We start from the raw sequence: 107,865 nt of genomic DNA, 5'->3' as shown, positions 1-107,865 counted from the left end.
TCCCCTATTGCCAGGGCCAAAAAAAAAAAAAAAAAACTGCGAGTGAACACACCGAGAGAACTACAGCCGACTGTCAGCAAATAACCGTCTGAATGCTTGTAAGGAGACCGCTGTCTATTTTTGTCATATGTATTTGTCTATATTCGTAATTCAGAAAGCGAGACCGGCGCTGCAGATACACAAACCATAAACAAAGCAGCGCGTGCTTACGGTTTTGAATATCATTCATGCTGATCACTTTCTATATTCCACTCAGCTCACGATATTATTAACCCTCATGTGGTGTTCAAAACCCAATAACACTCGTGGTGTTCCCGGTCAAAAATGACCGGCCCATAAAAAAAAGCTTATAAATCACTCATTATACCATATTTTCACCCAATCTTGGATTCAATCTTTTTGTCAACATGTTCTCTTTCAATTAGGACTGGTTTTATATTTTGATTTGCATCTGAATAATCATAGGCCTCATTTATTTGAGAGTAGGCATCTCATTTTTTGAGTATTTTTTTTTTAAATTTTTGAATAATTTTGGAAATATTAAATAAAATCTGAAGAAAATTGGTCTTGTTGATCACACTAGTCTACTCTAATGTTTCACCAGGAATTTTGTTTTGAAACTTTTGTTTTGTAAAAAATATGGCACATAGTCACACTTGTGGTGTTCCCGGTCAAAAATGACCGGCCTATAAAAAAATAGCTTATAAATCACTCATTATAACATATTTTCACCCAATCTTGGATTCAATCTTTTTGTCAACTTGTTCTCTTTCAATTAGGACTGGTTTTATATTTCTGTTTGCATCTGATTAATCGTGGGCCTCATTTATCTGAGAGTAGGCATGGTCAAAAATGGTCACAATGGCCGACCATTGAAAGTGAATGGGAGAGACTGAAAATAACAGAACAATTTCGTTTTTAGGAGCATGTTCATTATTTTCATGTACACATATGAGCATATGTGCTTGCAAATATCGAGCCCTTGGACCTGTGCATGTATCGATACATTTATACACACGCTACCCAGACACACACACGTTAAAACACACAAACTTTTTTGAGTATTACACACGTTCTTTTCCACAGAGAGAAATTTGATCCTACCCTAACCTGCATCTAATATACATTTATCCATCTAACATTACCACACACACACACACCTTCAAATTGAAGGACTTTCTAGGTCCAATACCTTCAAATTCAAGGACTCAATGTAGGGACACATTTCAAGTGAGAGCAAGGTTACATCGTGTTACCTTGTAAGATACATTGTTAGAGTTTTCATGTGTCAAACACAACTATGCAAAAAAGCATAGACCTGATTCTGTTTGTCGTATTTCTGTTTTGCATAAAACTGAAGAATATTTGGTACATCCTATACTGTATTCCAAAATGATCTGTTATTAACTTTTACATGGATTGAGCTTAGGCTCATGTAATCAGAAGTTTTAAGATATATGAATATGCTTTTAAGTTTTTCTTGCCTCATGGATTATCTGTAAAACATACCATTATTGTAGTTTTGTGCACGCGGGAATGTCATGGCAATGTACAACACAAAGTACCTCACGCGGGAGACACTTAACGTAACATGTTAATGCACGTAAATCAAGAAAGCTAGTATGCATAGGTCAAAAATAACATTAGTGGACTGGAGGAGAAATGTTTTTTAAGTAATAAATGACAGAATTTTCATTTTTGGGTGAACTAACCCTTTAAGGGTACATTTACTTTACACAACAACAGTGTACCAAAAACAGAAGTTTGTGTTTCGCGTTTTTTTTTTTGCGTACAGACGACAACGTTGTCTAAACGACCCCTGTTTACATGGATGCGTGACAAAAACGACTAAAAACACTGCATTACGCTGTCAGGCCAGTAGTTGATGCCAGTTTGTAAGAATTGCTACACGCCTATAGACTCAACACATAATATGTATGCGTATGACGTCACCGTTTTCACAAATACACGTTTTTGTAGCTTACAGACACGATAACAGATATTGATTTCAAAGTTTGCCCAAATGCCGGTGTCATGTGACAGCCAAAATGCATAAAAAGTTTTACATTTTTAGTTGAAAATGGTGTGTAAATGCCCCCTTACTGACACAGAATATTCATTTATTAGTGAACTATCCCTTTAAGTGAAAGTTTGTCATCGTTTACTAACCTTTCTAGTTGTTCCAAACCTGTATGAATTTCTTTCTTCTGCTGACACAAAGAATATGGGTAACCAAACAGCTGATGGGGCCCAATGACTTCCATAGTATCGAGAAAAAAGAGAGCAAAAAGAACTAAGAAAGTCAATGGGGCCCATCAACTGTTTGGTTACTGACTGTCTTCAAAATATCTTCTTTTGTGTTCAGCAGAAGAAAGAAATTCATTCAGGTTTGGAACAACTTGAGGGTGAGTAAATGAATGACTTCCCAGAAGCACTGCTTCTAAGAGTCACTATACATTTGGCTTTAAGATTAACGTATGAATAACCATAATGCATGGCTTAAGCCTTCTTATTTTACAAGGTTTATAAATAAAGCTCCTGAAGCAGTGTGATGGGTAATGTTCTAGGTTTATAAAAGCATGATATATATATAAAAAAAAAAAGGTGATTCAGTGCACAGCTGGCAAGACCATGAGGTCAGCCCGTCATGTGCGACTGAACGGTTGCCGCATTTTATAGACACAACACCAATGTTTAAATAACATCAGCCTCTGCCCAGGAGCTGTGCGCATTACAAACACGCCATCTGCGCTGCATGGGAAATTTCTTCACACAATCTGATAATGTAAGGTAGAAAGGAGACCGGTTTAACACACAGGTTTAGACTAGCATTTTGGTAAAAAAAAAAAAAAGCTAGACATAGTTGCTATAAAAAGGTATTTCAAGGAAATATGAAAATATAAAAAATGGTAGAGAAAACAATTTATAATATATCTTGAGATATTTTCAGTCAGACATTCGCAGTTGATAAAATAATCTTAAACTGCATGAATCATACAGAGCATTTACATTTTTAAAATGATTACAGAATGAAATACAGAAAAAAAGCACAAAAAAAGACGATGCAAACAAGCTCATGATATTACATTTAAAGTACCACAAAATGCCAAAAGTTTCCCAGCCCAAGATGATGTATGTACAGAATATACACAATTTACACCCCTTATTCTGTAGTAGGATTATGTTTCACTTGAATAGTATTTGAACAAATAAAACAGTGGGGTGTACATGCTAACATAGTTGCAGTGTGATGATGTTCAAATGCATATTTGAAAGAGAAAATCTTGCAAAAAAAAAAAAAAAAAACTACACAATGAATGTAATAAAAGTATAGTTTTAAAAAACAAAAAGGTATTATGTAAACTTAAATTGTATTATCCTCGCTCTACAGTCACACAGAGATGGAATTTACCAAAATGTACTGTTTAGCTAAAAATGGGCCTCGTTTATGAAACAAGCAGAAAAAAAAAAAAAAAGTGTAAATTGTTCATGCATTTACTTAAGAATTATTCGGCATGTTTCACAAGTGAGATCCTATGGCTCAAACACATATTACATTACTCTTTTTCATCTGAGAATCTATATAGATATATTTATAGAGCCAAACCATGAATTAAAAACTATATGAAAGAGTTTTATCTACATTTACAATAAAAAGACAAAAACGCAATATAATATGTCACTCAAATGATTATGTGGGCAACAATATTATAAAAAAAATAGTCAATTAAGAAAGGGGGGGTCCCATAAAAAAAAAAAGAGTAAGTTTTGCTCAGGCCTTTTGCTCAGTAGCGGTTGAGTTTGTCTGGGTCATTTGATGCCATCTGGGTGAAGTCTTGGAAAATGTCCTGGTACGTTTCATCTCCTGTAAAAAGAAAACAGCTTGATTATGTGGGGGAAGTATAGAACTATTTACCTGCATCACGCATGCTAAACACACGAGCACATGCTGCAATCAAAACTCAAGAACACAGACAAAGAGAGATGAGCTCCATACCTGCGCTACTTCAGAGCAGAAACTCAGAACAGCAGGAGAATGCAAGATAAAAGAGGAAACGCAGATGTTTGCAGTTGAAAAGCACATGACAGCAAATGATGGTATATGAAGTATATTTATTGACTTTTACATCTGATTCTTCTTGATATCTCTCCTATAGTAGCACATAAAATACATTTTTATGAAATACTGTCAAGTGTTTGGCAATGTGTGGAGATTTCCATTTAAAGAAACGTTCTGGGTTCAAAACAAATTACATGAGCTATAGATGGCCACATAAAATGTTTCTCAGTGTTATGAAAACGATAAAGTACATGAACAGCGCTGCTCAGAAATATACACGTTTTTCATGCTTTGCCGAATTATATATAATAATTCACTTATGGCCTTCTGAACACCTTCATGTTGCATATTAATAAACCTGAGACACTAATTTTAGGCTGTGCTCTGTTAAGAGGTCGCAATAATGATATGCCGCATACAATTTAGATGATTTGTTTAAAAGAGATCATGTCAAGTCAGCGAAAATCTAAGATGTAAACGTCTGTGGCCAAATGAAGCAGAGGAAGAAAATGAAACACTCGTGAACAGCATTGTGCGGCGTAAAGTCCAGCTCTATTGCGCCGCTCTGTGACTGATGCCAGTACTGCAACTCTACATAATAATTAACCCAACTCCTTTGGCACATTAGTTTAGACTAAATTAAATGAACAAAATATAATATTCATAACAACATTCAGACTGTCAAAATTCACTTGAAATATACCTGAATAATCTAGAAAATACATAATTTAATCTATTCCACAAAAAATTATATATAAAAAAAATAAATCAGCTAAATATAGATTAGATAGATAGATAGATAGATAGATAGATAGATAGATAGATAGATAGATAGATAGATAGATAAAAGTGATACTTTGTGCTAAAATAGATGTTACGTATTGGTCTGTTTTGTTAACTCTGATGTTGTTAACAAAACACACATTCATAATTATTTATAATTTTATCTATTGTCAAAAGCAGTGGTCTTTGATCCAGAACTAACACTGAATTGTACAGACCTACTATGTCTTCATGGATGTAATATTTATAAACACACTGATTTGATTTAGACAGATTCACTTCCCAAGTACATCAAATGATGTGATAAATACCAGGAATGTGCCAGAATGATCATAAATATACTGAGCTTTCATTGCAGCACTCTTTTAGACAGTTTTAAGACTAATATACACATAAATACACATGTAAATAAGGTGCATATACTGTATATAAAGTACAGTTACGTCACTCTTTCACAAGACTTGTTATTGCACGTGTTCCAGCAGTAACATCCTATATTATTGTTCACTTGGGCTAGATGAACCCATCCTGGGGCCAAATGAAGCTCAGCTTCAAATACTGGGTACATTCACAGCTGTTGTGCATTTGCTACAGGTTGTGGCGATTTGGGAGTAATTGATGCATGTTAGGAGTCTCTGAGCTGTAAACTAATGAACTCTTCCATACACTTCCGGTACTGCATTTCAGTAGGGCTGTTCGAGTTATATTGACCTGATTGACTGTACATACCCTCCGATTCACGCATCTCCTCATTCATCTTGGCCAGCCGAAGCCTGTCAGGCAGACACAGAAACAAAGACCACATTAAACATTTTATGATCAACACAAATTTCTCAATAAGCATCAAACGTGTGGAAATGCTAAGCTAGGGGAACTTACAACGTGACAATATCAGCGTTTGCTGCCTTGACTGCGATTGAAAGTGGCGTTTGATTCTCTACGTCTGCTGCGTTCTGATTGGCTCCCCGTTTTAGAAATAAACATGCTTGCCTGCAGTAGCGAAAAACATTAAACCAGGAGTCACAACTAAGAAAAACAAAAACTGCATCATTGTCATGCGTGTAGAGCAAAACTAACCCAGTATGGCCCAGTATAGTGGCATGATGTAAAGGTCCTCTGCCGAGTTTGTCCTGCTGATTGACACTGGCTGAATTTTGGAGGAGGAATTCACAGGTGACGAGAGAACCCTTATACAGACACAAAAGGTGATAAACGCATAAGACACTTTCAAAAGCTCAGCCTTTGCTGTAAATATAAGTCGAAATAAAACGGCATTCATAATTATTTCTGTAATGTGGTGCATTACGATTTCAAATTTTTGCCAGAAATTATTTTTGGATTAACATGCATTGAATAAGATGCACTCATGATGAATCATACAATTAGACCAAGAACATTTATTATTTGAAAGTAAAAGCAATTATAACAAAATTAAAAATGTATTGAGCATGATTAATTGCGGTATGTCGACAAAAAACAATAGCTAAAAAACAAAATAATATAAGCAATAAATTTAAAATAAATCATGAAACAAAATGTACAAAAAAACCCAAAACAAAAACCCCAAAACAAAAGCAATATGAAAAAAAAAAAAATCCCCACAAAAAGCAAGAATTAGTATATGTTGCATTCATTTGTTTTTTTTGTTTTTTTTTGTTTTTTTTAAATATGGTAAGTAGAAAAAAAAAAAAAAATAGATGAATGGTCCATTTATTTGTTTTTAGCTTTAAAAAAAATAAAAATAAAATATTTATTTATATATTAATTATATTATATTATATTATATTATATTATATTATATTATATTATATTATATTATATTATATTATATTATATTATATTATATTATATTATATTATATTATATTATATACTACCGCTCAAAAGTTTGGGATCGGTAAGATTTTTAAGGTTTTTAAAAGAAGTTTCGTCTGCTCACCAAGGCTACATTTATTTAATTACAGTAAAATACAGTAAAAACAGTAATATTGTGAAATATTATTACAATTTAAATTAACTGTTTTCTATTTGAATATATTTTACAAAGTATTTTATTCTCGTGTTGACAAAGCTGAATTTTCAGCATCGTTACTCCAGTCTTCAGTGTCACATGATCCTACAGAAATCATTCTAATATGAGGATTAGTTCCTCAAGAAACATTTATGATTATTTTCAATGTTGAAAACAGTTGTGTACTTTTTTTCCTTGATGAATAGAAAGTTCAAAAGAACAGCATTTATCTGAAATACAAAGCTTCTGTAGCATTATACACTACCGTTCAAAAGTTTGGGGTCAGTAAGAATTTTTATTTTTTTGAAAAGAAATGAAAGAAATTAATACGTTTTTTCAGCAAGGATGCATTAAATCAATCAAAAGTGGCAGTAAAGACATTTATAATGTTACAAAAGATTAGATTTCAGATAAACACTGTTCTTTTGAACTTTCTATTCATCAAATAATCCTGAAAACAAATATTGTACACAAATATTTTGTACAATTGTAAACAATAAATGTTTCTTGAGCAGCAAATTGACATATTATAATGATTTCTGAAGGATCATGTGACACTGAAGACTGGATTAATGATGCTGAAAATTCAGCTTTCCATCACAGGAATAAATTACATTTTAAAATATTTTCAAATAGAAAACAGTCATTTTAAATTGTAATAATATTTCACAATATTACTGTTTTTACTGTATTTTTAATTAAGTAAATGCACCCTTGGTGAGCAGACGAAAAACATTAAAACATTCTTTTAAAAACATTACAAATCTTACTGATTCCAAACTTTTTTGAGTGGTAGTGTACATATACAGAAGAAATCCCTTTCTATGCCCAGCCCAGTGCAGTTGTGTCAAAACATTCCTTAGCTGGTTGTTTGATGACTGTTTATTTGTAATAAACGCTTTGAGAAACAGTCCAACTATGGCAGCGGAGGACTATTATTCTGTTGTACAGAACTGTGGAAAAACTGAAACGGTTGACCAATTAGCGGAAAGAGGCATTTCGTGTACACCCGTGTGAAAATCGAATATTTAAGACAAAAAACCCACACACCCACCAGAAGACTGTCCAAGGTGGTATGTGAACAGCAGCAATGTGTATGAAGCACAGAAAGGCTTTTCTATAACTAGATCTCTTGAAAAGGTTAATTTTGCAATTTTACACCAATTTATCAGATTTCATGTGTGAAAGTGGCTTTGGCCTTGAGCATATTCTCCTCACCCCATGAACAGCCATTATTAGTGGTGTCCTGTTCTCATCGTCTGTGTTGGTCCAGTTAACTTCGCCTCCATGCGCGAGAGCTTCAGCCATGTCGGGCAAACTGCGAGAGAAAGAGGCCCAGTACAGCTGCAGGCCGGGGGTGAACTGCTTCGGCTCACAGAAAACCATCAGATCTTTACCAGAACATTCTTCTGGAGGCTCGGAGATATGCGTCTCTGTTGTTTCTGAATGAAAGGTGAAGTCAGAGCTTGATCAATATCACATGAGAACAAACACAAAATTTGTATAAAGAACTTTCAATCGAGCTGAATAATGACACCGTTGTTGTTTTTTTAAAACCTGCTTTACAGCTGGAAATGTATTCTTTTCATAACTGACGAATTGTGCAATGTTATTTTCTTGTTTATTACTGTTAAGATGTTTTGTATAAAGTGCCATATACATAAATGTGACATGACTTGTCTTGACTTGAATATGGGCCATGAGTATTGTATGTAGCATGGAAGTGAGGCTGTAAAGTATAAAGTTTCTTCAAACTCAATGGTTAAGCTCTTCTTTCCTTTTATGGAAAAGAAAATGCCTTGACATTCTGCTAAATAACTTATTTTACAAGAGAATGTTGAAGTGACATGAAAGTGACATGAAAGACAATTTTCATTTCTAAATTTTGAGCAATTCCTTTGGTTTGATTAATTAAATTACTTACTTAACGAATCGCGTTAGTAAGTGTGATCATTTTCGGAAGCTTGTTTCCACCACGATTTTTTTTTTTTTTTTAAGGTAATTGAAAATTCTGACTTTTCCCACAAAATTCTGAGCTATAAACGTGGAATTAGGGGGAAAAGTCAGAATTGCAAGTTATAAACTTGGAATTGCAAGAAAAAAAGTAAAAAAAAAAAAATACAAGCTTATATCTGAATTGCGAGAAAACATCAGAATGGCAAGTTCTAAACTTGGAATTGGAAAAAAAATAAAAAATAAATAAAAAATAAAAATTGCACGTTATAAACTTGGAATTGCAAGAAAATTGCGAGTTTATATTTTGAAGTTGCAAGAAAAAGTCAGAATTGCAAGTTTATATCTCATAATTGCAAGAAAAAAGTCAGAATTGCATGTGATTTTCTCAGAGAAGTCAGAATTCTGAGTTATAACAAAGACTATAGAACAGCACAAGGCGTGTCACTTGTATTGTTTTGAATGGGAGAAAGTGTAATGCGCAATATGGCGGAATAAAATAAGAGCCAATCGCTGACTGGTAAAGTCATTGCGTCACTGCAGCGGCCGTTAGAAGCACTGGTTTCTATAGAAACAGTCAGACGCGCGCCTCTGAAATGAGACAAAAGAGATGCGTATTTAGGACTGCGCATGCGCATTAGCTTGATCCAGCCTAAAAAATATTTTTTGGTCATGATTCGAGTGTTTGGGAAAAAAATTAGACTGTTGTTGTCAGAATTCACTGGTGATTTCAAATATGTAATTTAATCGAAAGCTTGGCAAACAGCTTTGGAGAATTTGATGTTTCCCCATTCAAAGAGATAGGAGTTGCATGGATGCCCAGGATGCCTGAGAGGCGTTTCAAAGATGGCCGCCAAGTGAAATGACTTGTCTTAAAGGGACTTTGGTTTATAGTCATACTGATATATAACCACAAATGTTAGGCCACATTTTACAGCACTACAAACAAGCACAGCAAACCTGGAGTTTCTTTTTTAAGCTACATTTTAAAATCTAAATTATCATCAGCAAATTTTTTTTTTCCCTAAATTGTGCAGGCTTCTTTCCCTGAAGCTCATGTGTTGGTCAGTGGCGATCAGACTGACCTGTGTCGTCGAGCGTGTTGGAGGAAGCACTTGTACTCAACATCTCTCTGCTTCCATCTGATTGGTTCTGCGTTTCACCGTCTGTACTTTTCACTGTCAAACAGAGATCAACTTACAGACTGACTCTTCTGCAATACAGTATGCAAACCAGCAACATCACAAAACAAAGCGTGAAACAAAACATGAAAACGAATGGAAACATCCACAGGAGAAAAGAAATATGTATAAGCAATGTTAAAGTTCCTTACAAGAAATGTATGATGGGATGTTGAGCGATGGAGAGATTCTGCAATGTTTTCTTCACAGAAAAGCCAGCAGGGTGTTGATTGAGCAAATTTCAGTTAAAGAAATGTATCTATATATTACACAATAAACAGGCATAATTAGTCAATTAAATATATTATTTATATTATAATTATGTGTAATATAATTACTGATTATTAATGAAAATTATTTGTTTAGTTGCATGACTGTTGAATTTCACTGAATTCCAATTCAGTAAATTTCTCTTCCTGTCATTCAATTCAAAATCCTGTAGAATCTGTGACCAGTTCAAATCAAATTTGCACTCATGAAATGAAAGTGTGACATTCTGAATTTTGCTCAACCGTGACACTGAAATAAGACAGCGGGAGGGACACAGACAGCTGTACTTACAATGACGTGGCTTGGCGGAGGAGTTAAAGTAGGAGAAGAGAGAATCAAGCTCATCTACACAGAAGAGAGACTCGAGGTGCGCTTCAGCAACACAAAAGCCGGGAGCAGGGTTAGGATCGTACAAACAGAGAGGAGCAGAAACACAGAGTAAAAGCATTTGGTTGAGCCTCAGGCCCCGTTCACATCATCAACTAGAGGTCTTCTCAGGTCCTAAGATCTGTATCCGACATGAATCATTTCTTACCTGAACGCGACGTGCATAAATTAACTTTTAAAAATTAAAAACCAAATTCGAGACAGACCCAATCAAATTAGACCAGAGTCTGACCCAATGGCAATTTTTTTAAAAACCTGACTAGACCTTAATGTAAAAGAGGCATCGACGTTAAACTGTAGATTTCAAAGTATTCCCATCTTCCTACCAAATTCATTCTCCGGTCCTTCTTTGTAACCTTTACGTTAGATGTGTTGTTAAGCCATGTTGCCAGATAGCCAATAGCTACTCTGTGTGTGTCAAAAATGTGGGAGAATATGCTTTCCGTGGATTTTCACAAATTGTTTTGTTTGAAAAATATGAAAATATCAGTTATTGTTTAAAATGTACAGTTACAGTTTAATTTTTGTTCATTTGATTTAGTTGATTATTTCGGCATCAACTGCATTTAGATTTTTTAATTTGTTTTGTAATCAATATCACAAATCTTTATTTCTTAGCTGGGAAGAGCAATTCCAAGAATATAAACAGTTCACAAGCTTAATGTTGAACTTCAGACGACAAGGAAAATTACATTAACATTAATATTAACAAGCAAATGCCTATTGAAGGGGATAATAACGTTGTCATTAGGGGTGTATTGAGACACTTAGCTCATGAGATGTGATGAGACAAGTGATTGGGTTAAGGAGACGAGACACAGTACTAAGAAATCCTCAATGACAAAATTAGACAAAAAAAAATCATGGCACGAGATCTCGTCAAACCCCTAGTTGTCATTTGCTTTAAATAAAATATTTTGTACAACCGAAACAAATAATGGAAAGTTGGCATATTTTAAAAGAATTCGGGTCTTCTTGGGTCCAATCAGTAAAAAGCACATTTATTTATAAGACCCAAGGCGGCTAATATCAGACTCAAGGCACTTGTCAAAGTTTTGGACCCAGTCGAGTCTCTGGTGTGGTTGGAAATCAAAAACCAATTCCAATTGTATACTTAAGGTCAGAAATTGAATATTTGTTATAAAATTCTCAATTTGTGCTCTTGCGCTTGAACAAAACAGTCTCCTTGTAAAAACAGTCTTAAAGGTGCCCTAGAACGTTCTTTTACAAGATGTAATATAAGTCTAAGGTGTCCCCTGAATGTGTCTGTGTAGTTTCAGCTCAAAATACCCCATAGATTTTTTTTTTTATTAATTTTTTTGACTGCCTATTTTGAGGCATCATTAACTGTGCACCGATTCAGGCTGTGGCCCCTTTAAATCTCGCGCTCCCTGCCCCCCATGAATTATACAGACTGCAAGTGTTTAAAAATGAAAACAGCGACGGCTCTGGTCTCCATGAATACAGTAAAAACCATGGTAACTTTAACCACATTTATCAGTACATTAGCAACATGCTAACGAAACATTTAGAAAGACAATTCACAAATATCACTAAAAATATCATGTTATTATGGATCATGTCAGTTATTATCGCTCCATCTGCCATTTTTCGCTATTGTTCTTGCTTGCTTACCTAGTCTGATGATTCAGCTGTGCACATCCAGACGTTAATACTGGCTGCCCTTGTCTAATGCCTTGAACATGAGCTGGCATATGCAAATATTGGGGGGGGGGGGGGGGTGTACATATTAATGATCTGTTATGTAACAGTGTTATTTTGAGATTCACCTGTTCTTCGTAGGTCTTTTAAACAAATGAGATTTACATAAGGAGGAAGCAATGGAGTTTGAAACTCACTGTATGTCTTTTCCATGTACTGAACTCTTGTTATTCAACTATGCCAAGGTAAATTCAATTTTTGATTCTAGGGCACCTTTAAAGTGCCCCTATTATGCTATTTTAAAAGTTCCTAATTTTGTTTTGAAGGGCTCCTACAATATATTTACATGTATACGTATTAAAAAAAAAAAAACGAACACTTGAATTATCTCATAATATACACTCTAAAAAGTAATTCGGGGGACCAGTCACCACAACTTAAATAAATGCATGGTTGCAAGTTAAAAATTCTAATTCATTATGTTAATTAAACCTTTTAAGTTGCAAACATTATTTTGTTGAGTTCTGTTGACATAATAATATTGATCATTACATCAACTTAATATTGTTTGTAATTTAAACAAATTGCTGCATTAATTGGCTTTTCTTTAAAAAAAGAAAGAAATTAAGTTGTAGTAACAAAGAAATTGCCTTGATAACTTCATAAATTAGGCAGTGGATTTCTAGTTCCCAGCATGCTTTGCATAGGACTGGATAAGGAGAATAAACGTTGAAACTAAATGTTAATTTATTTGTTTTTAGTGAAGGGATAGACCTATTAGTCTTTAATGCTGTTATGTCTGACATTTAAAAGAGTTTCTGTTGAAGTTTTTGTGGTTACCATTGTGCTGAAGAGTAGATGAAGGTAAACACTACATTGACTCTAAGCAACGGCTGTGCTAATGCCAGTGACAATAGACCTATTTTGTCTTTGCAAACAGCGATGACATCGTGGAAGCCAAAGAACAAAAGAATAAAAAAAAAAAAAAAGTTTATTTTGAGTTTATATCTCACAATTCAGACTTTTTTTCTTGCAAATCAGAGTTTATATCTCACAATTTTCTCACAAAATTGTGAGATACAGTATTCTTTTCCTCAGAATTGCGAGTTTATATCCCACAATTCTGACTTTTTTACCCTCAGAATTGTGATATTGTTATATAAACACAATTTTAAGTTATAAAATCTGAACTGGGAGATAAAAACATGTAAATGCAAAAATATTATAGGCTATGTTTAAAAGTTATCTATGTAAAATGTTATAGGTTTTAATAATATTTCATACTGTAACTGCTATGTATGTATGTCCTCTATAAACTGCATATGTGAATATTACATTGACTTACTGTTTACATCAAATTCATGCATCGATCAGCAGAATTGGAATCGCTAAAATTCAAACAATACCCAACCCTAGTCTCAGGTCGGGCCTTGGGTTTTCGTATTGAAGTGGACCCGTGAAGACCTCTACCATGAACATCCGTCTATGGTGATTACACCACTTGGATGATGATAGATGATAATACCAGCTAAACGGGGTCATGGCAAGACAAAGCAAAGGTTAAATCGAATCAGCAGAGGGTCCAAGTTGCAGGATCGAGAAGACGGATCACACTGGGATTGATCAGACCTGATGATCTACTCACCAGAGGAACCAGAGGCTGGACGGGGTTTTGATGTTGACGGTCCACTTGTAGGTTGGGCATCCGAGCAGCCGCTGAGACGTTTATCTTGCTTACTGAGTGATAAAACCTTCTGCCTGATCTCATCTTCTGACCGTCTCTGTATAAACCTTCGCTCCACATACTTGGCTTTAATGTAGGCCTCCACCTCATGCCTGTGGGTCACAAGACACAAACAGTGAACTTTTACACTTGAAAATTATTTTTTGTTTTCCATCATTTCCATACATTTTTTATAAAGTAATCTTGGTTTATATTGTTCCATGTTTAATACTGTTCATACTTCACTAAATATCTTTGGCACCACAGCTACACAGCTAAAAATTAAAAAAAACAAAACAAAGGGTTGTCATTACGAATTACAATTATTTTGTTATGCTTTTGAAATATTTTTATTTATTTTTATTTTTATTTTTTATGTTGTTCTGCTCACCAAGGCTGCATTTATTTGATCAAAAATACAATACAAACAGCAATATTGTAAAATATTATTACCACTTAAAATAGCTGTTTTCTATGTGAATATATGTTAAAATGTAATTTCTATCTTTTTTTTTTTTTTTTTTTTTTTTTTTACCTGGGATCTCCTGGTTGTGGTTTTCTGGCTCCTAGTTCTTCTCGTCGAGCCTCGTATATCTGATTTAAGGCACCATTTCCCAGCTCACACATCAACTTAATAAAAAAAAGGAACTGTATTATTCAATCATATACAAGAACTGTTTCCCCAAAAAGCTGGACCATTTTAGAATGAGGAAAAAATACTCTTGAAAAATCTTGACAAACGAAAATGTGTCTTTTTCCTATTTTAACTGACAGACAAACTCTGCAAAGCTTAAACCTGGTGCAATGAATGTCTAAAAATGATCAATGAATTCACGTGTACGAGGTAATGAGATGTTTATAAGATGAAAGAGATGGACAGATGTTCATATGCTCTAACAAACATCTGTCGATCCACATCCATATGTTCATTACAGGATTGAAGCCTCGTGTCTCACCTTGAGCAGTTCAGGCTCCCATGTGTCCAACGTCAGAGATCTGACCTTAGAAAAATGAACTCCAAGACTCCTGACAAACAAAAAACATATATATATTATAATATATAATTACAATAAGTTGCAAACATTTTATATATATATATATATTATATACATACACACACACACGCACAATATATATGCTGACAATTGTCTTTTTTTAATTATTGTCGTTGTGTGAAACATTTTTCTGTTTGGCCAATGTGTCAGCTCTGTGCTGTGCTATGATGTGCTAGATCCAGTTGCCCACTGACATATTCATGTCATATTTACTGTGTGCTGTATGTAAAATTTGAACTTCCTTGTCTTTATTTGAAAAAAAAAAAAAAAAAAAAAAAAAAAAAAATGCTGACTTCACCTGTTATCTGATTTATTGTAAATTGGACATGAATACCCTCTCAAGTCGTATTTACCACTGGGAAGCTCAGGAATAATTTTGATACCCAAGTTCCCAAGTTGGGCAGGCCACAAACTTCATTGTATTGTATATTTTACAGACAGCGAAAATAGCCTGTATTTGACCGAAATCTTGTGTGCAGCACTCGCAAGAGGGAACCATTTAAGCTATGAATTATCAAGATGAGCACTACCCCCAGAGTCTCCTGAGAGGGGGGAGGATGGAGACCCAGTGGGACAGTTACACCGGTAATGGCTAGGAACGAAAATAAGACTATAAGAAAGCTGAAGCAAACAACATTGACTGGAGAGGATGTCACAGCAAGATGCCAATGCAGCAAAATTTTTAAAAACATCAGAGGGCTCAAGATACACCAGAGCAAGTCCACGTGAAGAACAACAGTGGCTCAAGTGAAGCGCATGGATCTAGTGTCCAGAGAGACGAACGACAGCTCCAGCCAGAAAGCACACCACAGAGCTGAAGATCTCTTCGCACTCAAGTCGCCCCAACACCAGCGATCAAGTAAGCCACTCTCCAGTTTTCCCTATCCATTCACTGAGGAAAGAGAGGCTCAAATGGCCAAAAGCCTCGGACAACAACACATGGACGCAGTTAGATGGCATCCTGGGAGCCACTTCAATGGGCCAAGTCCACAGAAAAATCGACTCGCTCACAACCATCACATACAACCTTGCCAAAGAATGATATTATATAGTATATATATATATATTATATATATATATATATTATATATATATTATATATATATATATATATATATATATATATATATATATATATATATATATATATATATATATATATATATATATATATATATATATATATATATATATATATATATATCCACCATGCTCAAATATCAGCCACCATGCTCTCTAAAATATCAGCATCAACCACAAAAAACAAAACAATATCAGTGAACCACTACTCTGAAGAATAACTGCAGTAAAGTGTAGGCAGACACACACCTGTGTATTCCAGAGCACTGTATGCAGAGAGTGATGCCCAGATTGATGCTCGCCCAGCGCGGGTCCGGCTGCCCACAATCACAGCAGCTGTTGTTTCCAGCTATGGCCATGACCCTTTGCAGCGCACTTTCACCCTTAAGAGACTTCTCCTTCGCATCGCCACCAGAGTCCAGACTGCCTGTAGATGTAGACGACTTTCTGTCCATCTTCTGCCAAGCACATTCCACTGTTATCAAAGCGCTGATGGTTTTCATAGCATCTCTAGCTTGGCATAAAGTAGGTGAATGAAATAGTAATTGAGGTACCTCTACGTCCTCTGCTTTGTCCCTGAAGGCTGTAGCGATACTGTTTTGGACGGCTTTGATCCAGGCCTGCCTGAGTTTTTCAGAATCCGCTTGCATCATACAGCTCCTTTAGTAGAAAGAACATCAACTATCTGTACAGTTATGCACAGCAAAATAATCATACAAGAATCAGTATTTTGTCTTTTTTAGTGAAATATGATCTTTTATTAAAAAAAAAAAAAATCTAACCTTTCACTGAAGTAAAAGACTTAAAAGTAGAGGGAAAATTGCATTGTGAATTTTTTTTTTTTTCCTCCAAAACACAGCCACAATTATTGAAATTCTTTTTAGCACACCAGGGTGACTAGGAACATATTATCCAACTATGACTTCCTGTTTCACAGGGCTATAAATATATATTTGAGGAAACACAAAGGCCAAATTAGGCCAAAGGCCTTTATCATCCTTCACAAGGGTTAAAACCTTAACAGACAATTCAGGTGTTCAAAAAGTAAACATGACTTTGTGTTCCTTGCAAAAATAAAACTGATCAGAGTGATCATAATTTTGTTCTTATACTCACTTTGTTGGAGAAACAACTTCAAAACAGAATCTGCGCTCAATGTCCTCGCAGTGTTTGACGGTGCATAACCGCAAGTCTTCCACCACAACTGTAGGGTTATCCTGAAATATAATACCAAAACGACTGCTAAAAACACAGCCGAAGTTTGACAATTTTGTTTGTTCTTTCATATTATCCAAGGATTACCTTAAATTTCTTTTGGTACACTAGCTGATTGTTCTGAATTGAGAACCATCGCCTGCAAATAAAATGCAAATAGCAACAATGGAAATTTTGTTGATGTGTATGTGATTAACTGGAACTACCCACTAACTAGACCATTAGTTACTGCTGTAAGGAGACACAGTATGAATGCATGTCTTGTCACTGACCTGTTCCACGTTTTGAAGGCGTTACTGGCCCTCTTGAACAGATATCCCTCCATGACAATCCCATTTTCTGCATCCACATTGTACTCCAGCTTAGTGTCGTCATTTGAGAAGTCCTGAGCAGAAAAGGCAAAAAAAAAAAAAAAAGGAATTGAATCAGTCAATATCAATAAACATGCTGTATAAACACTCCACACACATTTTGGCTGACAACACGATGCACACTCAATGTTTTGCTAATGGACGATAGATAGATGATAAAAGCACAAGATCACAAGAAGAACATTATACTTGAACTTAGTATCTGTCAAATCATGGAGTAACCTGAGGTTAAGTGGTTTGCTTGTAACAACAGCTAACACTTTAAAAGCCCAGGGGTCCGTTCTTCATACCTCGTTTAATACATATTAAATGATTTAACAGATGGCAGAATGCAAGTTTTGCGACTGAAGTCAAAAGTACATTTTTTTTTCTTCATTTGTTCGTTGCATGCATTACTATTGAAATGACTGTATTTTGTCTGTGAAATTCAGCTGAGCAATTGTAAATGTGACAGCTTTACACTATACACTTGTTCAGAAACCAAAATGGCCAATTACAAATACCAATGATTAGATGTACGAATAGTGAATTTATTTACAGTGCACTAGGCATGACATCACAGCAGTGTACGAAATCGTGATAAGCACTCTGACCACTCAATGTTGTTCACTTTAAGGATAATCTAAGATCCCTGCTTCCTGTAGATGTCATGTGAGCTGGGCTGAGCTCAGACTAGTTAAGTCAAGCCCAGCTGAGTTCAGACTAGCAAAGCCCCAGTAATACTAGAGCGTCACTGGATCCTGTGTTTTTGTCTGGCTGTTTTATCATGGAGTGAAACCTCAAACAACTGAAGACAGATAAGTGTGACATACTAGTAGATGAGGTTAGTTTACAGCCTGATCCGTATGTTGCGTGTATCCAGTTTGATCTGCTCTGGTCCGCACTAGTCTTAGATACTCTTACATAATATCTCCAGTGAACAGGGGAGAACAGAACTCACAAATGGTAAGATACCCAAATCATCATCCATTTAGCAGACCCTTTTTTCAAAGTGACCTACAGACACTTAACCAGCGGAAGTTTTGGTTCATTTCAGGGGTTTGAGAAAATGTCAGTGGTAAGCAAAAAGTTTGTCTGCTCTGAAATAATTCAGCCCCCCTTTTAAGTGTGCTTACAGCATGCATGAGAATGTAACAATTATTGTATTTTAATAATAATAATAATAATAAAAATTTATAATACTTTGCAATTAAGGTTTAATTTGTTAAAAGCATTAGGTACCATTAAATAATTATGAACAATACTTTTACAATATTATAATCTATGTTACATTCTAGGTTGACTTTAAATATATAATCAGTATCATACATTTTCTATACAATCATACAGTTGCTATGCAAGTTCTATACATTAATACATTAAAGTTCTATTAAATGTTTTTTGAACAAATATGAATTAACAAAAGCATATTTATACATTAACATTAATAAATAATGTAAAAATGATGCCGAATGCATTCATTAAAGTTAACAAATGGAACCGCATACTAAAGTGATACCAAAAATGTTATTGCCTTATATCTATGTTGCAGAAATATATGAAAATGGCACCATTTAATTGGACTGAGACCTGAAATGGGCTAAAATGAGATCTGAATTCACTTTCAAGGCCAGTGACAGTGTGAACGATAACAGAACTGGGTTCTCTGTCACTTTTTGATCCACCTACAACAATCTACCTCTACATGAACTACAGACCATGGCATTCAGCATGACCCTTTGCTTGTATGTTTACAGCAGGACAAGCAAAATGAAAACAACAGCACCAACTGTTATTAAAAAGCAGATTTGGTTTCCATTTCTTAGTAACCTGATCAAGCCATAAGCTGATATGTGAGCCTGTCGGCTTAATATATACAGGGTGCCAGGACCAAAGAATAGGGCTACAGCTGTTACCAAAACCACAGAATAGCCTACTGAACCTGGAGCTCTTCCTTTAGCTCAGATATTCCAGATAAATCAATTCAAGTTTTTAGTGATGTGAAAATCGATTTCATATTATACTAATGAATTTATCATACCTTTCCAATTTTTCATACCACTGTATTTTCTTGATGGTTACACAACCTGCCTTTTTGAGCTATTAAAAGTAAATTATTTTTCAAAAAAAATCATCTTTTCATCATGACAGACATCCATATTTGTCACTGACCGACTGATATTCATTCAAACACAGCAGTACCAGCTATATATATATATATATATAAACTGATCACTAGATGCATAAAACAGTCATTTACAAAATAAAATTAGCCATGTAGCTTCAATGCAAACCTGTACTTATGTATATAACATAGTATTCATTATGAAAATCCCATCCTGAAGAACCAATACTACATAAAAGAAAACACATCAGAACAAGAAAACCAAACAACAGATTACATAAGATGATGACCTGACGTCTAAATTAAAAAAATTTCAGAATTTAGGCAAGATGTCACACCAAGCTCCCAAGAGGCAACAGGAGACATTTGCTTTTAGCACATCTCAAAGTCAAAACAATAGTAAGATTAACTCACCAGATACCACACATAGTGGAACCTACTGAAGATCTTCATGCCGAAGACAACAGCGTGCGTGTGTTTCTATGTGTGTGTGTGTTTCAGCAGTGCATCTAACTTCCAAACATTATTGTAACAGTCCAGTCAGTGTTGACTACGATCACCTGAACTGAAATGAGCCTCTACACACTGTACATTAAGCGTGTTTGAGTGTGTACCTACATGTATATGAAGACTGAGACGGGCATAAAGTTTGGTAACCATTGCTAGCTCCTCCCCTTCAGGAAAGCTCTAGTATGTGTGTGCGTGTGTGTGTGTGTGTGGTTGATGAATGAATTAATTAACTGTGGCTCATGGGTTAGAGTCACCAATCCAAGAAGAGCATTAAACATTTACACTGTCGGCAATGCACTTTGGTACAGCTCTGTTTTGAGTATTTTCTTCTAGAGTGCAAGTACAGTAGTATGATTAACTCTTTATTCTATAGTTACAACCACCATAAACAAATTTCAATGTGTTTTTGACAACTCGTCAATCATTTTTTAAATAGGGCTGTCAATGTTAACACATTAACACATGTAATTAATTAAAAATACTTAACGTGTTCAAATAATTGAATGCAAATAACTGGATTTTTTTTTATTTTTTTTATCTAGTTTTTAATGTTGTTTATGTCTACGTGGTGTTTTTAATATGCTTTAAAATGAACACTCCACTTTTTTTTTTTTTGAAAATAGGCTAATTTTCCAACTCCCCTAGAGTTAAACAGTTGAGTTTTATAGTTTTCGAATCCATTCAGCCGATCTCCGGGTCTGGCGGTACCACTTTTAGCATAGCTTAGCATAGTTCATTGAATCTGATTAGAACGTTAGCATCTTGCTCAAAAAAGAGTTTCAATTTTTTTTCCTATTTATTTTTCCTATTTAAAAAAAGTTGCGATTTTCTAGGCCGATATGGCTTGGAACTATACTCTCATTCCGGCGTAATAATCAAGGAACTTTGCTTTGCAGGCGCAATGATATTACGCAGGGGGTCATAGGCGGTGCGTAATATCATTGCAGCCTGCTGCACCCATGGTACATGAGTGGAACATGAGCCTATTATGGTGTGTTACTTTAAGGGAAACCACATGCAAATTCATCAGTCGGTATTTTCTCCGTAAAACTGCAGTTTACCAAAGCCAGTCTCAAAAACACTGTATGTCTGCAATCGATGCAATGATCGCACATTGTATTTATGCACAGACTTCATTTCATTCACACATATTCAGGATAATGTTTTGATTTGTCATGTGTATGTTGCCTTGTTTAGTAATTCTGAATGGATCCGTGTACTGTAGTAGGTTTATGCAGTCAGTTTATTTCTTTCTTTTTCTCTCTCATATCTCCATGTGTTTCTGTAAGGTATTACAACTTGACATGTCTAAAACGTAAACAAGCTCTTTGCTCTTGCACTGTACACTGAATTCTGATTTTTGTGTGTGTGTGCTTTTGTGTGCATAAATTTATGAATTATATGGCTTTCTTATATTGTTTGGTTATTAGGCATTCTTGTGGAGTCTCCAAGTGTCCTTTTTTGGAAAGTCACCTATATTTACCTTTAGCTTGGAGAAAATACAATTTTGTGAGAACCGAGAATCGCCCTTCAATCTGTTGGTTTACTTTGCTGGATAAAGCAAATTATGATAAACAAGATAATATGGAATTACTTTTGATCCAAAAATAATGAACGTAACTTTTCAAAAAAACTAATAAAAATAGAAATTGAAACTGAATAAAATGTCTTTGAAACTTAAAAAAAATAAATCGCAGGCAAAATGTTTGACTTTGTTTTTAATACACTGCATGTTTTGCTAACAGTTTCTTTTCTTTCTTTCACTGATCTTTACTTACAAAAGCATTTCCAGAGTTTTCATTTATGCTTCTGAAGTTTTCGATTACGATCCCAGAGTTTTCGTTCGTCTTTCTGACACAAATCTCTCGCGGGGGCGGGGCCAGCAGTGGTGTGTTCTCATTGGCTTACTGAGTTTTTGATTGACAGCTTCTTCTTGACCTGGAAGTGAAGACGTTAGCGTTGTGTTTACAATTACATGTGTGGAGGTGAGCGTCTGTAAGCGGCTTCTTATTTCATTTTAGTGATGTAAAGATAGGTGTTTTTATTATTTTATCTGTATCTGCTGCTACTATAGTGAGATGATTTCTTAGGCCTAGCACAGACGAATGATATAATCATCAGTCATCGTCGTTATCTGGATACTCGCGGTAAGTTAGTATTTTTTACGTTTACAAAATCAATATAAGTAACATTACTTGCTTTTGCTTTTTCAGATGGAGAGGTATTTTAGAGCTCATTTAGAGCCCACTTTATACAGCAGTGTTGTCTTGATTTAACCCAGTCATTACAGGATCTGGTTATGTACTGTACATACAGCCTTGGATTAGATCATATTTAAAGGGGAAAAGGTAGTATTTAATAATAATTCATATAAAGTACTGTGCAAAAGTCTTAGGACACCATTAGATGTTGTTTTAGCAATGGTATAGTGACCATGTAATTTTTTTTTCAGTCTTCTTATTAGAATATGACCAGGAAATACTTTAAATTTGTAAGCATTATCAAAAAACAGGGAAAAAAAGACTTCTACAGGCTAAAGTGGCAAGTATTTAGTGACCTCTCCTTACACTTGAGTAATAGTGAGAACCTGGCTCTCTCAAACCTAAATGGAATGGAAAATGTCTGGAAGGCCAAGAAAACTTTCAAAATCTGATCACAAGTTTCTCCTTTGAAAAAACTGGAAGTCTATTAGGTCACATTAAATACTGATTTTTGCTTATAGAATCCATTTTGTTCTGATTTTTTTGTGTGCATATTTCCTGTTTTTTATGTTTGCATTGTAATAAAGACCAAAAAAATAAACATGGGTGGTCATTAAAACATTGCTAAAACAACAAAGCTAAGACTTTTGCACAGTAGGCCTACTGTATGGCTAAATGCAAAACCTAATACATGAAAGTAATTATGGCTGAAATTATATATAATTTGTTTGAAATAAATATTTTAAGTCTGCATAATTTGTTATGTGGGAATTCAAAGCAGTTTGTATTGTTAGATTATAATACATCTGATTTCTTATTTTCCAGGGAGTGGAGCAAATTTTCCATTAACAAAATTCTGATGCTGACCCAGAGGAGGGAGTGGTAGCCCCAGAGATCCACTGTCCCCATCAGACAAGAATCTTATTTTGTTCAGACACATCACCTTTGACTGACTGGGATCTTGATCTTCAGACACCTGATATTATGCAAATATTTTAATTTTTTTGGAGCTCTAGATTAAAACAAGACACAGTTCACAAACACACAAGAGGTTGTACTTTATTCTTACTAGTCCATACTGATCTTGGATTAGCATACCAACAACATATGAATGTTAAAGTGATAGTTCACCCCCCAAAAATTCTCATATATTTTACTCACCCTCATGCCGTCCAAGATGCGTATTACTTTCTTTCTACAGATAAACATGAATTAGGATTTTTAGGAAAATAATATATGTCTGAGTCCTAAAGACACATTAATCCATGCGACCCCAGTGGATGAATCAATGTCTTCTGAAGTGAAACAATAGATGAGAAAAATACTAATAATTTAAACTGTTTTAATTATTAACAATCGTTTCCCACCAACCATCATACGTGTATGGGTTACAGTCCACTTATGAGATGGACACAGAGATGGACTATTTTCTTAAAGATATTTGTGCTTATGTGGAGAAAGTCATACAGTCAAACCAAAAATGTATTCAGACAACATGAACATTTCATTCCATTCATTAAGTTTATTCACTATAGTTTAAAGAAATGGTAATAAAATGAATTTTATGAATTTTACACATGTATTCTATAATAGGTGCTTGTGCATTTTTATAGTAATGTACTGTATATCATGAGAATACTGCATTACATGAATATGCAGTTAGTGTTTTGTGGATTCTGGTCGTTCTTTTCACAACATAATTGCATCCAACACTTTCACTTTTATACTTGTGTGTATGCTGTAGTGACAATAAAGAATTTAAATTTATTTGAATTGATTCATATTTTCATTTATTCAACTGTTTATATATATATATATATATTATATATATATAAAGTCACAATTGAAACTGTTGATGATTGTTAAAAAAAATCTACTTTTATATGTTAGATGATAATGTTAACTAAATAAAATTATTATAATGATAAAAAAATGGCAACAAGATCATTCTTTATGTGGAGTACTGAAATGCCCTTTGAGGTCTATACCGTCTTACAGCAAGCCACGACTGTTATTTTCATATTTGAATCCTTCAGAATTAAGTGATCATTAATTGTGATGGTGTATGTGCATATGCTAACAATGGGTATAGTGATGGCCATGGTTGCCAACCTTGATTACCTGGTTGGAGTGAGACTTTCTTGACGGCTGAATATATACATGTATATGATACTAGTACTATTCTCTTTAAACTGTAACAGCACAACCTAATCAGACCCAACAATAGAGAAGAATCATCAGAAATAATCAAATATTCTCCGAAAACATTGGACATTATGCAATATTTTCAGTATTATAACCTTTAATGTACAATTACACCTAAAGACATTCATTTTCTCTCGCGTTTGATCTCTCACGCTCCTAAAAGTTTATGTGACAAAGTAGAAGCCGCAGATAAATACAGATAAAATTAAAAAAAAGCTTTAAATGAAATAAGAAGTCGCTTACAGACGCTCACCTCCACACATGTAATTGTAAACACAATGCTGACGTCTTCACTTCCAGGTCAAGAAGAAGCTGTCAATCAAAAACTCAGTAAGCCAATGAGAACACCCCACTGCTGGCCCCGCCCCCGCGAGAGATTTGTGTCAGAAAGACGAACGAAAACTCTGGGATCGTAAACGAAAACTTCAGAAGCATAAATGAAAACTCTGGAAATGTTTTTGTAAGTAAAGATCAGTGAAAGAAAGAAAAGAAACTGTTAGCAAAACATGCAGTGTATTAAAAACAAAGTCAAACATTTTGCCTGCGATTTATTTTTTTTAAGTTTCAAAGACATTTTATTCAGTTTCAATTTCTATTTTTATTAGTTTTTTTTGAAAAGTTACGTTCATTATTTTTGGAACAAACGTAATTCCATAAGATAAATGGTGTATGCGTATTCGATTAAGCACAATTAAAAAATGTATTATACTGAGCCCTATTATTAAATTATTAAATGCAGTTGCTAGGGTGTTCCTAATAGATTTTGACAAAATGCTATGTGGTTGCTAGAGTGCTCTGAATGGTTCCTTGGGCACTGTAATCGTTTCATGATCGTCTTTTTGCCTTAATAACAGAAATTGTCGAATCACTAATATATTATTATTATAAAAAAAAAAAAAGGATCAAGTAACAATACTTGTCTTTGATAACATATGAGCTACTGAAGTAAAACTATGTCTAATTACCATAATAAATGCAAGTATCTCTAATTTGTATAGTAACGTGATTCATGCAGCATTCAGATGGAAAAGACAGAAGGGACAGACTCACCTGCAGTGCGGCCTCATATGAGCAGTCAGAAAAGAAGAGAGAGCAGGTTAACAACTGCTGATACAGTGAATGAGAGAGAGGAGGAGGAAAAGAAAAATAGAGAGATCGAGTCACACTTGACATGAGAAAGTCAAGCTGGGTTGTGGCACATGCACATGAATCACATTATATGACCAATATGGCTTGAAAGATGAACATACAGCGGTTCATGAAGTGCCCTCAGGTCGAAAATGACGTAGTGTTACAATTTTAAAAAATATATTCTTTTTTTTTTCTAATTCTGATACTACTTTAATTCAGATTAGTGCATCTTAAGGTGGAGTCATGTTGGCAAAATGTTGGCGAAAATTTCACAAGAGGCAAAGTAGGTCCGCTGTCCATGTAGTGAAGCATGAAACTTCAAATCAAGCTGCTTCTATAGTCCGTATGTAGCCCCACCCATTTTCAGTGTTGCGCTCATTGTGTACTACTCTTCCGGTTTGTATTTCCACAGAATGAAGGAAGGTAAGATCTTACGGATTTATGAATGAACCACTCGTTTTTAAATTTTCCCGGTCTACTCACATTCAAACATTACATCTGCTTCAAACATTACAATGCTTATGATAACTTTAGTTAACTCTACAATAAGTAAATCCACTTCACCAGCAAATTACCCTTTGACAGCAATGCCATAAAAAATATACAGCACCACTGCAAAAACAGAAGTTCAAACACAAAATTCTAAAGATGGCTGCGTGATTGTTTTTCTGGTGCATAAGGTCTACAGACCAATGTGGCAAAAACTGAACACAATTCAAAATCCATGTGGCAAGACTTTTTGCGAAATCAAGAATTTTATATGAGGGACTTCCAGTGGCAAAAAGTTTTTAAACTGCTGTGGTAACGAAACTGGTAAAGGAATAATAAAATGTCAGTGGAAATGGTACTGACTACTGATATTTTGATATCCTGATGACCCGACAACTACACAGAACGCACTTGCCCATGCCATGTGCAAGGATTCAGTTCAAATCTCCCATCATGCTCAGAGGTAATACCGAAAGATGAACAGCTCTACTGTAACAACAGCAACTTTATTACTTTGAGTGTTTATTAATAAACCTGAGGACAGGATATCAGGTTTAAACCATTTCTAAAGGTCAAAACCAAACAAGAGAGGAGTAGAGAAAGATGATCTGTTTCAAAAAGCATCAACAACATGATTTTGTTGCTTGGTTTAAGTTTTTACCTCATTGGTCAAATAGTTTCTGATTGGCCCTGTATAGTGCGAGATGGCTGGAGATTTGTGGGTCATTAATGTTCTACTGTTTGAAGAAGCTTGTTTTACCTTCTGTTGAATAGTCGAGTGTTTCATCTCCATATCCTTCCTCTCTTTTGTGGAATCTATCACCAGCTGATCCAGCTGAAATGAAAAATATTTGTATGTGTTAAGACAGGAAGAAAAAAGTAATAAAATAAATGAAAAATAAAAATAAAAAAAATAAAATAATGTTTTCAAGTGTTATAATTGTTTCAAGGCAGCGAGTGGGACACTGCCTTTACCCAACGGTACTGAACTTTATAAAACTGGAATTGTAAAAAGGCCTGGTCGCCAATGAGAAGCCACTTTAAACACAAAGTCATGTGATTTGAAGATGGTCTAGTTTCCTACATCTGCAAGGAAAACCACTCTTGCCTCATTATTTTCTTATATTCCAAGATGATGGAGGAACAATACACTGCTTCACACTGCTTAACAAATTCAAGAATGCCTTTAACTGTAAAACTCAGCCATTCATAACCTTTCCAATCGCTAAATTCAAACTGAATCCAAACTCATTGACTCTTAAGAGAATATTCCACTACACAGTTAAGGAAATAAGCATTCCAACTTCTAAGCTGTGGATTGTTCTACCAAATTTTAGATAATTATATTATTGGATACTACTATTATCCTGTACATGAAACTGATGTGTGTAAAACTGGTGATTTTTTAAAAGTTTATTTCCAAATAAGAAATTCCTATCCTATACAGTAACCATTCACTTCCTATTCTACTGCCTCATCAGATCTGCAGAAGATCAAATAAAAAGATCTGTAAAGACTGCAAAGTTGTACTGAAAATATAAAGAAATATAATAAATGTGAAAACCTGGATATACAGTATGAGGAAGTCTTATTTTCAAAAAGTGTGATTTACCTGAAAAGGTCATGTAAACTCCATATGCATTTTTATAATTAATATACAGTTTTAGTTATGTTAAGCCCTAAAATATTTTATTATAGGTGTTAAAAATCATTATCCAGTAGATCACGCATGACTGGAAAAAACATTCAGTGATTAAAAGAGTGGGAAGCATGAAGACCATTCAGCTCTTAAAACTTAACACATAGGCAGCAATGTCATTGCACCTATCAAGGCCCAGAAAGGTAGCAAAGATATCGATAAAATAGTCCATGTGACTAAAGTCGTTATTTTTGTTTTGTTTTTGAACCACTGTATTCAACAATTTCTTCTCTTCTCTGTCATTCTCCCAAGCTGTTTACATTGTAGATACATTGCAGCCCTTCCGGGTTGCATCATTCCGACTCATCATTGGCCGGCTCCTGCGTCAACATCACACGCATTCGTCGTGCTGCTCACATGTACAGCGTCGGACAATACCGAGCCTGCGTTCTGGTGTAAACACGGAAGCTCTGTACTCTGCCTACAACGTAAACAGTGTAGGAGAATGACAGGGAAGAGAAGAAATTGTTGAATAGTTGTTATTTTTGTTTTGTTTTTGCGCACAAAAAGTATTCTCGCCACTTCATAACCACTGTAGTCACATGGACTATTTTAACAATGTCCTTGCTACCTTTCTGGGCCTTGAAAGGTACAATGGCATTGCTGCCTATGTGTGGTTCAAATACCTCTTGGATTTCATTAAAATTTGTGTTCTAAAGATGAACGAAGATCTTACGGGTCTGGAACAACATGAGGGTGAGTAATTAATGACAGAAATTCATTTTTGGGTGAACTAACCATTTAATCTATATTATATTAAGTATTTTCTTGGTCAAGGTAAAGGGTAAAGGATCTGATGAAGAGGCTCATGGTCATAATCAGGAACTCATTTAAATTACTTGTTTACATACGTAATTTTTTTTTTTAAATTTAGGAACTTGCATAAAGTTTTTTCAAAAGGGTTTGTTCAAATCACTAAACATAAGCATAACCAATAGTACTAGTGAAACTTTCCGTAGAAAACACCACTTAGGCTTCATTTTTATAGGGGAAGCCGAGGAAAGGAAGTGAACTGTAATGGGAACTTAGTGGCCTTTATTTACTAAGATACAGCGATAAAGCGATCATCCATCACCTTGTACCGTGTATGGATCCACGTCACATAAAAGAACACATGCAGTATGTGGGTCGAACGCTTTGTTTTGATTCACCAGGAAAGAGGCGGGCAGATGCACCGCTGATAATATCAGATGGGAAATGTTTTTCTCCGTCACAGTCACAACCTCAAGTTTCCACTCTCAATAGGTGCTTGACAAAGACTGACCACCTGACAAATCCTGTGAGCATGAATCAACTATGCGCTGCATTAACCAATTTGACTAAAAGCTATACCTATAATACTGCTATTATTTCATTAGTAACTTTTATTTTACTATGAAAGTGCATATTGGAAATGTACATAAAGACTCCAGATCCAAGAGAAATGTTCCATCTTCATATTTCAGTACGGGATGCACAAATTATGAAAATATTCTGAAACATTGAGTAAGTAACACTTACGAAGTACTTAAGCTTTACAAAACAATTTATTTATATATATATATTTTTTTTCAACACTTTGGGTCATTGGGTCATTTTCATTTATTTCCCATACATCTATTTGTGATAACTAAAAATGAGTAGATGTGTCCAAACTGAAATGAAAATATAATAACCAGTCCATGATGAACAAAAACACAAACCTGCGAGCAGCTCTTCCAAATCTCTCGACATAAGTGCTCCACTCTCTTGAGCTTCATATTGTCCGACAGACGGCAGAAAACAAATCTTGATAACCTTGTACTTTATAATTCACGTTCACTCTGAACTAAACTGTCTCATACACACTCAATTTAACTCCCAGACAGGGAATACCCTTTAATCACCGACTTCAAGTTCCTGTTTCCAGTTCGAGCCCTGTGTAAGCTCTAGCCAATCACACATCTCAAGAATCCATCACATTCCTGCCCACAGGAAACAAGGATTCATGTGCCCCTCATCTCACAGGGTGAAAATGAAAATGCTGGTTTGGTGCAGAAATAAAGCTTCCTCTTTAATGTAGAGACAGAAATTACGAATGAACAAACAAACAAATGAACAATAGATAGACAGATACAGACAGACGTTGTACTATAGACAAATAAATTGATAGACAGACAGACAGACTTTGTACGCCCGACAGACTTTGTACGCCCGACAGACTTTGTACGACAGACAGACAGACAGATAGACAGATAGACAGATAGACAGATAGATAGATAGATAGATAGATAGATAGATAGATAGATAGATAGATAGATAGATAGATAGATAGATAGATAGATAGATAGATAGATAGATAGATAGATAGAGTACCTGTCCAGTCAAGTGTTTCATGAGGGGTTGTAGTTCACTGAACAGATCATAGCCTTGATGGAAGAACGTCAGGTGGGCGTACATGAAGGACAACATCTGTGCAAAGGACAGCAGTTTTAGGAACACAACTCAAACATGACAGTCTTAATTACAAATCATGAGTGGGAATTTTTTACCGATTTGAGGATTTCTGATCGTCTTTTGGACTGGAGCACATTAATCTGAAATAAAAAAATAATTCCATACTTAAAAGAACAGGTAGTTTTTATTGACATCATTAAGTTCTTAAAACAAAAGTAAAACAATAAAGACATTAGGTCAACAAAAAAAAAAAAAAAAAAATTGGTGATTTCCCCCAGAAGGGAAGTGTTAAAGGATTAGTTCACTGTAAAATGAAAATTACCCCATGATTTACTCACCCTCAAGCCAACCTAGGTGTACAAGACTTTCTTCTTTCAGACGAATACAAATCGGAGTTATGTTAAAGGGTTATTTCACCCAAAAATGAAAATTCTGTCATTAATTACTCACCCTCGTGTCGTTCCACACCCGTAAGACCTTCTTTAATCTTCACGAACACAAATTAAGATATTTTTGATTAACTCCGAGAGTATCTGATCCGCACAAAGGCATCAACGTCATTACACCTTTTGATATCCTGAAAGGTAGTTAAAAACACGGTTAAAATAGTCAACGTGACTACAGTGTGTAATGACGTTGCTGTCTATGTGTGGATCAGATACTCACGGATTTCATCAAAAATATCTTAATTTGCGTTCCGAAGATGAATGAAGGTCTTATGGGTGTGGAACGACATGAGGGTGAGAAATTATTGACAGAAATTTCATTTTTGGGTGAATTAACCCTTTAATAATCACCCTGATGCTCCTAAGCTTTATAATGGCGGTGCATGGAAACCACTTGAGAACCACTTCAGAACACAAATTAAGATATTTTAGTTGAAATCTGATGACTCAGTGAGGCCTCCATAGGAAGCAATGGACACTTTCTCTCTCAAGATCCATAAAGGTACTACAAACATATTTAAATCGGTTTATGTGAGTACAGTGGTTCAATATTAATATTATAAAGCGACGAGAATATTTTTGGAGTGCCAAAAAAAACTAAACGACTTATTTAGTGATGGCCAATTTCAAAACACTGCTTTGGAGCATAAATGAATCAGTGTGTCGAATCATGATTCAGACCGCGTGTCAAACTGCCAACGGCTGAAATCACGTGACTTTGGCGCTGATTCATCTGTTTTCCGATGCTTCCTGAAGCAGTGTTTTGAAATCGGCCATCACTATACAAGTCGTTATTTAGTTTTTCTCGTCGCTTTATAATATTAATATTGAACCACTGTACTCGCATGAACTGATTTAAATATGTTTTTAGTACATTAATGGATCTTGAGCCATCGGATTTCAACTAAAATATCTTAATTTGTGTTCTGAAGATTAACAAAGGTCTTACGGGTGTGGAACGGCATGAGGGTGAGTATTTAATGAATGAATTTTTGGGTGAACTAACCCTTTAATATTGTCAAACAACAATGAAGACATGATTGAAATGTGTGTCAATACATGTTTAGAATTTTTTTTCCCCTTATATTTAGTAATGGTTTTACTTTACACATTTTACACTGAAATATTTGGTGACTATTTTAATTTTTTAATGCAATTTTAGTTACAGTAAAATAATACATATTACATGACAAACAAAAAACTATAAAAGTGAACACAGGCAACAAGTATTGCTTCAATAATAATGACTATCAAATGTAACACATCTGCTTCCTGAAGTCCTAAACTGCACATCCTTTATTCTTTCACAACAGACTAGAAATAAGCCATTCTCTCTTTGTGCCATCAGGTGGTGCACTACACTACACACCGAGCACCTGTGAAACAAGTACATTAAAAGCCCTGACTGACTACTGACTCACTGGAGGGATTTAGTGGAGTTTCCAGGCTGCTGCACATCATTTCGAGAGAAAGGTCAACCTACGGTAATTAAGTTACAGTCATTTGAATTATAGCCAGTACATTGACCTTGCAAAGATGAATAATGCAAACTGAGCATGTGTGGTCACTACAGAACACAGGAAGTGCAAAGACAGGACACATCTATTGTGTGACATTAACTGTTAAGTTTCTTTCTCTTTGAAACACTGCTTTACTGCATAACATTGCAAAACCATAAATACTATATTATCTCCAGTAAATCTATATTATTAATGTGATATTTTATATATTTGTCTTGTAACTATGATGTAATGACACAGGAATTTACACAAAGGTTGTTCGAGTACAAAGGTTAACCATGCAGTGTTTAAACTGCAGCCACATGCTGTTATTTACCATCAGGCGGGTGTAAACGCTCTTACCTGCAGCACATAGTCCAGAACGATGTGCCGGAAACACTTGCGTGTGGCGTTGAGGATGTTGGTGGCCTCCTCCACCTCGTGCGGTTTGTTCCGAGGTGCCTGGGCATTTTTGGAAAGCGCTGCTTCTTTCTCCTCGCTCACTTTGTCAAATTGTTTCTTAGCTTCTTTAAATTTCCGAAGGTCCCTGCACACAGTAATACCATTCCTTAAATGTGCACTCAGCGATTCCTGAAACCGTGCCATTATAAACCGAGACAAGAAAAATGGCTTTGTGTGTGGACTCTATTGATAAACAGACAAAAATCAGTTTGGCAAATTTGAAAGTTTAGAGTCTGAACTCACAAAGTTGACAAAATATCACTCTTATAATGTTCTATTGTGAACGATAAAAAGTTTGGGTTTGGTATGATTCTTTTCTTATTTTTTCTCTCTTTTTCTGTTCTGAAGTTTCACCAAGGCTGCATTTATTTGATCAAAAATGCAGTAATATCATGAAATATTTTTTATAATTTAAAAGAACAGTTTTTTATGTGAATATATGTTAAGCTGTAATTTATTCATGTGATCAAAGCTGAATTTTCAGCATCATTACTCCAGTCTTCAGTGTCACATGATCCTTCAGAAATCATTCTAATATGCTGATTTGATGCTCAAGAAACATTTTTTATTTTTATCAATGTTGAAAACAGTTGTGCTGATTAATATTTCTGTGGATAATAATAATAAAAGTATGAAATAAATAAATAAATATATAGACCAAAGACAAATAAAAAAACAAAAAAAAGTCTTTGGCCTGACATTTTATGTTTTTATATATTTTATATAGATCATTACTCTAGATATTGGCATCAGCTTTTGAAAAACCCATATATTAGTCAACTGCTAATATAAAATTTCAAATTTTATTAATAACATGTAAATTGATTCAACAATGGTTTAACTTTGTGATACTCACTCTCGCACAAACGTCTGGAGTTGCGATTTGATTGATCGCTGTGCTTGGTCAAATAAAATCTGCAAAAAATAATAATACCTGGCATTATTTTCCATAACAAATCACCATATTTTCTTTCAAAGTTCTCATTACTGTAATCCAGCTATAAAACTTACAGTACTTTTGTGATTTTTTGTATTTCTAATATACTATTACAATACAAAATATTGTTAAAAATGACAGCTAAAAAAGTACTGTAATATAACAAATGTATTTTTAGACACCATAATAGCAGTTCAAATAACAAATACTACGTTGATGCATCAATGTTTTATAATTTAAATATTTCATTCATTTTTTTTTTATGAAAAAATTATGAAAACATGTTAAAAAATAAAGGTGGTCAAAATTACAAACAATTAATCATATGTGTTTTTGTTGTTGTTTTTGCCTAACCCATTCAATTAATTACAAAGAAAACCAAATATACTTGGACTTGTTTTTATTAAATTTATATTTCGAAAAAAAATTCTAAAAAGAAAGTAATTTTTTGGTGTAGTGTACATTTATCTACAAAACCATAGCAGAATGGTTTTAAGACCATGAGCAACAAATTCAAAGTACAGTTTTATCACATATGTTGGACATATTTCAACTTTAAGATATAAATTGTGATTGGCCAGTGCGAACTGGATCAAGTGTGTGATGGATAAAATGGTCAAGACGCATTTGTGCTTCAAAGATCATGTGCTTAGTTCAATCATGAGGACTTTAACCACAAGTCAGCTGATCTCACCACAGCCTAAAACACTGACTCAGAGAGTCCCAGTATAACCACTGTGGACAACAGCAGCACTGTTGAGCCATGAAGATCACAGAGCGATCCTTTATTTTATAGGAATAAAAAAAGGCCCAAAACATACGCCACTCAAGAACATGAACACACGCTCAATTTGTAGCACCACAAGTTTGATTTTACATGTACATTAGCTGAATTTAAAAGTACTTCCCACTGTTGCCACAAGGGGCGCTATAACAGGCATTATCATAAACCGGTCAGTTTTAAGTGAAAATGATGGAGAATCAGTTTGAAGATTAAAGTGAACTCCTTAAAACATTCATTTAGAACTTTGTTACAGACAGCTCATAATTGAATCAGCAATCTAACTGCAAAAGTTGTAGACTATAGAGGGAAACTGGTGCATGTCAAATAATTGCAGTCATTTCTCCTGATTTCAAAATTCTCATCTCAGCACATTTAAGCTTCGCATTTCAAAAATGACAGAGAAAAAAAAGGGGAAGTCATAAACAATAATGCAATACGGCAAAAGCTTTTTGCCCAGATTTTCTTACTGTGTGATAGTTGATCATCTCTTGAAGATTCTCTGCAAACTTGGTAAGACTGGACTGTGAAGAAATGAGAACTTTACACAGGGGCAGCAAAGACACAAGCATACAAAATCTCCAAAAAACAACAACTTTGGTTATTTATCACAAATGCACAAAATACCAAGCAGAATCCCACAGAAATATGTTTAAGTCACAGTCACACAAAACACTACAAAAATTAAAAACACCTCCTCAAAACAAAAACAAAACAAAAAGTAAAAAAAAATAAAAAAGGTTTAGCTTAAAAATGAATTCTGACATTTTCATACCATCATATTTGCCATATTTTCCCTTCAAGTTCTCATTTTGACTTTTGTATTTTTATGTTTTACATTAAAAAAATTAAAAATGGCAGTAAATCTATTACTGTACTGTAATACATTAAATGTACTCTTAGTCAGTATAAAAGCAGTACAGCAAATACAATGATGATGAATGAATGCTCTATTATTTTAACAAATAGTATTTTTTCAATATACAGCAAATACACAGCCCATTCATCATGTTTTTCTTTTTTTATCCTTTTTGCATAAATGAAAGTCAAACAAAAAGATAGTAAATCATATCTAGGACATTTAAAAAAAAAAAAAAAAAAAAAAAAAAAAAAAGCATTTCATGTATATGGAGGGTTGCTTGACCCTTAGTTCACTTTCAAATAAAATATTCCTGATAATTTACTCACCCCCATCTCCAGGGAAGGCAAAGGACATACAGCGTAAGCTTTTTGAAGAATACAAAAATGCGGTTTTGGTAGAAGCACTTGGAAGGCGATCAGTTGTTTATATAAAGCATATATATTTAATTTTTTTTTTTTTAAAATGACCGATTGTTTCTCTAGATAAGACCCTCATTCCTCGTCTGGTATCATTTAATGCCCTTTGAAGCTGCACTAAAACTGTAATTTTGACCTTTAACCGTTTGGAGGCCATTGAAGTCCACTATAAGGAGAATAATCCTGGAATGTTTTCATCAAAAACCTTAATTTCTTTTTGACTGAAGAAAGAAAGACATGGACATCTTGGATGACACGGGGATGAGTAAATTATCAGTAAAATTTTATTTGAAAGTGAACTAATTCTTTAACGATGGAATTGTGGAGGTATTAAAAACAAAAAACAACACGTGCGCCAGATGCATATACAAGGAAATACACTGGTATGTTTTCATAGTACAATGGAGCGTTCACAAAGGACATTTCAAAGAAGCAGGAAAGTAAATATTCAAAGACTAGGAATACTGGTATGTAGCCAATGATTTTGTGTGAACACAAACCAAGCATGCTTTCAAAATGATCACTAAATAAATATTCTTTAAGTGAACGCCATCATACTGGACAGATAAAGCAAGGCAAATACACTCTAGAGTTCAGAGGCTTTAACTCCAGGGACACTTTCATACGAATGGCTCAGTGTGTTTGATTCTGAAAGCCCTTAGGCTAATAACAACTGATTGGCTATCACGCCCTCACCTCAATGACATCATCTTTGGCGGACTGCTGTGCCAACTCCCGAATCCCGTTCACAAACTGCTTGTTGGCTGTGTTGTACGCCTTTCCAGCATCTATCATCCCGATGCATAGTTTCACCAGCTACACAAATAGGAGAAACAAAATGTACATTATTTAAATATATAGTAAAAATGAATATAAAATATACATTTATAGTATTATATATATACACACACAAATATATGATTTCTGAGTCTGTGGGATTTGTTTGGCTTGTTTTATTGCTTGCCAGGCAAAAGACTGATAGCTACGGTGGCCGAGAGAGCTCAACGCGCTGCAAATGAGAAAACATCTTCATCAGTTTGACAACACATGCGCTGCAAACTCCACAACACTTACAAATAGTGAAACGCGCTGCAAATAAAGAAAACATCTTCATCAGTTTGACAACACATGCGCTGCAAACTCCACAACACTTACAAATAGTGAAACGCGCTGCAAATAAAGAAAACATCTTCATCAGTTTGACAACACATATGCGCTGCAAACTCCACAACACTTACAAATGGTGAAACGCGCTGCAAATAAAGAAAACATCTTCATCAGTTTGACAACACATATGCGCTGCAAACTCCACAACACTTACAAATGGTGAAACGCGCTGCAAATAAAGAAAACATCTTCATCAGTTTGACAACACATGCGCTGCAAACTCCACAACACTTACAAAAAGAAAAACGCGCTGCAAATAAAGAAAACATCTTCATCAGTTTGACAACACATGCGCTGCAAACTCCACAACACTTACAAAAAGAAAAACGCGCTGCAAATAAAGAAAACATCTTCATCAGTTTGACAACACATATGCGCTGCAAACTCCACAACACTTACAAAAAGAAAAACGCGCTGCAAATAAAGAAAACATCTTCATCAGTTTGACAACACACGCGCTGCAAACTCCACATGTTTTCTTTATTTGCAGCGCGTTTCACTATTTGTAAGTGTTGTGGAGTTTGCAGCGCATATGTTGTCAAACTGATGAAGATGTTTTCTTTATTTGCAGCGCGTTTTTCTTTTTGTAAGTGTTGTGGAGTTTGCAGCGCATGTGTTGTCAAACTGATGAAGATGTTTTCTTTATTTGCAGCGCGTTTCACTATTTCTAAGTGTTGTGGAGTTTGCAGCGCGTGTGTTGTCAAACTGATGAAGATGTTTTCTTTATTTGCAGCGCGTTGAGCTCTCTCGGCCACCGTAGATAGCAAAGCAAAGGAGAGAGAAAAAACACAAAACAACATAATACCAAAACACAACACCACAAAATACAACAAAAACAACGACAAAAAACAAAACAAAACAAAACATTGGGTTTAAATATCTCAATAAATCAGAATACTTCATAAGATCAATACAAAAAAAAGGATATTTTTAAACAGAAATGTCAGGCTTCTGAAAAGTATGTTCATTTCTATGCACTCAATACTTGGTTGGGGCTCCTTTTGCATGAATTACTGCATCAATGTGGCGTGGCAGAGAGGCAATCAGTCTGTGGCACTGCTCAGGTGTAATGGAAGCCCAGGTTGCTTTGATAGCGGCCTTCAGCTCATCTGCATTGTTGGGTCTGGTGTCTCTCATCTTCCTCTTGACAATACCCCATAGATTCTCTATGGGGTTCAGGTCAGGCGAGTTTGCTGGCCAATCAAGCACAGTAACACTATGGTCACTGAACCAGCTTTTGGTACCTTTGGCAGTGTGGGCAGGTGCCAAATCCTGCTGGACAATGAAATCAGCATCTCCATAAAGCTTGTCAGCAGAAGGAAGCATGAAGTGCTCTAAAATTTCCTGGTAGATTACTGTGTTTGACTGTGGACTTCAGAAAACACAGTGGACCAACACCAGCAGATGACATGGCAGCCCAAATCATCACTGACTGTGGAAACTTCACAATGGACTTCAAGCATCATGGTTTCTGTGCTTCTCCACTCTTCCTCCAGACTCTGGGACCCTGATTTCCAAATTAAATGCAAAATTTACAGTTGCAATCAGAAATATTCAACCCCCAAAGAGTTGTAAGGATTTATGAATAAAAATCTTTTCAAAGTGCGGGATTCTGCTTTGGATGACTTCTTTATGAGTTAAGTGATGCATAAAATCAACACATAAAATGTATGATGTAGTATTTGTGTGTAACACTATATTTTGTTAAGATAGCCATGTCACAATTATTCAACCCCTATATAATATTGTTATTTTTAAAGCTTTCTGACAGTTTTTATGGCCTGAAGTGGAGCTGAAACATCATTAAGCCTTTGGGAACTCTATAACGATCCTTCATTTGCTTCAGCTGTGATGCATATATAAAGGTGAGTTGCAATCATGGGAAAGACAAAGAAGCTTCCACAAAAGCTGAGAGAGGAGAATATTTCATCACATCTGAAGGGCCTTGGGTATAAGAAGATTTCCAAAATATTTAACATTCCAAGAGACACCACTGGGAGCATAATAAGGAAGTTTAAAACTTATGGAACAGCTGCAAACCTTCCTGGCCGTGGAAGAAAGCCCACAATTTCATCAAGGGCCCTTAGGAACTTAGTCAGGACAGCTAAGAAAAACCCCTGTGTGACTGCAAGAAAGCTACAGGATGACCTGATGAGAGCTGGTACAAGTGCTTCAGTGGCAACTATAAGACGTGCACTGAATAATCAAGGACATCATGGCTGGACCCCAAGACGCACTCCACTCTTGACCTCAAGGAACATCAGGAGTCGACTAGAATATGCCAGGAGGAATTTGGATAAAACTACAGAGTTCTGGGAGACAGTTCTATGGACTGATGAAACCAAACTGGAACTTTTTGGACATATGGACCAGCGGTACATCTGGCGTGCAGAAGGTCAGGCTTATGACCAAAAGAATACCATCCCCACGGTCAAGCACGGAGGTGGGTCATTGATGATGTGGGGCTTTTTTTTCTGCAGAAGGAACTGGCAATCTTGATCGTGTACCTGGCATCATGGATTCCCAGAAATACCAAGACATTTTAAAGAAGAACGTGATGCCTTCTGTTGACAAATTAAACCTTGGTGATCATTGGATCTTCCAGCAAGACAATGATCCCAAGCACACCTCCAAATCAACTAATGCTTGGTTGGGGAAAAGATGCTGGAGCGTCCCGGAGTGGCCTTCTCAGTCACCAGATTTAAATCCAATTGAAAATCTTTGGTGGGATTTGAAGAAGGCAGTTGCAGCATGGAAGCCATCAAACATCACTGAGTTACAGACTTTTGCATGTGAAGAATGGCCAAAGATTCCAATCAAGAGGTGTAAGACACTTGTCAGCACTTATCGAAACCGTTTGTTAGAAGTTATAAAAAAATAAAGGACATTCCACAAGGTACTGAAGCTGGAGGTTGAATAATACTGCACATGCTCATGTGTTACAAGAGTTACAATTTTCATTTAAACTTCAAAGTTAAGTCAACTTCTGTTGTCAAACTAACTCGTATGTATCAATAAATATTTTTTGTTATTTCACAAGGTTTTTTTTTTTTTCATTGATTTTCTTTATCTTTTATCAACATCACTATAATGTATTTTGAGGTGAGGGGGTTGAATATTTCTGATTGCAACTGTACTTTCATCTGAAAAGAGGACTTTGGACCACTGAGCAACAGTACAGTTCTTTTTCTCCTTAGCTCTGGTAAGACGCTTTTCACGTTGTCTTTAGTTCAGAAGTGGCTTGGTACGTGGAATGTGACAGCTGTAGTTCATTTCCTGAAGACATCTGTGTGCGGTGACTCTCGATGCACTGACTCCAGCTCCAGTCAACTCCTTTTGAAGCTCTCCTAAGATCTTAAATCGGCTTCGCCTGACAATCTTCTCAAGCCTGCGGTCATTCCTTTCACTTGTACAACTTTTCCTACCACACTTTTTCCTTCCCGTCAACTTTCCATGAAGATGCTTTGGCACAGCACTCTGCAAACAGCCAGCTCTTTCAGCAATGACCATCTGTGGCTTACCCTCATTGTAGAGGGTCTCGATGATCGTCTTCTGGACAACTGTCAAGTCAGCAGAATTCCCCATTCTCCCCTGAGAATGGTAATTTAATAGAACTTGAAATTAAATATTCTAATAATTTGAGATACTGATTTTTTATTTTTATTTTGATGAGCAGGAAGCTGTAATCATCAAAATGAAGACAAAAAAGTCTGGAAATATTTTACTTTATGTCTAATAAATCTAGAATATATTTAAGTTTTACTTTTTGAATTAAATTACAGAAAAAAATATATATATTGTATATATATTTTTTTTTGCATAAAAGCCAGTATAACAAATACTACCATAATGTATCAATGCTCTATAACTTAATACATCATTAACTTTTCATTATGATATATAATTTTCTTCATTAGAGTTATTAAATCTAAAAAAGAGAAATTGCGTCAAAATATTAAAATAACTACTAACAATTTAATCATTATTTTTAGTTGCTTCTAATAACACCCTTTACCAGTTTTTTTAATGGATGATATTAACAGATGTAGATAGATGTTCACATATTACACATCACACACAGCACGCACATTGTCAAATGTCTATTTCTAAGAAAAGCTCCAGTGGCTCCTCCTTAAGATTTCACATCCTTCCTCAGAGAGAGGAGGAAGTGAGCGGCCTGAGTCACTCAGCCAAATGACGCTGGGTGGGTCTGCAATCTGACCCAACAATGAGCCACTCACTCACTCTTGCTCCGACAGTCGCTGCTCCCGCTTTTACAGCACTCAATAGTGACTACAACAGGAAAGAGGCTCTCAACTGAAACTAAGATTTAATAGTGACATGCTTTTTCTTTTTTCCTAATATCCAAACTAGTAATAGACATTTGGACATTTTGAAATTGATATTTGAAATGTTTTCAAATCATGCCAGTTCATCAGGGTTTTTTTTTCTTTTTTTCCATGTCAGCTTTTGTACTTTTTGGACCCTGGTGTTTACTGCACCACTTTTCTACAGCACAGCTTGGAATCAATTTATTTCATGAATCTTTGCTTCACTGAATGAACTCACAAAATCATTCAGAATGGGTACTGAATCAGCATTGACTTGACTCAGTAAACTGCAAGTTAATTTCTTTGGAGTGATGCCTGTCTTAAAATGAATGTGTACTTATGTTTCTTAATAAAATCTGAAATAATTACATTACACACACATTTATGCAAAAACAACATTTCTGTAGGAAACATAGGCCATGTTCTCTACAAACTAGCATCAGCATCGAACCATAATAATTTATCAGTTGACCACTACTCCAAAAATTACCTTGTCTAGCTTGGACTCCAGCTCACAGACATCTCCCTCCACTTCCTCGATTGTTGCCCTGTTGAGGACAGAACAAATTTTCAGTCACATACACTAACTGCACAAGAAATGATAGAGGTCAGGTTGTATGGTCTTAAAGGTATAGAAGCACACAAAGCCTTTCTAACACTCAAGAGAGAGGATTGAAAATGTCATAAAAAATTAATTATGACTGTCTTTGGGGTAGGAAACCATTATAAGTGAACTTCAGGGACCAAAGTAAATGCTACAAAAGTGTAAAATATGACCCCTAGACATATTAGCATAAAACAGAATGGCCACTGGTTTATTTGGTTAGAAGCAAAAGGAAAGATCAGATTCTGTTGATTATCCAATAAATTAATGCAATATTTACACATCACCTCTCTTTAATGAACATACAGCTCTAGTTTGATCTAAAACAGTTTGAGCTGCTTCCAGTTCCTGTCGGATACAGAGTGATTTGCAACTGCAACTCTGCCTAGCTTTGTTTTCAATCTCTTACTACCCACTCTTTGGTGTTTAAACTGCTAAATAGAAATTCATTATTATCATATACCTGATATTATCTATTAAATTAATCTGAGATTGCTAGCTTTTTATTTTAAACTGCCATCACTGGCACTAGCACAGTGTCATTAGCATTATGCTAGCCTGTTAGCTTGTCATTTGTGTTTAATGTATCTTTTCTCTCTTTCGCTCTTTTATGAGTTGATCAAACAACTATGGAATCAACCATCAAACACTGTGGCCCGGTTTCACAGACAAGGCTTAGACTAAGCCAGGATTAGGCCTTATTTCAATTAGGGCATTTAAGTATATTACACATACCATAGAAAGAAACATTACTGCTGTGCATCTTAAGACAAAACAATGGCTCTGACATTTTAAAATATGTCAGTGTAACTTGCTTTCAGTTAAAACAGCTCAAACATGCATTTTAGTTCTAGGACTAGCTTAAGCCTTGTCTGTGAAACCAGGGGTGCGAGTCATAGCATTTATAGTTCACATTTATTGCGGTCTCAAAATTCTGGCCAGTTCATAACACCCATAATATCAAATTGACTGTGGGTGGTAGATCCTTTTCCTATTTAGCACTCAAACTCTGCAACACTTTTTTCTTAGTGTTATTCAAGAGATAGACAAACTGTCAGTTTAAATCTAGATTAAAAACACATCTCTTTAACCTTGCATACACATAACGTACTCGGTTACTAACGTAACCTTGGTTCCCTGAGATACGGAACGAGTACTGCGTATGGGGAAAGGTCTCCCTTTTTCCCCGCTGCTGAAGCCTTTTTCAATAACGCAGTGTAACTGCACCGTCATTGGTTCACTCATAGACAAGTTGTTGAACCAATGGCGGCGCGGCATAGCCTATATAAGCGGGCGTTTCGCCATAGGACTTCAGTGTCAATCGACTGAAGCGACGACCCTGAGCCGCAGCCTCGTGGCACGGCAAGTGACGCAGTACTCGTTCCGTATCTCAGGGAACCGAGGTTACGTTAGGAACCGAGTACATTCCCTTTCGATACTTCACTCGTACTGCGTATGGGGAACGAATTCAACCACGCCGTGCCACGGCTGGGAACGATATAGCTTGCATTTGGCCAACCAAGAGGGGGCCAAGAAGACAAGCAAGAGGGCAAAGCCTAACCGAACCCATGGTTACACTTAAGGAAGATACTTCCTGGGATGGAGTGAAGCGGAACTCGTCGGAGGCCGCTAATCACACCGAGAGAACCCGAGCTTGTAAGGTCGGGACATCGAGATGATAGAACCTGACAAAGGTGGACGGCGAAGACCAACCGGCCGCCTCACAGATGTCTTGGATGGAAACTCCGTTGGACCAAGCCCACGAGGAAGCCATTCCTCTAGTGGAGTGGGCCCTGACTCCTATGGGGCAGTTAGTACCCAGTGAGGAGTAGCACAGGTTAATAGCATCCACTATCCAACGGGAGATGCGCTGTTTCGAGACCGGAGACCCTTTGGTGCGGCCGCCAAAACAAACAAAGAGCTGATCCGACTGCCTAAAGGACCGCGATCGCTCTATGTAGGTCCTCAATGCCCTGACTGGGCAGAGTAGCTCCAGCTCCAGTTCGTCCGCCGAGGGAGGAAGAGCAGAGAGCGAAATGACCTGAGCTCTAAACGGAGTTGAGAGCACCTTAGGAACGTAGCCATGCCTAGGTTTCAGAACGACCTTAGAGTCACCAGGCCCGAATTCGAGGCATGCAGGGTTCACAGAGAGAGCCTGCAAATCGCCGACACGCTTAACCGATGCTAGTGCTAGTAGCAGAGCGGTTTTTAGCGTTAGGGGCCTGAGGTCGGCTGAACCCATTGGTTCAAATGGGGCTCCCTTTAAGGCCCAGAGGACCAACGAGAGGTCCCGGGGGGAACAGTGAGAGGGCGGGGAGGATTCAATCGCCTAGCACCCCTCAAAAAACGGATCACAAGCCGGTTTTGTCCTACTGATTGGCCAGCAATAGGAGCGTGGAACGCCGCAATGGCTGCTACGTAAACCTTAAGCGTGGAAGGGGTGCGCCCCATTCCCAAGCGCTCTTGGAGGAAAGACAGTATGGAAGATACGTCACTCTCCACAGGGTCTATGTTGCGTGCCGAACACCAATCAACAAAGACTGACCACTTCTGGTCGTAGAGGCGTATCGTGGACGGGGCTCTAGCCTGAGAAATGGTATTTAGGACGTCCCCGGGGAGGCTAGTCGGCTCCCATCGAGGGACCAGAGGTGCAGAGCCCAGAGCTCCGGCTGTGGGTGCCAGATTGTTCTGTTTGCCTGAGAGAGGAGGTCCCGTCTCAGGGGAATCGGCCACGGGGCTCCCAGGGAGAGCCTGAATAGCTCTGAGGACCAAACCTGGTTCCTCCAGAGCGGGGCCACCAGAAGGACTCTGTGCTGGTCTTCTCTGATGCGCCTGATGACCTGGGGGATCAGTGCGATCGGAGGGAAAGCGTAAAGGAGCGTGCTGGGCCATGTGTGGGCCAGAGCATCTACTTCCTTCGAGAAAAATATTGGGCAATGAGAGTTGTCTTCTGAGGCGAAGAGGTCTATCTCTGCCTTCCCGAAGAACTCCCAGATCTTGAAGACCACTTGGGGGTGGAGCATCCACTCCTTGGAGGGGATGTTGCTCCGTGACAACATGTCCGCACCCAGATTGTTCCTGCCAGGAACATGAGTCGCTCTTAGCGACTGAAGCCTCGGAAGAGCCCATTCCAGAAGACGTTTCGCCAGAGCGCATAAGCGGCTGGACGAGAGACCGCCTTGGTGGTTCAAGTATGACACCACAGTCATACTGTCTGACCGAACTAGGACATGACGTCCCGTCAAGTAAGCCTGAAAGAACTGAAGGGCCTTCATCACTGCTAGCATCTCTAGACAGTTGATGTGTAGACGGCTTTCGTCGTGGCTCCACGAGCCGAAGGCCGGTCTGCCCTCGCACACAGCGCCCCAGCCCAAGTTGGAGGCGTCTGTTGAGAGCACCGTCCTTCGTGAGACCGCCTGTAAGGGGACTCCGCGCTCGAACCATACTGGATCCATCCAAGGTTTCAGATGATTGACCTTGAGACATAAGCGGCCGTGCCGCCAGGCGCTGGGAGGAACCCGGAACTTCAACCAGTACTGAAGAGGCCGCATCCGAAGAAGGCCGAGCTGCAGCACCGGGGAGGCGGAAGCCATCAGCCCTAGCAGCCTCTGGAAAAACTTCAGAGGGAGATAGGCTTTGTTCGTGACAGATGCCGTGAGCTGCTGAATTGCCAGGGCGCGCTCTGGCGAGACTACTGCCGTCATACGGACCGAGTCGAAAACTGCTCCCAGAAACGAGATTCGTTGAGTGGGGCATAGCGAGCTCTTGGCTAAGTTGACCCTGAGACCCAGACATTGTAGATGGCTGAGGAGCACGGATCTGTGGTGTTCCAGCTCGTCTCGCGAACGGGCTAAGATGAGCCAGTCGTCGAGATAATTCAGAACCCGGATTCCCATCTGCCTCAGAGGGGAAAGAGCCGCGTCCATGCACTTGGTGAAAGTGCGAGGAGCCAGAGACAGCCCGAAGGGCAGGACCGTATATTGGTACGCCACCCCCTCGTATGCGAATCTCAAGAATCGTCTGTGACGGGGGGCTATCTGGATGTGAAAATACGCATCCTTCAGGTCCAGCGAGCAGAACCAGTCCTCGGGGCAGATGTGCGCGAGGATCTGCTTCAGCGTCAGCATTTTGAACTTCCGTCTCATGAGGGAGTGATTCAAAAGTCTGAGGTCTAGGATGGGTCTGAGACCGCCATCATTTTTGGGGACCAGAAAGTAGCGGCTGTAAAAGCCTGTCTCGCTCTCTGATGGGGGAACTGTTTCCACAGCTCCCTTTTCCAGCAACGACATAACTTCGGCCCGGAGGACATGAGCGTCGTCCGGATTGACCGATGTTTGAAGCACCCCGGCAAAGCGAGGGGGCCGTTGTGCAAACTGGAGCGAGTAGCCCTGGTTTACGATCCCCATAACCCATTCTGACACATCGGGGATGGCCTGTCAGGCCTCGGTCCGAGTGGCAAGGGGTTGAATGATGTTTGGTGACAGACCGCCGTTGAGGGGGTCGTACACCGAGAGGGGTGGAAGAGGAAATTTGCTCTTTTTGTGATGAGGTAAAATATGGTTCGCCGTGAAAACGGCGTTTGGAGTGGGCGCAACAGGTGTGGGCCCAGCTGTCACTAGGAGCATGTTTCCCACGCCCGGAAATAAACGAGGCGGAGGGGAAATTACTCGTGGGAGCTTTTGGGGTGGTCCGGTCGTAACGGGACGATCCCCCATCCTCTTCCTTCCTGACGAATCAGGACGACTTCGGAGGCACCGGGTCCAGCACAATCTTGGGCCGGGGTCCCTGGCGTCTCGGGAAGGGAGGGCGCTTCGCAGGGCGCGAGCGTTGGTGATGCACCTGGGGTGGCGCTGCCTGTGTTGCAGGTGGGGCTGGCTTGTTCTGCTGAGCCGGCGCAGTCCTGGGGCGGCTAGACGCAGAAGCGGAGCTGGAGCGCTTTGGCAAGAAATGCCTCATAGCCTGAGACGATAACTGCGCAGCATTAAAGCGCTCAGTGAAGCCTTCCACTGCAGGCCCGAAGAGACCAGAAGGAGAGACCGGGGCGTCTAAGAAGGCCGTCTTGTCTAGATCCTTGATCTCCGTAAGGTTGAGCCACAGGTGGCGCTCCAACACGACCAGGCTGGCCATGGAACGACCAATGGCCTGGGCCGTAGCTTTCGTGGCTCGCAGGGCAAGATCAGTGGCGCTGCGTAGATCCTTGAAAGCCGGCGCGTCGATTCCAGACTCGTCCAATGAGCGGAGGAGTTTGGCCTGGAAGACCTGAAATATGGCCATGGTATGGAGCGCGGAGGCAGCCTGGCCCGCCGAGGTGTAAGCCCGTCCAGCCAGTGTAGAAGTAGTGCGACAGGGCTTGGAAGGAAGGGCCCTCTTCGTTTTCCAACCCACAGCCGAGGGAGGACAGAGGTGAGCAGCCACCGCTTCGTCTAGGGGTGGCAGATGCTCGTATCCCTTCTGCTCGGCGCTGTCGACGGCGGTGAGGGCGGAGCGGTGCGTAGTGTGGAGGCGGGCGGAGTAAGGAGCGCGCCACGACTTCATCAGCTCTTCGTGGACCTCAGGAAAGAAGGGCGCTGAACGCTTTCGAGGTGCTTGGCGGCGACCTGGCAGGAAACATTCGTCCAGGCGGCTGCGAGACGGCTCCTCTGGAGGGGCCCACTCGAGGTCCAGTTCCTCTACGGCTCGAGACAGGATGCGGAAGAGCTCGGCATCCATGCCCTGGCCATGCTCAATGGGTTCCAAGGGAGGTGGTGGAGCGGGGTCTTCCGGCTCGCCAGCCCATCCTTCCCCTTCGGAAGCCGCAAGCGACATGGAGTCATCTTGTTCGTCGTCCGTTCCCTCGAATGAGACGAGGTCACTTGCTTCCGCGGAGGGACGCTGCTCAGGGCGGGAGAACAGAACGGGAGAGAGTTCCCTAGGAGGAGAGGGCGAGGCACGCGGGGGCTGGGCCGGCGTGAGCTCGCTCAACTCCAGGCGCTGAGTCGCTCTACCCCGCTGTCTCTTCCTAGCCGGCTCGCGGGAGGAAGGAGACGGGAGGGCGCGAGCGGCGAGATCGCCCTCCGTGAAGAAGGCGACCCGCGAGCGCAGGGAAGCGAGACTCATGCACTCGCAGTGCGGGCATGAGTCTCCAGCGAGCGCGCCGTCCGCATGGGGCTTGCCCAGGCAGGCGACACACTCGCTGTGTCCATCGTCGTCGTGCAGGGGGGCCCTGCACGTACCACATGAGTGGCGGGGCATCGTAAGACGCCGCTGCCGTGAAAACGGCAATTGGGTGGCTCTTTTAGAGCGGCGAGGGCCGCGGAAGCTCTGGAAGCGGTTAAAACCGCTGAAATCGCTCTTTTAGAACGGCGTTAAGCCGCGGGTGAAGCTCTCAGGCGGCGCGCCGGATGGCGGCAGGGGACGCACAGGAAGCGGCCGGGAGCGGGAAGCGGGAGGCGGCGACGGCGCTGGAAGCTGCAGTCTGCGAGGGCGCCGGCGCTGTCCTCAACCAGCGAGTCCAGGCGAGTCCGCTGCGGGAGCCTCTTCAGACGGCGGCGAGAGCAGGAAGGCGGCGAGCTTCTTCGGCTTCAGGCGGAGATCAGCGAAGAGAAGTAGAGGTCGTCGCTGAAGGAGAAAACACTGAAGTCCTATGGCGAAACGCCCGCTTATATAGCCCTTAACCCCGCCCATTTCGGCGGGAACATTCGCGCGCTTTGTCGCCATAGGCCGCGCAGCTATGCCGCGCCGCCATTGGTTCAACAACTTGTCTATGAGTGAACCAATGACGGTGCAGTTACACTGCGTTATTGAAAAAGGCTTCAGCAGCGGGGAAAAAGGGAGACCTTTCCCCATACGCAGTACGAGTGAAGTATCGAAAGGGAACCCATTATCACAATTCTACTATTCAAATCCATTAAAAGGATTGTTAGGCTGCATAAATTAGGTCGACCTGTACCAGGAAAACTTCCCACCCGATGTACTATGCTTAAAGGGATAGTTCACCCAAAAATGAAAATTTGATGTTTATCTGCTTACCCCCAGCGCATCCAAGGTGTAGGTGACTTTGTTTCTTCAGTAGAACACAAATGATGATTTTTAACTCCAACCGCTGCAGTCTGTCAGTCAAATAATGCTGGTGGATGGGAACTTCTACTATAAGAATAAATAAAACTTGCATAGACAAGTCCTGAGGCTCGTGACGGCACATTGATGTCCTAAGACATGAAACGATTGTGCAAGAAACCGAACATTACCTCTAATACACCACTATGTCCAACTGCATTCATCACTCGATTCGTTTGGTCTGATCGCGCTCTGACAGCGGCAGTAATGTCTCGCGCATATACTTCAATGAGAGCGAGACATCACTGCCGCTGTCAGAGCGCGATCAGACTTTACTAACGAGTGCTGCACGCGGTTGGACATAGTGGTGTATTAGAGTTAAAAAAATTATATAAATACTGTTCGGTTTATCGCACAAACCGATCGTTTCGTGTCTTAGGACATCAATGTGCTGTCACGAGCCGCAGGGTTTCATTTGAATTTGTCTATGCAAGTTTTATTCACTCTTATAGTAGAAGTTCCCATCCACTAGCATTATTTGACTGACAGACTGCAGCGGTTGGAGTTAAAAATCGTCATTTGTGTTCTACTGAAGAAACAAAGTCACCTACATCTTGGATGCGCTGGGGGTAAGCAGATAAACATCAAATTTTCATTTTTGGGTGAACTATCCCTTTAATATGTCCATGATCTCATCCTTATCCCAAGGTTACTGTAGTCAGGATTCGGTCCGGATTCAGACCAGGCCACGGTTTTAACATGGTTACAGTCGTTCATAAACCAGTCGTCCACTCCTGGCTAAACAGCAGCTCTACCCTTAAGTTTTAAACCGCTGGAAAAACTACAACTCCTCCTCCATATGCCACATGATGTATCCCGATCTTCAAACAGAAGGAGCTGAATGAAATATTCTGACTTGTGATGCAGCCTGGAATTATAATCACTCCATGTTCAATTGTTTGGCCAGAGGAGAACTGGCCCCCTGACTGAATCTTGTTTCACCAGGTTTTTTTCTCCATTTCTGTCACCTGGTGAAGTTTGGGTTCCTTGCCACTGTCAACACTTGCTTAGGGTTTAAAAGACACTTAATATTCAGTAATACCGCATTATTGATTTGACTAAACTGACACTATTGGGTGAGAAGAAAACTTCAACTAAATTGAGCTGGATGTATATGGCAGTTTTATGTCATGTATATAATGGTATTGAATATCAATATTTGTCAAGGTATCATATTGAAGTTAGAAATTCAAGTATTGTGACAACGCTACACTGAACTGACTTGGGCTGCTTTACAGCAGAATTTGTCTCTGATGAGGTTCGCATCATTTATTATGTTCCTGTTTATTAGTGTGAAGCTGCTTAGAATGAAGTGCTGTAATGTATAAAGCACAAAATAAATGTGACTTCACATCATTTTGTCATGACCGCAGCAAAACTGCGAGAAGATATGATCTGTCCAGTTTCACTACAACTACAACAGCCGTTTCTTTTCTGTTCACATTTCCATGTGACTTCATTGCTGAGATGTTTTAGCCAATCTAAATTCCTGAATAAGCATGAGGAAAACATGCCTTAGAGAAAAAAAAAACACACTATAGTTGAGGTCCTATATGCTGATCGTCAGTAGAAGGATGAGACTGTCACTAACAATGTGTGTCCTTAAATATTATGTAGAAACTTTTTACAAAAGAACTCTCATACCCGATTACCCAAAATACCCTTACATATCTCAATAAGAGGGACAGAAACACATGTTCATAAATATGGTGTGATGATCTTCTAAATTCCCTTTCAGATGAAAAGTGAAGTTCACGCACACATGCCTGGTCAAATCTCATTCAAATATGGCACTTCAAAACACGTCAAGCCAGGTGTGACGTCAATGAAGAGGCATGCAAAAGCTCATGGTGTTTGGTGTCACTGACGTTAAATCCCGTGTGACGTGAACTTTCATAGTTTTATTTAACACCATCATTTTAATATAAGCAGATACAGATGAGTAATGATTACATTTTGATCCACTCCTTACACAAAATTATCATAGCTTCAAATGCACAATATAATAGTAACATATAAGGTAGATTTTAGATTTTTTAAAAACAGTTATCTTTATTGGACAATCTTAAATATTTAATTTGGCATTTCACCTATTTTTAAAGTTGAATTAAGGGAGCTTATTTGATTACTGAAGGATAATTTGACACTAAATACTGGAGTATGATGCTGAAAATTCAGCTTTACATGAGGAATAAATTACATTTTTAAATATATTCACATAGAAAACGGTTATTTTAAATTTTACTGTATTTGATCAAATAAATGCAGCCTTAATGAGCAGAAGAGACTTTTCTAAACATTAAAAAAAAAAAAAAAAAATCTTACCAAGCCCAAACTTTTAAATAGTATTATAATGTTGTCATGCCTGAATCCACTCTTAGCATTTAAAATAATATATTTTAGTTTTTAGTTTTTGATTTTGAACTGATTTAGATCTTTAGCCTTAAGTCATAACATGAAAATTAACTGCTTATCAATACAGCAAATATCAGTGCATCCCTGATAATATTCAATACAGATTCATACAGAAACTATTTATGTATTTAGCTATGCAATTATATTTTAGCAAAAATGTTTTGGAACCTAAATGGACTCCCATTTATTTTCATCCTGATTTAGGAATAAAACTACCTTTTAGGTTAATTCAGGATAATTGGGACATTTTTCCCAGTCAACTCAATGATAAAAAAAATGTCCCAATTTACCTCAATTCACCCCTAAGCTTAAAATATTAAGAAAAATAGGTAATTCATGCAAACAAAACATTAAAAGGTGCTCTATGTAAGTTTTTGACTGTACTAAAGGATAAAAATACCATAATATGTTTGCAGATATTTATTAAACATGCTCAGTTCACATACTCATTTCTCTGAAAACCATTGCTACAGCCAGTTATTTTACTTGGAAATTTGCGTTCCGTGTCGGAATTTCTGTTTTTGTTTTGGTCTGTGCAAGACCACATGTTGCCAATTTATCCAATAGTATTTCGCCAACCTGGGTTGCCAGTTGGCAGAAAACACATGCAGCGAATTGCAGCTACGGAAGCCAGCGAACAAATTGGGTCAGAGATCGCAGATTCTACCCAACCTAAAAAGCCTCAGCATCCATCTAAAAATCTGAATGGGGGCGTATTAAAACGAGATATCGGCTCATCATAAATCATAAGCTCATCATACATCAACTAATTATCTTACAGTGTGTAAGTCTCTTCGCCTTCCAATATCAATTGAGCTCGCTCCTGTTGCGTGTCTTCAAACTGGCAACCCACGTGAGCGTGGAGTCTGAGGAGGAGAGGTGGGGCGAACAATATTTTGAATTTGCACTACAGTACCCATTTCAACCACTAGCTGTCATTCTTACACAAAGCACCTTTAAAGGTTCTCTAAGCGATCCTGAGCGGAGTAACTTCCTGTTGACGTCCAAAGTGTTGTCAAACAAAACAGAGGCTAGCTAGACCCTCCTCTAAAAGCACGTGACATCGCTTAGAGGACCTTTAAGTAAGTTTGTCGTCAACAGAAGAGGGGTAAAATGGTGTTGCTGGGTGCTTTTCCACCAAATAATGTACAAAAGTCAATAACAATTTCAGTCAATATCGGCTTGGTTTGTACTTCAATCCATTTTAAATCTGGCAGCAGACATAATGGTAGATAAACAAAAATGTCATTAAATGCAAAATTCATTAAGGTTCTAGGCTATGTATAGTTTTATAAAATGGAAAATTTGTGTTTTAGGTTTAGGGGTGTGTGATATCCCCAATTATTCACAATCATGAAAGTTTATTATTTGTGTGCGTTTTAAAGCTTTGCCTGTTAAACAATTTATTTGCATGCTGTTCTGACATACACTTTTCTGAGCGTGTGCACACTAAAAGCCTGTCAAACAGCGCGTGAGTACTAAACTAAATTATGTCTTAAGTGAGAGTAAACAGTTGAGAGAAAACCGGATGCGCGTCTGTATATTAGATTCATGCATGAGGTCTTAAAGTGACAGCAGCCCAATAAATCCGCTTGTCATTAATGTCAATCAAACAACAAATGACAAAACCACTTACTGCTCGTCACTGAATAACTTCAGTAGCTTTAATAAGAATCAGTGTGTCTATATAATTTATTCAGCAAAGTCTATGCAGTCTTATTTTTTACATTTATTCAATTTCTTATTTGAACACTGCTATTAAATACACCTACTGTGAAAAATACAGCACTGTTCATTTCATTTGCATATTATATTGTATTTGTAATGTGCATCTTTTTTAATATTTTTAATTGCATTAATTAATAATATTAATATTATTAAATTATTAAATTAATAAAATAAATGAATAAAATAATGAAAAAGATTTTCACCCACCCCTGGCCTAAATGGTCATAAAAAACATTTGATGTATTTTTATTATATATGTATTTTGTTATCTTGTAAGGCTACATTTTTAAAATAGGAAAATTAGTTTGGCTGAACTGCTCAGTCACTTGCAAAATAGTAAAACCAACATGAAAAAAATAATGATAAAATCATGAATTGTGATTTTCCTGAAGAAAAAAAAATGTGATATTATATTTTTACCATATCCCTACCTCTAGATGAAACCCACACAATATATTATGCCCCAGAACACCTCTGTTTATTATCCCACACACCTAAACTTAAAGTCACCCTAACTTTATGCAGTCTATTTTAAACAGTTCTCTTCCTGTAACTCTGCTATTAGCTGTCTGTGTTATCTTGTTATGATAAAGAGCACTTGGTTATAGTTAATCAGTAGAGTAACCATTCTGAAGCCCATCTTCCTGACAAAACGTCTTCTTATTTTTGTCCTACAGATTTTCCCAAAACAACTCTGGCTCGAGCAGACTGTTGGGAAAGTGCTGACACAAGTGAAGTGGGCTGCTGCTAATGAAATCTAGGCCATTGCCTCATAGACTCAAACCTGGAACAGATCCAGAGACTATGTGAGTAATGAGCGGGGGGAAGGTGCGGCAGAAACTCATTCACATTCAATAACACATGCTAACACGTTAAACATCTGGCTCCATCATGATTAACTACCTGCACAGATGTAATCCCATCTCCCACAAAACTGTCACAACACCAACAAAACCATCCAAAAAGAGTACATAAGAGCATGTACAACTTCTTAAGAGAAATTAACTTCTAAAAGGATGAGTTCACTTTCAAATGAAAATTACCCCAAGCTTTACTCACCCTCAAGCTAGGTGTATATGACTTCTTTCTGATGCCAGTAAGGAAGGAAGCTAGGTTCGGAAGGTGATCTGGTGGAAGCTAGATATTTTACTTCATAACTTTTTTTTTTTTTTTTTTTAACAAATGGATCGTTTCACTTCAGAAGGACTTTATTAACCCCCTGGAGCCGTGTCGAGTAGATTTATGATGGATGGAGACACTTTCTTCAGCTCATACTCGTTGATCCCACTCATTGCCATTATAAAGCTTGGATGCATCAGGATATTTATTAATATTTCTCTGATTGTGTTAATCAGAAAAAAAAAAAAGTAGTATACACATAGATGGCTTGAAGGTGAGTAAAGCTTGGGGTAATTTTCAAGTGAACTAAACATTTAAGAATCTTAAATGAGTCCCAAACCGAAATAAAGAAACATCCTACTAAAGATCCTACTGTATTTCTTTAGAAATATCCTTTTTTTCTTTTAAATTAGTAGTCCTTGTGAAGCGAAGCATCACTATTATTATTATCATTATCTCACATACTTCTTCCTCACATAGAAATTTTGGCACCTTGCTCGTCTCGCACCGTTCGTCACAGACCCATGAATGAGGTGTCAAAAAATGCGGCTTATTGAGGACACTATGACTTTCTTCAGAAAGTGTACATAGGTTATAAATATCATTGTATTTTATGAGTCACAACATGTTACAACATGTATACCTGCTGTAAAATGTTGTGACTAGAGTTGTCAAAAGTACCGACTTTAGTATCAATCAGTACTGAAATTTTAAAAATGTGATGCTTTGAGCACTGTTGAGTGGATTCGTAAACCATTGGATAACTTAGTAAACTCATCAGATATGTCTGTGATTGGCTATAATGAACAACGCATGGGAGCATTTAAAAGCACATAGAAGTGTTTGAATTTGAAAGTGTTTAAAACCGGGAGTGGAAGCGTTTGAAAGCAGTCGTCTATCAGCAGACTGGTCCGCGATAGACGTCTGCTTTCAAACGCTCCCGTGTGTATCTGTGTAAGCGCTCAGTGATGACTATTTACAATGTTTTTGAAGCGCTGATCATTGAAGCCAATCACAGACATATCCGATGAGTCGTAAACACAATGGGCAATCAGAGGTGTTTACGAATCCGCTTAACAGCGCTCAAATCGTTTTAAAATTTCAGAATCTGGATCGATCCTGAGATTTTCTCTCTAATCGATTCTGAGCTTAGTTTTAACAGCAGATGGCGCACTAGGCTAGTTTTCAACCACACACTCTCAAACACTCACAAAGAAGACTGCTGGACAGTGCTCGTGTGTTCGGCTGAGTCATGTAAGTGGTTAAATATACTTGCACCTCGGTTCAGAATGCTTTTATAATGCGAGATGAGTAATTTGCTTCAACATTTTCGAACATTATGAATGATTATTTTAGGTTTAAGTGGTGTGTTTAAAGGCAGGAACACTCCAAGCTGACGGTCGGCCATCGGGCAGTTTTTCTTCCATCAACTGAAGTTGGTCCTCGTCTGCTTTTTTTTTTTCAAGCGATTCGAAATGTTGAATCGCCGTCGGAGCTTGTCAGTCTGTCAGGCCATCTGATCATGATCATTCTGATTGGCTGTTCAGATACTGCCACCTGCTGGTATGGAAAGGCACAGAACTGACGTGCTACTTGGTCATCGGCTGTTTAACGTTGGTTTGGTGTGTTCTGACCTTTAGGCCGTGTGTCCACCTAAGCGTTTTTTCCAGCTTCGAGCGTACTTTTTCAATTGTTTTCAATGGGAGCGCCGCGTTTTTTAAACGCCGAGAGCGTAACGAGGCGCAGAGCGTCTTTTTTACGCTCAAGCGCTGAGAGCTGGGCGTTTTTTACTGGTCGCCTCGAGTTGAAGAATGTTCAACTTTGAGTAAAACGCTGCGCTCATCACTGTCACTTTTTAGCCAGCCGTCCAATCAGAGTGAAGGAGGGGCGGGACAAATACAACTCCGACCAACTGATATTCCGTATCATAACAACAAAGCGTCTCAACGGAAAAAAAACGCTACGCTGCAGAAGCGCTCTCAAGCGCTCACAGACGGGCGTTTTAAGCAGAGCGCCTAGCGCTGGCTAAAAACGCTTAGGTGGACACACGGCCTAAAGGAACTTGAAGCAGGCAGTGTACGAGTGTTTCTAAAGCACTTATAATAGTAGGGCTGCACGATATATCGCATGAGATTGTCACGCGCATTTCGTCAGTAAAGCCGGTTCCCTGATTACCGCTAAATTGCCATCACCTGCTTTCAAATGGAGTGGCATTTAATAGACAGAGCCGTAATTCACTGAAAAGCCACGCAATATCACGTTCATTATCGAAGGCGATTCATCTGCAATAATGAACGCGATATTGCGTGGCTTTTCAGTGATCTACGGCTCTGTCTATTAAAAGCCGCTGCATTTGAAAGCAGGTGATGGCGATTTAGCGGTAATCAGGGAACCGGCTTTATTGATGAAATGCGCGTGACAATCTCAGGCGATATATCGTGCAGCCCTATATAATAGTGCCATTTCTGTTTAAAAACTAAGCTCAGAATTGATTCAAGAGAGAATCGCAATACATCGGAAAATATCAGAATAACTCTAGATTCTTTGTATCGCGAATCGAGATTCGATGTATTGTCCCAGCCCTATTATTTATTTCCAATATCATAAACCAATTAAAACACGATAAAATAAAGTTAAATAAATAAATATATCAGATAATTTGTCCTTTATATGACAGGGCAACCTGCTGTTTTGACAATATAGCATAGAATTTTAACAACAACAACAAATCTAAAAAAAATAATAGTACAAAACATCTTAATGTTTCTAATTTTCTTTTGTGCAAAGAAAAGTTTCTTCTTTCTTTTGATTTTCAAATGGGAAACATTTGCCCAAGACATGTTCATGACGGATATCATGGGATTCACTCAAACAGAATGAATAGATTGTTTGGTGTATGGATATCCTCATCAGTGATGTGGGACCACATTAATAAAAGAACCGACATCAAAGAACAAGAGGCAATGTAGAGGACTAAACATCCAGAATAGCAAGAAACCACATCAGACCTCTACTTGTCAGTGTTCATCATAAAAAGTAGGACTATTCATAAAGAGTGGATGGGGATTTGTTTATCCAGCTGGATTCAGTGGAACCACCTTCGTCAAAGTTTTTTAGAATGAAAATGCAACCATGTTTCTACCAAGAGGTAGAAGAGGGAAATCTCTGCTAACCGTTCTTGACAACTGAGGGTGAGGTGAGATCATTAGAAATTCCTCAATGGAATGGACCTGTAACAGTTTAGTAACAGGATTTAAGTCATGATGTATCTCACGCTGTGACACTGGGGAGTAACTGACGCTCGGGCCGGCCCCTCTGTTGTGGAACTCTTCCTGCAATTGTTGGGAAACAATCTGGGATGAAAAAGAGGGGGAGGGAAGTTCCCAATGAGGTAAACCTCAGATTTTTAGAAAACCAATAACACCATGTAATGAGATTACATGGAGGGAAATTTGTAGACGAATCTTTGCCAACTCTTAAAGAAAAAAATATCTGCACCTTGTAAACTCTAAAAAGCACTGATTCAGAAGCTGACACAACACTAACAACACTATATTGACATTAACTAATAAGAGTTCCGAAAAAAAAAAGAAAACTTTTATTTTTAACGATTATTTTTAACGTTTGTTTCATGTGTTTTTGAAAAACACCTATATTGTTGCTGCTGGGTAGAAACATTGTATGTCCAAAACTGCTACTTTTCAGAAAATGGAAAAAAACACTGTACTACATAGCTTTTTTTAAATAATTCAATTATATGGTCAGACACATTATATTGTTAACATTTTACCAAAATCAAGCTCAAATGGAGCAGCGAATGTCACACATACTGTGCATTTTTATTTTTTATTTTTTGGGCAGTCAAACTTTGGACATGTTTCGGTCGTGTTTTGTCCATCTTTAGAGCGTCAACATCTGAAGCAGTAAGTGAGATTTACATTATGTTTTCATCAACTTATAACATTTACTGTAACTATGTGGGCACTCAGTTTTTTCTGTCATTTGGCCAAAACCTCATGTTATTAAAGAGGAAGTGCTTTGCTCAGGCTATTTCAGACAGTACTGGCTATGACTCGACAAATGCTAATCTAAGACACTCTTCTCTGCTTCTCAGATACATAAGAAACACTATGTAGGTTAATGTTTTGAGTAAAGAAAATGTAAAGAATTGACATATTCAAACAGCCAGGGCAGCGTTTCCCAAAAGCATCGTAAGCCTAAGTTGATCGTAGCTCCATTGGTTTCAATAGAGCTACGATCAACTTAAGCTTACGATGCTTAATTGGGAAACGCTGCCCAGTTCTTTATTTACCCTTGCTTTGCAAACAATTTATCCACTTTATTCACGACAGTGGCAAGCAGAGTTATGAGATTTGACTGAGAGTTTGAGAATCCAATGGAGTTACGAAGTTAAGTTAAAGTCACAAGCTCTTTTTATTATATCTTTTCATGGGACAACACTGAAGAAATGACACTTTGCTACAATGTAAGGTAGTGAGTGTACAGCTTGTATAAGAGTGTAAATTTGCTGTCCCCTCAAAATAACTCAACACACAGCCATTAATGTCTAAAACTCTGGCCACAAAAGTGAGTACACCCCTGAGTGAAAATGTCCAAATTAGGCCCAAAGTGTGAATATTTTGTGTGGCCACCATTATATTCCAGCACTGCCTTAACCCTCTTGGGCATGGAGTTCACCAGAGCTTCACAGGTTGCCACTGGAGTCCTCTTCCACTCCTCCATGACAACATCACGGACCTGGTGGATGTTAGAGACCTTGCACTCCTCCACCTTCCATTTGAGGATGCCCCACAGATGCTCAATAAGGTTTAGGTACCCTCAGCTTCTTTAGCAAGGCAGTGGTCATCTTGGAAGTGTGTTTGGGGTCATTATCATGTTGGAATACTGCCCTGCGGCCCAGTCTCCAATGGGAGGAGATCATACTCTGCTCATTCATGGTTCCCTCAATGAACTGAAGCTCCCCAGTGCCGGCAGCACTCATGCAGCCCCAGACCATGACACTCCAACCACCATGCTTGACTGTAGGCAAGACACACTTGTCTTTGTACTCCTCACCTGGTTGCCGCCACACACGCTTTACACCATCTGAACCAAATAAGTTTATCTTGGTCTCATCAGACCACAGGACATGGTTCCTTGGTCTGCTTGTCTTCAGCAAACTGTTTGCAGGTTTTCTTGTGCATCATCTTTAGAAGAGGCTTCCTTCTGGGACGACAGCTATGCAGACCAATTTGATGCAGTGTGTGGCGTATGGTCTGAGCACTGACAGGCTGACCCCCCCACCCCTTCAACCTCTGCAGCAATGCTGGCAGCACTCATACATGTTTTTTTTCCCAAAAACAACCTCTGGATATGACGATGGGCATGTGCACTCAAGGTGAGGTGCCATGTTGAACTCCCAGTGACCAGTATGAGAGAGTGAGAGCGACAACACCAAATTTAAAACACCTGCTCCCTATTCACACCTGAGACCTTGTAACACTAATGAGTCACATGACACCGGGGAGAGAAAATGGCTAACTTGGCCCAATTTGGACATTTTCACTCAGGGGTGTACTCACTTTTGTATCCAGCGGTTTAGACATTAATGGCTGTGTGTTGAGTTATTTTGAGGGGACAGCAAATTTACACTGTTATACAAGCTGTACACTCACTACTTTACATTGTAGCAAAATGTCATTTCTTCAGTGATGGCACATGAAAAGATATAATAAAATATTTACAAAAATGTGAGGGGTGTCACTTCTGTGAGATACTGTATATATTGAGATTTTTTCTTGGCTTCTCTATTTTCATATTTTAACAAAACTGCTTCACTGCTCATTAAACGTTTTTCAAAAAAATAATAATAAATGTTATGATTTCTTTTTTCCCCATTATGATTAGGTGTTTTACGACCCTGCCATTTTAACTCCAATGCAAGAAAATTAGAAAGATGCTTGCCCATGATGCATAATGCAGTTTCAGTTCACTGTTTTGTGGTTCAAGTTTCAAGATTCAAGTTAAGAGTCCACCCCAAAGTCTCTGTGTAGATCTACTGATGTCTACAGATGTCTACAGATGTCTACTGGTGTCTACTGGTGTCTACAGTTATAGTAGTTATCCACCACGTGAAAATTGCAGATCTGCTTAGAAAACCAATAGCACTTTTTTTTCTTTTCTTTTTTCTTTTTTTGCCTTTACAAAAACCACTAACTATTATTATGTTGCCTTGAGATAGCTAAAACAAACATCTGGGCAAAGCAATGTGTCTTTATATTTGTTCTTTAAACAATCAAAGTGACATCTAGCTTACAATTAAAGTTATTTTGTTTGCTACGCAAGTTCAGTGGTTTATTGCAGCACTACACAAACTGTTTATTCAGTCTAAGATGAAGTGAGAAGTTGTGCTGGAGTGAAATTCATCTGTTAAAAACAAAACAACAAGGTGGCTATAAATTTGCAAATGACGAATTTAAAGCCAGCAGTCAACGCGTAAATGGAAAGAGGCATCAAGAGGCCATTCCACGTGGACCATTTTTATCTTTCGCTCTCACAACGCCAAGTAAAACAGCGAAAATGGAAAAATGAGTATGCAGCAGCGGAAAATCTGCCTGTGCAGGAAACCTTTGCTACTGTCCTGTGAGAAATAATGACTTCTGTCCTGCAACCTTCAGATCATGGATAGTATACCAAGTGCACTCACCTCATATTTTCATTATAGACTGAGCTACACCATAAAAATGATGCAGTCAATGTTATAGTAATTCATAACTTTGGGGATTTTCTCCTGTATAATCACAATCTTTATAGAGAAACCATTTCAGTCAGAGATTGAAGAAACCAAACACTATAGCATCATGGCAGCATTTTCTTCAGAAAAAACTTTTTTTCAGCAAAACCCAGGGCGTCTCTTTGACAAAAATGCAGAAAGTACAACGTCCAAAGTTTTCCAAGTTTTTCTCATGAACATCTGCTCCTTATTTCTGAGAGGATGTTGTTATGAGAGAGGAGGGGGAGATGAAGGGGCAGAAAGCATAAATAATTCTTCAACACTTACAGAGACTCTAGCTAGACTAGATATCACATCTTCTTACTTATTAGTCATTTAGCAGAGTTCTCTTGAAACAGGTTTAGCATTTCTGTATATAGTCTGAGGCTAAAATGCCATATATAACAGTTCTACTTTATCTGTTTTGTCATCTTTTTCTTACCCTCATATCTTTTCAGTGGAAGTATGTGGGGAAAAAAATATGTTCGCATTGCTCTTTTCCATACAAATAAAGTGAATGAAGACTTGGGCTGTCAATTTCCGAAAAATGACAAAGAAAAAAAAAAGCACCATATAACTTGTACTATATCCCAAGACTTCTAAAACATTGTATCATACTCATGATAGTACACAAGTTATATGAAGCAATTCTTTTGCGCTTTTTGTTAATTTTACACCTTGACAGCTCCAGTCCGCACTCCCCATCCACTTTCATTAGATGGAAAAAGGCATTAAACATTCATTCATCATATATATATATATATTTATATTTATATATTTTTTATTTTTTTATTTATTATATATATATATATATATATATATATATATATATATATATATATTTATATATTTATATATTTATATATATATATATATATATATATATATATTTTTTTTTTTAACTGTCCGTTTAAATGTGTTGCTCAAAGAGCCAATGCTGATAAGACGTGAATCAAACTTTCTATAGTTTGAATCTACAATCTTTCAGTCAGCTGCCTTCACCTCTATCCAATACCAGCACACACCACAACCAGATCTGCTTGTCTTTGTCTTTGAGGAATCTGCTTGAACCTAACCTCATAATAAATCAGTAAGAGTATAGGAAACATGGGAATGGTTGACATACATGCATTTCATTATGTAAATATGGCAATGTTTAAGTTGACTGTCAACTTCAAGACTGTCAACTCAAATAATGTCCAAGACCTAATATAAGACATCCAAGACGTGTATGATCAAATCAGCCATTGACAGCATAAAATATCACCTTAATATATACATTTATTCTTTATGTGTATGTTTATGTTGTATTTTATAGTTTAGATCTAAAGTTCACCAATGCACAGATACTTTTAACACCAAAAAAGCAAAGAAAAAAAAAAGCACAAAAAACACATTAAATGAAGTTTAAAGGTCTTTCTCACCTAAATCTGGGTGAATCCTTGAGGCATTCCTCAAAATCCACAGTGATCTTCATGTTGATTTGATCAGGTTAATGAACAGATTAAGAGCTAGCAGGCTAACATTAGCTCCTGTGAATTACAGCTCAATCAGTAACAGCTCAAACTTCTGCTCAAATCACTCCAGAATCCCAAATAAACTGCACATATGAGCGATAACGTCTGATGTGCTCGTGCCAGTTGTGCATGAAGCGCTAGAAATGATTTTTAAAAGGTGTAGTCCCTCCAGAATTAACGAGTGGACTGAGCTGATGAGTGTAAATGAAGAGCAAAGGCAGGCAGTGTCTCAAAACCAAGTGCGCTGCCTATCTAGACTGCATATGTGCCATGAGTTTCGTCCTGAAGAAAAGAAATGAAATAATTGAGTAGAATGACAATTAGTATGCAACTGTAGGTCATATAACGGGCGGGGCTTAGTTTTAGCCAATCAGAAGACGTAGCCTGTCAATCATTATACGCTTTGTAGGGCGGGGCTTTGTCGTTATTGGTAAAACGCTTTTTTACAGTCTATGGTAAAACGGCTAAAGTCGTTCACAGCAGCATCTTTAATTAACAAATAATAATGATTATTAATATATTGTTCACATTTAGCTTGTATTGTTCACATTTAGCTGTGCAATTCAGTGTAAATTAAAGTGTATCTGTCATTTTTCAGACAATTCAGCGTCCAGCGTCAAAGTACAGCCTCAGCGATGTCACGTGCTATCTGTTACTTTGCTCAGCGCTGTTCAGGATAGACTAATCACAATCTTTTGGAATTAGTGGATAAGCTTTTTCTTTAAAATATTATGGGGCGGATATTCATCCATCTTTATGTCGGACATAAATCCTTGAATGTGATATATTTACATAATTATGCTTTTTAGAGCACAAATGGGTTCAGTGAAACAAAAACAGTCTTGAGATTTGAAGGCGACTCAATGGCGGATTCGGTTGTTTGAACAGTCAAGCGCCCCCTGGAGAAAAAAAGTGACATTTGCCGCCCGAGATATTTGAGACACAGCCAGAAACAGACCAACGAATCCAATCCTCACTCCCCCTCCTTTCAATTCCTATCTGACACACTCCATCACATAATACACAGTATTGTTGCAGCATCAAAGATTGCATCAGATTAGCTCGATATAATATAATATAATATAATATAAATATATATATATATATATAATTTGCTAAGTAAAGACACTGACTTTGGTTTCAGGAAACTAACAAAACTCTCCAGGATCCACGTATGAGGAAAAGGTTCACACCCACTTTTATTCAAAATGAAAAGACAAACATGTCGTTTCGGTCTTTAAAATAAATCACGCGAATGCTTTATTTGTAGTTTTTATATGCATTATTTTAAAGCTAATTTTCAGTGAAACTGTATGGATCAAGTTTGTTTTCGTTGCTTATATATTATTGTGAAATACTGCCATCTAGTGGTCTATTTAGTTTCAGCCGAGTCATGTACACAAGTGGAAACTCGTACCTTAATACTTCCGAGCTCTTTTTCTAATAATACTACAAAATATTAACATGAATAGTTAGTAGAACACTAAAACGATAACTATATAACTTTCAAATCTTAATAATCGTTCTAGTTATGTGAAAATAACGAAACAGAGACAGGAGCCATCGTTGAACGATTTTTCCCCCGAATAACGACAAAAACATTAACAGCCAATCTAAGCACGAGCATTTAAAGCGGCATGCATGACTGAGGTGCTATATAGCACCGCTACCATATACAGAACCTGTTAAGCCCCTTTAAAGGTTCTTTACGAGCCAAAGAACCACTGTTTGTGCTGTTTAGCACCATTTTTGTTGAAGAAATAAAATGCGATATGGCACCTCTTATGGGTTCTACATAGCACCATTTGACAAAGGTGCTGTAAAGATATGGTGTTACATACTGTTGCAACAAAAGTGGTCCCCCTTATGAGCTAAGAACCACTTTTAGTGCTATCTAGCACTTTTTTTTTTTAAGAATGTAGGCCTGACTTTGCAGCGCACTGTTAAAATAAACAGAACATCCTCGTTCTTGGTTTGGACGCTATATATTTAGCATTAGTTATCGTTGTTGGTGTGAACGGGCCTTTAACAGTGTGATGCCTTCAGAATCTGCTATAAAAAAAAAAAAGTTGTATTGGCACTTTACTAATTGTGTTAATTTAAAGGGACTGGTTACAATGAGGCCACCTGTCAGTGGACATAATGTTATGCCCGATTGGTGTACACACACGCAGATCAGGCATAACATTATGAGCACTGACAGGTGAAGTGAATAACACATATTATCTCTTCATCACAGCACCTGTTAGTGGGTGGGATATATTAGGCAGCAAGTGAACATTTTGTTCTCAAAGTTGATGTGTTAGAAGAAGAAAAAATAGGTGTAAGTGTAAGGATTTGAGCGAGTTTGATAAGGGACAAATTGTGATGACTAGACGACTGGGTCAGAGCATCACCAAAACTGCAGTTCCTGTGGGGTGTTCCCGGTCTGCAGTGGTCAGTATCTATCAAAAGTGGTCCAAGGAAGGAACAGAGGTGAACCGGTCACAGGGTCATGGGCGGCCAAGGCTCATTGATGCACGTGGGGAGCAAAGGCTGGCCCGTGTGGTCCGATCCAACAGACGAGCTACTATAGCTCAAATTGCTCAAGAAGTTAATGATAGTTCTGATAGAAAGGTGTCAGAATACACGGTGCATCGCAGTTTATTGCAGATAAGGCTGCATAGATGCAGACCAGTCAGGGTGCCCATGCTGACCCCTGTCCACCGCCAAAAGTGCCAACAGTGGGCTTGTGAGCATCAGAACTGGACCACAGAGCAATGGGAGAAGGTGGCCTGGTCTGATGAATCACGTTTTCTTTTAGGTTTATTTCAGTTTCTGACAGATACCACAGCACACCTTCAAGGGTCTAGTGGAGTCCATGCCTTGACGGGTCAGGGCTGATTTAGCAGCAAAACAGGGACCGACACAATATTAGGAAGGTGCTCATAATGTTATGCCTGGTCAGGTGGTGTGTGTGTGTGTGTGTGTGTGTGTGTGTGTGTGTGTGTGTGTGTGTGTGTGTGTGTGTGTGTTTATATATATATGCGTGCCATTTTTTACTTTTTAAAAAAAAATTCAAATAAATTCATACCAACATTTTAATGGTGACAAATATGCACATTTTCATTTGAAGAACATGCACATCTATTTAAGAAAAGAAAAAGAACACATAATGGCCAAATTACACAAAATACAAGAAAAACAAAGTTCAACATAATCAAAATCAAAGCACTTGTTTAAGCATTTGTGCTTGAGAATGTACAAATGTAGGACAAAACTATATTTGACTTGACCATATGAAGCCAGAGCTATCCACATCAATGACTGATGGGACATTGAAGAACAAAACCAGACCTTTCATCTTTTTCATTAAAAATAGGCAACCAATTAATAATTAAGTTAGAGATTGCAAGAATTCCAAAAAAAAAAAAAAATTCTGACATTCAGTCAAGGGCAGGGCAGTAAAAATTTGAACTTAATTTAACATATCCACAATGAAGGAAAAAAAAAAAAAAAACATTTCAAAAACACAGATCTCAAACTAATGATTCTGCTGGTTTTACGTTGAGAATAAATACATTAGCCAGAAAATGCTTTAAAATGCATTCAGGCAGATACGGTGTTGCATTAAAGTACTGATTCGAAAAAGCAATGCTGCGTCGATACCTGGGTGAATTTCGTAAAACCCGTCAAGAACATATGCAGCTATATATAATATATAAAATTTATTTTATCTCAAAAAGAACAAAAACAGAAAAATCATTAAAATTAGAACTTAAATTATTTGATTGTTTCATTAAATTTAAACATTAAGTAAATGTCTAAATAATATTTAAAAAAAAAAAATAATTATTACTGTAATGTATCAGGATGTTTTAGTTTATATTTAACATTTTACTCTTAATTCTCATATTATATTTAGGAGTCTTTTTGCATTTTGCTATCGAGTCAGAATATTTTTGCATTTTAGTAGTGTCAGAATATTTTTTCATTGCAGTAATGATTTTTTTTTTTGTATTACGATAATGATTCTGAATGACTTTTCTCCAATTTCTTTATTACAGTAACAATAACTCATAGTGCACAAAATATTCTGACTCATTTCTGTAATATATGGTATTTAAATAACCTATTTGTTTATGCAATATAACTTTTTATATCTTTTTTTGCCAGGTTTTCCGGCATTCACCCATTTAGCATTATTATTAATTTTTTTTTTTTAAATACAACACGCATATATTGTATGAGAGTTAGACTATAAATTGACAAAATACACCAGAATAACAGCCTTTTTAAAAGGTCAAATTGCTTGGGTCAAATTATTATTTTTTTTCTTTTATTTGGTACTGCACTATAATTATATTCTTCAGTAATCACAAAAATAACCCCATTATAATGGTGTTTTTAAAAAAGGCAATCAAAACAAACAAAGCTCAATAAGGATGCCAAGACAAAAACCTTCAGAACTGTTCAGCACCTATTAAAGCTGTTGTAGTTTTGGAAAAGCTTTTGATCAGTAGTTTTATAGCTAGTTATGTAATACTCACCTGTTAATTTAAACACAGGGCAAATACAATTAGTGCCAATGTAATTAAACATGGTTTTCAGAAGCCATGCATACAGTAGAGCTCATGTGAGCAGTTTAAAATGGGCTATATGTGTGTGCGACAAAGCCCAAGACCACATCAGTCCCCCCTTACCAGTGCATGCTAAACCACCTGCTTGTTCAAATGGCGTTAAACTCAATTACTTAAATGTCAATAACAGTGGTGCTGGGAAATAAGAGAATCAGTATGGTTCATTGTATGACAACAGCAGCGCTGGGCACAAGCACACTTCTCAGTGGCCTGTCAGCGGCTAGGCATGGAGCTCCCACGCTCTCGGCCACAGGAAGAGGGTGGAGTCCAGGCCTGTAACGGTTTGATAACAGTCTTGTTTCTTAGCATGACAAACGTTTGGCAAAAAAGGGATCTGGTTGATATGTGTGGCATTGCGGTGTTGGTGGAATACACAGGGTGGAGGGGAATCCTGGAGCTAAACCCAACCGGTGACGACACTGCGCCTTCTAGGAGGTTCATGTGACAAGGCAGGAGTTGAAGGAACAATCTTGACATCCTTATGAATCCAAGGAATCAGCTGTAATAAATGAAGAGGACGAGAGGTTTTAATTCATTTCACAATATCAAAACTATTTACATTTCTAAAGAAAAAGCAGTGTAAATATATATACACGCATACAACCTTTCAAAATTTTGTGGGGTGGTAAGACTTAAATATTTTTGAAAGAAGTCTAAAAATACAGTAAAAACAGTAATATTGTGAATATAGTGAAATAAGAGTTTTTAATTTATTATATCTTTAAAATGTAGTTTATTACTGTGATCAAAGCTGAATTTTCAGCATCATTATTCCAGTCTTCAATGTCACATGATCCTTCTGAAATCATTCTGATGTGATGATTTGATGAAGAAACATTTATCACAGTATATTAACTATTAACTATATGTTAACTATGACACGTATTTTTATATTATATATATATATATATATATATATATATATATATAGCAAGCATAGAACAGCAAGACCTTTGGGAATGTGCCACTGGCTCTTATGTAGATAGTTTAAACATGAGGTATAATTTGTCACATTAATTTGCCATTAGATGGTGGCAAATACTGTCTTTATGAGCAAGTCAGTCAGTTGCAAAGACTTTTATATTGGAATGGACTGAAACAATGAAATGAGGACATTGGTTTTACTTTAAACAACATCTTATGAGACGCAACTGACAAATGCATTGACTAGCGCTGTCACGGGAAATCCTCTTATAAGTTAAAAGGACAAAGACAAAAGATATTGCTTTCCTCAGCGTACATTCAAACTGATTTTGTGACTATGACTATAAGATTGACCTGAAGAATATCAGCTAGATGCAGGTAATGCACTAGTTTAGTCAATGGGTCTCATTCATGAAATATTCGTAAATATACGAGTAAATATGTGAGTGATTTGCGCGTAAACAGACTTTCCCGAAAACTCTCCTCCTGATTCACAAATACTTCGTAAACGTCAGAAGTGATAGTGAAATGTGTGTGTGTGTGTTAATGAATTCCAATCAGTCGTAAATGGGACGCGCGTGCACGTTCATTCTCAATTACCATAAATCCCGCCCATTAAATCCGACTGACAACTATATATGGGCATCATATTATGACACCAAATGAAGGATTTTGGCCATTTTATAGGAAACAAGTTACATAGTTTGTCCAGCCCTATTGAAATCAATTCATTATTTGATTAAAGTGCTCCGTTTGCAGATGCTATAGGTGCGTTCATGCGGCCTCGTAATTCCTGTAGTTACAAGATTCTAGCTTGTAAAAAGCGTTCACGTCCTCGTAGAGTTCATAATTACAGTTTGTAAGCTGGGAGTTTTCTGAAAGCTCCCACAAGTAACATGTGGCCACTATACCACCTGACCGCTGTAGATTGATTTATTAGGCGTTGATAGTGGTGCCATGGAAACGCATAATTTCCAGTCCAAGGACCAAAAAGGACGTGAACAGCTCCGAATATAACGTCATTTCAAGATAGCGGTAACGTTAAATAATAGGTGACGTGAACACAGCTTTTTACTGGCTCTCACAACAAAAGTAAAAAGAAAAAACGTATGTAATTACTATATATAATATTTTTTCAAAATGCTGTAAATATGTACCTTATTAAGGTGAATTAAAATGCAGCTTTATTAATGAGCAAAACGTTCGGATGTTAAACGCACTATTTACGCGTGACTGGGAGCAGGTGTAGATTTCTTTCGTACCAACTAACATTTGGAAAATACGAACATTTTAATGAATCCGAAAATTTACGCCAGAACCACTTTACACACGATTTACACAAAAATTCGTTCTGCTCTTGTTTCATGAATGAGACCCATTCTCTCTTATATAATACTCTACATATTACAATGAGCTTCAATGTTGTATAAACTCATTAAATCACACTCCTAGCCATGCGACATGGCTCTGAATCACAGCCATGCTGATATATCGCATATTGCATGAGTGTGATATTGCTTACATATAACAACATTTAAAGCTGCTGTCCACGATTTTTCCTTTGTCGCCATCTCGTTTAAAACCTGCAATTGCAGTCATATGCGGAACAATTATCTGTACGTGTGTTGTGCTTCGGCACAGCTCGTCAGTGCGGATGAATCTAATGCTTGCTGTCAGTCACCACACCGGTGTGGATACTGTACTTCAGAATCACAGATTCTATGTCTTGAAAGTATGACCAATATAAGAATTTTCAATGGAAAATATCATCTGAACAAGCAAGTAACATGTCTGCCACTTTTGTTCTGACCAACTGAGGGGAAAAGCATTAGGCCTACAATAAATCACGCTGCCAATAGTGATTAAATCTAACAATCGCTTAGCTCTGATCACACCAAACCGTGCAAATTATTATTACTGTTATATTGTTCTCAAATTGTTAACATCATCAGCATTGCATGACAGTGTATTTAGTGTATATTAGTGTTACCTGTAGATTTCAATTAATGTTTCCACATTCCACAGTCCAAAGTCTTTTGCTTTTTGACTACAGCTGAATCTCCAGTTGTAACTGATGATTGTCATTTGGATCTTTCTGGATTACAATCCGCCATCAAAATGATAAGTTTAATTATTTAAGCTGCTGTTTGAAAAGGCTATAAATGATCCGCTACAAGCAGCCTCCTCACGTGATAAAACTAAACTGGAGGCACTCCTTCCTTTCTGTTTACGGACGTGACATAATGACACACAGAGGAACTACTGTATGCTCAAATTTCCTGCGGAAATCCACCATGTTGCACTTATTATAAAACATTATTATAAGCTTACCGTTGTGAATCGAGATAAGATAAGGAGATAGTTTTGAACACTGGCTGGTTATGTACTTGCTCAAAAATTGATTTTGGATAATTTTTAACCAAAAAAAGTTTTAATATACAAATATTTTATATGATATAAATTTATATTATATTATATTATATTATATTATATTATATTATATTATATTATATTATATTATATTATATTATATTATATTATATTATATATTATATTATATTATACAGAATCAAAAAGTTCCTTAATAAATAAAAATAAATTGTCATAAAAGCCTAATGCATCAAAATGATGCATGAAAAAATTAACATAAAACGTAAAACAAAACATTAGTAAACTTTTTTTTTTTACATATTTGGTCTAAAGCAGTGGTTCTCAAAGTGTGGGGTGCAGGTACTGGGCTTGGAGATCAGCAGGAAAAACAAAAATAGCCGTTGCAACAGCATTCAAGAGCATGAATAGACAACTTTTGTCAACAAATCAACTTTTGACAAGTCACCGTCTTCCGTTTAGTGGACGGAATTACAAGCTGATATTATGAACACACCATCCCGCTGCTGTTATGGTGAGAAGACATAGGTTACAAGAGGCTGATCCTGTGACACGCCATCAAAGGGCTCACTGCAGCCACTGATTATATATTGTTCATCTAAAACATCACTGAAATATTTAAATTTTTTGTTCATTTAAATTAAAAGTTTTGTTCTGATCTATTATTCTCTTAAGGTTTTGCACACCGAGTCCAAAATTTTCGTACATGTTTTCGTATTTGTGATGCTAAAAATTCGTCACGCACAGAGACCTTGCACACTGAGTCCGATGCGTATTAATGAATCCGTTGCGAGAAAAAAAAAAAAGAAAAAAAAAAAAAAAAAAAAAACAATACAAAATGGAGTCTTCAAGCAGTGAGCATGATTTAGTTGTCCTCGCACTTCTTAAAAAAAGAAAGGAAATATTGGGTCCATTCAATCCCGAGATTGTGTAAAGAGGAAGGAGAGTTCCACCTCATCAAGGAGCTGTGTGATTATCCCGAGCATTTCAAAGTTTACTTCAGGATGTCAGTGGCTCAGTTTGATACTGGAGCAATCTGTCTTTACATTCTGTTTCTTTATATTCCACACTTTGTTTGTTATACAGTGCTACTGCTTTGTGCTGTAGATGACGTGGATCAACTTGTCAGATGGCATTCTGGATTTTGGCGTTCACTTGAACGGTGGCTCTGAATTGTCAAAACGTCTCCAAATGCGTGCCACGGATGCGAAAAATGCAGAAAATCGGACCTGATCCGAATTTTCTTTTATGACAGACGAAAGTTTCGGAGGCATTGACAACGTGCAGTCGTATTTATTATTTAACATGCGAAAAATTTAGATGTGAATTTCGGACTCAGTGTGCAAAGACTATATTTTTATATTTATATTTTTCAATGATTCAATGGCATTAAAGTTAAACTATTGCAGGTGTTTTTCACTGCATGTTTTTCAATTTAAATCAATTTTTGATTTCAATTTTTATAATTTATAGTAAAATTATTTGATAGTCAGAGGTAGGGGGAAGGTAGATTTTGTAAAGGTTTAAAGGGGGCGTGACCAGTTTATGAACCACTGGTCTAAAGGTTCTAGCACCATTTGACTGAAATGAATTATATATATTTTTCTGACTATTATTTTATGTCAAGCTTTACAGGGTTAAACAGGGTTAGTATTAAGGGTTTATTCAAATTACTAACCCAAAAAAACAAGCAATAGCATGCTTGACTTATCGAGCTGTTCTAAGCAGCAAACATTCTGCTCTATTTTGAAGTATTTTGTCCTTAATTGATGGACAAAAGAGAGCATCTGGAGCATCTGGAACATCTGGACAAAAGAGCTTGGAAGAGCATCTGGAAACCCTTCCTTAAACCTCAAGGGACCCCTAGTGGTCATCAGACTGAGGTTGAAGACTCTTGTTCAAATGAACTACAAATCTTCTCACACAACAGGAAATAGATAATGGGCATGTGAAAATTAGTTTACTTTTTAACAATCCATAAAACATCACACTAACTCTTGGTTGGGACTTATCTTTTGAAGTAACTATCCAAACTGCCTGTGTAGTTCAATGCAAGTCAATAGTGTTATTCAAATATGGCTGAATTATACTACGGTTTCAGCAGAAACAGATCAGGAGCATGAAAAGGCCCATAAACACTATATTAAATGTCATCTTTATTTACCATCTTGCGGGGGGTCAACGGTGATGTCCTCGGTCTCTGTGTCATCCTTCATCTCTTCATCCTCATCTTCCTCCTCTTCCAGCTCATTAGCGATGAGTTGTCGGGCTAGTTTAATGTTCATACCTTCATTATAATGCATCTTCCTCATCATCTGAAACTGCTTCTTTCTGGCTGAGAAAAGACAGAACACACAGCTCTAAACACAAGAATCTGCTGATTCACTGTCAGGAAAGGGAAAGACATGAAGTCAAATCTTTGTTCTTACTGAACAAAAAAAAAACAGAACATAATATTAAGTTCTTGTTCATGAAGTGCCATATCAGTAAATCAAACTGAATATGGTATGTGCTGTTTTAATTTACTTAAGCATATATGTTTGCAAAGTATCCTTACCCAGAAATATTTGTGATTTTAACATGTAAACAAAGCATTCTGGTGCATTTTGACAAGAAATTAAAGGGAAAATACAACATTTGCTTCAAGAAAAAAGAAACAAAAAAAATATTTATTGACACTAGGGCTGGGCATTGACAAATTTCACAACTGAATTTGATTTCAATTCAGAAGTTTACAGTTTGATTTAGATTTGATTATCTTCAATATTGATTAATTTGGGGCCCATCAGGTACAGTACATGGCTAATTTTCTAAAAAAAAAAATTAATGCTGTAAACCAGTGTTACTCGTTGTGCGGCTCGCCAAGCTTTAATTTGTGGCTCGCATGGCAGTAATAATACGGTGATATAACTAAATCTGAAAATAAGCAGGGCAGCCAGAAATCTGACCCAATGGCTCGCAATGAGAGCGCGCTGCAGTTCCATTTTTCACCACAGATCTACATTGGAAATTTGTGGGGCGCTAGGGAGTGCTCTGAGACTGGCTGATTACATATTATGAATGAATGCCTGTACACACGTAGCATTTCATGTTAGTTAGCTTGTGTTTTATACGGACGGAAAATGGATCAATTTCTTATTAAGAAACCACACCACTACATAGAATTTCTGACATTATTATTGCGTGAGATTGTTCTGTCACCGGAGCTCAGAGCATCAACTTTCAAGCTCCGCCCTTTTAGCCCATGAGCAGCAGCTCATTTGCATTTAAAGGGACCCACACCAAAACTGCACGTTTTTGCTCAACCCCAAAAAGTGGCAAGTTTAACGTTATAAAAAATTATCTGTGGGGTATTTTGAGCTAAAACTTCACATAACACTCTGGGGACGTCAGAGACTTATTTTACATCACTTAAAAAGGGGCATAATAGGTCCCTTTCACTGAGGCATCTTTTGAGATTGCGTGGATATTGGTTTGGAAAAAAAAAAAAAAAAAAAAAAAAAACTTCAGACTCAGAAATTGTGAAAGATTGCCTTTTGGCTTCAGCAGAAATATTGTTGGCAGAGTTTGACAACAAGGACGCAATTGTAAAGCAAATTGAAATTTTTAATTGAAAACATGTGAGTGACCAGCTCTGTGCAGATGTGTCAGCAGCACCGTGTTTCAGCATCATGGTGGATGAAAGCACCAATGTCACAGATGTTGCTCAGTTGCGTGTTTGGGTGAAGTTCCCCAAAGAAGAGTCTTTCCGAGAATAAATGCTCGGCTTACTTCCATTTGTTGGCCAAAGGAGAGGTGAGGATATTCTGAAGGCACTTCTGACATTTTTTGATGAAAAAAAAAAAAATCTCAGCTGGTCAGGTCTACCAAGTGTGTGCACTGATGGAGCCCCTAGCATGCGAGGAAAGGAGAAGGGGCTTGTTGGGCTCATGAAAAAAAAAAAGAACACTGCATCATACATCAGGAGTCACTGGTATCAACAAATAATACATTCCAAAACATGATTAAAACAGTTGTTTGTGTGGTAAACTTCAGTCTCCAGAGCGCTGAACCACAGACAGTTCCGACAGACAGAGTATGGTGATTTACTGATGCACATTGAAGTGAGATGGCTGTCCCATGGAAAAAAGTGCTTGGACGGTTTTCTGAGCCTCCTCCCTGAGATACGCACTTTCCTGGACAGCAAAGGAAAACGAGAGCCAGAGCTGGAAGACCCATGCAGGATCACACAGCTGGCCTTTCTGACTGACATCACCTGTCACCTGAACACTCAACTTGCAGCTTCAAGCAAGAGATGAGCTTCCAAGCAACATGCTGAATGCAGTCAGAGCATTTCAGAACAAAATAACTGCCATGTACACACCTGACAGAGAATTCATTCACTCCCCCAAACTCAGAGCTGTCACCACAAATGACCCATCTCTGCAGCAGCACTTCAGCCACAGAGAACTGGTGAATGTTTTGGAAGAGCTGAGGGGGGGGGGGGGGGGGATTTGAATCCAGATTCAAGGATGTGAATGAACTTTATTGAAAACCCCTTCCATGTGGATGTGTCATCTTTCACTCCAACCATCACTCTGCTCTGCCCTTCTCAGCGTGCTGCTGTCGAAAGTGAGAATGTCCTTTCTCTGCAGTTCTATCATTTCAAAGTTGAACTAGAGCAGGTGTTGGTCACTTCTGGAGTTTGGCATCTAAAGAAGATTATCCCACTTTGAAACCACATGTGCAAAAAGTGATCTCCGTCTTTGTGAGCACATACACTTGTGACTCAACATTCTCAACCATGAACAATATAAAGAGGAAACAGAGAAACCGCCTCAGCAATGAACATCTTGCAAGCCTCAAGGATTGCAACAACAAGCTACAAATAAAATATGAAGTCAGTCAAGGAAATGCATGCATGTTTCCGCTCATCCCAGCATTAAGGTAATCCTGTAATTAAGGGAAATCATCTTGTCTTTGTTACAAATTGTGACTGGTAAATGATAAAGAATTATAGTGTACCCCTGCATATTGTATGTTCAGGGATGACAGATTGATAAGCATACATGCTATTTATGACTGCATGTAACGTTTGATACTTTTAGTAAAAGTGGCTCTTCTATTGACTTTGTCCTGTCAATGTGGCTCAAAAAAAAATATAGTGAAGACCACTGCTGTAAACTAGGGAACCACAGTTGGTACATCATTATAATATTAAAGGTTAAAATGAATTGATTTTTAAGGTACTTGCATATAAATTACATGAAGGAAGTTTTTATAATAACATCATATTTTTTTTATTGACAATCATGTTTCTATTCATTTTTATATAGGCCTCAAATAGTATATAGGACATAGGACATCATCTATCAGCCCAACCCTAATCATCAAGCAATATTCAGAAACAGGTGCAGTGGTATTATTTTTGATTAACTTATTTGTATGAGAAGAATGCTTGGTAATAGGCTTATTTTTAAAATGGGAGAAACAACAGCCTAATCCGAATTTATACACTGTAAAAAAAGAAAAGAAAAAAAAGAAAAAAGAAATTGTTGCAATTAGCCATCACAACAACTTAATTAGCATCAGAATAATTTTCCCAGAATTAACTTAAAGGTGCCCTAGATTCAAAAATTGAATTTACCTCGGCACAGTTGAATAACAAGAGTTCAGTACATGGAAATGACATACAGTGAGTCTCAAACTCCATTGTTTCCTCCTTATATAAATCTCATTTGTTTAAACCACCTCCGAAGAACAGGCGAATCTCAACATAACACTGACTGTTACGTAACAGTCGGGGTGTACGCCCCCAATATTTGCATAATGCCAGCCCATGATGTTCCCAACATTATAAAAGGCATTAGACAAGGGCAGCCAGTAATGTCTGGAGCTGCACACAGCCGAATCATCAGACTAGGTAAGCAAGAACAACAGCGAAAAATGGCAGATGGAGCAATAATAACTGACATGATCCATGATAGCATGATATTTTTACTGATATTTGTAAATCGTCTTTCTAAATGTTACGTTAGCATGTTGCTAATTTACTGTTAAATGTGGTTAAAGTTACCATAGTTTCTTACTGTATTCACGGAGACAAGAGCCGTCGCTATTTTCATTTTTAAACACTTGCAATCTGTATAATTCATAAACACAACTTCATTCTTTATAAATCTGTCCAGTGTAGCATTAGCCGTTATCCAAATAAATACTTTACTCACATAATTCGAAGCATGCATGCAGCATGCATGACGACCATCTTGTAAAGATCCATTTGAGGGTTATATTAGCTGTGTGAACTTTGTAAATGCACTGTAATATAGTCGACAGCTCGTGTGGCAGGAAGCACGCGTCTTAAAAGGGGCGGCGCCGAGTGTAAATCAGTGCATTGTTAATGATGCCCCAAAGTAGGCAGTTAAAAAAATTAATTAAAAAAAAATCTGTGGGGTATTTTGAGCTGAAACTTCACAGACACATTCAGGAGACACCTTAGACTTATATTACATCTTGTGAAAGAACGTTCTTGGGCACCTTTAAATCTTACTACAATTTCACATTTTAAGTTGACATATATAGAATTCAATTTGACTTTTTCATCTTCAGAACAAAGTGACATTAAAGTAACTTGCTTCACTAAGCCATCAGATTTTATCAAAAATAACTTAATTTGTGTACCAAAGATAAATGAAGGTCTTACATGGGTGCAACAACATGATTAATTAATGACATTATTTTCATTTTTGGGTGAACTAACCCTTTAAGACGCGTCATCAAGAAAAACATTATGATTAAATACTTCAAAATTAATGATGACAACCCACACATTTCGAACTTCAATCACTATTCATTATTGATTAGTGAAGGTAGGATAGGCGGAATCGTGCCGAATGACAGACCAGAAGCGCTCTCTCTCCATCGTGTGTCCATCATGTGGAGTAACTCACATAAAGACAGTTGCTTATGGCTTAAGTGGACGTAAACATTTGGGTGAAAACAGGATGTGTGTCAGTATCCATTGATTCGGACCGTAGCCTATATTTGTCATTAATGTTAATAAAACAACAAAATATGTTAAATGAATGTATACACGGTAAATAAACCTACTGTATCTGAAAAACAAGTTTTTTTTTTTTTTTTTCTCTATAGTATTTGTTGTATTGTTTTTAATTTGTTTTTAACTTAATTTTTATTTTTTATATAACAACAATTATATATACTGGTAATTATGCCTTTTGAAGGTTATTGGACACTCTGAAATTTGTTCTTTAAGTTTTTGACAAGCACATAAAAATTATTACTTTTTTCATTAGAGTTATAATAAAGAAGCTGTCCTACATTCATTAGTCTCATTGTGTTGCGCTTGGAAAACTGCAACATCGCCAAAGAAAGGGGGAGAGAAATTAATAAATGTATGGGCATCGGTATCTGCGAGTACTAGAAAAAAAAAAGGATCTGTACTCGTACTCAGTCCTTTAAAAAAAAAATGGTATTGGTGCATCCCTAAATATAATAATTGATAATTTCACTATAATTTCACTGGAATTTCTGATTTTGGTATATCAACTGCTGAAATTTTACTAGACAACCCCATAGGTATTTATCCTAAAGTGTAACACTGTATAAGATTGAGTTCTACAAAGAACTGAAAACTGAGAAAGAAACAGTTGTGTAGCAGCATGTGTTTGAGCCCATGGCTGATGGTGCGGTGAGCTGTGTAAATGTGTAATCAGTGTGAGAGGAAGCAGAGGTGAATATGAGGCCATGTGAGGCCATGTGTCTCACCTTGCTCTTCTGGACTCAACTCCTCCTCCTCTTCCTCACTGCTCTCCTCTTCTGGTTCCTCCATGAAGCGAGATTCTGCACCCTCCACCGCTGCCGCCAGCCTGAGACAGACAGAGAAGATGCCAAAGCGTTTTTTGCCAACATGCTCTTACACCAAAAGCATGTGCACCACTGATCTATATAAGTGGTGCGCACATAAAGCCGCCTCTCAAACAGCTCCCGAGTGCACGTCTTGGTGAATATTCTGGTAAACAGTCAGTTTTGGAACGTTAATATTTGAGAAAGAAAACGCATGTTGTGTAACAGTATACTGGATTCGTGCATAAGCTTTTAAAGTGACAGCAGCCTAATAAACCTGCTGCCATCTGTCATGTTAATCAAAGAACAAAAGACGGGGAAAAAAAAAAAAAAAAAAAAATCAATTGCTTGACACTCTTGACTGAATAATTTATTTTATCTTTATCGTACGCAATTAAACTTAAGCCGGGCACACATTTAACGACTAGCTAAAATGTTCTAAGACTGTGCTCAACACACAGTGATTGTTTCCTTTGACTGAAGCAGATTTAAATACTTACACGTGGACTTTGAATACCAACTGCAATCGCCGACTGAATGCAATGTGTGCATATACACTTTAATATGGTTTAATGTGGAGTTGGCCCTTTGCAGCTATTACAGCTTCAACTGTAATCGCTTTCCACAAGGTTTAGGAGTGTGTTTATGGGAAGTTTTGACCACTCTTCTAGAATCGCATTTGTGAGGTCAGGCACTGATGTTGGTGAGAAGGCCTAGCTCACAGTCTCCGCTCTAATTCATCCCAAAGGTGTTCTATTGGGTTGAGGTCAGGACTCTAGTGTGGAGGACCTTGCCTGGCCTGCACAAACTCACTCATCCATGTCTTTATGGACCTTGCTTTTTGCACCTTGCTTTTTGCACTGGTGCGCAGTCATCTTGGAACAGGAAGGGGCCATCCCCAAACTGTTCCCAAAAAGTTGGGAGCATAAAATTGTCCAAAATGTCTTGGTATGCTGAAGTATTAAGAGTTTCTTTCACTGGAATTAAGGGGCCAAGCTCAACCCCTGAAAAACAAGCCCACACCATAATCCCCCCTCCACCAAACTTTACACTTGACACAATGCAGTCAGGCAAGTACCATTCTCCTGGCAACCGCCAAACCCAGATTCATCCATCGGACTGCCAGACAGAGAAGCATGATTCGTCACTCCAGAGAACACACCTCCAATGCTCTAGAGTCCAGAGGCGGCGTGCTTTACACCACTGCATCCAACGCTTTGCATTGCACTTGGTGATGTAAGGCTTGGATGCAGCTGCTAGGCCTTGAAAACCTATTTCATGAAACTCTCTATGCACTGTTCTTGAGCTAATCTAAAAGGCCACATGAAGTTTGGAGGTCTGTAGCTATCGACTCTGCAGAAAGTTGGCGACTTCTGTGCACTGTGTGCCTCAGCATGCACTGACCCTGCTTTGTGATTTTACGTGGCTGAGTTGTTGTTGTTCCCAATTGCTTTCACTTTGTTATGATACCACTAACAGTTGACCGTGGAATATTTAAAGGGTTATTTCACCCAAAAATTAAAATTCTGTCATTTATTACTCACCCTCATGCCGTTCCACACCCGTAAGACCTTTGTTAATCTTCGGAATGCAAATTAAGATATTTTTGTTGAAATCGGATGGCTCCGTGAGGCCTGCATAGGGAGCAATGTCACTTTCTCTGTCAAGATCCATAAAGGTACTAAAAACATAATTAAATTAGTTCATGCGAGTACAGTGGTTCAAGATTAGTATTATAAAGCGACGAGAATATTTTTGAGGCAAAAAAAAAAAAAAAAAAACGACATATAGGGATTTCAAATCCGGAAGCTTCGGAGCATTATGAGTCAGAGTGTCAAATCAGCGGTTTGGAGCACCAAAGTCACGTGATTTCAGCAGTTTGGCGGTTTGACACGCAATCCGAATCATGATTCAACACAGAAGAATAATAACACTCCGAAGCTTCTTAAAGCAGTTTTGAAATCGGCCATCGCTAAATAAGTCGTTATTTTGTTTTTTTGGTGTACCAAAAATATTCTCGTCGCTTTATAATATTAATATTGAACCACTGTACTCACATGAACTGATTTAAATATGTTTTTAGTACATTAATGGATGGGCTATGGAGGGCTATGGAGGCCTCACTGAGCCATCAGATTCCAACAAATATATCTTAATTTGTGTTCCAAAGATTAACGAAGGACTTACGGGTGTGGAACGGCATGAGGGCGAGTAATAAATTACATTATTTTCATTTTTAGGTGAACTAACCCTTTAATAGTGAAGAAATTTCACGAATGGACTTATTGCACAGGTGGCAACCTATCACGGTACCACGCTTGAATTCACTGAGCTCCTGAGAGCGACCAATTCTTTCACAAATGTTTGTAGAAGCAGTCTGCAGTCCTAGGTGCTTGATTTTATACACCTGTGGCCATGGAAGTGATTGGAACACCTGAATTCAATGATTTGGAGGCTGTCCCAATACTTTTGGCAATATATTATATTATATTATATTATATTATATTATATTATATTATATTATATTATATTATATTATATTATATTATATTATATTATATATTATATTATATTATATATACACACACACACACAACGCAATTACCCCTTTTTATAAGAAAAGGCAGCATTATTTCCTTTTAAGGAAAGAAAACAATAAGTTCATCCATTCATTTTACTCTGATGGCCTTGTCATTACTAGTATCTAATGTTCAACTCTGTAGATTCTTGCAGGAGTTTTTCCATAAAGCCTGGTGATCTTTGTAGCATTCTTACTGTTAATGTGTCAGAATTTCGAAGGAAAGCATCTCTCAGGAGTAATCGGACACATTCACGCACAATGGCCTCAATGACTGCTGGGTAGGGGAGCATAAAATACACGTACCTGAGGGAAACAAGACACAGTAGGAGGAGGACAATTACAAAAGAGAGAACGGAGTTACAGATGGAGAAAGAAAGAGAAGGCGAGGGGGTCTAAGGCAGAGCAGTTGCATTGCTAGGAGGTACGGGATGCGAACAATGTGACCCGCTTTTCCTGGACGCTAACATCAGCTACAGATTCAGTTACAGGCCTGCGGCAGACAAACCACTCACGCGCATCAATCTCAGAGCTTTTAAAGACGCAGATCTTGATCGAAAGATCCAAATCCTGCATTAAAACAGACCTCTTCTATTCATTCAAAGATTTTAAGTGCCTTTCTCTCAGGGGAAGGAAATCTATAAACATTCTGGTGAGATTTCATGCCCAGTGAATTCTTACAACTGAAAGTTATTTTCAAAATGGAATAGTCAGTGGGTTTTCTTAAAGGAACAGTTCACATAAAAATAAAAATGAAAATTAACAAATCAACCAAAACATTACACATTTGCATGTCACGTGACAAAATTCTCCCAACGCAATGCTCTCTCCAACGATTCTAGGTCAATTTTGAAAATTCCAGAATCTAATCTGAGTTTAGTTTTTAACCGCAGATGCACGATGCTGCTGCGTGTGCTTGGTGCATATCCACTGACGCAGAGCAGAGGGAGAGTTTTCAATTAATTTCTATTGAAGTTGAGCGTGAAGCTCGGAAAGGCTAAGGAAAATTATGTTTGCCGGATCCTATTTTCCTTACAAATTCTCTACAAAGCCATCATTTATGTTGTTTGGAATTCTGTGGGCTTTTTTTAAAAATATGAAACTTACTGACACAAGGCTGCTTTCGATTTCAAATTCTCACGTGCGCTTTGTGAAGAGCGCTCGCGCATGCAGTTGTGTGACTCGTTAGTGGTTAAATGTACTTGTTTCTCAAAATACTTTTATGATGGGAAATTAATAGAAACAGTCAGTTATGTCTTAAAGTATTAGACAGGACAAAAACATCTAATATTTCAAAAGAGATCTGTGCATTAGTCTGAATACAGCTTATTAGATCTCCTGTTGTCTATGTCATCAGTAATAATCAAACAACCGTAAAGCTGAGAAAGTGAAAAATCACTTGCAGCTCTTGAATGGTAAATGTTAAGTTACTCTTAAAGTCCCTGTCAAGTCATTTTAATGTATGTGTTCTGAGTTTGTCACACCGCAGAAAAATGTGTCATTAACCACCAAATTTGAATGATTAAAAAAATCTGCAAGTAAATGAAATAAGTTATCAAAATCTCAAATAAAATAGGCAGCGCTCTCTGCTCTTAAACGCTGGGGGTGTGTCCGCTGTCGGCACTGAAACCACTCCCACTCGCGAGAGGTGCAGCCTTAACTGACTTGTCTAATGAGTCAAACATACTGATGCATATAAAAAGAATCATGTTAGAAAATTGCAAATTTTAGTAGAGTTACTGTGGACTACCTGCTAATTATAACATAAGCACACAAGGCAACTTACACTCATTGGTGGGCACTGGGCGCGTACTGTTGACTGTTGTTATGATACCACTAACAGTTGACCGTGGAATATAAGGGTTTTTTCACCCAAAAATTAAAATTCTGTCATTTATTACTCACCCTCATGCCGTTCCACACCTGTAAGACCTTTGTTCATCTTCGGAACATAAATTAAGATATTTTTGATGAAATCCAAAAGGGTTTTTTTTATTTCCCCATAGAAAGCAATGTAATTACCACATTCAAAGTCCAGAAAAGTAGTAAAGACACCGTTAAAATAGTTAACATGTCTACAATGGCCCTTCATAACTAATGTTATGAAGGGACGAGAATATTTCTACATCAAAACGCTGACTCAGTATTGGCCGACGCTGTACATGTTGAGAAGCATGAACATAACATTCATGCTGCTATTATGCAAGACACAATGCAATGGTCGAAGACATTTATCTGCATGTGTACCTACATACATAAAAAAAAAATAAAGAAAGAAAAAATAAAATAAAAAAGGCATAGATGGAATGCAATAATTTAAATGTTACTTATAAAAAAATAAAATAAAAAAAAATAGTCATTTCAATAGGAATTTTGCTGAAGGGAGAAAATTTCCAAATGCAGATTTTGCATTGGTTTCAAACCAACAAAAGGCTGCTTGGTTTGAAAACTACTTCTGTTTAAGTGGTGCTTAAGTGCTACACTATTGACAATTGACAGCAAATCACCTTGTTTGCCCACAAAATTTCACTAATATAACGACTTTATTGCTGTAGGTAGTGAATTTGTTAGACAAATGCTGCTTTGATGGTTGTACCAGTGATGGATTTAGAGAGATGTTTTACTGCGCTGACTACCTTTAAAAGCTCTTTAAATGTATCATGAAAAGAAAAAAAAAAAACCTTAGTTGACTAGACTGCACTAGAGATCCAACTAGGCTCTTAACAGGGTTCACGAGTATGAGCTGAAGAAAGTGCTTCCATTTACATCCATTCATCATAAACATACTCCACACGGCTCCGGGGGTTAATAAAGGCCTTCTGAAGTGAAGCGATACATTTGTGTAAAAAAAAATATTTAAATACAGGAGGTAGTCAACCAGAATAATACTTTTAAAATTGAGGATGTGCGTTTGCTGCCTTTTATCACTAAGTGGCTCTGTTGAGAGCTGTGGTAACATGAATTCAACTGAAACATAGTTAAATGAATTCATAATCACAGTGCTGAAATTACAGAACAAATGTAGAACTGAAAATAAATGTAGGCATTTATTATTTGCATCGAATTTAAACAAAGTAAATGTTAACACAGTGAGCTCAATTTATGTAGGCCTTGATTAGAAATTCAAATCAATGTTGTCTCTTATACTTTGTTTTCTTTTAATTTGTAGTAGATTCATTAACTCAACATGCTTATTTAAAAAAAAAAAAAAAGGTTTCAATGAGGGCTTTTTTTCGTGCTTAAGTAAATTTGAAATAATAATAATAATAATAATAATAATAATAATAAAAATAAATAATAATATTGAAATTATTAAAGGGATCCCCTGGTGTTAAGACTTGTATGGCTTAATAAAAAGTAAATGATGTCTCTTACTGAAATATGTAGTAGAAAACTACGGTGGCCGAGAGAGCTCAACGCGCTGCAAATTAATAAAACACATGCAAATAGAAAAAAAACACCAGCAGATAAAGAAAACATCAGTTTGACAACACATGCGCTGCAAATTCCACAACACTTACAAAAATACATCTTTGTCAGTTTGTAGTGTTGTGGAGTTTGAAGATGCTACTGTTTTATGCGATCACAGACATCTTGTGCATCACAGCACACACAAGCTTTGAGGCAGTCTGTCTCAATCAAGATGTGTTAAAGTCTGCCCTCGTCAGTCCCCACGACAGGTGTGGCATTTGGTTAAAGCATACACATCCATCGCCAACTGTAAGCTCTTTCTGCTGTGGTCTACTAAAAGCCTCAAAGGCACCAGGGCTAAAGTGAAGAGAACAAAGACGCGGGTCTTTAGGAAGTTTTATTTTTCGCCCACATTCTTCACAACTTCCCATTCTTTTCTCCTCTTATGTCTAGTAAAGTAGTAAAGACTCACATCGCTTCTCTTGTGGCTCATCGACTGAAAATTACAACCAAAAGCTGCACAATGTGGCTTTGTATATTATATTCCGAGTTGTGTTGTGGTAAAAATAGCCATCGAGTAATGTAAGTAGCTGGCAGAGTGCAACCATTTGACATTAACATAGAACGCAAACAAAATGGCGCCGCCCAGTGTCCAAATATGTTTTGGATTTTTTAAAATAAATGTAAATCTTTCATGGGTTATATACACTACATATTTCAGTAAGAGACATTGTTTATGTTATATTAAGCCATACAATTCTTAAAACCAGGGGATCCCTTTAAAAACAACAATAATAATAAATAGTCGGCCCAATCTGTGCCCCTGCACACTGCAGCCCAATCCGCGCCTGACTGCTGCACTCGCATTCGTTTCTATAGATTTGGCATGAACGCATTCCTCAGTTAATTTTTAGATAGTGCCCGATTGACAATCAACACTGCTCAAACAGTTGGTAGTCATTAAAGAAAACATATTTAGTTTCATATTTATGTTTAAATAGGCCTATTATAATGACATTTTTTTTTTATTTCATCTAATTGATTATGAAAAGTGAGCAGCATGAGTAAGATAAGAGGATACATCATCAGATGCGCAATATATCGGGAGACATGGAGTGGGTCAGACATGATTTTGACCACTTCATTAAGTTGTGTTTTGTAGAAAGCCTTTCTTTAAAGTGAATTTAATTTTGTAAAAAAAAAAAATTTGTATTTTAATTTTAATCAGTGTTTCATCTACCATCTGCCTGAATTTAATAAGTAAGAAGCAAATATAATCATGATATGGAGGCACCGGCGCGATTACTTGCATGTGAACTGGAGCCCATCTTACAGGCTAATTGAACCGAAACTGAGCGTATAGGCTGCTTACCTCACAGACATGAGAAATATATCTCTAGAAAGCTTGAATTGTCTACCTTTAAACAAGCAGCCGACACGGATTCAGAAAACATTTGTTTATTAATAAACAATTTAAATATCTCCTTGTTGTTTTTGTAATTCATTATCATTACTTTTGCCGGTTCTTTATGGCAAGCTTTATGTGTGTGCTTGAGTGCTATATATGCTAGCAATTACATAAAATGCTCATTATAATGGTTTATTCTCTCCAGTATTTCAGAAATAAAACTAATATAAATGATTCGTCAACTAATGGCTTAACTGAACCTGTTGAACATTATTTTACATATTTTCGATGTTTGCCTCAGACATGAGAAATATGTGCATTGAAAGATTGAAATGTTTACTTTTAAATGAACCAATTCATATTGAAATCAAATATACAACTGTCCGATTATGTAATCCATATATGAAAGTTGCATTTCTCTCGAAAGGCGCATCCACTGTTCTGTGGAGTGAGTGTCGTCAACTTCATCTTTACAGCCGACACGGACTCAGAAAACATTAATAAAAAATTAAAATGTCAAATTTTTCCCGACACATTCATAATCATTAGGCTACTTTTGCTGGTGCTTTGCAGCAATCTCAAACTAAGATTGAGCAATAGCTACATTTGTTACAGAAAGTGTTATTTTTTGTTAATGTTAGTTTAGAAACAACTGATCACTGTTAGTTTTATGTCAGGTCCATTAAATAAGTTATTTTGATTTTAGTAATGTTATTAAATAGTAACTAAGAAATTAACAATTAATACTAATTATAATAAAGCTGTATGTTTTCAAAGTTTTACTGAACAATAACAAATAGATCAGAACATTTCTAATCATTAGGGCATGTTGTAGTCCAGATTAAATTAAAAAAATGTTTAGGTTTGAAAATAAATATCCTTTTAAGTCTTTAAGTATTCAGTATTTGGTGCTGTGATGAACAACACTGAGATTACAAAAAAATGAATGGCTGTTTGAAGCATTTTAAAAACTTCACTAGCGCAGTTACTTTGTTTGCACGGTTTCCGTGGTAACCGCTGCACGCTGCTGTTCCATCAGCACCCTCTGCTGTCAGAGAGTGAACGCGCACTTTCATTCAGCTCGTCTCCTTCACTGGTTCCGCCATGTGCTTCTCGTGCACGTTGAGATTGTTTACATCTGAGCGCGTGTCCTTCTGACACAGAATACAGCGGTGTTGTGCATTTTATACGATTGATGGGTTAAGTATTCTTAATTGCCTTATAAAAAATGAATAATTGGTAATAAATTATTATTTACGGTATTCTGAAGTGCCGACGATTACAATATCGTGCATGTTCATTATCCCGATTTATCACATTACCGAATATCGGCATAAGTCTACCATACAGCGAACAAATTTATCAGCTGATAACATTTGGCACCAACCTTTCTCACACTGGTGTGATTGTATCAAAACAAAAAAAAAAAAAAAAAAAAAATACATACAAATATATTAATGTTTGTCTTTTTAGCTGCAGTGCATTTAAACTTAATTTGCCTCAAATCTGAAAGGGCACATGCCTTCTCGGTTTGAATATTATATATATATATATATATATATATTTTGTGTGTATATTCTGTGGTAATAGGCACTCTGGTTGACTACCACCTGTATAAATATAAGTTATGAAGTAAAATATCTAGCTTCCGCCAGACCACCTTCCGTATTCAATGTACGAAGAAAGTGTAAAACTCTTGCAGTTCAAAAATCTTACGGTACGTCCTACTTCTTCCCTATTCATCTTACGGAAAAAGTGTGACGCGATGCCAGTTTACACTTTCTTTGTAACTTGAATACGGAGGGCGGTCTGGCAGAAGCTAGATATTTTAATTCATAACTTGTTAAATATGGATTTTTTTTTTTTTTTTTTAAAAAACAAATTCATCACTTTGTTTCAGAAGGCTTTTTTTTTTTTAACTCCCTGGAGCTGTGTGGAGTACACGTTTATGATGGATGGATGTAGATGGAAGCACTTTCTTCGGCTCATACTCAAACAAAGAACTAGCAGGAAAAGTGTCTGTTCTGAGTCAAATTGAAGCAAATTGAAGGTGCTGGGCAGACACTATTTTGAAAGTGGTTAGCAGCTTTGCTTGAGTTGCCGTGAAGCTGATTCGCCTGTAGGCTGCGACGAGACATCTGTTCTGTGTGAACGGACTTCTGGTTGCTCTTGCATTTTTTCAGAGTTAAAATTGTACCTGCACACATTACCAACATTGAACTAACAAGGCAGGAAACCTAAGATAATACAGATACTGTGTTTCTCGCAGCAGCTGCATTTTGTTTAATGAGTTTTCCTCACAAACTCTAAGGTTGTTTAAACCTGCTACATCAGAAAACGCTGTGAATCCATTGATGTGCATCGCAAGGACACAGCAGGAAAAACACAAAGGTTGGCGACAGTGTCAATCCATTATGTGAACAAACATTGAAGAAACTTGAACTTTTGCTCAAACACACTTAAGTTGTCCAATGGAAATTTCAGACAGCATTTTGTGCATTTTGTAATTTGCTGTATTTCTGCTTGACTTTCACTCTTATTTCACCTTTAAATGGCTATTTTGCATATCTATCCATCAAATGCACCATCTAAGCTTTCTATAGTGTACAAGCAGCCTAATCCTTGTGTAAGCAATGTTTGCTCTTTTCAGAAGAGGGTTCTGTGTACATGCTAGTCTCCATTTAATCTTGTGTAGAATAAAGCAACACTTTTGACTTTTGACTACTGATTATTTCCCTGATGTCAACTCTTTAAAAGTACAAAACAGAGTTATCAATATTACAACATAAAAACAGCCCACTAAGGGTGTTTCTTCAATTATGCACACTTTTATGTCCAATAATTAGATTTTAATTAACAGACTTCAACATTTTTTTTATGTAGGAATGTCAAATTAAAATGGTCCTGGAATATGATTACTTACCTTCACTCATTCATAATAATAATAATAATAATAATAATAATAATAATAATAATAATAATAATAATAATAATAATAATAATAATAATAATAATAATAATAATAATAATAATAATAATAATAATATTATTATTATTATTATTATTATTAATAATAATAATGCTACCTTTTTAACTATTTTAAGATGTTTTTTATGCAAACCATTTCTTAGCGTTGGTGCCATTTTCGCCAAAAGAATTTTTCCACACATACATATATATAAATTATATATATATATATATAAATTATATATATATATATATATATATATATATATATATATATATATATATATATATATATATATATATATATATATATATATACACACACATATTTTAGTTTGTGCACTTGGGATTACAGTGCGAGTGAAGTGAAGAGTGAAGCATGATGGAGATGAGACATGAAGAAACACCCTTTTTGATTTTGTACTAGTACAGAGGTGAGGCCTCATCATTGAGGTCTATGAAATGCATCTTTCAGTCTTAAGCTTATCCAGTGTTTTAATACATTATATGAAATGTAGGCTACAGACATGAATGCACTGAACTGCCATTAAGCTGCTGGTACCGTTTGCTAGCATTTATTTGTGTGCAAAGCAGGATTCAGCATTCGTCTGTATCGAGACCGCATACCAATTCAAGATCAAATATTTGAAAGCATAGATTTTAACATTGCAGTCCGACACACTGAGATAAGACATGGTGCCAATGAGGGGGTGTTAGGGTTGGATATAGTTTCAATTTTAACGATTCTGATTCTGATTTTGCTTATCAATTCCAATTCTTATCAATTCCTAATTTTGATTCCAATAAGATTAAAAAAAAATAAAAATAAAAACATTAGATATTTACATTTTTTTTAAGTCTCATTGCAAAATATTTCAGTGTAGACAAATACCATGAACAAAAATCAACAGGCTAAAGAACACTTACACAAGGAACTTTTGCCTGTGGTTTAAAAATACCATAGCAAAAACAACTAGTCTATTTAATATACATTTCAAGCATTATTAAAGACAAGTAAACAGTAATTAAAAGAGAACAAATTAAAAAATTAGCAATCACACAAATAAAAACAAGTGAAAGGTAAGACTGTAATAAACAAGTGTTCAGCTATAGAAATGTGTAAAATAACACTGCACTTTATAAATTAAATATACATTTCAAATATAGTTACAAAAGTTATTCAGTCAAGAAGAGCAAATGAATTTCACTGCTCCAAGCAAGTCTTTTGTTTTTTTGATTAACGTTATTATAGAGACAGCAGCAGGAATATTAGTGAGTGACTTTAAGAACTGCACAGATCCAATATACTGTTGTGTTTTCTTTGTCAGTCGTTTACGTTCACATAACTTAAGTCATAGTTTGTTTTATTGTCTATTCAAGTGCAAAAAGTTGCGGAAGAGAACTTAGCTCAGTAACGCACACTAATCAGTATGACAGGCGCTCTTGCATTTGAATGGTTTAACGTCATATTAAAATGCACACAAAGGAATCGATGTTATAAAATTAAAATTTGATTCGCCTCAAGTATCCAATTCCTGACTTTAAATATCCAATTCCAGAATTGGAACTAATCTGATTCCAGACCCTAGGGGGTGTCTAAATGATTTGTTGTAATTCTTGACAATAACAATAAAATAAACAAAAACTTTAAGTAAAATGTGTTATTAAGAAAGTCATTTGATGTGAGATTCTAAAGTGCATAGTAGTGTTGTCACGGTACCAAAATTCCAGTAGTCGGTACCGATACCATGAAAATTTTACGGTTCTTGATACCAATTTCGGTACCACAGCAAAATCTGTTGGAACTATTTTACTGTTTTATATAGCCTATTTTAAAAACATTAAATATGATTTGGAGCGTGTGCCTATGTTTGTGTGTGTATATATTATATATATATATATATATATATATATATATATATATATATATATATATATATATATATATATATATATATATATATATATATATATATATATATATATATATATATATATATATATATATATATATATAGGCTACCTCAATGAAATACATTTTGAAATATAAAATAAAAAAATAAATAAAAAAACAAATGCTCAAACATCCATTTTGTACTGTTGAAAAAACGAGCATATGCTGGTAGGTTATGAAGCTGGTATGCTGGTTTAAGCTGGTGTATGCTTGTCAAGTGCTGGTCCATGCTGGCTGGTCCTGGACCAGCATAATCCAGCTCAAACCAGCATACCAGCTTCAAAACCTACCTTACCAGCATATGCTCGTTTTTTCAACAGGGGTAACAGACGTGCGTGTTTATTTTAGCCATTCCGTCAGTGAAACAATACTAGCCCGTAAATCTATGAAATAAATATCGGCAAATAATGGTAACCTAAATAATTAGAAAGTTAAATATTATTTTTAAAAAATTAGTTTTTTATTTCCACACAAAGATGCGTCATAGCCAATGTCCTGTTATTTTAGTCTTTGATATAGCCTACCGCTCTGCGCTTTGAGAGGGATGTGGGACACGAGCAGGAAAGAGACTATTTCTCTTTAATAATATCTTCATGTTATCTCCTGATGTTACAAGCAACTGACACTTGTTGTAAAAGGTCTGAAGAGCGAGTTTTATCCTCTGCAGGGGCAGGCATTCAGGCTATGTTTGATTTTGCGCTGCCAGAGAAAACGAAAGTAAAAATCACCAGCTTATGAAACGCGATATATACAAATAAACTTGACACGCCTTATAAAGTCTAATAATAAGCGCAAACTGTGTTAAATAAAATTGACGTGCAAGCAAAAAGGTTTCTGTCCTACAGTGTTTTTTCTACTTTACCACAGTAAAGAATGCGAATAGCCTTTTGTGAAAAGAAACAAAGATTCCATGTTGAATAACTAATGGAATATTGTTAAATTCTCTGATAATCAGGTGACTCTGAAAATTTCAGTACCGACATGGTACCGAAGTACCGGTACTTTTGCATAGGCTAATCCTGTGATGTAGATGTGGTGGAGGTGGGGAGTCATAAGAATTCTGGAACCTAAAACATGGGTACCAAAACATTTTGAAAATCCATGTACTTCCTTTTCTATCCATATCAGAGATAGCAATCATGCATCGCTTACTTCTTAGCGAGGTCGTCTCCGGGTAGGACTGTGTTCCCGTCTGAATCGCTGAGCGCCCCCTCATCCTCGTCATCACCGACCATCCTGAGAGGGAAAGGAGATTTTGGCCAATTGCCCAGAAAGACAGCATGACCTTTTCCGCAAATTTGCCCTGTCATATTGAGTTGCACCCTCAGTGCTGCCCTTGTATTTTGCAGACAGGGCAGTAACATATCTAGACAAGGGAACAACAGTTTGAACTACCAGTATTCACAATCCATACAGCTTCAGAAAGAAATCAGATCTTTACACAATTACTTTTCTTCAACAAGTAGAAAGGCTATAGGCTAACCTAAATGCAGTAGAACTTATCGACTCTGAAATTCCATATTAATGGAATACTACTTTAAACCAGATGTATTCTGCACACAGCACAAAGTCCCGATTAATCGAAAAAGAAACGTATAGTTCATTTTAATCTCTCAATTTTATGTTTTGTTCAAAGCATTCCATGCTGTACTGAAAATAAAATTAGGCTAGATATCTTTTAATCATTCTTTAGATAATTCAATCAATCCAATTTGTTCTAACCAGCACATCTTCATCTTTTTATTCGATTTATTAGGCTGGCAGCAGTTCCACCTCCTGATTCCACATTGTAGTATAGTTGCACAAACACATCAGAAGTGATATTCAAATTAATACGGTATATTACCCACTCATAATCTAAAAGGCATTAATGGCAGGTTTTTTGTGTTCTGCTCACCTGTGGTATGGCGTACTGGGTTCGTCTATCTTCATCAGCCCATAGTCCTTATCTGCCGGGTGATATGTGGCCAAAATGTTCATTTCATCCCATTTCTGTGACTTCTTCCTGAAAGAAAAGGTCCAAACACAGAATTAGAGATAAAGCTATTAGCCCTGATGCAAATATTCCCATTGAGATCTGCTACATTAAACAAAGGACTCTGCCCCACTTTGAAACTTTATGGAGTACCTTGGAAACGGAGGACACAAAAAAAAAAATAGCATCAAGTGGCATACATAGCCTAATATACCGACCCTTTAATGATATAAATGGAAAGACTGGCACACAAGGCCCTCTCTCATGTCTCAAGTCAATGTTTCCCAATGCATTGAACTCTATGAGCTATCAAGCTACAGCGCTACCCCAGGTGCGATGTTGTAATGCAATGCACAAAGTACAATACAGGCACAAAAAATCCAAAATTAGATAAAAGCTTATTTGAGTTAAGGGGTTGAAAAGCAGGGTAATAATTTGATTTAGATAATATTTAAAAACAAAATAAGAACATTTTTCTTTAGTAAAATAAAGCAGTCCATTTCATTTGTATCTTTATTTTATTTTATTTATTTGTGCTATTGTTAGTAATTTATTTGTTCTTATTTTTTTTACTGTTTACTTGTCTTTTTTAAATTCAATTTACTGTTTGAAATCAAGCTTCCTTGTGCTGTGTGTTGCAAGCTATTGCAACAAAATTACCCCTTTGTAAAAATTACACTGAGTTAGCAAATATTTGTGAGATAATTGTAATGGAAATTGAGTGCTTATATAAGAAAAAAAAAGCTTAAAAGTTTTATCATATAGCTTTTGAGAAGAAATCTTTGATTGCCTAGACTTTTAATGTACATGTATTTTAATGAAAATGGTATCAAATATTGATACTTTTCAAGGTATCGTATCGAAGTTTGAAATTCCAGTATCATAATAACACTAACAAGTACTGATAATTTGTAATGATAATTTCCATATGACTAGGAATTAGAATTAAGAAAGTAAATTGAATCAATTTTGATTTCATATTGACTTCAAGAATATATCAATCCAATTCTTTTTACATTTTAGCCTTATTTTAAATGGCATACCAGTGTTGTTACTGCTAATGTAAACTAAAAAAAAAAAAAAAAAAGGACACTGCCATTGTTCATGACCACTCCCTCAAGCCCCAGTTGTCCCATTTTGGACCAAGGTATTCGGTGGGCCAAAAACCCCTGGCCGTTGATCCCAAGGAAGCCCCAATGAGGCCCAATCATGCCCCAGAAGAAGCCTAAAGGGATATCTGTATAGTGAGATGGGAGAGATCACTCAAACATCCTCAGATCACATAATTTTGTGGAAAATTAATAGAAATGCTCACTCTTTCTAAAAAAAAGTGACATGAACATGATATTTTATCAAGATTTTTCTAAATGTGTAAGCCTTTGGACTTAAAAGTTGTTCACTACTGTGATCGCAAATACATGGTATTTGCAGTATTTAAGTTAGTTTTGAGAATTATTTATTGCTGTGTTATAAAGTTGTTTCCATTAGTGTAAGAACGGTATGCAGTTAATAGAAGTCCGCTCTCTATACACTCTACATAGCACTTCATAGCCATTAAATAGATACAGCATTTACAGCAGCTGTTTCAGCTTAGCACCGGTATGGCGGTTTTTGAAAAATACATATCAGTCTTAAAAAATGTAAACCAGTTTACCATATGAACCGGTTTACCACCCAGCATTAGAGCATCCTATAAATAATTTTACACAAGAAAAAGAAGGCTTCAAAAAAGATTGTATCGTTGATCGTATCAGCAGATACTGCTTCCTGTGATCAACGATCGGTAATCGCTTCTAAAAACCCTGATTGGAGCACACTTAAACGTGTATTTATTATCACAATGGTTAGCGTAAGTAGCCTTTAGCATTGCATATAAATATATTTCTGCCTCATACAGTAATCAGAATCCCCATCACTCGCTGGTGTCTGAAAGTGAGTTTTGAGCTGTAAAATTATTTAAAATGTTGAAGTTAGCTAGTAGCCTGATGTAATAACATGGGAAATAAGCAGCAGTGTTGACCCTCTCCTGACTCAGGTAAACTCCCTCTTTGTTAGTGACCAAAGAGTTGTACCAAGATATTCGGTGGGCCAAAAACCCCTGGCCATTGGTCCAAAGAAAGCCCCAGTGAGGCCTGATCAAGCCCCAAAAGTGACAGTAGAAACGCGACTGGCCCTGGCACTCGCTAGCATGCTCTCTTTTGGCCCGACAGTGGAAACATGGCTACTGGCACCGGTGCTACCGCTCTCAAATGTTAGTCTGGAGCCCTGTAAGTACAAAAGTCAACAAAATATATATAATACTGTTCTAGTAGTTTTTGGATATTTTAATCCAAAATTCTTACATATTGTGCCTTTAAATATAATAGAAATGTCAGGTGAAAAACTTTAATTTAAACGAAAATTTGAAATGTTGCCTTGGCAGCTAACTGAATTAAAATGTGTTACAATAAGTTAAAGTACTAAAATTGACAAACTGAAAAAAAAAAAAAAAAAAAATGACAAAAGCACAGAAAAATTACTGAAACTAAAATTAAAATACAAAAAAAAACTACTTCAAATTAATAAATACTAAAATTATTTAAAAATATTTTTAAAATAAGTGGTAACTATACTCTTGGTATCACATTCACGCCAGAAATGATCCCTTTCTCACTGGTCCATTCAAGAATGTGCATCTACTGTGTAGACTGAGTGGCGAGAACTTTGCATTTGACCATATGGACTAGGGGTGTCACGATTCTCCAAATCCTCGATTCGATAACATTTTCGATTCTAAGGTCACGGTTCGATTCGATTCTCGATTTTTACATTTATTTTTTTTAAAGCACAGGTTGCTATGCCATTTTTCAGACTAGACTTATGCAATATAAATCACCGTAGCCGTGAGATGCGTTCTACTTGGGATTGGAGTTTTCCACCACCGAATAAGGTCGCATGTCTGCAGCTATGAATACTCCTAACGCCTGTTTCACACTGCAAGCGTGAGCGTCGCGTGCGCAGCGCATGAGCGTAACTATAACGTCACTGCAGCAGCAGAGACGCGCGAGTATTCACAATGGAAGCGTTTGTACAGCGTCACAGCAGCGGCTCGAAGCTGCATAGTGAGAATTTCTTTACAAAGACAGATATAAATTTGATTTTATAAGTTGGTCATGTATAAACTTGATAGTCTTTAAAGTTTGTTAACATGGGGAAGTGTACAACATTTTCATATAAACAAATAAATAAAAATAAATAAAAGCCTCGTGTTATCCATTGCTGCACATGAATGAGGTGAGCTTTGTGTTTGACATCATCTGCCGCGTGCACATGTTTACAAGACGGCAAACTCGTATGGTACACGCACATAAGCATAGCTTGCAAACTGTTGTTTTGTTTTTTTTGTCGACAACGCGAACGTTGTCAACATAACTCACTGGAAATCCAAAATACTTCCACACCAGCGACTTCAGCGAAAGAGGAGGGGGATCGAGTTCTGTCGATGATGGGTCTCCTGCATCTGCAGTTGCCATGCTATCTTTTGAGTGGCTGTTAGAGGAGGTTGACTGGCAGTGTTTTTTTTTTTCCGCTTGGCAAGCAACCGGACGCGACATGGGGGCGCATCGACGATTCCATTTTTTAATTCGAAGTTCGAGATTGTGACTTAATCGTGACACCTTTAATATGGACCATAAATAAGGGTTACAGCAAAGCTAAAGTATGACCTTGATCAATCGATTATGACCTTAGCAGCTGCAATCAACACCCACTCCACGCAATGACAGAGCCACTTCAAAATACAAAGCATTTTATTGGCCTTCAAGCAGTTGCACTTCAAAACTAACTAAAGCAATGGTCAACTATAGTCAGAAAAAAAAAAAAAAAAAAAAACCTGCAAGTGCATTTAGTGACATGAACGCAGTAGACTGGACCACTAATGCATCTGCAGTAACAGTTTGTGCCAATCCACATGGAAGAAGAACAGTTACACAACCGGCGTTTTGAAGAGGTGCTATGTAACAAAGCAAGTGTGGAAATCCACTCAAACCTGATATAGGATTTAAAACATTTAAACCGCAGCATTTCAAAATGCCAAAGCACAACCAAAGATACTGTTGTTTTGAGAAGAGGATTATTTTTAGGTCTCTTTTAGGGAGGTCCTGGAAGCAATCATTGCAAGATTTACTGTCCTACTGCGCAAAGGTCTATGCATCAGACAAAGATGAAACTAAAGCAGGACCGGCGAGGACCAATCGAGTAATGCTAATCTCTTCAGAATGGATGTTCATGTTCCCTCGTAAAATAATCAAGAGATTAGTTTCATTCATGTTAGAGGCAGAGGCCACCTTAGTGGTGAAGAGCGATTTATTCTGTGTCACGTGGGAGCATACGGTGCACTGTTGCATGTAGTAGGGGGTCATGATTTTACGGATCATGGGTTACAAAAACAGTACATGAGCAGCAGTCTGTAGAGATTTATTAGGAGAACAAGCACAATACAATGTAAGGAACCTGTCTGGGGTTAAGAGACCAGAATGCTGCAAAACCTTATAAATCAAACAATATTTTATCTCCATGGGAGCCCTGGAAAAACAACAGAGTTCAGGCAAAAATGAGATCTACAAGATGGTACAGGACATCACTTAAAATAACAAAAATAAGTTGCCAAAGTCTATTGCAGGTGTTTAAAAAACAAAAACATATTGTTGGGAAAATAATGCCCCCATATTCATTCAGGATAAAAGTGAGATATATTCAGTCATGTCCTTAAGGATTTCTGATACGTAGACTTTCCTAAAATGTGACCATAATTATTAGTGTTGTCTGTTAATACAAATATCGCTATTATAGAGGGTATGCACTTGACAACCATTGGCCGTTATGACTGTGGCATTGGTTTTCATTGTGAATGCTGCGAAAAACACACAACACTCACCCATAACGGGAAAGAGCTTTACGATTGACTACAAATAGTTTTGACAAAATCTGAGGTATATTTTTACAGACTGCCGAAAGCTACAGAAAAAAAGCAAATGGATTGCTGCAATTCACAAAAACAACTGGACTTACGGCAGAGAAACGTGGATTTGTAGTTATCATTGTGTCAAAACGTTGGATTGAGGAAATCATACCCTATATATTGTATTGTTAAATATTGCGTTGACAAATCAATTAAATATTTGCCATCTTATATTCTGCATAATTGGGTGTTTTTAAATAAACACTGAAAAAAGCTATACAAGTTTTAGGGCTGGACGATATGAGGAGATATATAACATTGATATAAGTGATCACTCCGATTTAGACTTACCTATATTATAGTTATTATAAAGTATTCACAGGCAGATTTGTTTTATGTATTTCCCCGGTGTCGAAATGAGGCACATATAAGTGTCAGGAAACACGATTCCTGGCTGCATGTCAATATCCATGGATTAGGTTTCTATGATATGTTATAAGGAACAATTTCAAGCCCAACCTTTAGTGTAATCGTTTGTTTTACTCGTGTTTTCACAGTTTCCCCTGTTAAATCCAGTCATGCAGCAGGTTCTTTTGCCACTCAGTCCAGCTGAGGGAGCGTGTGCTGGTGGGAAAGTGACGTCAATGCATACCCTCTATTACTATTGTTCATATTTGATGGTGACAATTTGAATCATAAGTAATGGGGACTCTAGAGGTTATGCACGTGACGTCACCGTCGACCGTTATGACTGTGGTTACGCCCACTGTGTCAAAAAGTCTGAGCGGCAGCATTGGTTTTCAGCGTGAATGCTACAAAAAACACAAAACACATCTAAAATGTGAAAGAGCTTTGTGATTGACTGTACAAATAGATTTCACACAAAATCTGAGGTATATATTTAAAGACTGTCGAAAGCTACAGAAAAAAGAAGCAAATGGATCACTGGAATTCACAGAAACAACTGGACTCCAGCAGAGAAAAATTTTGGATTTTGAGGTAAAATCATACCCATATATTGTATTGTTATATATTGTATTGACAACTCATCTATTAAATATTTACCATCTTATATTCTACATAATTGGATGTTTTTAAATAAACACTGACAAACTATACAATTTTTAGGACTGGATGCTATATATAACATTGATATAAGTGATTACTCTGATTTAAACCTACCTACTGTACATTGTAGTTATATAAAATATTCACAGGCAGATTTGCTTTATGTATTTCCCCGGCGTCAAATCAGGCACATATAAATCTCAGGAAATATGATTCCTGGCTGTATGTCAGTATCCATGGATTAGGTTTATTTGACAAAAGGTTGTAGGGAACACTATCAAGCCCAATCTTTAGTGTAATTATTTGTTTTACTCGCGTTTTCACAGTTTCCCCTATTAAATCCAGTCATCCAGCAGGTTCTTTTCCCACTTAGTCCAGCTGAGGGAGCGTGTTCTGGCGGGAAAGTGACGCCCTCTATTACCAAACAGTGGCTTATCAGAATGGGCTGATAATCACTTCCTATGACTTCATCGTGGTCAAACACATAAATCCATTAAAAAAAATTATATATATATATGTGTGTAACCTGATTCAGCAGCTAAATTGTGTTTTGGTAATAATAAATTTCCAATAAATTTTGGTAATAAATGTTGTAGTTTTTGTAATATTTATAATTATATTGTTAAGTTAATCATTTTTATTTATTGTGACAAATTACAATATATAAAATAATAATTAATCGTTAAATAATCAACTGCTACTTATTTTTTACTTTATAATTTCGCCTGTTGAATTACATAACTGAAAGGGGAAAAAAAACAAAACAAAAAAAACAAGGAGAGTAGGAGATACCCATGCCATATCTACAGACCAAAATATCAGAAACTTGGGGGTTAGCCAGTAAGCAAAAGCCTAGCAACCACCTAGCATGCCTTGACAACCGCATAACACACCAGAAGACACTTAAAACACCTTAACAAATGCCTTGGCAACCACCCACATACTAGTATTGTGGTGGTGATTCTGCACAAAACTTTAGTTTATTATACACACCGAGTGGTTTTATAGAGTTCAATTAAATATTTCTTAGAAATCACTTGAGATTTCAAACTGAATTGACCAAAAGAAATAAAGCAATATTTTGGAAGAATTAATAGTTTTCCATATTTTCCAGAAATTAAGTTAGATCAATGTATAAGTGACATTTTATTACATTTAGAAATAATGTAAAATAAATTGAAACATTTACAAACATTATAAACACTATATGAGTTCCTCTCACTCCACAACAAATCCTTTGAATTTTACTCTATCCTGAACAGAATAAAAAAATATATAAGTATAAAACAAACAAACATTAATTATAAAACATTATAAACACCCATTCTAAAAATTATTTAAAGTGAAACAAACCATCAAGATCTCAATTCGATTCGAGATTTGATTCAATGAATTCAATAATTCAATTTTCACTGGCCCCAACACAAAAAAGTGATAAGTGAATAAATATTTTTGTTGTTTTTGACCCATATATCCTTGTATTGTAATAAGTTTATGACGCCAACATTTTAGATACCAGTGAAATGTAACAATTCTGACTTCCAATTTCGATACCACAGCTAAAACTACTAACTAATATAAATTTCTAAGATTATTAAAAACAAGTAAACAGTCAATAATAAAGTAAAAAAAAAAAAAAAAAAAAAAAAATTATCAAACTACAAGCAATAGAACAAAGATACAAATGAGATAAACAGTGCTTTTCATGTTTTCAGGAAGATCTAACAATAGTTATGTACAGAAAATGAATAAATTAATCGAATGTAAAATAATACTGCTCATAATCTTTACTGTAAAAATTAAAGATTAAGCCCAATTAAAGATACAAAACTTATTCAGTGAAGAGCATTCCATGGATGTTGTGGAACCATTAATGCCAATAAAGAACCTTTTTTAAGAGTGTAGGTGCATCACTCAATATTTTTTTTTTAAATAGGGTCTAATTTAGTGTCACTGCAGTCAGCTCAGTGGTCTCACAGGACGGGAATTCGGTAATAAGTGCCATTCTTACAGTGTGTCCTATTTTCCTAAGAGTGGGAGAGCTGGATTCAAGAACGATGTCTTCTGGCGAGAGAGGAAGAGGAGGCAGAGGAAGTCGGCAAGCCAAAGAGAACACCTACATACAGACGACAGATGCCATACTGACAACACAACAACTCCATAACCAAGAGGTTTAATGTCTCCTTTATTGAGGTTTCTGAAAAATCCTGTTCAAATGTTGGTCGAACTAAAAGAACAAATCAATGTGTGCTGAATATAGATGAAAGCCAGTTGGCTCAGTTAACAACGAAATGGGATTGTCTTTATTTCTGTCCCATCCTTGATATGAGACAACTTCTCTGACCTCCAGGAGAGAAGGTAAATCAACAGAGAGACGGACATCCATGACTCCTACGAGTGTCTCTGGAAGAGTGAATGTCAAAATGAATGAGATCAATTTTTACATGCGTTGTCCTCCAGGCCCAAGAAAAAAAAAAAAAAAAAAAAAAAAAAAAAAAACTCATCTAATTTTATAAATCTGCAGTGACAGCTGTGTTTTATGATAGCCAGAGTGAGAGGACAAATGTTGTTATTCCCTTTATGTTGAAATGTTTTGATTTGACTTAAAGGTGCAATAGGTGATTCTCTACAGAAACATTTTTGTTATATTGGTTGAAAGTCTCCTCATATACTGAGAAAGATCACCATGTTAAATGGTCTAAATGTATTTTATAAATATATTGTCTGTGGAAGGCTTAAGACCATAAAATGTTCATCCAATCATTACATTCGGTCTGAATGAAAGAATACAATGTCCAACCTGCCTGTCAACGTATGTTTTTACATACTTTCGCATACCCTGTTCACACAGACATCACATCATCAGCACGTTTCATGCTATGCAAAATTTAGACCTCAGTCACAGAGCACCATAAACAAACAGCAGCCACTGTTTACAGTTCCAACCGATTCGAAACAATGCGCTTATGCTGCGTTCACGCCATAACTTACGTAATCAAGAGATGGCAACTCATGACGTTCTAACCAGAGCTGTTCACTTCCTCAGATTAGGATTTATATGTTTCAATGTCAACAGTATCAACACCGAAATTAATCTGCAGCAGTCAGGTACAAGCTTTCTGTGGTTTACGTTCATCATTATTGTAATAATATGTGCTTTGAGACATGAGGTAGTTTAACGCTCTTAACGTCTCTTGTGACGCTTTGCCAAGAACAACGGTGTGTGCGCGTTCATGTGTTTTGGATGAGGTGCTTTTTTGGACAGCGATTTTCAGGGGAGGTGAGATCATATGCCTTCAATGCTAGCGGGCTAATGGTTAGCATTTCCCATATTTCCTACTGCACATTTAACTGATGTGAGCTTCTTTTTAACAATGTTCATGTTATCTAAGAGAAATCACATTACCTTTAACATTTTCTTAGAACTATTAAGTTTTTTTTAGTGTCTAGTGTGACATTATATTCATTTAAATTTATTTAAATGACTCACCCAGTTAATGCTTAAGTCATGAAATCATTCACCTTAAAATATAAATGAATATGAATTTGATTTAAGACATTTCTACCCATTTGAATACCGCAGCCTTAATGATCCACTTTAAGTATGTAATAATGTTATTAATGATTTTTGCATTAGAGCATGAAAGTGCATTATAACATGAAAATATCAGTTTTGAATTTTTATGTTTGGTCAAGGTAAAATGACTGACTCAAGACACTTCATACTTTTGCTACATATCACTGGATTAAAATCATATCACTGGACCCTATTTCACATAACGTTACCCACTGGAGCTGTGCATCTGGTAAATAACGGTTTCAAATCTGATCAAACTACAGCTGGTTAGTAAAGAATAAGTCGGATTTGTGATCATTCCATTTGGATGGTTTATTGACATGACAGGTCAGTGGCTAACCTATTAGCAACCTATGCTACAAACCCAGTAATCCAACTGGAACAAACCAGTTAAACTGAACCTAAAGGACTGGTTGAGTGAATTAGTTCAGGTCAACATCATTTCAGAGTTTGATTGACAGGTCTCATGCTGACTGTAGCACTGCTATAGACGCCCTGTCTGACTGATTTAACCTGTTTTAAAGACCATTTAATGTTACTCACTGTTGGTCGTCTTCAGAGTTTATAGGGGGTGCTGGTTCTGGGGTGTCCTGGACTGGCTCTTCGGGTCGGGCTTTGATACTGGATTTGTTCTTCAGAATCCCTTTAATGGGTCGCGGTGCTGCCATAACCGTCAAACCCACCCACAACTCCTCTTTTGCACTGTTTACGCCTCAAACAAACGACTAAAACACACCGAAGCGGTTCAGAAACAACACTCTGACCTAATTTGTTAACCGCTGATGTAATACTTGCCTTAAGATTAAAGTTAAACGTTGTTTGTGACTAAAGTTTGTGACCGTTGATGACTTGAATTCTGCCAGAGCTCACGCACTTGCCTATTTACAGCGAGCGAGGAAAGGAAATAGGGCGCCGCAGTCAGTCTCGCACTCTTTATCATCGCGAGAGTTGCAGTGTTGCCATAGAAACGTAACTCTAATGTGTCGAGCGGTGTCGAGCAACAGTCGCCATGTTTGTTGGGGCGGTGAGGTCAAGTCCATGCGTCACACTTGTGAGGTAAACTTTGTTTTGAGCTTTAACGAGGTAACCTTTGTAAAGCATCAGTTTTATTCATGAATATTTCATAAATGCTTAACAAATATCATAATAGTCGAGGTAGCGCCATATTTAGTGTTTGACAGGAAAGAAAACGGGAAAACTCGAGAAGTAGCCTACAGAGTGTTAAAATCACGAAATCAAAGTTGACAGTTTTTTTTCTGTTTTTATGGAATATTGCAGCATTTATTATAAATGATTTGTCATCTTTTTAAAAAAACAAAAAATTCCTGTGCCCTTCTGTAAGTCTTGTTCATCATCTGTGTAAAATTTAATATGGCATATAAATTGTCTGTTGTCAGTAGTGTAGTGATATGTAGTGGTCCAACTTGACCCTTTGAGAAATCTGCATGGGGAAATTTTCATCCCACTCCCAACTGAATTTCATCCGCAAGAATTTCCCAAATAATGGTAAATGCTTGCAGCAATATTAAAACATAAGTTACGTCCCAAATGACGCACTATACACTATGCACTTATACACTGTGTACCTGTGCGCTATGCACTCATCCATGTAGTGCGTGAATTGTATAAGGTTATTTTGTCATTTAACAGCGGCCCTGTCCCAAATGGCGAACTTTATGTGGACTTTCTGTCTCGTGGACTTAAATTGCGCGTGCTCGCCGAGTCTACGAGTCCGTAGGCCGTCCCCAGTGCCCAAGGAAGTCGACCGGAAGTTGAAGTCGGCCGCGTGCCGCCATCTTGTAGCAGAACTTCACTTGCGTTAGCATCCCATTGACTCCCATTCATTTTTGAGTCACTTTGACAGCGAATAACTTTACATCTGAGGCGTTTAAAGACTCAATTTGTCCATTATTTATTTCTAAACATACACGACAATGTATAAAGGGCTCCATTACCTTCTATGTTACATTATGGCCCCGTAGAAACAGTTTTTGTAAAAATAGGCTAACGATTGCGTCATAACCACTCGACTCTCTGTCGCACAGTAGAGAAATTACCGTACAGACAGGAGGAGAAGCTCGCAGGCAATAGTATGCATTATCTTAATATGGCGTACTGGCGTTACATTTTAAAATACTATAATTAATCAGGAATTACAAAATAATTAATCAGAATACTTACTCCTGCTTACTCACGCCAAAGAACTCCCCGCTCAAGCTCGCCGTCTCTGCCAGATCAACGATGGCAGTTTGCACGCACAGCTACTAGAAGATTTACATCTGTCAGACAGGTTGCTGACGTCATCAAGCTTAGTTTGAGTCTGCGCGTCAGAAACGGAAGTGCTAAAAATCGCTAAAAATGGGCGTCACTTGTCTCAATTGAGTTCCAATGGGGTCGCTGTGTCCATTTCTTTTACTGTCTATGGCCGTCCCATTCAGCATTTTAACGCTCTGAAGTGTGCTCAGCAGCGCCTCCTTTGTACCCTTGAAGCGGTCTTCAGCGAAGCCCGCATAGATGCAGGCTCCGCGCACTTTAACTACCCAGGAATCCTTGCGAAATATCAATCAGACAACGGATGGGAGGAGATTGATGACATGGATGAGAAGAAAATATTTAAGTGTAACGTTAGGTATTATTACGGTTTTTATGACCTAGGTGTACATTTTACCAGTTGTTACCTACAGTATAAACATTATGGTCATCGACCAGTGGTTGATATCTCAAACATAATAATAGCACGTTTAATAATACGATCGCATTACGATTCATTAAATAAATAGAACCGAATTTCAGGGCTTGACTGAGTCATATGTAAACCTAGTATTTATATTTAAACCTGTAAAATCATCTGAAACTCACGCACATGTTTATTATGTGTTAAAATTGTAATCTTAGTTCAAATAAAATTATTATGTATTTTTACAACTGTATACATTATTTAAATAAGCATGTATATATTAAGCAAAAGCAGGATGTGTATATGTTGCAAAACAAAAGAAACCTGTTCTCAATGCTAAATATAATATTTGTATAAGATATTTGTGATATTTATCTAATAAAGGGACTGATGAGATGATCTTTCAGTTTATTCGGCTCTGTATGGAGAGGTAAAATGGTAAAAACAACAACAACAATAGGCAGCATATTCCCCGAACCTGCAGCTCCTGTCAAAAAACAACCAGACCATTATTTCCGGCGTGACAATCGAGTCTGTCCCAAAAATACCTCTCAATGCGCCCTCGTGGACTCGCGCCAAGGGCCCTATAGGTCTGCAATACATGACGTCACCAAAGTGTGGACTCTGAGAAAGTCCACAAGTCCGGAGTGTGCCATTCGAGACAGGGCCAATGGAGTACGACCCTCCCTTCCCCTCCACTACGTAATTAAAGCTGCGACAGTTGAGTGCACGAAGTGTCCAACATTCCACACTTCGTTTTTTCCGTTAATTTAGTGCATCATCCGGGTATTTAAAGTGTACTTTTTCTTTTTGGAATTTTCAGTGTGAACACACTACTCGCACTATTTAAAAAGTCATAGAATAGTGAATAATTACGCGAATTGCGACGCACCTATAATAATTGTGCTAAAAAGTTAGAATTACAGAGATAGTACATGTGATCTTCAATAGCTATGTTTCCATCCAAAGTTGCGAATTTACTTAAGCACAAAATTGGAATATTGCATAAAACCTTTGCAAATAACCCCGAAAATGCCTCCCCAGTCCCACACCCACCCACAGGGTTGACTATGACAAGTCAACCCCAGACAGTCCTGAACTCCCAAACTAACCCTCCACCACAACCCCCAGCGGGTACACTACCAGAGCGGTGAAACTGACCCCACACCTCCTCTACTGTGATTATCGCTCACCAGCCTGAACTTATCTTAGCATCTGGGATATCATTCTTCTATTACCCCCACCACACCCTCATTGCCCTCTGACCTTGTCCTCATGTATGGAGAAACTCACTGGTGCTCAGCCAGTGAGTTATGCATCTATTATTTTTTGTGGCCCCCTTTAGCCACCATTTCCAGCTTTGTCCGAATCACTTTGAAATTTTAAGACTTCAGGGACAAAAGGAAACTCTGCAAGATCTAACAAGTAGAGGAGACACCTCTGACTCATCATCTTAGCGAAGGACTTCACTCTTGCCTTCCTGAGTCCAATTGCTGCCGATATCCTTCCATTACTCCCAAGGGAAACCCAAAGGCCTATACCTTCCTCACACATAGTTCCCATGCTATCACATTCTTGTAGAGCCCATAATAGTCCACTTTCTCCTTTGCGCAGACCAGTGTGAGGAGCAAACTCATTTCAGACTGTTACATCAATGACCAAGGTGAGGAAATCCCAGATGAGAATCAGGTCAAGCCACCGTAGGGCCCATTGGGGGCTGCTGAACAACCATTCCTAGCGGACCTCACAACCAAGAACCCCAGCCTCGGCCCTGAGGAGATGGCACAATTTAATGTGCGGGGCAATCCTACTGTCTCTTCGAGAGACCAGAGGGTTTCCTCAGCCACGCATTACTTGCAAGTAGACATGCCGGTATACGGTGCACAATATTGTTATAATGTTGTCAAAATACAAAGAATAATTATTTAGAATACATTTAAGAACACTTTTCTTATCAGCTGGTTAAAATGCACAACAACACTGTTTGCTGCGTCAAAGAGGCATACACACTCTGATGTAAACAAGCCCAACACTAATGAAAAGCGCATGGCGGAAAGAGCGAAGGTGACGTGCTGAATGAAAATGCACATTCACTCTCTGTCTATTACTTTATTGGGTAACACTTTATAAAAAGTATACAGTAATAAAGTACTTACAAATCATTTGCACAATATTAGTTTATAATTATTAGTTAATATATGTAGTCTATATATTTTTATTATATTAAAGGATTAGTTCACCCAAAAATGAAACTTTTGTCACTAATTACTCACCCTCATGTCGTTCCACACCCATAAGAACTTAAAAACTTAAAAAAACATGCACAGACAAATCCAAATTAAACCCTGCGGCTCGTGACGACACACTGATGTCCTAAGACACGAAAACAATCAGTTTGCGTGAGAAACCGAACAGTATTTATATAATTTTTTACCTCTAATACACCACTGAGTATCCGGTGTGTGTGGTCTGAATGCACTCTGATGCCGGAAGTGATCTCTCGCGCTTATACTTCAAGGAGTGGGAGAGATCACTTCCATTGTCAGAGTGCGTTCAGACCTCACACCGGATGCTCAAGGCAGTTGGACATAGTGGTGTTTTAGAGGTAACCAAAGATTGTTGTAATACAAAAGAAGACAGGAGGAATTAGAATGTGTGTTGATTTGCAGGAGCCTAATAAGGCCATAATAGTGGATGCTTACCCTCTGCCACACATGGACGAGACTTTAGCTGCCTTATCAGTTTTTTCTACCATTGATTTGGAAAATGCTTACCATCAGGATCCGCTCCATCCAGATAGCCGTGACCTCACAGCCTATATCACACATGACGGGCTCTTTCGGTTTTGCCGTGTCCCATATGGTCTCGCATCGGCTCTGG

The 107,865-nt window shown here is 37.2% G+C and overlaps 2 protein-coding genes across 7 annotated transcripts; both read right to left on the bottom strand.

The window, feature by feature from the left end:
- Positions 1 to 3,256: 3,256 nt before the first annotated feature.
- Positions 3,257 to 62,894, bottom strand: LOC137027602 (arf-GAP with coiled-coil, ANK repeat and PH domain-containing protein 2-like). Of its 6 annotated transcripts, none has more exons than XR_010896054.1 (24): positions 62,563 to 62,894; positions 41,896 to 41,953; positions 36,604 to 36,723; positions 35,100 to 35,153; positions 33,768 to 33,826; positions 32,813 to 32,996; positions 30,600 to 30,644; positions 30,424 to 30,519; positions 27,151 to 27,225; positions 25,821 to 25,877; positions 17,652 to 17,764; positions 17,467 to 17,518; positions 17,281 to 17,381; positions 16,719 to 16,824; positions 16,414 to 16,622; positions 14,986 to 15,055; positions 14,565 to 14,659; positions 13,952 to 14,142; positions 9,892 to 9,984; positions 8,072 to 8,295; positions 5,921 to 6,030; positions 5,723 to 5,833; positions 3,998 to 5,616; positions 3,257 to 3,865 (listed from the first exon to the last, which is right to left on the bottom strand). XR_010896054.1 is itself a non-coding variant. In XM_067395827.1 (24 exons), exons 1-24 carry the CDS (start codon positions 62,613 to 62,615, stop codon positions 3,786 to 3,788), a joined length of 2,400 nt encoding a protein of 799 aa, XP_067251928.1. In that variant the 5' UTR covers positions 62,616 to 62,894; the 3' UTR covers positions 3,257 to 3,785. The 6 variants fall into 6 exon arrangements, 2 of the variants coding, with proteins under 2 accessions (XP_067251928.1, XP_067251929.1); XR_010896055.1 differs by having other exon boundaries at positions 25,821 to 25,874; XM_067395827.1 differs by having other exon boundaries at positions 5,573 to 5,616.
- Positions 62,895 to 65,729: 2,835 nt separating this feature from the next.
- On the bottom strand, positions 65,730 to 103,228 carry ppp1r2 (protein phosphatase 1, regulatory (inhibitor) subunit 2). Its single transcript, XM_067395841.1, has 6 exons — positions 102,852 to 103,228; positions 92,647 to 92,754; positions 91,902 to 91,985; positions 78,354 to 78,454; positions 72,751 to 72,921; positions 65,730 to 67,773 (listed from the first exon to the last, which is right to left on the bottom strand). The coding sequence occupies exons 1-6, from the start codon at positions 102,974 to 102,976 to the stop codon at positions 67,754 to 67,756; spliced, it is 609 nt and encodes a 202-aa protein (XP_067251942.1). The 5' UTR covers positions 102,977 to 103,228; the 3' UTR covers positions 65,730 to 67,753.
- Positions 103,229 to 107,865: the final 4,637 nt, after the last annotated feature.

This window comes from Chanodichthys erythropterus, chromosome 10 (genome assembly GCF_024489055.1).
Source record: "Chanodichthys erythropterus isolate Z2021 chromosome 10, ASM2448905v1, whole genome shotgun sequence".
Classification (NCBI taxonomy): Eukaryota; Metazoa; Chordata; class Actinopteri; order Cypriniformes; family Xenocyprididae; genus Chanodichthys; species Chanodichthys erythropterus.
Note: the sequence above shows the minus strand (reverse complement) of the source record. Positions and strands in the feature narration are given on the sequence as shown.

Coding starts and splice junctions, on each gene's coding strand:
- LOC137027602 (XM_067395827.1), bottom strand. CDS start 62,615: ATGAAGATCACTGTGGATTTTGAGGAATGCCTCAAGGATTCACCCAGA. Junction 41,954..62,562: donor AAGGATTCACCCAGATTTAG/GTGAGAAAGACC, acceptor TGTCCTCAACAG/GGCAACAATCGAGGAAGTGG. Junction 32,997..33,767: donor CTCCAGACGTTTGTGCGAGA/GTGAGTATCACA, acceptor TACTGTGTGCAG/GGACCTTCGGAAATTTAAAG.
- ppp1r2 (XM_067395841.1), bottom strand. CDS start 102,976: ATGGCAGCACCGCGACCCATTAAAGGGATTCTGAAGAACAAATCCAGT. Junction 92,755..102,851: donor AACTCTGAAGACGACCAACA/GTGAGTAACATT, acceptor CTTTTCTTTCAG/GAAGAAGTCACAGAAATGGG. Junction 78,455..91,901: donor GGAGACGACCTCGCTAAGAA/GTAAGCGATGCA, acceptor TGTCTGTCTCAG/GCTGGCGGCAGCGGTGGAGG.